General features: G+C 42.2%; 4 protein-coding genes and 1 long non-coding RNA gene across 7 annotated transcripts; 3 read left to right on the top strand and 2 right to left on the bottom strand.

Moving 5' to 3' along the window:
* Window positions 1–20,227: 20,227 nt before the first annotated feature.
* Window positions 20,228–34,719, bottom strand: LOC117535501 (mucolipin-1-like). Of its 2 annotated transcripts, none has more exons than XM_034199990.1 (14): window positions 34,529–34,719; window positions 33,001–33,269; window positions 30,033–30,194; window positions 29,260–29,416; window positions 27,152–27,233; window positions 26,965–27,061; window positions 26,255–26,354; window positions 25,915–26,021; window positions 25,465–25,614; window positions 25,278–25,379; window positions 24,383–24,505; window positions 23,843–24,049; window positions 23,011–23,144; window positions 20,228–22,431 (listed from the first exon to the last, which is right to left on the bottom strand). In XM_034199990.1, the coding sequence occupies exons 1-14, from the start codon at window positions 34,569–34,571 to the stop codon at window positions 22,380–22,382; spliced, it is 1,785 nt and encodes a 594-aa protein (XP_034055881.1). In that variant the 5' UTR covers window positions 34,572–34,719; the 3' UTR covers window positions 20,228–22,379. The 2 variants fall into 2 exon arrangements, with proteins under 2 accessions (XP_034055881.1, XP_034055882.1); XM_034199991.1 differs by having other exon boundaries at window positions 23,015–23,144.
* A 553-nt stretch (window positions 34,720–35,272) lies between these two features.
* trappc5 (trafficking protein particle complex 5) lies at window positions 35,273–39,374 on the bottom strand. Of its 2 annotated transcripts, none has more exons than XM_034199993.1 (3): window positions 39,252–39,374; window positions 37,794–38,066; window positions 35,273–36,892 (listed from the first exon to the last, which is right to left on the bottom strand). In XM_034199993.1, the coding sequence occupies exons 2-3, from the start codon at window positions 38,061–38,063 to the stop codon at window positions 36,596–36,598; spliced, it is 567 nt and encodes a 188-aa protein (XP_034055884.1). In that variant the 5' UTR covers window positions 38,064–38,066; window positions 39,252–39,374; the 3' UTR covers window positions 35,273–36,595. The 2 variants fall into 2 exon arrangements, with proteins under 2 accessions (XP_034055884.1, XP_034055885.1); XM_034199994.1 differs by having other exon boundaries at window positions 37,794–38,063; window positions 39,252–39,326.
* A 2,351-nt stretch (window positions 39,375–41,725) lies between these two features.
* pglyrp6 (peptidoglycan recognition protein 6) lies at window positions 41,726–54,118 on the top strand. The gene is given in 7 exon segments (XM_034199985.1): window positions 41,726–41,792; window positions 43,735–44,153; window positions 44,155–44,259; window positions 45,106–45,400; window positions 49,643–49,853; window positions 51,358–51,652; window positions 54,065–54,118. Coding segments are annotated over 7 exon segments (1,407 nt in total). The 3' UTR covers window positions 54,080–54,118.
* A 983-nt stretch (window positions 54,119–55,101) lies between these two features.
* Window positions 55,102–101,379, top strand: si:ch211-194b1.1 (protein Wiz). Its single transcript, XM_034199986.1, is given in 25 exon segments — window positions 55,102–55,337; window positions 56,712–56,870; window positions 58,464–58,629; window positions 59,500–59,575; window positions 61,332–61,360; window positions 61,363–61,485; window positions 61,588–61,661; window positions 61,663–61,812; window positions 61,814–61,858; window positions 61,860–61,960; window positions 61,962–62,088; window positions 62,090–62,164; window positions 62,166–63,000; window positions 63,560–64,003; window positions 64,893–65,300; window positions 69,107–69,241; window positions 70,170–70,706; window positions 71,437–71,729; window positions 71,731–71,851; window positions 75,509–76,012; window positions 82,586–83,137; window positions 84,798–85,009; window positions 94,599–94,893; window positions 95,362–95,518; window positions 98,351–101,379. Coding segments are annotated over 24 exon segments (5,868 nt in total). The 5' UTR covers window positions 55,102–55,337; window positions 56,712–56,780; the 3' UTR covers window positions 98,670–101,379.
* A 6,149-nt stretch (window positions 101,380–107,528) lies between these two features.
* On the top strand, window positions 107,529–109,203 carry LOC117535502. The gene is made up of 2 exons (XR_004567427.1): window positions 107,529–107,645; window positions 108,780–109,203. It is a non-coding gene; the product is annotated as an uncharacterized LOC117535502 (long non-coding RNA).
* The last annotated feature ends 21,868 nt before the right edge of the window (window positions 109,204–131,071 follow it).

Genomic DNA, 131,071 nt, shown 5'->3' with positions numbered 1-131,071 from the left:
AGCTGGGGGCTACAAGTGCTGCCTTCATGCTAATCACAGCCCTCACATTCTCCAAACACCCCCGACCTGAGGTCAGGAGACGCCTCTGTCCTGCACACAAATAAACTCCAAAACCAAGCCGCCGCTCTGACGGCATTCCCTACGGACTGTGGGAGGGCTGAGCAACAGGGGAGAGGGAGGGAGGAAACAACCGAGAGGGGGGGAGAAAGAACTAAGGCTTCAATCCAATGCTGTGCAAAAGGTGTGAGTAAATGTGAAAAACAATCTGGCTAAATGTGCAACGTGGTATCTTTTTTCTTCCCCAAGTAATGTCTGCAAGTCTTCCCTTCAGGCTCCAAACAGCACTATTGACCTTCATCAATAAAAGGCAGCGCAACCTGTAGCCTGAGAGGCAAAACCCGGGGCTAAAGCACTCCCTGCAACCCTTAGATTGCCGTCAGCAGGCGGTGATAATTGGAGCCAACTAGGATCAATATTTTCTATCAAGTCAGATCTTCTCTTATCTGGGAAACGGTGAGCAAACCACACTTTTATGAGAATCATGTCTTTCAAAACACAAAAGGATGAAGCTGTGAAGAAAAATATGGCCACTGGTTGCCATTAGTTATCCAGACCTACCTCTGGCATACAGCAGCGCCACAACAAACAAACACACCTCCCCCGCTGTTTGTTAAGTCCTTAAAAAGGTGTAGCAGAGTCAATCCTTTCAATCGATTTGCAGCTCGTCAATGAGCTGCAGGGTTGTCCAAAAGACAAACTGAGCCAGAGAAGAAAGGCCCCGCTGGGAGGAAGGAAGGAAGGAGTCTTTTTGTGTCTCCTCTATGTGAGAAGGAGCGGCAGATTGTGAGGCAGACACCTGGATCGCAGAAACATGTGACCAGAGAGGCTGGCACTAATCCTAAAGGATTCTGCGGAGAGTCACACTAACATTTAAAAATGTCTTCAATAAAAACAGCAATTAAGGGATTACAAGACTCACTGAAAATAAAATAATACACCAAATCAGGAGAAAAGGGCGAGTATGACCACCGCAAATTGGCAGTGAATGCCGATGCGATGGCTTATAGGCTGTACATTGTGCGAGTTCACACCACCCCCCCCCCCTCAATCTCACAAACAGCAAACAAGCTGACGCACCAAAACATACAAACACCCGAACCTGCTCTTCCCATGGTGCGACGGGGCTCGGAGAAACTCGGCCCCCCTGGGGACGGGCAGATTAACACATGACAGAGCTTGTTAACCCTGGACAAAGAGAGATGCTAATCTTGTACAGTCGGCCTATAACAGCAGACAGGGAAAGGGAGACAAGAAAAGAACGAGCAGCGCTAACAGAGGCCTCAGTATGTCCCAGAAACGAGACAATGTACCGTGGGGAGGCAGGGCAAGAGGCTCCGTCGGCCACTAAACAAAAAACAGAGAACGGCGAGGGCCCGACTTCAGCCTGGTGGAGCTCCACCGCCTGCAGGGTGACCAGCAGGGCAGCGGGAAGCTCCACTGTACGGATATTGATCGCTCAGGAGAAAGTGGGGAGTAGCTCCACAGATGGGATAGACAGGGAGAGATGGACAGAGGAAGTGCATTAGCGAGGCAGGTTCCTCTGATGCGGTTAGCTCTCCCCCCTGGGAGATAAGAGAGATACCAGTGACAAAGACAGGACAATATAAAAAGGTGGGGGGGGGGATATTAAAAGGGACAGAGTGTGGGCAAGCAAGACAAGGAGGAGCCGACTGAGAGGCAGCAGAGAAACTGAGGCTAATTTGTAACTTGAAGAGCTTCTGGATGGCCTCCATAATGGGCCGTCTGCCCACAAACGAGCTACTCTTTGGGGGTAAATGAGATCAGGACCAGCTGGTGGCTCGGATCAATGACACCGGACAGATATAGAGATGGAGAAAGAGGGCAGAACCGAAGCATCTGGACGGGATGGCAGAAACGCGCCCGAGAGGCTTTGGCCCCGGGACGCTCGCATGCACAGTACAAGTGGAACGACCGTGTCCGTAAGAGGATTATGTGTTTCTGTTTGAAGTGGAACAAGGCACGTTCCAGATGGAATCTGATCCCTCGCAGGAGGGCAGACAGGTCGGGCGGTTGACAGGATCAAAACCTCCTAACTACATCTGTCTAAGAATAAACCATACTCCCCACATCTGGCCACAAAAACACCACATCATCTGCAAACTAACCGACAGAGAATCATCCTTTACCACATCCACAACAACCTTTAACATACATTTCACTTCACTGAGAGGATGGCAGCAGATACACTGAGGCAGGGCATAGCTAGATTTAAATGTTGGCCAGCTGCTTATGGTAAGGGGATACTATCATTCTGTCAGCGCCAGTGTCTGGCACAAATGCCTATCATTCCACTCGTGGCTTTAGAGTGGTGCAGGAATGAGTCCTAAAACCTGGAAATGTGTCAGCATTTGACCACTTCTGGCACCCTCGTCTCCAGTCAACGTTCTTTAATGTATTGTCTTGAGGCCTGATATATGGTTTGTGGTTGACACAAGCGTAAGACTTGTCATGTTTTGTTCAACGGCATCAAATATGACAGTTTGTACCTGCTGAATGTCTGAAGCTTGTATGTGTCTTAAAAATGGCAGTTGCTAACAAGTGACTAAATAAACTACAAAAAGTCCTCATGCCAAACATTAGCCAACTTTAGCTTAGCGATGGTGGCGTGAAGTCATGTGACCAGGTAGTTCTTTTATAGTCCAGCTTTTGACTTCTGGAGATTGCATTTAGACTCGGGGTGTTAATATGTGGATATTATCCTGCTTTGTTTCCCACAATATTTTTTCGTCCAATATAAAAATCTCATTGCTTTTTTGTTGAGGAAGCCCTTGCGATGTTAATTTCCAGGTCAGCCTTAAGGAATACGTCATCCCTGCACCACTCTATGGTGAGGGTAGCCTCTGACTAGGGGTGCAACAACTAATCGACTTAATCGATTGAAATCGATTACCAAATTAGTTGCCAACTAATTCAGTCGCCGATTCGTTGGTGACGTCATCACGTGTGTTTTACGCGCCGTTAAACTCCATCGTTATTGGTCTTTTAATCGGTACCGGAGACATTTAAAAAAGATATGTCATGTATTATTGCTACATAAGCATTATATCGCAGTCTTAGTGTCGCCAACTCGTTTCTAATATGCAAAAAGACAAACAAATGCGTCTATGATATATTTTCGATCTTTCCAATCCAGAAGAGAGATCTTTCTCTCCCCCGTCTGTGTGCGAGGGGGCGGGGCAGTTTACTCAAACGCGGCTGCTACATGCATGCAACACACACACACACACACACACACACACACACACACACACACACACACACACACACACACACACACACACACACACACACACACACACACACACACACACACACACACACACACGTGGCTGCTACATGCAGCAACACACTGCGGAGATGGCGGAGAGAACGCGCTCCGAGGTGTGGTTAAACTTTACCCGTCTCGATGCTCGTTGCCTAAAGTGCAATAAGAGTTTAGCATGTAAGGGCGGTAACACGAGCAATTTCTCTAAACATTTATCAAAAGTGCTCCACATCCAGACGGAGGAATGCACCGGGTTCCACTGTCTCTCTAGCAGCTCTGTAGCCCCCTCCACGAGTAACGTTTCCACGTCAGGTGTTATGTATGCTAGCAGCAACACACGGAGTTAACTACATGATACAAACATGGGTTAATGATTAGAGGAAACTGAGTTATTTAGTTTGTTAAAATGTCAGCTATTGTGTTTACAGTTCTGTCATCAGATTATTTTATACGATTTGTTAAAACACTGTTGTTTCTTTTGATGTGAAATATTATTTATTTACTTTAAATAAAAAGCGATGTTAATTTTGTTCAAAATGTGTTTAGTTAATTTAATAATATATGCATTTTTGAATCAAGTATTCATCTTTATTGTCTTCATTGTTAGTTTCCACATGCCTAAAACAACCTCAAGCTACATCTAAAAGTTGATGGCTAAATAAGAGCGTTTGAGAAATTGTGCAAGGCATAATAGTCCGAATAGTCGATTAATCGTTTCATTAATCGATTATCAAATTAGTCGTTTGTTGCAGCCCTACCTCTGACATAATCTGAAACCACAGCTCACACTGGGCAAGAGCAGGAATTGTCAGCAATGTCAATGTAAACAGAAACTCATTGACACCAATGTAGTGACTTCAAACCAGGCATCACTAACCCATTCAGTGCCATGAAAATGTAGTCTTGAAGCCTAACAACAAGTCTATGAACCACGTCTATTATCCATCCTCCCACCAGAGGAATTCAGAGCGTCCAAACGCAGCAAATGACTGCAGCTGCTGGCAGATACAGCCTCAAAACCACACCAACTGCATGCCCTGACAACTGTGACAACCGAGGCGTGCTACCGTGACTGTGAGCACAGGCGACAGCGCAGTTTATCTCCGCTTTATCTGCAAATACACTGCAGGGCGACTGTCGGTTTCCTGCAAGCCTTTATCAGCCAGAAAACAGAAGGAAACATGGATCTGTTGGTGTTTTTGATAATCCCTAAACAAGAAGCTATTGTTGCCTTGGATTGAAACGGGGCTTGAAGTGATGGTGGTAATTTAAAAAGACGGCAAAGAGGGCAAGGGTCACGGGTTCAGAGAGAGTAAAGCCTGATGACCAGATGCACAGGCTTGCCCTTGTCTCAATCTGAGTCACACACCCAGAAAACATCAGTCCTGAGGCTACGGCCAGGCTGACAAACAGGGCTATTAATGCCACAATCATCTCCAATCTCAAAACGATGGCACGGGTCAAGAGGCCAGCTGGAGGCAAAGAAGGTTATCAGGATTGAAATTGCCCTGAAACACAAGCGTCAAAAACTGTTCTACGTGAATGCTTTCTTTGGCAATGTTTTTAGGCATGTGTTGCAAAGAATAATCTCAACAGAAGACACTAGTCGATGGTTTATTTAAAGATGATCTCTAATTCTAAAGCTTCTGTGTGAACTGCAACTAATTTTATTTCGGTATCAATTCGGTATCACACATATTTTCGCCATCAATTATTCTGCCAAACGTTTTCTCATTTAGTTCAATTATTCGGCATAAAAGAGGTCAGAAAAAATTATATTCTATTTACTATCTTATATGACAAAGAAACACAGCAACTTCTTGCATTGTAAAGGAGTCGTCTATCATCAAATGATTTCCCAATGATTTCTCTTTTGATCGATGAGTTGGTTCATTGACGAATTGTTTTAGCTCCAGCTGAATGAATACATTACCCACTATACTTAATTCCAGCAAATAATGAAAAACACTCATATTTACAGTTTCAGAGCCCAAAACTATGCCTTAACACAGGGGTGCCCAATACGTCCCTTGCGATCGATCCGGTCGATCGCAAGGGTAGTGTGGGCAGATCGCATGGCATTGAAAAAAAAAAATATATATATATATATATATATATATATTCTTTTTTAAAAGGGTTTACGAATAGTTTGTAATTCATTTATTAATTAGGTTGTGAACACTTTATAAATCATTAATAAGCTTTTATAAGACATGAGATAAACAGGGCAACTGTGACCGGTTGCTTGCCAAATAGTGAGCCCACATGTATCTGTACTGCTAAGCCTTATATTGGCTACCTAGCTTACTTCGTCTCCTTCATCAGCCAGCATCCTTGGTATCTGTTGTTCACCGAGTTGATTCTCGCTAAGTAGCCAATATAAGGCTTAGTCATCTTGCCAAATAGTGAGCCTGTGTTGACGTATGTTAGAACTGGTTTATAAATGGTTCTTATTGATTCATAAAGTGTTTACAACCTAACTCATAACCTAATTATAAGCCCTTTATAAGGGTAGTGTTATTGTAAAGTGGTACCCATAAATCCAATATAAACAAACATCTTTTTGCATTAGCGAACCTGTAAGCAAAATGATTAAGATATCATCGGTTTGTTTAACAATCTACTATTAAACTAATCAAATGTGCTGCTTGACTATAGTTTTACAACCATTCATTGACTTCCTTAAGCACAGTTTCAGAATAAGCAGCTACATGTTTGAATGTCTGCTCCCTGTGCTTATGTAGGACTGTTCCAGACACAATGCCTTCTCCTTTTTATAGCGATGATGAGTCTGAGACACTCAGCCGTCATTCTGTCTCCAACAGAGCAGATCTGCTAATGACAGGAGACAAAGTCATGCATCCTTTTTTAGAAACCCACGAACAACAAGGAAGACAAACATGTAAATGCAGAAGGACAAGGAGATTATTGTAATTTTCTGCTTTTTCACAATCACAATAATCGGCCTCGGGCAGTAATCCACATCCTGCATTAATCCCTTTAAGTCAGTCTTAAATAACTTTATAAAAACAGACTGCCGTTTTTAATGGCAGCTAAATGTAATTTCATTTTATGCATTGACTGCTTGTCCTCCATTTCCCTGCCTCATCTACCAACATTGTGAGTCAGCCATTCTCTCATCCGAAGGGGGGGGGACTAGTTGATGGCTTAGCCCACCTCTGACTTAAGAGTCCTGGAGTGTCTCCAAGCCGACGAGCCTTCTACATTTCACATTATTGAGCCGCAACAAAGCGAAAGACAATTTAGACTTCTGTGTGCAGCCGAGGAAAATAACGGTGGTTGAAGATTTTCAGAGCTTGCATGTTTATGAAATGCTTTTGGCCAGACTTTGGGAGCTGGCAGTGTTTCTTCTCCTCGCCATTGTTCTACAAAAGGGGAGTGTGATCCGTCTTCTCACTCTCAGAAAAAGAGGGGCAGCGAAGGGGCCGCCTGACTTCACTTCACAATAGCTGATCATTTTTTAAGGGGTGACATTAATCACATCTGATTACATGCCATCTTAAATCTTTGCGATATTTTAGCTTGCCTCCGAGAGTCTCAAGGAATCATGCCACAAATGCCCCCTCAGTTATTGGGTTTAATTGACATGAAACCTAAGTGGGCATCTGCTAAATGATTAGCCCCTAAATGTGCATGCTTGCCCCCCTGAGGCGACTGAGACATTTCTCAGCACCACTTCTCAGAACAATGGGCATCCGCGATGGAGGATGGAGAAGGAGGGGAGATAAGAACAAAAAGTTTAGGGAGGGGAGGGAAAGCAGACAAAATGGGTTCACAACGAGGGATTCTGTATATGAAAACGAAGCATAAAAGGAAACATTGTGTGGGTTTTAGGCATGCTTGAGGAGTAATGGATTACGTCATGAGGATACAAAAAAAGGTATCCCCTTACAGTTACATAAAATAATCAGATTACATTTCTAAAAATTGGGGATTACTAGCAGGATTACAATGTTAGTAAAAAACTATAAAGAGCATATTTAGTTTGTCGTAAATGGATCAGATTTTATTTCTTCTTTGTAAGCTGTACTGTTCTGTAGGCTATTATGTATATCAGGTGTGAATATTTCTGTTTTTTTGCTTAATGAAAGGCAGGTTTTCCTATAAATAAAATCATTTTTGATCCTAGATATCTTCTTTTCTAAGGTTACATTGTTCTGTCTTACATAATACACTCAAGTAAAAAGATATTGATATTTATTTTCTCTTGGATTTAATTGCATTGCATTTCATATTGAGGTAATCCAAAAGAAAGTAATCAGGTATTTTACTATATTTTGATACTTAGATTACATTTTTCTTTTTACAAATTACTAGGAATTATAATGGATTACATTTATAAAGTACCCCTTCCAACCCTGGTTTTTGGTTAGACAACAGAGCTGATGTGTTGAGACACCGCCCCATCGACCCCTTTCACCGGGGAAGGAATCAGAGCAACAAAAAACACCCAAAAAAGCACATTTTAGACATTTTTAACATAAATATGCATCCACACAAAGACACAACACTTATCTATGCGTTGTTAAGTGTTATAACGTGTTAACGGTTGGTACAGCTCAACGTTTATTAACGGTCGACACATAGAGCGTTCATTTTAAATAACCGTTAATAAGCCGTTTTAAAAACTGACGTTAGCCTGTTAGCTCAAAATGCTAAGACAAATCTCGCCCTTTACTTACCAGTCGGTGCAGAGGCGAGCTAGCACACAATCCTACCCAGCTACGCCCAGTGTTAGCAGGCAGCACACCCCGGCTGAATCCTCCGGAAAGTCGAGGATGAAGGGAGGAATAAAAACCGGGAGAAAGGGAAGGGAATTTAGCCGGAGAGTGGAGCTGGATTAAGCCGGAGAAGTAGTAGAAACTTCGGGGTGTTTCAGTGCGCCGCGGCTCACAAGTGATGAGCGTTCAGTGAAAGGAAGAAAGGAGGAGAATGACGCTCTATCACACACACACACACACACACACACACACACACACACACACACACACACCACACACACACACACACACACACACACACACACACACACACACACACACACACACACACACCACACACACACACTTACGATAGTAGAGCGGTGATGGACAGGCGGAGGAGAGGAGTGAGCTGCCTTCAGGTGCAAGCAGGGAACATCGGAAAAATGATACGTTTACTTATTAAAGACGTCATCATCCACACAAATATACCTGGCTGACTCAGTTTGAGAGTAAATTAAATCATTGTTTGACCTATATTTAAAACAAGCCTATCATTACTTTATACTTATATGTATTTCCTACTTACTATAAGGTATTAGCAACACATCCTTGGTAAATAACAAATCACGTTCTTCATGAAAGTTTTCCCCCGGTTTGAAATTGATACCATTAACGGTTAGGTAACTAGCATTAAGCTAAACAATGAGCTAACGTTATACCCTAGACTAGAGCTAGTTAGCTTAGCCTAGCATAATTACTTCCTCTGTTTAATATAGGTAACAAAATCCACTTACCAGCAGCTTTTAAGTTTGATAATTAACACGATTTATCTTTTTTGATCCTTAATAAAACTTTTAAAGGAAGGTTTTTGTGACAGGATAACTTGGGTTAGAACAGTTGCCAGGCAACAACTATTGACTGAAGGGAGTAACTGGCCCTGGCAAAGAAATATCAGTTTCCATTATTATTAGCCATTTATCAATCAATAAACCGTTTGTATTTCGAATATAAAGAAAATACATTTAATGCCTGTTTATAGCTTGAACCATTAGGCCTACATGCAGAGTGTACACAATCAGCCCTAATCAGTAACCTTTTAATTGCAAATGTGTTTAGAAATATGTAAACCATTTACTCAAGTGAAGTATTATTCATTCTAGACAGGAGTAACTTGTATCTTGAAGGGGTAGGGACACTATTATGCAAATGTGTAGGTTAATATTTGTGTCATGTGCCTAAATTGTGACATGTTTCCATGTTTTAATGTTTTAAAAAGTCTTTATTTTTCACATACTGGTATATATTTTAGCCTTTTGCAGACTGTTTACATGCACACAAACCTATAGAACACACTACAGGAAAGGGAAACCTAATAGGGCCTCACTAAGCTCAATGCTAAAGATGCCATGCGATAACGTGCACAGTGGAAGGACAGGGTGTTAGTCATTGGGAATCCATAGCAGGTTAATTGCAGCCGTGTACACAGGTACTGGCATACCTAAAAGGAACGCTGTGGTTTTTCAATGTTATCATTTACACCTGTTTGACAAGTGTAGCTGGGTCATTCTACAGAAAAGGTGGAATCTGGGTGATACAAATCTGCTGAAATATATTCCTTCTAAAAACATCTAAAACCTGTTAAATAGCAATAACTAACTCTTAACTTGATGAATCCACAACAAGTAGAGCTTAAAATATTTGTATTATTGTTATTATTTTTATACTTTATACAAAGCTTATTTGTATAGGAATGTCACTGGTGTTACGTGTTACCAGGAAGAAGAGTAACACCAGTGACAATTTGGAGAAAACACTACCATTTTAACAAAATGGCTGCAATGTGTCAGACCAAATGGCTTCAGTCAATATCAAAATCGTTTAACTCTTCAATACAATACATTTTCCCATTCAAATGTTCACCCCTAGGGCTATGCAATGAGTAACACTAATGACAGACTTGAAAGACGCATGTAAAATCTGAAGATAAAATGATACCTTTAACAAACAAAGTAAGAAGTATCTGACTTTCCTTATGTCTTTGTCCACTGCACTGCCTCAAATGATCTCTTGTTACAGGAGGCACTTCAGTGACAGTACATTATTTCAAAATAAAAGCGTTTTGTGTAGCAGTAACACCAATGACGTAATTTTGGGTGACTGACATTTATTTGATATTATTAATAATAATTAGCGTTTTTTTTTACCATTTCAGTGTTATATTTAATGCTTGTAATGTTATGTAATATAAATTAGATTTATTTATTGAAAAAAAAATCTTTTAAATTAACACTATAGGCTCCACTTCCATGTATGATCAAAGTGACAAGGCAGTTCCTTGAACTTGACATTTTAAATAAATTGCAATTTACGTATAAAACCATTTTTTATTTATTTTTTATTTAGTACCATTGCAAAGACAATCTCTATTTATTCAACATATATAATGAATGTGAGTATTAGGTCAACGTCATGTATTTTGGTGTCTGCAAAAGTAAGTGACAGCACTTCCACCTTTTCTGTAGAATGACCCAGCTATGTCTAACATCAAAGACGTCGTTGTATAGTCAGGATCCGCCCTGCCAAGTGGGTTAGTCCTGTGTGACAAGATTAAAATAATAAATCTAAATACATTTCTAAATTAATAACGAAATAAAAATATTTGGTCTCTTCAAACGGGCAAACGCTGCTCTTATTCGCATTATTTTCATAGAGTTGGTAAACACCATCAGTATTTTGACAAGGAAGTTAATGAATACAGGGTGGAGTGTTTGCTTTGCTTATTTTCTCTGGTGTGGCAATATCTGGCACATCAAAACAAACAATGCTAAACCAACATTACAAGACATAAACACAGCAACACATAGGCCTACCTTTGTAAATAATAAAAACACAAGTCAAGAAAACTCTTTTTACAGTACATCCTCAGAAATAGGAGGCTGCTGCGGGTCCTTGAAGGCACCCTGAAATTGAAAGGGGTGAATAGCGAATAGCAGGGCAACTCTGCTTTCCAAATGCAGCCAATCGCCTCCCAGCCCGGGGGATTATTCAAATCAAGGATGATGTCACCTCATGCAAGTCACCATGCTCCCTCACCCCTGTTGTCCCCGGCTGTCTGTTGTCCTCCCTCCCTCCCTCCCTCCCTCCTATTGGCCCCGGCACCCCTTTTCTCTCCTCTTCAAACCCTTTTTTGCCTTTCTCCATGCCCCACTGCACACATACACACACACACACACACACACACACACACACCACACACACACACACACACACACACACACACACTCATACACACTCTGTAACGGTGCATTACTGCTGCCCCACATGCATCAAGTTGCAGGCATTGTCTGCCTTCAGTCTGACTGTTGCATCATGGAATTTCAAATCTGTGAACACATTTTCAAACGTGTTGATTCTAGCCAAATTAAAGTTAATTCCAAAATGTTACTATTACATACAAAATAAGTAACGTATTGCTAATTGTCTGTCTTTTGCAGTTGCATATTTTATGTACAGTACAATATGTTTCTATTTTTGTATGTTGGTCTGTTACAGTGTATTCTAACTTATTCTGTATATTTTGTGTATTTTAGGTATTCTATAGACATACAAACATTTGTTTCTGTGTCTATCAGACTTGCAAAACTCATGAATACATTACAATATGCAGTCGGTTGGTCTATTACAGTGTATTTTAACCTATTTTGTAATAGTATAGCAAATTGTATAAATACTCTATGGATATACAGGTTTCTAATGTTGATATGTACACAGTTAATGTTATTTTATATATTAGCCTACGTTTAACTCATTTGAAATGCTTTATGCTTCTGTACCAAAATAATTTTCCAATTTGGGATCAATAAAGTAAATCTAAATGATTCTAATATAGTTTAAGAGTCATGTTTCCTGCAGCGGCCTTAAAGAGTGAAAGCAGTTGAACACGTGCACCTGCTGCCCGTTCAGAGTGGCACAGGCTGAGTAAACAGAGATGATATTGAGAGAAACGGATTAAAAGGGTTGAGCTCGCCAACAAGAAATGAAGACAGCAGTGAGCAGCAGACAGTGAGCTTCTTTAGGGTGAATTGTGTGTTTTCCCTCAGTCACAGTGAGACATTGAAGGGAGCATTGTTTCATGGCTTACAAGCTTTTGTTTCTGCAGGCTTTTCATCAGAGACAGTCTGGGTGGGCATGCTGTCTGTGTTTCTGTATCTGTGTGTGTATCTGTGTGTGTGTGTATCTGTCTGTCTGTCTGTCTGTCTGTCTGTCTGTCTGTCTGTCTGTCTGTCTGTCTGTCTGTCTGTCTGTCTGTCTGTCTGTCTGTCTGTCTGTCTGTCTGTCTGTCTGTCTGTCTGTCTGTCTGTCTGTCTGTCTGTCTGTCTGTCTGTCTGTCTGTCTGCTGTCTGGAGATGGGAGATTTGGTTGAGCTTCAAGGGGAAATGTGTTGCACAAAACCCCAAAACATGCAGAGCACCCGATTGCATAAAAACATGTTGGTCTCTCTTCATCTTTCTCAGTCATATTTAAAAAGGAAGTTAGGTTTGTGATGCTCTGAAGTGGATCAGCTTTCTGGATCTAACTTTTAACAACATATCTGCAACTATAGTGGACTAATAGACAAGTAGATTGACAGAAAATAATCAGCAAATAAAAACATGGATTCTATTTTAAAATGGTTGGGAAATTATTATTAGATGCAGGCAGCCCTCGTCTTTCCTTTGAATCATAACATGTTTTTTGTCATTTGGATTTGTCTCTATTGCGATTGTATTCACACAACATGCACGTCTGTTTTTTGTGATGCGTGGGTCTAAATACAGAAGGAAGTTCATGCTGTGCACACTGTAAAACAACCTGAGGCAAATTTGTAATCTGTAATATTGGACCATATACATTTGATTGATTCATATTAATAGATGAACCATAAATATATGCAGGATTAATCAAGCAAACAGTTGAATAGACCACATTGAGTGTGTCATTACCTTCATTGTGTGAACACATGGTGATACTGAGTGTGTGCAGGTGTGTGTTCAAGTGTGTGAAAGATGTGGAAGGAGACCAGGAAGAGGGTGGGACTCTGGAGGGGGGGTGATAGACGTATTGGCAGGGTCGACCAGACACAACAAAGAGAGGAAGGTATCTATAGCTTTTCTTAGTTTTATATCACATTAAAGTACATTTCTTTGTGTTTGAACTAACAAAAGAAGACATTTCAAATCATCAACTTGGACTTTGAGAAACTGGGATGACATTTTTTAGACCAACCGATCAATAGCTAACATAATGAGCAGATTGTTTGATGAAAATAATGTTAGTTGGAGCCACTTGTCTCTCTTTCTGAATACTTAAATATAAGTATATGCAGGATTATACAAGGTAATTCAAACAGTTGATCAGAAACATGTAGTCAAAATTAAAGCTGTGTGTCTTCCCCTACATTGTGTGAACACGTGATCACATGCAGGTGTGTGTTCAAGTGTGTGAAAGACGTGGAAGGAGACCAGGAAGAGGGTGGGACTCCGGAGGGGGGGTGATGGACGTATTGGCATGGTCGACCAACAAAGAGAGGAAGGTGTTTGTTTTTCACATGGGCAGTGTTATGCAGCCGGCAGCGGAGACAGGAAGAGGCTGGGCTGGGTGCTGCACAGACCCTGTTATTAATCTCATTGTACCCCCCCCCCCCCCCAATACAATCCAGCTGGGGGCAGCTATGGCACAAAAAGGCTGGCACACAGTCAAGAAGCCCCCCAAAACATGGCGCCCAGTCAGGGGTCTGCCACCTCTTGACACACACATTACTTATTTAATAAGTGGCAGCTATAGGCATGCACTCATTCGATGTATTCCAGCATGTAGAGACTGAATTCACTCCTGCTAGTGAGCCAAACCACACAAGAAAGCAGATGCCAGGCACACCCATCTCATCAGAAACTGAAGGTATATGCTACATTATAAGGGTGGTGCAGAAATGAGTCCTAAAACCCAGAAATGAGACAGCATTTTAGCACATCTTGGTTCCCTCGTCTTGAAATCAGTGTTTTTTTTGTGTGTTTCGGTTACCTTCTGTGATTAACATAAGCTACCCCACTGGTGGATTTAAAAACAGCGGTTACTAACAAGTGTCTAAATGAGACGACTAAACGTCATCACGCCCAACATTAGCCGCCATTAGCTTAGCGGTGGTGACGCGAAGTCATGTGACCGTGCTGTAGTTCCTTTATAGCCCAACATTAGCCACCTTTAGCTTAGCGGTGGTGACGCGAAGTCATGTGACCGTGCTGTAGTTCCTTTATAGCCCAACATTAGCCACCTTTAGCTCAGTGGTGGTGATGTGAAGTCATGTGACCGTGCTTTAGTTCCTTTATAGCCCAACATTAGCCACCTTTAGCTTAGCGGTGGTGATGTGAAGTCATGTGACCGTGCTGTAGTTCCTTTATAACCCAACATTAGCCACCTTTAGCTTAGCGGTGGTGATGTGAAGTCATGTGACCGTGCTTTAGTTCCTTTATACACATCCCTGAAACTGGCCCTCCCGCTGTACTTCTCGGAGACTTCAACCTCCAGACGGCGAAGATAAACGAACTAACATCCCTGTTAACCGCCTTTGCTTTCTCACTGTCTCCGTCCCCACCGACTCATAATGCTGGCAATGTCCTTGATCTCATATTCTCAAGGAACTGCGCTACTTCTAACCTCTCTGTAAACCCGCTCCACACATCCGATCACTTCTTCATTTCATTCTCTCTACCCCTTTCCAAACATAACAAACTAATCTCTTCTCATCCTGCACTTGTCCGCCGTAACCTTCGTTCCCTCTCCCCCTCTACCTTTGCCTCGTCGGTGCTCTCAGCCCTCCCTTCCTCTGACTCGTTCCAACTCCTGCCTTCAAACTCTGCTGCAGAATCTCTCCTCTCTACTCTCTCATCCACTCTGGACTCTCTCTGTCCTCTCACATCTCGGCAGGCTCGTCAGTCCCCTCCTGCTCCCTGGCTAAATGATGCACTGCGTGCTAATAGAACCGTCCTTAGGGCAGCAGAGCGGAAACGGTGGAAATCTAAACACCGTGACGACCTCCTAACCTATCAGGCTCTCCTCTCCTCTTTCTCTGCTTCGATCTCTCAGGCAAAAAGCACTTTCTTTCAAGATAAGATCCAATCTTCCTATTCCAATCCGAAAAAACTATTTTCCATCTTCTCCACCCTCTTGGACCCTCCAAAAGCCCCTCCCCCCTCCTCACTTCTGCCAAGCGACTTTGTTACCCACTTTGAAAAAAAGGTTGATGATATTCGCTCTTCTTTTTCTGACTCACCTTTACTCACCGCTGGGTCACCAGACCCTCCTTCCACCAACACACTAACCTCCTTTTCCCCTCTCTCTCCAAGTGAGGTTCTTACCCTCATTACCTCTGCCCGCCCTACCACCTGTCCTCTGGACCCTATCCCTTCAAACCTCCTTCAGACTATCGCTCCTGATATTCTACCGTTTCTCACCCATTTCATCAACACTTCTCTAACTTCTGGTCACTTTCCAAACAGTCTCAAGGAGGCAAGAGTAAACCCTCTCCTAAAGAAACCTACTCTCAACCCGTCTGATGTTATAAACTACAGGCCTGTCTCTCTCCTCCCGTTCCTGTCTAAATCACTTGAACGCGCTGTCTTTAAACAACTCTCCTGTTATCTCCATCAGAATAACCTTCTGGATCCGCACCAGTCTGGTTTCAAGGCAGGCCACTCCACAGAAACTGCTCTCATTGCTGTCACGGAAGAACTGCACACTGCCAAAACTGTATCCCTCTCCTCTGTCATCATCCTGTTGGACCTGTCTGCTGCATTCGACACGGTGAATCATCAGATCCTCCTTCGCACTCTCCAAAAACTTGGAGTTTCAGGCTCTGCACTTTCCCTCCTCACCTCATATCTGAAAGACCGTACCTACAGGGTGACTTGGAGAGGGTCTGAGTCCGACCCTTGTCAATTAACTACAGGGGTCCCTCGGGGCTCTGTTCTTGGTCCCCTCCTCTTCTCCCTGTACACAAACTCGCTCGGATCAGTCATTAGCCCGCATGGTTTTTCATACCACTGCTACGCTGACGACACCCAATTAATTCTGTCCTTTCCCCGCTCAGAGACCCAGGTCGTCGCACGCATCTCTGCTTGTCTAGCTGACATCTCTCAGTGAATGTCTGCTCATCACCTCAAGCTCAACCTTGACAAGACTGAGCTGCTCTTCCTTCCGGGAAAAGATTGTCCCACTCTTGACCTAACAATCAACATCGGCACCTCAGTTGTTTCCCCGACTCAGACTGCAAGGAATCTGGGTGTGATCCTAGATAACAAACTGTCCTTCACTGCAAACATTGCTGCTACAACCCGCTGCTGCCGATACACGCTTTACAACATCAGGAAGATACGTCCCCAGCTGACACAGAAAGTGACGCAGGTTCTGGTCCAGGCTCTCGTCATCTCACGCCTAGACTACTGCAACTCCCTCCTGGCTGGTCTACCTGCATGTGCCATCCGACCTCTGCAGCTCATCCAGAATGCAGCGGCTCGTCTGGTCTTCAACCGACCTAAATTTTCCCACACCACTCCGCTCCTCCGCTCCCTTCACTGGCTTCCGGTAACTGCTAGAATCCACTTCAAGACACTGGTACTTGCTTACCATGCTGGATCTGGCCCTTCGTACATCCAGGACATGGTTAAACCGTACACCCCAGCGCGTGCACTACGCTCTGCATCAGCCAAACGACTCGCTGCGCCCTCGCTGCGAGGGGGACCCAAGTTCCCATTGGCAAAAACACGTGGGTTTGCTATCCTGGCTCCAAGATGGTGGAATGAGCTCCCCATTGACATCAGGACAGCAGATAGCTCGCACATCTTCCGGCGCAGACTGAAAACTCATCTCTTTCGACTCCACTTCGAGCGATAGAACTTTTAACAAAGCCCTTATATACTGATAAAGGACTGGCTTATCTAAAGCCAGTTGAGTAGCACTTGAAATGTTTTGGCTCTATGAAACCTGATGTACTTATATGATTCTGTTTTCATCAAGGTTGTGTCTTCCTGGTCGAATGTACTTATTGTAAGTCGCTTTGGATAAAAGCGTCAGCTAAATGCAATGTAATGTAATGTTATAGCCCAACATTAGCCACCTTTAGCTTAGCGGTGGTGTTGTGAAGTCATGTGACCGTGCTTTAGTTCCTTTATAGCCCAACATTAGCCACCTTTAGCTTAGCGGTGGTGTTGTGAAGTCATGTGACCGTGCTTTAGTTCCTTTATAGCCCAACATTAGCCACCTTTAGCTTAGCGGTGGTGAAGTCATGTGACCGTGCTGTAGTTCCTTTATAGCCCAACATTAGCCGCCATTAGCTTAGTGGCGGTGAAGTGAAGTCATGTGACCATGCTGTAGTTCCTTTATAGCCAAATGTTAGCTTTTACTTCTTGGAATATGTTGCTTTACCAATAAAAGTGGTGGAGATTATCCTGCTGAACAAAACGTGTTAGCATTATAAACGTGTGTTTGCCACAAATCTCCTTTTCTGCAATATTCTGAAATCCAATGGAAAAATACCATTAGCTTTATGCTAAATTCTGGGTGCACCTCTTTATAGAAACCCTGTAACCACAATTAGCCTCAACATGCATGTAAGATTTGACTTTGCATAACACTTTAAACACTCTAAAACCACAACTATTATACATCAATTAATTCATAAATAGGGTATGTGAGTAAATGGAAAAAGGAAGAGGATACAGGCTTGGGTGCAGTGATGCTTCTGCACAGCATGGACTCCCTGAAGAGCAGAACATGCCAGCATAGCACTTCGTTAACATGCAGAAAGCTGCAGTAGTCCCAGCAGGAAACACGTGAAGAAGAACGGTTTAACATACAAGAGCACGAGTGAATCTCATAAATAAAGAACCATTGTCGGTATCTCATGCATGTTTGTTCTGCAGGGAATATGATGATCTGAATGAAAATGCAGATAAAACACCTGCTGTATATTTTTTCTGGTTATGTACCCAAATGGTGTGGAGACAGTTATTGAACGCAGCTTGTTTCGTGGTAACATTATTCTTAGTGCCTGAGGCTGAGGAGGAAAAGGAGCTCATCAAAACATAAGCAACAAAAAAAAAACAGTTGGGTCCGCCTCTTTTTTTAAACAAACAGGAAGTCCATGTACTGTAACACTTTTATTTCCCCTAAGAATTTCATGTCACATTTTTAACCATTGTTTCTTCATTTGCATCGTTTTCCTAATGGAAATGTTTTGGGTCGTTGTAGCACGTTTGCACTTGTCGGCCACCATACATTATGAGCATTCAAATACACTTAAAGTATCAAAAGTAAACATAACAGACAGATTATGCAGAATGACCAATTTTAGAAACGTAAAGGCCTACTGTATATGATCACATTACTAAAGAATAATTACAGATGCCTTCAATTAATTGTGCGGGTGGTAATACTGCTCTATACTACTTCATATATGATGAGTTGCATGGGACTGCAGTTAACTAGGAAACTGCCTGACTGGAGGTTTTCTCTAAGGGACTTTTTAATCAGCTTTACCCTGAAGGCTACCCACTTCCTGTCAGTCTGAGTGCTTCGCCCCTGGCAGCATCCTGGAGTAAATAATTCATGCAGGTACAGAGGATATTGGACAGCCGTGCTACTCCTCCACACTGAGAGGAGTGAGTGTGCACATCTGCCTTCATCCTCCCCTCTAATTTCCTCTAATTTTCACCATTTGCATATTTTTCTCCGTCTGACTCGTTAACCTTGAGAAGCAGTTTCTGGTAATGGTAGACCAGAAGGTTAAGCACTTAACTTAGTCAGCGTTATTCATCTTTAATGAAGGCAGCAAACCGCTCCCTCTCTTATTGTCTCGCCACTCCTCTCCTCCCCATTAGGTTTTAGCTTCACAGCAGCATTTCCTTATATTAGTCTTGGCTCAAGGTTGTATTGATTTCCTGTGATTGGCTGGTTGGTGTCCGCAGACAGAGGCTGCTTTCTCCCTCTAGTGGTGACAGACTAACACAACACACTAAGGGCTCATGCTCTACGGCCCCTACACACGGCGGCGTGCGTTGAAGCTTCAACGTTTCTGCCCATTCACTTTGAATGGGGTGACGTCACGCTTCACCGAACTGCATTGTGGGAGCAAAGCGCAACCAACAACCAATCACATGAATCTCCCGCCCCGGACACACAAGCACGCGGTTTGATTGGCTAGAGATTGTACTGGCATATGATTTGATTGGCTGGTGCTTCCGTCGAAGCAACGAGCAACGGAGGCAAAGCGACGCGACGGAACCACAATGCAGTTCGGCAAAGCGTGACGAATGGGAAGCGTCTCCGTTGAAGTACGCAATGCTGCCATGTGGACGTACCGTACCATCATTTTAGCGCTTTATGTTCTCTTGCTTGAAGGCAAGGATTTATTTAATATGTTTTTGGTTTAAGAGATTACGATTTTGTTCTACGATATAAAATACGTCAGTAAATACCCCACTGGTGAATTTAAAAACAAAGGTTGCCAACAAGTTTAAATGAGACGACTAAACGTCATCAGGCCCAACATTAGCAAACTTTAGCTTAGCGGAAGTGACATGGAATCATGTTAAACTGTAGTTTATAGATTAACTACGCAAGTTGATGTTGGGTTGATGGTAAGGACATTTTAATTATTCCTGTATTGAATGTACATTTTTTGCTCATGTCATTTTTAATATGCTATCAGATACAGAACAGGTAGTAGTAGTCCACGTAGACAGGCCTTTGTGAGAAAGCAACACATCTGGGACAACATCTCGGATAAGAACCTTCTTTCTGTTTTAGCAGACTTGTATCAAGTCAACCAAAATACTGGAAGCAGCTATCAACATGTGTTTAAACTGTTGAAGCAAAAAAAAGCGTGTTGTTTTTTTCCTATAAAGTCTGTGGTTGTTCCCATATTACTCACAAACACACAGAAGTATCAGGATCGACTTCTCAATTCAGAAAAGAGGACAATCTGAAGAGCACTTGAATGCAGCGCGTTATCTCTATATACCACTGACATGACATTTTAGTGAGCATCTGACTTTTAAAACCGGAATACAATGTGTCTGCTGTGATAAAGAATAAATAAATATCAAAACACCGGCCTTTAGACACCATTTTGAAGTCTTTCCAGTTTATTTGACTTGAAATGTTTTCATTCAGATGGCAGCAGCTTTACAGAACATAATTCATAAAAATTATCATTAAAACTTGTACTCCTATACAGAAACTAATACTCAAATAATAACAATAAAAAATAATTAAGACAGCATAACAAATATAAGAAAGCAGCTTTAAATAAAAACACTATTAACATAAAACCAAAGTGACACATTGAAATCAAGTGAATCAGTCTTAATGAAGTGTAAATAAACATTCATAAAGCGTAAACACGTGTTGTGATTGTAAACAAAAGTCATTCATATAAGTTAGCATAACAATAATTTAATACACCTTTTAGTCCTGAAACATTTTGTGCAGTGAACGTCTCTTTTCCATTAAACAGCGCCCTTTATGAGCCTGAAGGAAAAAAAGGTGAAATGAAGAATTGCTTGTTTGCAGAAATACCCTTTTTCATTTACAGATAATATAAAAGAGCTATTAAGCTTTCAAACAGGCTTCAAGGGCTTTGAGGTCGGCTGATCAGCTGCGGCTGATAGTCCCAAAAACAAAGAAAAAGACCAGGGGAGACCGAGCGTTCTCATCGGTAGCCCCCGGGCTCTGGAACGACCTGCCCCCTCATGTAAAATTGTCGCCCACTCTTGAAGCTTTGAAGTCCCGCCTAAAGACCCACCTCTTTTCCCTCGCTTACCAGTCAGTCTGAGCTATGTCTTACCTATTTGTATGCTTTTACTGTCTGTCCATAGCCTCTATGTGCCTTGTATGTATTCTTATGTGTGCTTTTTATCTTTTCTTATGTGTGCCTTTTATCTATTCGTGTAATATTATATTTTATTATAATGTTATGTTCCTTGTGAAGCACGTTGGCAAACCCTCCGTTTTTAAACTGTGCTATATAAATAAAGTGGATTGGATTGATTGGATATTATATATAATATAACTCCCTAACATGTCAACGTATTACGCTACAAAGCCTAAACACATACTGTACATACTTGGTTAAAATTCACTTAAGGGAATATTTCACCTACAAAATGATCATTGTTCATCATTGAATTACCTAGTGTTACCTTGAAACCTAAGAACATATTTAGCTTTTTCTCAAATTCCTCCAAGATGAACAAAGGATCCCCAAAACTCTTAATGAATTGATCTAAACGGATGCAGATTTAACAGCAAAACTATCAAAACAGTCGACGTTGTATGCTGACTACTTCACAAACACATTCATTTAGACTAAAACCTTTAGAGGGAAGCATAGCGCGACTTAGCAAGTGTGACACTGCTCATTAAAAAGTGTTTTAAATAGTAATATTTTAGACAAGACGTATATATTTGGTAAGTAATGAGCATACGAATAGATACATCGGACTGGGATTAAACTCCACAAATTGTGTGAGAGTTTTAAATGGATGTTTTGATATCATTTTTCTGTTTGAAACGCATTTTCTTCATTAAACTAAGAAACGTCTCTGTATTTTGGATTCTTTGCTCATTGTGGAGCCATGTGATAAAGTTTTCACTGCGAGTTATTGATATAGAAAAAGGTATTTTTGCGAATTAAGTTTCCCTTTAAACTTCTAGCTCATTGGTTAAAATTGACAAGACAGCTGCCTTGCACAGAGCACTGCAGAGTCTCTCAGTGCATTAGTCACCTGGCTCTTAACAGCAATAACACTTCATACATATTGATGATGACTGGTCCTTCCTGGTGAAACCATCATCTTCCTCCTCCAGCCAGAGGAGGATGAGAACAGAGCGAAGAATAAGAAAAAAGAGGAGGAACAACAACCTTGAAAGTGAAATGGTTGGAGAAGCTAAAGTCACAGCGGTTAATAATCCCTATGAAGATTCAGACACATATTTACATATTGTAAAGGCGTGTGGACACTGAAATGATGATAAACCGCTGTGTGTGTTCCGGTGGAAATGTGCGTCCACTCTACAGCGATGAATATGTTTACTGGCATTATTCTTGTAGTCATCAAAGCTCTGACAAACTGACATTTCACAAAGAGACCATAAATTATTCATATAGTACAAAAGCCCGAGCAGGTAATTGGGCCTGTGTGCGGTGCGTTCAGGCGTTCCCGGACAAATCGAAATGCAACAATTTCAGACAGCAAAGGATAGAGTGTTCAAGGTCAGTCGCTTCTCTCTATCGACGCATTCAGAGTCCCTGCTGGGTGTTTGAAGCTGTCACAGGAAATATAGTGCTTTTAACACACAAACCATGTATACATCACTTCAGGGGACATTACATTGACTTACATGCATTTCCTGGAGACTTATCCTAACCTTAACACATGCCTAACCCTAACCCTTACCCTAACCAAGTCTTCACCCTAAAATTAATGATTCCCCTCATGGGGACCTCCAATTTGTCCCCATAAGGGAGGCGAGTCCCCACACGTGGCTGTGCAAACAGATTTAGGTCCCCACAAGTATAGTAATGCTAGGCCACAGACCCTCCTCCTCCTCCTCCTCCTCCTCCTCCTCCTCCTCCTCCTCCTCCTCCTCCTCCTCCTCCTCCTCCTCCTCCTCCTCCTCCTCCTCCTCCTCCTCCTCCTCCTCCTCCTCCTCCTCCTCCTCCTCCTCCTCCTCCTCCTCCTCCTCCTCCTCCTCCTCCTCCTCCTCCTCCTCCTCCTCCTCCTCCTCCTCCTCCTCCTCCTCCTCCTCTCCTCCTCCTCTCCTCCTCCTCTCCTCCTCCTCTCCTCCTCCTCCTCCTCCTCCTCCTCCTCCTCCTCCTCTCCTCCTCCTCCTCCTCCTCCTCACTCACAGCAGCAGCAGCAGAGGAAGGAACACGAGGATCCTTCTGGTCCTCTGAACTTCCCGGAGCTCGGTGTGTCGTTGCACTCGGAGATGAACTGGTGCAGAGCGCTGACTCGGACCTGCTCCTTCGTTTGAGCCTAAGGAGGAGAAAGAGGGACAGGCATAAGGAGGAAATACATGAGGAGGATGATGTGTTTTGGTTTATTTTGTATTTCAAGTCCAGCTATGTACGCTAATGCTAGTTACAGGAGACTTATTCTCAAAAGTTAGCAACGTTTATTTTCAACATTATGACTATTTTCATATCGGTTTGACTTTATTCACCAACATTTCTGCTGTATTCTCATAATTTTTTGTTTATTCTAGATATTTTGACTTTATTCTAGACATGTTATTCTTAATCTATTGTTATTTTATTCTTTTTGCATTTTGTTTTTACTTTATTCTTAATATTTGAACTTCATCCACAATATTTTTGACTTTTTGATTTATTCTGGTAATTCTGATTTTATTCTCAACGTGACATTTTTATTCAAAAAATTGTATTTCAACTTTATTGTTCAAGTACATTTTCTTCTCAACATTTTCACTTTATTCCCTAAATTGTATCTCGACAAACTTTATTGTCAATGTGCTGGTGGAGCACGCTCATACTGTCAAGTCGCCGGAGCCGCGCAGCTGCTGCCTCTCTGTTGGACTCCGGTACTGCACATTACTCACGAGACGTTGGAAAAAGAAATTGAGTGGGGGGCGAACGCACTAACTAATTAATTAATTTCCCACGGGCCTGGTCAAAACTGCATGAAAACGATTGAATGACTGACAGAAATCGTACCATGATGGTGTCGTAGGCTCCGGTGATGAGGGCGATGAAGAGCGACAGCACCATGTAGATGAAGAGCGAGATGAAGGTGTAGAGGTACACCTGGCTGAAGATCCACACCAGAGGGCCGCTCTGCTCCATCGCAGCGAACGTCACGAACATGTCGTCTCCGTTGATCAGAGAGAAGAGGCACTGTGACACCATGGACAGGGAGCGGAACTACACACACAGGAACACACGTTATTAAATGCAGTGTTAAGATGGCTTTTGTATTTAAAAAGAACTGTTTATGTGTATTGTTTCAATTATTGCAAGTGTTATTCTTTCTACTTGTTGCTGGATTGCTCCCTTTCTACCAGAAAAAGCTAAATCCATCGCATGTTATTATGACTCTGACTGAATACATGTCACTTTCCTTGGCTCACTAATCTTACAGAGCTATAACAATGACATGCTGGAGGCAGTTTATGGGAATTAAGCCATGGTGACTTCCTGACTGTCTGAATGACTCATGCTTGCTCATTCTTTGTGTGTGTGTGTGTGTGTGTGTACCTTGGCATGATAGGGCCCCAGCACAACCCACCCACAGAAGCAGTAGCCCATATAAATGGCCGCTACGCAGCAACAGAAGCGGATGACGTTAGGAAACGCAGCTCTGAGAGTCACAATCAGGATCTGTGACAAACAAAGAAAGAATAAAATATATTTAGCCAGAGTCGAGCAGGGATGACATTTTATTTGTACTGTAGGCTGACCTGGAAGGCAGCATCTCCCTGGTTCCCTTGAGAAAAATCAATGGGATTTTTCCATTGGATTTTGGAATATTGTAGAAAATAAGATCCGTGGCAAACACACATTAATGATACTTACACGCTTTGTCCAGCAGGATAATCTCCACACATTAACACCACTTTTATGATCTTAGTTAAGTAAAAAGTTACACTGAACTACACATGCCTTCACCTCACCACTGCTAAGCTAAAGGCGGCTAATGTTCAGCAGGTCATTCAAACAATCACTCAAAACTCACCTTTTCACACTTGCCTTCAACTCCTAATCCTCTAACCCCTCGCCCGTATTCCACCTAGTTTAGCACTTTTTAACTTTTGTTGTTATTTTTTCTTTACCTGCTTGTAAAGCGCTTTGAGCACCAGGATAAGCGCTATATAAATAACATGTATTACTGTATCATTATGATGCAGTTTAGTCGTCTCATTTAGACACTTGTTAGGAACCTCTGTTTTTAAGAAACATATAAGCTTCAGACATTCTCCAGGGGGGTATTTATTGACCTAATTGATGTCGTTAAAGACCTTATATCATGCAACCTACCAAAAACACATTTAAAAACTGACTTTCGAGATGAGGGAACAGAAAAGTGCTAAAATGCTGACTCACTTCATGGTTTTAGGACCATCTAAAGCATTGAAGCAAGTCTTTAACATACGTTGTATTTCTGGAAGAAGCTGAAGTAGCGGATGACTCCGACCCACACCAGCAGGGTGGAGGTTCCCAGCAGGATCCCACACATGTCGTACGAGGATGAGTTCTGCAGAAACAGGGACAGCATTAGAAACTGAGCCCTGTACTGCAGAGCTGAACGATTAGAGATAATGTCTCTGAGAGGACGTTACCTTGGACTCGATGCTGATCTTGATGAAGCTGCCGATGATGGTGAAGGTGTCGCTGATGATGAGGAGGAGGTACCAGCCGTTGATGAACTCCATCCGGTCTCCAAGGCTCACCCTGCGGATCAGTCTGTGTTTGAAGAACTGCACGTACTCCTGGGGAGGAAGAGGAGGAAGGAGGATGAGTTCAATCAACCTATTATATCGAGCACAGTCTGACTGAAGTGAGAAAGAGGATCATATCAATCTGAATCAGAGTACATGTGTGGTCCTGGGGGAAAGCGTGTTTGTGACAGTTTCTCTATTTTGGGATAAAAAAATATAAAAGATAAGCTAACATGTTCAATCAAAAACACCAACAAAAATGTATACAAACATTAGAAGTTAAAGTAAGAATGGGTTTGTTTAAAGCAGAATCTTCTGAAGATAAACACATAAATCGTTCTGGTGTCTTACGTGTTGCAGCAGGACGCCTCTGAGGACGGAGCGTCCGCACAGCAGCAGAGACATCAGACACACAAACGCCACACACACGTCGAAAAACTCCAGAGCATAACTCTCCGCTGTAGGCAAATAATCAGACGCACAATAAAGAAAACGGTTACATTTCTTTGCCATGTGATATGTGATCTCTGTTCTGTATCTATGACTGATCGACCTGAATGTTTTATGTGTATTATCTCGATGCCCAAGACAAATTTCTCCTAAGGGAGACAATAAAGCTCTATCTTATCTTATCTTAAATTAAGAACCAGATAAGTGTGTGTCTGAGAGAGTCATGTGTCAGTTCTCTCACCGTGCCCGGACACGTTGGGGTCTCTGCACTCCTGGATGGACGCCTGGTTCTGCAGATGGATCTTCACTTTGCCGCTGTGAGCCTTGTTGTCCATGACGATCTGATGAGAGTTTAACAACACGTTTCATCAGTTCAACTCCTGTTTCAATGGTCTGCTAATTTAAACAAACAACGTGCAAATTCACACATTAGACCTGATTTCTATCTGAGCTGCAGGATGGGCGGACAGTAACTAAGTACATTTACTCAACTACTATCATGTACTTTCGTATCATTTGAGGTACTTGTACTTTAGTTGAGTATAAACATCTTTCACTAGTAATTATAACTCTAGACCGATACATCTCAGAAAGAAATATTGTACTGTTTACTCCACTACATAAAATGATATACACTTGTAGTTACTATTCACATATATAACATCTGTTTGTATGATACAGTATATGTACTACTAATCTACTCAATTGTACACAAAGTATGCAAATTACAACATAAAGAAACCTCTTATATTATTTAGAAATTAAAAACTGAATATTATAACATGTTATAGTAAAACAACTATTTTAAAAAGGGCCATTCTGCCAAATATGTACTTTTTAAAGTTTGCTGATGACACTTTTTTACTTTTAATTAAGTAACAGTTGGAACTCAAGACTTTTGCTTAAGATGTTTTAATCGTTTATTTAAATACAGAAAGATAGGTAGTTTACCATGATAGCAAAGGTGTAGCAGTCGGGGATTTCATTGTTTATTATGGTCTGAATGTTGATGGCCTTCAGCTGGAAATCGATCGTGACATTGATCAGCCTGAAGAGAGACAAACATGACAACAGTTAACGTGAAAACACAGCTTTCTTTGATTTTAATGTAAAAAAAAGAAGCAGAATATTATCTCACTTGTAAAACTTGAGAGTGAAATTCTTGTAGTCACTGTTTCCTGGAGCAGCACTGTAGGTCGGTGGATTCAGTCCAATGCATTCTGGGGGAAAAAATGATCAGAAAATAGCATCAGAGGAAGTTAAAGGGGAATTTGTCCTCATCACGTGAAGCACAAACCACTTTTCTACACTTCCTCACAGCATTCAAACGCAGAACTGACCCATTGGACATCATTATCTAATTTATCTTTTTTTTCCCACAAGATCTATCATGCATTGCCAAAAGTCATCTGTGCCAAATCAGCAGGTGTTTGCAAATAACTCCACTCCCATGGCATGGAAACTGGGAGGTAGAGTCAATGGAAAGAAAATATGTTGTGTTGCAATTGTTTGGTAGGAATTATTTAATGCCTCTGAAAGGAGGGCAACTCTTGACACATATGGAGCAGCACCACAATGACTCACTGACATCATGTGCTTAAGGGGCGAGAAAATACTGGTTGGAGTAAAAAATAACTTGTTTTATACAGTGGTGCTGGGATGACGCATTTTTACGTCTGACCCTGAAGTTAGCATGTGCCTGCTTCCCTCCATTAAAAGCCAATGGGTTTTTTTCATTGGATTTTGGAATATAGCAGAAAATAATCTCTGTGGCAAACAAACGTTTATGATACTTACATGTTTTGTTCAGCAGGATAATCTCCACATATTAACACTTCAGGATATTTGAAGTAAAAGCTCATGTTAAACTGTAAAGGAACTAGAGCACGGTCACAAGACTTCACGTCACCACTGCTAAGCTAAAGGTGGCTAATGTTGGGCTATAAAGGAACTACAGCACGGTCACATGACTTCACATCACCACTGCTAAGCTAAAGGAGGCTAATGTTGGACTATAAAGGAACTACAGCACGGTCACATGACTTCACGTCACCACTGCTAAGCTAAAGGAGGCTAATGTTGGGCTATAAAGGAACTACAGCACGGTCACATGACTTCACATCACCACTGCTAAGCTAAAGGAGGCTAATGTTGGGCTATAAAGGAACTACAGCACGGTCACATGACTTCACATCACCACTGCTAAGCTAAAGGAGGCTAATGTTGGACTATAAAGGAACTACAGCACGGTCACATGACTTCACGTCACCACTGCTAAGCTAAAGGAGGCTAATGTTGGGCTATAAAGGAACTACAGCACGGTCACATGACTTCACATCACCACTGCTAAGCTAAAGGAGGCTAATGTTGGACTATAAAGGAACTACAGCACGGTCACATGACTTCACGTCACCACTGCTAAGCTAAAGGTGGCTAATGTTGGGCTATAAAGGAACTACAGCACGGTCACATGACTTCACGTCACCACTGCTAAGCTAAAGGAGGCTAATGTTGGGCTATAAAGGAACTACAACACGGTCACATGACTTCACGTCACCACTGCTAAGCTAAAGGTGGCTAATGTTGGGCTATAAAGGAACTACAGCACGGTCACATGACTTCACGTCACCACTGCTAAGCTAAAGGTGGCTAATGTTGGGCTATAAAGGAACTACAGCACGGTCACATGACTTCACGTCACCACTGCTAAGCTAAAGGAGGCTAATGTTGGGCTATAAAGGAACTATAGCACGGTCACATGACTTCACGTTACCACCGCTAAGCTAAAGGTGGCTAATGTTGGGCTATAAAGGAACTACAGCACGGTCACATGACTTCACGTCACCACTGCTAAGCTAAAGGTGGCCAATGTTGGGCTATAAAGGAACTACAGCACGGTCACATGACTTCACATCACCATCGCTAAGCTAAAGGTGGCTAATGTTGGGCGTGATGACTTTTAATCATCTCATTTAGACACTTGTTAGCAACCACCTTTTCTAAATTCACGAGTGGGGTATTTACTGACATATTTTATGTCGTAGAACAAACATTTCTTTGGCTTATGTTAGCCTGAAATAAGGTCTGTGGGTAACAAACAAAAAGACATTCAAAAAAACATTGAACACTACACAAGGGAACAAGGAAAAGCTAAACGCTGAACCACTTTCAGAATGTATGACTCATTCCTGCACCACTCAGTGGATACAATGAACATTAAGGAGAGAAGGACCAAGTTCCTCCTACCGGTGTCCACATGCGGATCGATGTCGAAGGTGTCGTTGGAGGGGTCGATGGTTCCCTTCCTGTAGAACCTCTGGCAGAGGGACAGCGCACTTCCATTTTCACCGGCACCCAGAACATAGGCGTACTGACCAAGAGAGATCTGAGGGAGAGCCATATACTGCAGGGGGAGAGAGAGGAGTACAAGTCAACATGAGGCAGTGCTGCAGGAACTAAAACCTGGAAATGAGTTGGCATTTCAGCACGTCCTGTTCTCTTATCTTTAAGTCAATGTATTTTTAAATGTGTTTTGAATGTGTTAGCTGCCTGATAAAAAGGTCTGTGCAAGTTGAAGAGATATTAACGTTTTGTTCTACGACATAAAATATGTCAGTAAAAACCCCACTGGTGAATTTAAAAACAGCGGTTGCTAACAAGTGTCTAAATGAGACGACTAAACGTCATCACGCCCAACATTAGCCGCCTTTAGCTTAGCGGTGGTGATGTGAAGTCATGTGACCGTGCTGTAGTTCCTTTATATCCTAACAAGCCCAGTCTGCTCTGATTGGTTAGCTGGTTAGCTCTGTTGTGATTGGTTAACCGCTTAGAGATGTCCCCGTATATCACGTACAATGTGATGGAGAACTAGCCAATAGCTGCGCTTGTGTTACCTTGTGATGTCACTATCTTCCGGAAGTAAACAAAGGAATCCAATGGAGGCGTTTCATTACATTCCACCACTGACTGATACATAATGACAGTGTAATAAATTGGTATTTGTGTAATCATGAGTGTACCTGCTGGACAGCGTAGTGAATGCGGCTGTAGAGCTCCTTCTGTGTGTGCACGCTCTGAGCAGCTCCGTCCTGAAATCCCTGCAGGAAAAGGTGTTTGAACGCCGCCGTGTTCTCTTCCTTAAATGTCACCACCATCTGGTTACTGAGCCCAAACAGCACCAGCTGAGAAGAAAAGGAGCTTTAACAACAGGCAACTACAGAATTACAGATGAAACCTTTTATTTTTCTATTCCATGTAAATATATACGGTAGGGCCGGGACTTTAACGCGTTAATTAAGATTAATTAATTACACAAAAATTAACGCGTTAAAAAAATTAACGCATTTTAATCGCACTTATTTTTGCACCGCGGAACGTTTCTCACTGGATGAGTTTCAGGCGTACCGATTATACTGGAGCACCAACTAATGTTCATGACTTCAGACAACAACAAACCACAGTGAACAACAGTGGGAAATGTTGTTTTAAAAAACGGACGGATGGAAGCGTCGATAAGAGCACGGTTGTGTGCAAATTATGCAAAAAGGAATTCGCATATCACCGCAGCACATCAAGCCTCAAGTATCACCTCAATGCAAAACATATACCAGCTAGCGTGGAAGCTAGCGTGGAAGCTAGCCTCTTTTATCGCGTTCACACCAAAAAGAGCCGGTACTAAAATTAGTTCATGAGAACCTTTTTACCCCCACGAAAGTCCCTGCTAGAGAGCAGAGAGCTGCTAGAGAGCAGGGACTTTCGTACGGCTCTCTTGTGAGAAAAGAGCTATATTTCTGATTGGCTGGGCGGATTGCAAACCACGCCCCGTAAAACTCCCAAAAAGTTTTGTGAAGCCGCCATTTTATTATCCTCGCATTAGCATTATTAGCATTAGCATTATTAGCATTAGCCCAGCGCAGAAACGCAGAGAGACTAACTTATGGCAACACAAAATAAAACATGGGAGCGGTGGAGATGAGGAGGTGTCGGCGTTCTGGCGATTTACTCGGAAGGCTTCAGTTGAAGCTGCTGGGACTCCCAGCAGCTTCTACTGAAGCCAGTCCCCAACTCCGGGGACTTCCGGCCGGGGACTTTGGGCGGCAGTATACGCCGTGAAGTGGTTTGCGGCCTGCCAGTAAACCCAAAGCAGAAGAAGAAGAAGAAGTGACGTCAGCGGCTTCATTTGCCTAATCCTCCCCCAGGTTCAAAGAGTTCTCATGAACTAAGTTCTCATGAACCTTTGTGGGAAAAGTACTGCGGTGTGAATGCGCCTAATGGTATACTAAAATCCATGTGAAAAAAATTGCTTCTCACTGTTCTCAGGTCAAATATTTATATGTGATTAAAAATGCGATTAATTTCGATTAATTAATTACAAAGCCTCTAATTAATTAGATTAATTTTTGTAATCGAGTCCCGGCCCTAATATACGGTTCAGGTACAAGATTTGTTGTTGTTATCCAATCACACCGTTTCTGGTAAAAACGTATGTAGAAAACACTACAAACTAATACATTTATTTTATATAGGCGCCTCTCAAGGTCGCCATACAAACACACAAAAAACAAGATACACAATACATAAAACCAGCATAAGAAACATAAACAAGACAATGCAGTATATCAAAAATGAAATAAATAAAACAGAGGATGTGTGATGGATAATGATCAGGGTGGATATGCCCTCTAACTTCTGGTCACTTTCCAAAACAGTCTCAAGGAGGCAAGAGTAAACCCTCTCCTAAAGAAACCCACTCTCAACCCGTCCGATGTTATAAACTAGGTGAATCATCAGATCCTCCTTCGCACTCTCCGAGAACTTGGAGTTTCAGGCTCTGCACTTTCCCTCCTCACCTCATACCTCGAAGACCGCACCTACAGGGTAACTTGGAGAGGGTCCGAGTCTGACCCTTGTCAATTAACTGCAGGGGTCCCTCAGGGCTCTGTTCTTGGTCCCCTCCTCTTCTCTCTGTACACAAACTCACTCTGATCAGTCATTAGCCACATGGGTTTGCTATCCTGGCTCCAAAATGGTGGAATGAGCTCCCCATTGACATCAGGACAGCAGATAGCTTGACACATCTTCCGGCGCAGACTGAAAACTCATCTCTTTCGACTCCACTTCGAGCGATATAATTACTAACAAAGCACTTATATACTAACAAAGGGCTGGCTTATCTAAAGCCAGTTGAGTAGCACTTGAAATGTTTTAGCTCTATGAAACCTGATGTACTTATGATTCTGTTTTCTTCAAGTTTGTATTTTGTTGGTCGAACGCACTTATTGTAAGTCGCTTTGGATAAAAGTGTCAGCTAAATGCAATGTCATGCGAGTGTGAAGAGATATGTTTTGAAAATGGGGAGAGAGTCAGTGTTGTGGATTTCAGGTGGGAGGGAGTTCCAGAGGCGGGGTGCAGAGCGGCTGAAGGCTCTAGACCCCATGGTGGTTAAACGGAAGGGGGGTGCAGTGAGGTGGAGGGAAGCAGAAGACCTGAGAGTGCGGATGGGTGTGTTGATGTGCAGGAGGTCGGAGAGGTACAGAGGAGTGAGGTTATGGATGGCCTTAAAGGTGAGGAGCAGAATCTTTAAAACGATACAGGATTTGACGGGGAGCCAGTGAAGCTGCTGAAGAACAGGAATGATGTGGTTAATGGAGGGGGTTCTGGTGATGATGCGGGCGGCAGAGTTCTGAACCAGTTGAAGTCTGTGGATGGATTTGAGAGGGAGACCAAAGAGAAGGGAGTTGCAGTAGGCAATGCGGGAAGTGACCAGGGTGTGAACAAGAATGGCGGTGCTCTTAGGGTTAAGGGACGAGCGGAGGCGGTTGATGTTGCGTAGATGGAAATAGGCAGACCGAGTGATATTACTGATATGAGATTTGAATGAAAGTGTAGTTTTTGATCAAACTATGATCAAAAAGTCTCAGGGGGTGAAATAATAATACATACATGTCCTATAATAACACTAATAATCAGTTCTAAGTCTGTGTTGACCTGCACGGTGACGATGATGATCTTCAGCAGCTGAAGGCCCAGTTTGAACGGCTTGCGTCCCTTGGCGTGATATTTGTCACACGGGCTCATGAAGAAGTATTTCAGTTTCCTCCTCAGCACCTCCTCCTCTTCCTCATCTTCCTCCTTCCTCTGAGGGGCCTCTGAGCCCAGCAGAGAGGGACGAGGGGCCCCCAGCAGAGAGGAGGGACGAGGGGCCAGGAGGTCCCGGGACCCATAGCCCGCAAACTGGGAGAGGAGCCGCTCCTTCTCTGGGAAATACAAAGAAATCCACGGTGATTAACTTGAAATGTGATCAGCATTAGATTAAAAGATTCTTTGTTGTCACATGGACAGCAGCTACCGTGTTGATATGAATGTGACAATCTGAAGTCCCAGGCTCCTCCAACAATGCAACACAACTATATATTAGACATAAAACAATAAAAAAAATAAAGAATAGTGCAAGATTATGTTGCAAGACCAATGTGCAAGTAATGCAGGAGAAGTAAACTATATACATGTCAAAAATAAATACAAAAAGCTAAATGTTTCAGAGAATGTTACATATATAGATTGTATGTATGTTGTAAGTGAACAATATACATATAAATATAATAGGATAAACAATAACAGAATGTAAAATGAAATGCTGTACAGTGAAAGGAAATGTTTATGTAGTATGCAAATGTAAATAGCGCTAATGCAATATTATAAAGTACATTTATTCAATGCTTCAGTACTATTTTGAGGTACTTGTACTTTACCTGAGTATTTTCATTTTATGCTACTTTATACTTCTACTCTACTACACAAACACATATTGTATTTTTTACTACACTACATTTATTTGACAGCCTTAGTAACTAGTGACTTTGCAGATTATACAGAAGTTTGCATAAAAAACACAGAAAGCTATAAAATATTATATTTTATAGTTAAACTAGTCAACAGTCTGTACGAGGCAAGCTTGATGCATTATCCAATCATACAATAGAATAGAATGATGATTAAATGGCATCTTTAAAAGGAAATAATAATAATCATTTTCTCATTTAATTGCATTTGAATATTTTTTGTTTATTTTTTTCTGCTAATTTTTGCTTTAACGTTGGATATATTCAATATATTTTCATGATAATTCAAACTTACTTATACCCAGCTAACATTTCCAATGCAGTACTTATTCAATATTAGTATTTGTACAGTGTGCTATTAGTATACTTGTACTTTCTTCCACCACTGCATACATAAGGGCAGTTTCCCATCCTATGTAACTGCATGCACATTGCACTTTAGTAAGTGACTAGAATATAAATCTTGTTAATCTGCAAGTCAACTGGGATGCAGAACATTTATCTAACAAGTATTTCCTTCATAAGACCTTATGCATCACATCTTAGCATCATCCGTGCAGCCTAATTTAATTTAACATGATGCATTTTGCAGTATTTACAGAATCCATGCATTAAAGTGACAGAAAACACACATGAATTATCTCCATATGTTAGAAACATGAACACAGACCGACCTGTGGAGCTGTCCTGGGTGCACGTGGAGCTGGAGGTCGCCATGGTGATCAGGCTGTGATGAAGGAGGACATCCTGAGCTCAGTATGGAGAAGAGAGAGGATCCATTGTGTTTAACAGTCTAGTTTCTGCACACAGAAAGGATGCTCTCCGTTGGATTGGAAAACAGAGGAGCTTCCTGGTTACCACGTGACTCCACTATCACGTGACTAGTGCGTGTTGCTAGGGAAACACCGGAAAACATCACAACAAATATTAGACAAAGAAAAGAAAATAATGAACGTAAAAGACGGTAAAATGTTCCCATATATACATTTAAATACAATAAAAACAGTACCTTTTTCTATTCCTACCTTTGAAATATATCGAGTTGGTTTGTTTGCCCAGTTTTCCTCTTTAACAACGGTTCAGAAAGAAGTAAAGACAAGTCTAAAACGGTTATTTTGCATAAAATATTTGTGAAGTACTGTTTTTTTGTTGCCTTCATATTTATGTTTATTACAGTGGTGCCATACGTCGTTCTTGGTAAAAATGTCCGAAACTTGGTTTGGAAATCCGTCCATCTTCTTTTATGGATGTGGAATTCTCCCATAAATAAAATCTACAGAAAAAGTATATATTTTTTTCTTCCAACCTTTGAAATAAGTCAGTCTGTGTCCCTTTGTTACTCTTGTGTTTCTTTCTAAAACCAGTAATGAGAAAAGCGACTGCAGTGTAAACAGTAAAGAGACACTGGACACATTGCATTTACATTTTAATATTTATTTAACACTTGGTCAGTAGTTAACATTATTAACCAAAAACGGGTGTATTTTTTATAATAATCACTTGGATTTTTCAATTTGTATTCAATTCTGTCCTCTGTGAATAACTCAACATGTAGGTCAAAACAGTGGTAATTATGTTTAATGCTGCCAGGAATAAAATAAAGGGGGGAGAAATGCTGAACCTTCTGTACGTTACTTATTTAATTTGCTTTAAAGCAATACAAGTTGTCAAAATGCAGAAGATGTACATTGTGTTTACATTGTTTACTCTGTTACTATTACCTCCAAAGTAACACACACACACACACACACACACACGAAATAATGATAAAACAAAGATGGTGCATATAAGACCTCAGTGTCACTTATAGCTACGGCGCTGATTATTAATCTATTTGACAGAGATGAAACATGCAGCTGGAGTCAAACTGGAATGAGACTGAAAGAAATATCTGGAGTCTGGACCTTTGTCTGTTCCACAAAATACTTCGCAGCAATAAAGATAGTCACATTTATTAACAAAACACAAACCAGGGTTGCTTTGATTAGTTTGACATTCAGGGGGACGTTCTTGTTCAGTCTCACTTTGAGGCAAAGCACTTTCCTTATCAAATAATCTGTTGATCCTTTGTATGATTCATTGTCTATAAAAAGTGTACACATTGTTTCAAAGGGCCAAAACTATTCCCCGGAGCCCAAGGTGACATTTTTCAATTCAAATAAGTTGACATGTTGGGCTTAAAACATTGAGAATAACTAAAGAAAACAACAAACTGATGTGGTGAAAGTAGGGCTGGTCAATATGTCGATAATATATTAATGTCTAATGAGACTAGATTGTGTCTTCAATTTGGATATCGATTGCAAAAGTATGAAGCTAGTATATTTGTTATTATGTTTTCCATATTTTGTCTTTACACACTTAGTCATCGTATTTTGTAAACATTCTTGAGTAAGACTCAACCCTTACATCGTGTCAATATCAATAAAGGTATTTGATCAGAAACATTGTGATGATTGACTTCCTTCATATCGCCCCGGCCTGGATAAAAGTGTCCAAAGTATTCATGTTTTTATGAATGATCTGGGACGAACAAATGTGACGAGAAACTGCAAATAAAATGCTTTTCAGAAAAAACTATTCTGTGTCACTTAATAAGGAGTAACAGGAGTGAGATGATCCACAAACACACGGAGGGTTGAAGCGCGGCGCTGCATGTTCTCTGCTCTAGACCACGTGGCTCAGTATGCTGCCATCATCTCATAAGTTACCACAACAAACACTAGACCCTCCCCAGTCCTCTATCTGCCGTCCAGAGCCTTGTCCCTGGTGATGACCGAGTCGTTGAACTTGATCATGAGCGTGGTGCCCTTGTGCCAGTGAGCCGTGACCTTGGCGGGGAATCCGCTGTGTGTGAGCACGGCCTCCACGATGCCGGCGGTGAAGGCGGCGCAGTTCAAGCTGCTGTTCTCTTTGGGCACGGAGATGTAGGCGTTGATGAGAGGCTCCTTCTCGATGATGTAGTACGTCTTGTCGTCGTCGTTGGCCTGCTCCAGTTTGTCCGCCTCCTTCCCAAACAGAGACTTCCAGACGTTCACCTGAAGGAAGGGAAGAGATGAAAGTTAATCAGCTCTAAAACCATCAGAGGTATTATTTTCATGGCTTTAATGTCCAAGACTGTTAAACAACTGAACTGCTGAATCAATTTCATAACATTCCTCTGCTACTTAATAATTATTTATCTAATATATCATTCCAATAACTTGTATATAGACTCGTATTGCACTATTCCACTTTCTTTGTTTGTTATTACTTTTAATATAATATACTTTAATATTGTTTTAATATTGTCTGCTTATCTGTATTATTGTGTTGCATTGTTGGAGAAGCCTGTGACCTAAGATTTTCAACGACATAATTACTCTGTAGCTAGTTTGACAATAAAGAACCTTGAAACATGTGCTTTGTATAAATAAGACAAAACACAACAAGATTCATTTTTTTATATATTTGTAAAAAATGTAAATATTCTTCATTCTTTTCCTGCTTTTGGATTTAAAGCATATGATAATTCTGTTTAATTAGGAAAAATAATTAGTCTTTACTCACACAAGTATGTCTGGACAAACCAAGTCAGTAAATTAAAAGTAAAACATTAAATTAATTATAATTAAATTAAACAAATAAATACGCATCTCATAAAGTATTTAATCTATTTGAAAATACATTTAAAAAAATCATATCAATTATATAAATACCATTTTATTTATATATTTATTTTTAAGACCAAGAAATAATAATATTATTTTTTTAAGGGAAGAAAATGACAAAAAATGCATATATAAATAATAATAATAATATTAAAGGGGATTCTTTAAAATAAAATAAAAACACGGACACAACAGATTCAGAGTTTGATTCATCAGCTGTATTCGACATGCACTGCCGTCTTTGAGTCCCAGACAAAGCATTATGACACCATCTCATATTATTACTGACCTTGATGAAGAGCAGCATGTTGAGCACTTTGGTCTCCCTCTTCCCGTTCTTCTCCCTCAGCACCAGCACATCCAGCATGCTGGCCCCGACGCTCTGCCCCATGTCGGCCAGCCGGGTCTGCAGCTCCGTCACCGAGTACACGCGGCTCTGGCAGTACTGCACCATCTCTGAGAACAGCAGCGCGAAGGCGCTCACGCTCACCTCCGTCTTCGGGCGCGTCAGAGGGCGCTCCAGGATGTTTGACTTCCCCCGAGTGAAGCGTGTGTCCATCTTCTGTTGGAGAACAGATTTTACTGACACACACATGTTGTTGTTCTTGTTGTTACCATGGTTACAGAGCTGAATCCAGATCAAATGCACGCTGAAGGCTCTTTGAGCATGTTTTCTCTCACTGATTATGCTGTTATGTTAAATGTTTGTTGTTCATGTATTGTGTCTTGATATTTGTCTGTTGATGTCACACATGGAGCTGCTGTGATGCAAGTCACATTTCAGACTTGATCTGACCATTCAAGTATTATCGTATCGTATCATATTGTCTTTATTATTTGTCCACATTGAAAGAAAAAATAATAACATTACAGGGGATTATACAAATTCTAACACTAATAGATTAAGCGTTGGATTCATCAGCGGTGTTGTTGTTGTTTTTCTATTTATCTTATTCATTCCTGTGTTTTGTTCAAAATACAAACATTGTTTACATACAGTATAGATAACACAAAACATGCATATCATGTGCCGGAAATCCAAAGGCATCTTTTTTACGTATATATAAAAAAGGAATAAATTGAATTAAAAAAAACTGCCCCCCAAAAAATACTAACATCTTTGCAGGCTAAACCTAAATATAAGTTGTTGGAGGTTGAGTCTTAAATATAGAAAAACACTGAAACCAAACAGGCAGAATCAGAAAGAATCACGAAGATAAAAGCAGCCAACACTTCAGGACCTGAGACCTTATTTGGCAAAATGATGAGGAAAAGATTCAAGCTACTTATCTCTTGTCAAAGTTATTGTCAATTCGGTTGGTAAACTCATCAATCCGCTAAATAATTTAACAGAAAATAGCATTACAATCATCACACATTGACACCTATGGAGGCATTTATCCAATTAGCCTGGATTTAGAGGAACATATGAGGCTATTTCCTTTTCTAGAGTTCTCCCTTGATCAAATTAACCTGTTTTATTTTCACAAAACACACATTATATTAGCTTTTACAAAAGCATGTGTCTGCACTGTTCTCTTTCTAACGATCAGTTTGATTCAAACACAACAAACAGCTGATAGCTGTTAGCATAACTAGCATAACAAGCTAACTGACACTTCCGGTTTACATATCTAAACAACAGTCTTCCACTTCCAGCAGTAGAAACACAAACGTTTTAGAAACACAAACGTGTAGTTCATACTCTGTGAGCAACTATACCTATTTTAAGTGTTGATAAACAGACCTTTGTTGGAGAAAAGACGAGCGACTGTGCAGGTTTTCTTCTTCTTCTGTTGGTTTACTGATTTCTTCTTCGTTGGTTTTGATGGCAGACTAGAAACCACCATTATAGGTGCATTACCGCCCCCTCCTGTATCGGGGTGTGTGGTGTCATGGCTTTGTATTATCTCAGTAACAAAACAAAAAATATACCCTATTTTCCACATAAGAAATTTTTTGGGGATGTGACTAAAAGTGAAAAGTCCGAATTTTGAGAAAAAAACATCAACACATTTATAATGAATATTATCAAAATAAATGTGTTTTCCTGAAAATAATAAATGTGTTTTTTTATGAAAGTTCGAATTCTGCGAACATTTCTGACCTTTAAACTCATAAAGAAACAAAGAAAATCACTTTTCAAAAAGTGTTACACATGTGGCCCTAATCTTCTTCCTGTGGTGGAACATTATGGGACATAATTCACCGTTGTATATATTGTGTGTTGCACCACGGTCGGACCCTCACTCCGACTCCCATTCATCGGCTCTACATTCCATACTATTCCCCTCCTGATTGTATCCCCTGTTCTCAATATTGATTGTAAACTCCTATTGTGTCCTGCCTTTTGTACTATACTTCCTAATGTATTATATGTAACGCAATGCATTTATAATGTGTTCTATATCCTCCACAGTGTTACACTACACATAGCAAATTGCAACCAGTATTTCAATTGCACACCGGAGTATCAATGTATAAAAAAAAACACATATTTACAATATTTAAACTGTATGTATATAGCAGTGGTGGAAGAAGTATTCAGATTATATATTTACTTAAGAACAAATCAATTACACTTGTAATATTTATGATGGCTCAGTTCCAGCATGCTGCAGTTATTAATGTGTGTTTGACGAGTCACTTTAGCTCATGGAAATCAGTTTATCGTTCTTGTTCCTCCCCCTAAAGGTCATTATTATTACAGATTACCATAATAACTGATGTATATCTTTGACCTATATTGTTCGCATCCCAGAGCTTCTGCAATGTATATATTCCAGTTCACCCACCGAGTGCAGGCACTTCCTGTTCTCTTCATCACATGACTGCTGCTTTTTGCACCTTTTCACAGCTATCACTGATGAATAAATGTACGATCAGACATATTTCTGTAACGAATTCCCAGCAATCAACATGATTCATGCCAGGTTCTGGGGTTTCCTCAGTTTTGCATTCTGACTTTGTGTTTTCGGTAACATTGAAGAGAACATTGCCTCAGAGAGGACTGCTGATGATTTGCAAAGTATTTAAGAGCTTTCCTCTGATTGCTTTAATTACCCGGTTTGTTTCACAAGCACCGGCCACATTAACGACAAGAATACTTTTTACAGAAGTTAGGAATTTCTCGAAAATGTCCGCCCCTGTGTGGGAAAACGGTGAGAAGCAGTGTTGGAACAAAGTAAATTATTCGAGTAGGCTACTGAACTTATGTACAATATTAGGGTACTTTACTTCAGTATGTTATGCCACTTTACACTTGTTTTTCAGAACTTGAAGGTCAATATTGTTATTTTTTACTTATCTGACAACTTTACCGGGAGGCTGTTGCGCAGTGGGTTGTGCGTTGGTGTTCGGATCAGGGGTCACAGGTTCAAACCCCACTGCAGTCAGCATGTCGTTGTGTCCCTGAGACACTTCACCCCAAATTGCTCCTATATGGGGATTGCCCACAGTATTGAGTATGTAAGTCACTTTGCATAAAAGCGTCTAACAAGTGACATGTAATGTCATGTTATTTACTTTTGCAGGTTCATATCTATAACATAAAAATAATGATCAACTAATGAATTTAGTTTTTAAATAGGAAGTTAGCTCAACTTTTACAACCTACAAAATTACAATTTACAATTATTTTCTAATTTAGTGATATAATGCATTTTATTCAGAAAAATTATCCACTCATGCATATTATTTCGAAAAAACTTGCTTAACGTGTATCTAGATTTTTGTTACTTTAGTTCTGTATTCGTGCTTGAACTACTTGAACTTTTTTTATCATTTACATTTTATTGTTAATCTTCAAAGACAAACATAACAAGAAAAAAAGTTAGAAAAGTATAGAAAAATGCTCTCAGAAAAAACAAAACACTAGAATAAAGGATGTTGGAGGAATTACAGTGCTAATTTATTTTATGCATTTGCTTCTAATTTAGACGTAACACACGCACATCTTCTTGCATCAGTACATATGTAGAAAAAAGACAGCAGGACATTTCCTTACGAGTATTTCTACACCGTGGTACTACTTTTGCACTAATCTGTGTACTTCCTTCATCTCTCTGTCAGGACTCCAGTGACAGGGCAGGTGCCAGTTTCCCACATTACTCAGTGGACGCAGGCGTATGGTGTGTGTCTACACTGTTACATAACACACACTCATATAAAGGAGGGAGAGGACAGAAAGGTAGCAGACATCTGGAGCTGAAGGTGTTCAGGATGGATAAAGGTAGCTGGAAACACTCCCTGCTGCTGGCTGTGGTGTTAGCCAGCACGTATGCAGAAGGTAAGGATATTTGTTTTTGTTTAAACAAGTTTTATTGGGATGTAATGGCAATTTATGTACTAGATCAGGGGTGTCAAACTCAATTTCATCACGGCCACATCAGCATTATGGTTGCACTCAAAGGGCCGGTTGTAACTTTAAGACTATATAAATACATATATAAATATTTAATATATATAAAATAATGTATTATATTACATTATTGCCTCTGCATTGGATTATTATGGGATAGCACACACTCATATAACTCAATAACTTCTTAATTAACTCGGTCTGAAAGCAGAAGTCTAGGGGTAAATAATTGCAAGTCTCTTCAGTGCGCATGTCACAAAATGATTTAAAAAGAAAAGCCACATTCTGGAGAAAAAAAGAAGTGACATTTTGAAAAAAAAGTAAAATTCTAAGAAAAAAGGCATATTTGAGATGCATTGTGGGACATGTAGTTTATGGGCAACGTGCTTCTGTAAATCGGCCTGTAACCGTATAATAAACATATTATATTCTTTGCAAGCTCTTGTGGGGCCACATGAAATGAAGTCACGGGCCGGATTTGGCCCCCGGGCCTTGAGTTCGATACCCCTGTACAAGATTGTTTGGATTATAAGCAGATCTTTAAGTCATTTTCTAAAAAATAAGTACATAATACTCTGTGTGACCAGGAAATGCAAAGCAGGGAATTCCCTTACCTCTTGAAGGAGTTTTCTTTGGTAATAAACAGTTGTATTCAGGTTGAAAGAATCACATATAGTCTTAGAAAATGATACAACACCTGTCTGAAAATCAGGCAAGCTTATCTCAATTACATTACTCACACAGGATGTTATAACTTTGTGAGAAGTCTTCTTCAAAGAAAACAACACAATGAAAGGGTGGGGAATGGCTGTTTTTCTTTGCTGTTTTGTGATCTGTTATTTGTAATTTTTTTAAGAAGCTACTCAAAATATTTGGTGTGACCAACTGAATGGACTTTGACTCGGTTTTTAGCACGGAAAAATAAAAAATTACCAGAAAAAAACAAATAAAGCAGAAGCTTCTTTTGCTACTCATTAAAACTACAGATTTCTCTAGGTTTTGAAATGTTTGGCTGCATTTTGCATCGTGTATCCTCAAAACCCAACAAAACATCTAACACAGGTTTGAGGTTTTTAGAAACGTGAATGTAGTCTAAATATCTAAAGGTAGTTTCTTTGCATCAGTAATGGTTCATTGTTTGATGTTTTATGGACACTGCAGTCTTTATGAAGTGTCAATGAGGGCTCAGTTGCTTAGTTTCACTATTAACACTACGACTGTACCTAAGGTGTGTTTGTGTAGTTAGGGGATAGGAACAAAGGTTTAAGGATAAGGCTGGTTAGATCTTATTGTTCCAGTACTCCATTATGAAGCTTTTGTCTCAAGCAACTTCTATACCGTGGAAAAGCCAAGCAGAGCAACTAAATAATAAGAACACTTCAACAAGTTGACTGCATGGGCTGGGGATAGATTGGTTGATGGCTGCATTTAAATAGTGTGTTTTCAGTCTTTACAAACTCCTAGAAGGGCTTTTACACATTAATTCACACATTCATATCGGGCAGGGGCTACCAGTATAACATCAAAACATATTCAGACACCATTGGCCACTGGGAGCAACTTGGGGTTAAGTATCTTGTCCTAGGGTTAGGGTTAGGGTACATGTCGACTATAGGCTCTGATCGGACCCTCAACCTGATCGAATCCCAATTGTTAGACTACAAACTACCTCACAGCCACCTTTTTGCCCCTTAATCAACCCTGAGCCCCAACTGCCTCAGAAAGATGTGCGATTTTTAACCCAATATCAAAGGCATGTATGTATTCCTGCTATGGACAGTCTTGCACTAATGTACATTTCCCAAAGATATTGAAGTGACTGTTATTTTATATATATTGATTGTTGTGCTTTTATTTATGTATTCATTAGCTTCATTTTCCTGGCACATGGATGACTTCATCCAGGCGGTGAAGCAGGTGGAGGACGGGGTCCCGGGGTCGGGTCCTGTGGCCGTGTTGAAGCGCCTCCGCCATGCAGCCGGACTCAACGACGCCCTCATCCAATACTTCCTTCGTGCGGCAGACTCCGGTGGTGCTGAAATGGACGTGAGCCTCTTGTCTTTCATTACCAAGGCTGTGCACCACAGGGTGACGGAGGAGAATCAAGAGGAAGGCGTGGTTCTGACGCCCGATGGCACCACCGTGGCATTAACACCGCTCCTCCTGGGCCTCGAGGCAGGCTTCCTGTCCAAGACTAAGGACCGTATTCGCGGACTGCTCAAACTCACCTTCACCAAAGACCTGGAGAGCCATCCTTTGAGCCACCATCTTGGACCGGACGGCTGCTGTGGACAACGTCTCCTTGCCTCAGGTCTTCACCCTCCTGGACCAACCTGGAGTCCTCACCACCGCTCAGATCAACGGAGGCATGGACGGCTTCGTTCTGGGGACGGAGGTTTGATGTTTGTTTATGTATTAACTAATTTTGTTAGGATTAAATTGCAATGCAATCATTCTATACACCAGAACACGTTTCTCAGACACTGTTGCCGCATTTAGTTTAAAGGTCTTCTATCATGCAAAATGCACTTGTTGATGTCTTTATACATAAACATGTGTCCCCGTTGTGTCAGGGAACTCACAAAGTGTCAGAAAACAAAACCCTCTCTCCTTTCCTCCGTACCCAAATCTCTAAAAACGGGGCTACAACAGAGCTGATCCAGATTTGCGTCTGATATGATGTAATATCGAACATTTGGGCTGTATCAGAAACAATGCGCAACGTGTTTTGGACGTAATATGGTCTTTGTTTACATTAGCAAGCATCGCTAACACTCAGAGCTAACCTGTACTGGAGAGAGCATGTGTGTAAAAAAGCAGGAAATAAAAAAAGAACTCACCTTGTGGTAAACCTGAGAGAAAAAGAGTTTGAGCTCCATACTGTTTCAGAAATAATCCTTGATGTGGTTTAGAACAGGATTGCGTTTCATCACGGCAGGATTTAGCTGAGTATCTGCCGGTAGAAGAGCAAGCCTACATTTTCTTCAAGCTAAGGACCCAGAATCTAACAGGGCTGAAATAGAGGGATATGAGGAATTTCTAAAATGCATGATATGTTTGGTATTTTGAGCAAAACACATTATAGACATGTTTTTTAATATATTTTTACATATCTGAGACCAATAATATATGCCTAAAAATAGCGTGATAGGAGTTCTTTCAGGTTTTTATACATTTGAATGAAGGATGTTATACTTTTCTAGTCTAAAAGAACATTCACATTTTTCTGTTGCTGCTCAAGATTGCGTTCCCTTCAACATCCGGACGACCTCTGAAGCTCAGTGGCATTCTGACGGAGTATTACTGCCACAGCCTGGAGGTCGGAGGGATGGACGTCGCCCCCCGACTCATTAGCCGACGACGCAGGGAAAATTTCAGAAAGCTGGGGGTCCCGTCGATAAGGGCCCAACAGGTGGTGAAATCTGTGGAGAAACAGCGGAGAGTGATGGGCCTCAAAAAGATGGATTCAAAGACAAAGAAGCAGCTGATGACTCTGGTGAAGGAGGGAGTGAAGGAGTTCGTCCAGGAGTACTTAGGTGAGTGTGGGATGAAAAATAACTTGTTTGAGGTCTTGAGAAATGAGAATAATAAAGGTGGATTGTTATATGATTACTTAAAGGTCTCCTATCATGCAAAATGCACTTTTTGGTGTCTTTAATACATAAATATGTGATCTATGTATTAAATCACTTTCCCCTCCTACCCACATCTCAGAAAACGGGGGTACAACTAAAATGCATGATCTGTTTGTTATTTTGAGCAAAACACATCATAGACATGTTTTTTTATATATTTGTATATATCTGAGACCCATAATTAAATGCCTAAATAGCAGACCTTTAAAGCCTGGGAAGGCAGTTTGTTTTTTATTATTATTACATTATTACATTGCATTTAGCTGACGCTTTTATCCAAAGCGACTTACAATAAGTACATTCGACCAGGAAGACACAACCTTGAAGAAAACAGAATCATATAAGTACATCAGGTTTCATAGAGCTAAACATTTCAAGTGCTACTCAACTGGCTTTAGATAAGCCAGTCCTTTATTAGTATAAAAGTGCTTCGTTAATAGTTCTAACGCTCGAAGTGGAGTCGAAAGAGATGAGTTTTCAGTCTGCGCCGGAAGATGTGCGAGCTATCTGCCGTCCTGATGTCAATGGGGAGCTCATTCCACCATCTTGGAGCCAGGACAGCAAACCCACGTGTTTTCGCCGATGGGAACTTGGGTCCCCCTCGCAGCGAGGGCGCAACGAGTCGTTTGGCTGATGCAGAGCGTAGTGCACGCGCTGGGGTGTACGGTTTAACCATGTCCTGGATGTAGGAAGGGCCAGATCCATTCGCAGCATGGTAAGCAAGTACCAGTGTCTTGAAGTGGATTCTAGCAGTTACCGGAAGCCAGTGAAGGGAGCGGAGGAGCGGAGTGGTGTGGGAGAATTTAGGAAGGTTGAAGACCAGACGAGCCGCTGCATTCTGGATGAGCTGCAGAGGTCGGATGGCACATGCAGGTAGACCAGCCAGGAGGGAGTTGCAGTAGTCTAGGCGTGAGATGACGAGAGCCTGGACCAGAACCTTGAGTCGCTTTCTGAGTCCAGCTGGGGACGTATCTTCCTGATGTTGTAAAGCGTGTATCTGCAGCAACGGGTTGTAGCAGCGATGTTTGCAGTGAAGGACAGGTTGTTATCTAGGGTCACACCCAGATTCCTTGCAGTCTGAGTCGGGGAAACAACTGAGGTGCCGATGTTGATTGTTAGGGTCAAGAGTGGGACAATCTTTTCCGGGAGGAAGAGCAGCTCAGTCTTGTCAAGGTTGAGCTTGAGGTGGTGAGCAGACATCCACTGAGAGATGTCGGCTAGACAAGCAGAGATGCGTGCAACGACCTGGGTCTCTGAGCGGGGAAAGGACAGAATTAATTGGGTGTCGTCAGCGTAGCAGTGGTAAGAAAAACCATGCGGGCTAATGACTGATCCGAGCGAGTTTGTGTACAGGGAGAAGAGGAGGGGACCAAGAACAGAGCCCTGAGGGACCCCCGTAGTTAATTGACAAGGGTCGGACTCAGACCCTCTCCAAGTCACCCTGTAGGTACGGTCTTTCAGGTATGAGGTGAGGAGGGAAAGTGCAGAGCCTGAAACTCCAAGTTTTTGGAGAGTGCGAAGGAGTATCTGATGATTCACCGTGTCGAATGCAGCAGACAGGTCAACAGGATGATGACAGAGGAGAGGGATGCAGTTTTGGCAGTGTGCAGTTCCTCCGTGACAGCAATGAGAGCAGTTTCTGTGGAGTGACCTGCCTTGAAACCAGACTGGTGCGGATCCAGAAGGTTGTTCTGATTGAGAAAACAGGAGAGTTGTTTAAAGACAGCGCGTTCAAGTGATTTAGACAGGAACGGGAGGAGAGAGACAGGCCTGTAGTTTATAACATCAGACGGGTTGAGAGTGGGTTTCTTTAGGAGAGGGTTTACTCTTGCCTCCTTGAGACTGTTTGGAAAGTGACCAGAAGTTAGAGAAGTGTTGATGAAATGGGTGAGAAACGGTAGAATATCAGGAGCGATAGTCTGAAGGAGGTTTGAAGGGATAGGGTCCAGAGGACAGGTGGTAGGGCGGGCAGAGGTAATGAGGGTAAGAACCTCACTTGGAGAGAGAGGGGAAAAGGAGGTCAGTCTGTGGGTGGAAGGAGGGTCTGGTGACCCAGCGGTGAGTAAAGGTGAGTCAGAAAAAGAAGAGCGAATATCATCAACCTTTTTTCAAAGTGGGTAACAAAGTCGCTTGACAGAAGTGAGGAGGGGGGAGGAGCTTTTGGAGGGTCCAAGAGGGTGGAGAAGATGGAAAATAGTTTTTTAGGATTGGAATAGGAAGATTGGATCTTATCTTGAAAGAAAGTGCTTTTTGCCTGAGAGATCGAAGCAGAGAAAGAGGAGAGGAGAGCCTGATAGGTTAGGAGGTCGTCACGGTGTTTGGATTTCCACAATTTCCGCTCTGCTGCCCTAAGGACGGTTCTATTAGCACGCAGTGTATCATTTAGCCAGGGAGCAGGAGGGGACTGACGAGCCTGCCGAGATGTGAGAGGACAGAGCGAGTCCAGAGTGGATGAGAGAGTAGAGAGGAGAGTTTCTGCAGCAGAGTTTGGAGGCAGGAGATGGAACGAATCAGAGGAAGGGAGGGCTGAGAGCACCGACGAGGCAAAGCTAGAGGGGGAGAGGGAGCGAAGGTTACGGCGGACAAGTGCAGGATGAGAAGAGATTAGTTTGTTATGTTTGGAAAGGGATAGAGAGAATGAAATGAAGAAGTGATCGGAGGTGTGGAGCGGGTTTACAGAGAGGTTAGAAGTAGCGCAGTTCCTTGAGAATATGAGATCAAGGACATTGCCAGCTTTATGAGTTGGTGGGGACGGAGACAGTGAGAAAGCAAAGGCGGTTAACAGAGATGTTAGTTCGTCTATCTTCCCCGTCTGGAGGTTGAAGTCTCCGAGAAGTACAGCGGGAGGGCCAGTTTCAGGGATGAGTGAGGGGAGATTATTTAATTCCTCCAAGAAGTCCCCCAAGGCGCCTGGTGGACGGTAGAGAACAACAATGGTTAACTGTATAGGATGGGTTACTGTGACGGCATGGAATTCAAAGGTGGAAGGAGTGAAGTTAGGTAGCTTGAAGAGGGAAAAGCTCCATTTGGGAGAGAGCAGGAGACCAGTGCCACCTCCTCTGCCAGTGGGTCTGGGTGTATGGGAGAAGGAATATGCAGTGGAGAGAGCTGCTGGGGTGGATGTGTTGGATGGAGTAATCCAGGTCTCAGTGAGAGCAAGGAAATCCAGAGACTGCAGGGAGGCGTAGCCAGAGAAGAAGTCAGCCTTAGGAACAGCTGACTGGCAGTTCCACAGGCCACCAGAAACTAGATGTTGGATCTCAGTGGAGCATGTGGGATAGACGAGAGCAGGCCGGTTATATCGATTAGGAGATACACGGGGCCAGTGATAATTGCGAGAAGACACATAAACAGGAATAGAGAAAATACACATGATTATAGCATGAGGGGCTAGAAAACTAAAGAAAAGAGAAATAAGACACCAGCTCGATCAGAGTAGGATTTGCCTCCTCTTTGCCTCCCTCGTGACTCCCGCAAGACTCCAATGTCTTTGTCAGTCTTACTCCCGCAGGACTCCAATGTCTTTGTCAGTCTTACTCCCGCAGGACTCCAATGTCTTTGTCAGTCTTAGCCTGTCTGACACTGAAGCTGACTGATTCTCACCTTTTCCAAAAATCTCAAAATTCTCACATTTTCTCAAAATTCTCACGATTTCTCAAAATCTCAAAATTCTGACTTTTTTCTCAAAATCTCAAATTTTTAAATAATCTCTCGTCACCGGCTTGAGCTTCAATCTCAGTATCCATGTATTTGTGGTCCTCTCCAGAATGGAAGTAGTCATCACATACAGAGCATCAACTAGTTCCTGAACAGTGTCCTTCACATGCTGATATCCAAGAGAGGGAGTTACACAGTCACAAGATGGAGGAATAGAAAGCAGTATTCAATGTTTACTTCAGATTAGCTCCAAGTCAGAAATGAGCATGCTTGTCATATGTCTATCTCCATAGAGGCTGAATCATCATGTTAATCACTTAGCTATCATATGCCTAAAACAGTCCTGATGCTCTTCTAGGTAATCACACATCCTGTCATGTTCACAGCTACAGTTGGGATACCTTTGTTATCATGTTACTCTCATATTGGAAGAGGACATTCACTATTTTCCCAACAGACTAACCAGCTGTACTTCATGTGTTTCAGAGTGCCCGCCCATCATCCCTCGCTGCATGTGGGCCGCAAAGCCTTACAAAGGGACTCCCACCAACCTCACCCTGCCTCTCCCCTTCCTCTACATCCACCACACCGCCACTCCCAGTGACCCCTGCCTCACCTTGCAGCAGTGCTCAGCGGACATGAGGTCCATGCAGCGCTTCCACCAGGACGACCGGGGCTGGGACGACATCGGATACAGGTACAGGGAGGGAGGGGTCTCAGGTTGAATGTGGTGGAGTGTTAGGAAGTACCTTTACTCAAGTATTTTTGTTCAGTTTAATTTGGAGGTGCTTTACATGTATATGTTGAAACACCTATCAACTAAAACAAATGATACATTTTTTGTTTTTTTCACTCTCTAAATATGGGTTAGGGTTAGGGAATTGGGAACAAATAGTACATTTTTGTGAAAATGGCGACATGATAACACACATCTGTATTTGTGGAAAAAGTTGGAAAATTAAAAGTGGCGACAGATAACCCACAAGTACCGATAAATATGTCAATTAACATTTAAATGCAGTATTTAAGTCCAGTCTGCTCTGATTGGTTAGCTGGCCGCCTCTGTTGTGATTGATCAACTGCTTAGAGATGTCCCGCCCCTTAGCCTATCACGTACAATGTGTTGGAACACTAGCCAATAGAAGCACGATTGTTACATAGTGATGTCACTGTGTTCCCGAAGTAAACAAAGGAGTGAAATGGAGGCGTTTCAGACCCCATTTCCACGGGAGCACAAACGCAAACGAACCGAATTCGATATCAAACACGCATTCGGCACAAAATACACCAAAAGCAGCGAAGAAGACCCCAGAGGATGGTTGCCATGGTTGCCCTTCTGTTTATGCCCCGTGGTGGATTTAGCAACATGTAGTTAGTTCTCCATGTCCACTTGTTGCTGATAGTTGTGGTAGAGGAGCTGTAGATTTTGCACTAACATCTGTAGCAGCAGAGGTGGGTCTATGGCTTCATCGTTATCAGGAAATGATCGTATAGGTCAGGACGTTCACACGCCTGACCGTTTGGCCCCCCAGAGCGTTCTGTCGGCAGATCTATCCACCTTGGGACCCGTTATCGTTTGCGGTTCAGTTACGGCCTCGTGTTTAACGAACGGGCTATACACGAGAGAAAGGTAGCAGATACAACCCGTTTCATTCTCATGTAAACAGCACATCAGGGGAGAGGTTGTGTGGGAGAGAAACATTAGGATTTTTGCCTTTGCAGACCATTTACATGCACTAAAACCTATACAACACTACAGGAAAGAGAAAACCCCACCAAGCACCATAGGGCCTCTTTAAGGGAACCACAGAAGAGGTTCACCGCCAATGTTTTGATTTTAGACGCAGACAAATCCCGACATGTCGAAGATGTAGAAAGAAATCCTTATAACAGGTATTTTTACAATAGTGAAGTGCTACTTTTGCATATTTGGAATTAAGCACCTAACTTATAACTATCCGCAATAAACCGTATTAATGTTGTCTTACTTTACATTATTTAATTTCATACTCAGCTCTTTACATATCCCATATTCTATTGACATGTATATAGACTTTTTGCACTACTTTTCATTTTGTATTTTAGTATTTGATTATATATGTTGCATTGTTGGAGGAGCTCAGGTCAGAAGAATGTCATTGCCATTTCTACACGGTAGCTTTGTGCATATGACAATAAAACATTTGAATCTTGTTCTAAAGTTTTGTGGCTGGCTCTGACGGGAACATCTACGAGGGCCGAGGCTGGCTCCAGCGAGGGGCCCACACTCTGGGTCACAACTCTGTCGGATTCGGGGTCTCCTTCATCGGAGATTACACCAGCAGGCTGCCCTCCCAGCATGCAATGGGGCTGGTGAGGGATCAGCTGGCGTCCTGCGCTGTGGGTGGAGGACGACTGGAGGCCAACTTCACCCTGCAGGGCCACAGGCAGGTAGTGAGCACTTCCTGTCCCGGAGACACTTTCTACAACGAGATCACAGGCTGGGAGCACTTCGGGGTGAGTAGAAGGGGGAGGAAGTACTCAGATGGTATATAAAAGTCATGCAAATCTTACTTTAAGGTCCCCTATTATACTGTTCTTCATCAATATATCACAGGTCTCAGATATATACAGAACCTGTCTCTGATTGTCTGAAACACCAAACAGATCATTGCAGCATTACCCATAATCCCCTCTGTTTCAGCCCTGTTTCAAAAGTGCTGATTCTCTGGCCGTTACTTTAGACCAGGGGTGTCAAACTCAATTTCATCACGGGCCACATCAGCATTATGGTTGCACTCAAAGGACCGGTTGTAACTTTAAGACTATATAAAAATACATATATAAATATTGAATATATATAAAATAATGTATTATATTACATTATTGCCCCTGCATTGGATTATTATCGGATAGGGTAATAACTTCATATTTAACTACGTCTGAAAGCAGAAATCTAGGGCAAATAATTGCAAGTCTCTTCAGTGAGAATGTCACAAAGAAAGAAAAGCTTTGAGAAAAAGGCTAATTAAAAAATAAAATTGAGATGCATTGTGGGACATGTCGTTTATGAGCAACGTGCTTCTGTAAAGTGTATAATAAACATATTATATTCTTTGCAAGCTCTTTGTAGGGCCACAGAAAATGAAGTCGCGGGCCGGATTTGGCCCCCGGGCCTTGAGTTTGACACCCCTGCTTTAGATGGTTACACAAGACAAAACATCGTTATGACATCACAAAGTGGCCAAAATCTGATCAGCTCATTTTCAGACAGGTTTTTATAGAAATGGATCAGAACAAAAAGAGAGAGAATCTTTGTTCCTGAAACTTTCAGTCTCTTTCCACAGAGGGGACACATGTTGATGTAGAAGAGACATGAAGAAGAGGGGACATATGTTGATGTAGAAGAGACATGAAGAAGAGGGGACACGTGTTGATGTAGAAGAGACATAGAAGAGAGGGGACACGTGTTGATGTTAGAAGAGAACATGAAGAAGAGGGGACCGTGTTGATGTAGAGAGACTGGAGAAGAGGGGAACATGTTGATGTAGAAGAGAGATGAAGAAGAGGGGACACATGTTGATGTAGAAGAGACAGAAGAATAGGGGACACATGTTGATAGTGGAAGAGACATGAAGAAGAGGGGACACATGTTGATGTACGAAGAGACCAGAAGAATAGGGGACACAGTTGATGTAGGAAGCGACATGAACGAAGAGGGGACACATGTTGATGTAGAAGAGACAATGAAGAATAGGGGGACACCGGTTGATGTAGAAGAGACATGAAGAAGAGGGGACACCATGTTGATGTAGGAAGAGACATGACGAAGAGGGGCACACATGTTGATGTCAGAAGAGGACATGGAGAAGAGGGACAACATGTTGATGTAGTAGAAGAGACATGAAGAAGAGGGGACACCATGTTTGATGTAGAAGAGGCACATGGAGAAGAGGGGACACATGTTGATGTATGTAGTAGACATGAAGAAGAGGGACACATGTTGATGTAGACGAGAATGGAGACGACGGGGACACATGTTGATGTAAGAAGAGACATGAAGAATAGGGGACACACATGTTTGCCATGTAAGAAGAGGACATAGAGAATAGGGGACAGGACACATGTTGATGTAGAAGAGACATAGAAGAAGAGGGGACCACATGTTGATGTAAGAAGAGACATGAAGAAGAGGGGACACATGCTTGATGTAAGAAGAGCATGAAGAAGAGAGGGACACATGTTGATGTAGAAGAGACATGAAGAAGAGGGGACACATGTTGATGTAAAGAGACATGAAGAAGAGGGGACACATGTTGATGTAGAAGAGACATGAAGAAGAGGGGACACATGTTGATGTAGAAGAGACATGAACGAAGAGGGGGACACATGTTGATGTAGAGGAGACATGAAGAGAGGGGACACATGTTGATGTAGAAGAGACATGAAAGAAGAGGGGACACATGTTGATGTAGAAGAGACATGAAGAAGTGGATTCTGCATAATAGGTGACCTTTAAGTAAAAATAAAAGCATTAGAAAAAACTGAAAAGACCAAAAGATAAATAACTGATTATGCATGTCAGAATAATATTTATTAAAGTATTGGATTATAATAAGTGATGTATTCATGCATTTTGTAAAATGTGTGATGACCTACAGTATGATGATATAACAAAATAGGTGAGCTATCAGCTGATCTCTGTTAGGAAACAAATCTGTATCCACAACAAAAGTAGTGGCTCTTAATTACCCACAATGCTCTGATGCAAGACCTGGTGGCATCCCTCATGTCTCTAAATCCTCCATGACAGGACAGACAGGGCGTGACTTATGATTGCTGTGTACAATCATAGAAAAACAAAGAAACACATGAACAAATGTCACTGTCGCTCATTCATCTCATATTTTATATTTTTCTTCATTTCAGGAGGTCAAGAAATGAAAACGATCTGCGTGTTATAAGAGTCTTAATGAAATAAAACTCAACAAAATAAAAACGTGTCTTGTACTTATTTTATGCTACTTCATTTTTCAACTGCTCTTCATTTCAGAGGGAAATATTATATCTTTTAGTCCTCGACAGCTTTTGTTACTAGTTTGATTCCCGATTAGGATTTAAATACACTTTTCTGATGATACTTATGTACTTTTTAGGAGTACAGTTTTGAATTAGGGACTTTTACTTGTACCAAAGTGCCTTTTTAGTTTAATCAAACAATGTTTTCTTAACTGAGAATATTAAAAGACATGTGTACCTACACAGTAACATGTTCCTGCTTTTATTTATTGTTAAACAAAATGATGGGTTCAAATAGTACATTTAGTGTTAAAAGAAACTGTAAAAATTATTTCAAAAGTGTAATATTGTGAAGAAAATGCTTGTACAGTTAATAAATGTATAAGATATAATAACTAATTGGTATTATTAGTATAAATTAGTATTCATTAAAAACAACATACAGTTCCACCCGAGGCCAATAGAGGGCGCCATATGACTGTGTTATAACCGGTTATAACCAGTAGTACGGCTTTTATTGATTTCCAACATTTAGGAACATTTATACACAAACTAATGACAAACTTAATCCAGCTGTCCTTTAAACATAAATAGAGATACATCTAACATGATTATAAACATGTTATACACTACAGTGATATAAATAAGGACCAATTAACTACTATACAGTTAAACTAAATTACCACAATTAGCCATTTATACTTCACCTGTGTCTATAAAATAACATCTTCCATCATTAAACCTCCCCAGTGTGACATGTGAAGAGTATGAAGTGTGTATTTCCTGCAGAATAAAAGTGTCACCACGATGTAAAAACGCGTTAAATCAGAAAGCCACCATGCAAACTGCGTCACCGTACGATAATAGGAATAAAAGCTATGAAGTAAAACTTATTAAACTTGTCTCCGGTGTTTCCTCTCTTCTTCTTCTTTTTCTTCTTCTCGTCACCACGTTACGTACGCAGCGTGCCTGCAGCCAACTAACATGGAGTCCTCCGCCTGGCATCTTCCAGGGATCCCTGCGAAACCCTGAGCTCCGACCACAGGGGGCAAGTTCCTGCATTCAGAGCCGGGCGGAGAGCATCGTCCCCGGCTGTAAACAAGCTCCAGCTCCCGGCCTGAAACTATGCCGCGCGGTGCTTAGAGCTGCCTCCCTCTGCGAGCCGCAAACCAGGCCGATTGCAGTGAGTATTTGCATTAAAAAAATCTGCAGCTCATGGGCGGTCTGGGGGTTTAAGAAGGCGTTGTGTGCATTGTTGTTTTAGTCACCTGACAGCATGGATCGATTAGTCCTCTGAGAATCCAGAGGCCAAACCCGTGGGACAGCTTCCTGTTCCCGGGTATTTCCCTGGCTGTCAGATGGGCAGCAGGAGAGGACATGGGCCTTAGAAGAAAGGCCACTTATTTATGTAACCATTAGTTCGACCTGGTTCTGTCTTTAGGAGCAGACATGAGGTGGAAATAGGTCAGAAACCTGCACCTGGTCAAACATACTGAGGACAGCCAAAACACTACAGACCCCTCACTCTTTATAGTCTGATATGTTCCCTGATTCCTCCTTACAATGGGCCGGGTGTTATTAAAACATACACTAAGTAGCAGAGGGGGGATAAAGTCATTGTTCTGTGAGTCATAAGTCCAAAAACATTGGGTTTCAAGTCCCAAACAAGTCACAAAGTGTGTCTGTCTGTAGTTTTGAGTTGTGTTTTCCTTCTTACCACAGTTTGTTTTTTGGTGGCCACTGCATTGTTTTGTTTTGTTGTACAGGAACACAATTATTTTGGTGTAATTTTTCCAACTTGCTTTCATATTCAGCATGTTAGTTCTTCATGGTTCTCTGCTAGATGTTGATCAGTCCCTGTTCAAAAAGAGTGTATGGACTTCAATTGATTACGTGACGGTAATAAATAGCGTTAAAGTGAGCTGATTTAGAAAGTGTGACACATTTTTGAATAACATACGTTGAGAGATATTTATGTTGAACCCAAGTTGAGAAGTCTTTCTAAAGTCAGGTGGAACTATATATATTTTTTCCAGCTGGCCCTCAGTAACATAATATCAGTTCTTCATGTTTTTGTTTTTTTATCAACTTAGATCAATTAAGCGTTGACTTTCTTGGAGATAAAGATATAAATACTTTTAAATCCCAAGGCTAAAGTCCAAAGGGAGTCACGTGTCTTAAACGTTAAACTACAACTCAATTGGAAAGTCTTTCTAAAGTCATTCCTTTTTTTTCCTCAAGGTCCGACTATAGTCCAAGTCATGTGAGACATATGCACTACAGGCACTAAGTAACATAACGATTGTTCTCTACTGCCTCGACTTGGATCAATTAGGTTGGTTGATTAAGAAAGTGTCACACATGTTGATTGACATACTTTTATTCTTTGGGATTGTAGGAAGTTATCAAGTCATTTTCAAGTCAAATATCTCAAGTCCAATTCGATTGCAAGTCATCTAATGTTTGGTCTCAGGTCTGACTCGAGACAAAGTCATGTTAACACTTAAGTATCGGCGAGATGTGAAACTCTAAATCTGTGAGAACGTTTACGTTTCAGAAGAGGAGGCTGCACAATGTAGGAGTTCTGGTCTCCAGTGGGACTCCATACTGTTCTCTGGGGGGGACCATGGAGCCAGAGACCCCAGGGACCAGCTATGGGCCCCCAGCCTCCAACTCAGCACAAAACCCCCCCACCTCCCTCAACTGCACCTTACAGGTATACAAACATAAAACTCATCATCATGGCTGTCATTAACATCGTCTGACAATGCGTTGTGACCAACTTTTTTCCACTTGTTCAACTATACATCTTTACAACATGACACAAACATACAGATACAAAATATACAAGTCTGCATCCAACCACTCAACTCCTCTTGCTGTTCGACAAGTATTAAAGAGTGGTGCAGGAATAAGTCTTAAACCCTGAAAGGAGTTAGCATTTTAGCACTTCCTGGTTCCCTAACCTCAAAGTCATTGTTTTGCTGGATGTATTTTTGGTTAGAAGCCTGGTATGTATGTGGTTAACAAAAGATGAAGAGTTCAGTGTTTCCCACAGAATTTGATTCTAGTTGTGGGGGCACCGCACCGCAATATTTGCGGCCCGCCACAAATAAATCAATGTATGGGAAACACTGGAGTTTGGGGCCATGACATTAAACTATGTCAGTAAATACCGGTATTTATATACTGGTGAATTTCTGAAGCTTCTAAGTGTATAAATGAGATGACTAAACGTCATCACACCCAACATTAGCCGCCTTTAGCTTAGCGGTGGTGACGTGAAGTCATGTGACCGTGCTTGTAGGTTCCTTTTATAGCCTAACATTAGCCACCTTTAGCTTAGCGGTGGTGACGTGAAGTCATGTGACCCGTGCTGTAGTTCCTTTATAGCCTAACATTAGCCGCCTTTAGCTTAGCGGTGGTGACGTGAAGTCATGTGACCGTGCTGTAGTTCCTTTATAGCCCAACATTAGCCCGCCTTTAGCTTAGTGGTGGTGACGTGAAGTCATGTGACCGTGCTGTAGTTCCTTTGTAGCCCAACATTAGCCGCCTTTAGCTTAGCGGTGGTGACGTGAAGTCATGTGACCGTGCTGTAGTTCCTTTATAGCCTAACATTAGCCTCCTTTAGCTTAGCAGTGGTGATGTGAAGTCATGTGACCGTGCTGTAGTTCCTTTATAGCCCAACATTAACCGCCTTTAGCTTAGCGGTGGTGACGTGAAGTCATGTGACCGTGCTGTAGTTCCTTTATAGCCTAACATTAGCCTCCTTTAGCTTAGCAGTGGTGACGTGAAGTCATGTGACCGTGCTGTAGTTCCTTTATAGCCCAACATTAACCGCCTTTAGCTTAGCGGTGGTGACGTGAAGTCATGTGACCGTGCTGTAGTTCCTTTGTAGCCCAACATTAGCCGCCTTTAGCTTAGCGGTGGTGACGTGAAGTCATGTGACCATGCTGTAGTTCCTTTATAGCCTAACATTAGCCTCCTTTAGCTTAGCAGTGGTGATGTGAAGTCATGTGACCGTGCTGTAGTTCCTTTATAGCCCAACATTAACCGCCTTTAGCTTAGCAGTGGTGACGTGAAGTCATGTGACCGTGCTGTAGTTCCTTTATAGCCCAACATTAACCGCCTTTAGCTTAGCGGTGGTGACGTGAAGTCATGTGACCGTGCTGTAGTTCCTTTATAGCCCAACATTAGCTTTTTACTTCTGGAGATTGCATTGACGTGACATTTATAGATATGATTCACTTGCCAATGAAACCTCTCCTTTATATATCTGACAATACCGCTTGTATGTTTTTATATCTAGTCCTCATGTTCTCCACATGTGAGCGACGACCTGATGTCGGCCAAATGCTCGAGGGCCCAGGCTGGAGATGAGGGCCCGGAGGCGGGGAGGATCTCCCAGAGGAGACCCTCAGCCTTCCCCTCCTCCCTCAACTGGGACTCCGACTCTGAGAGAGAAACCCTCGATGGTAACACATCAAGTTTCAAAGCTTTTATTGTCATGTGTGCATAGCTACAGTGTAGTTATGACAATGAACATCTGAGGTCACAGGCTCCTCCAACAGAGCAACACAATATAACAGATAATAGTGCAAGTAAATAAAATAGAATATAATAGAAATAGTGCAGAGTAGTCTATATATACACATTGATCAATATCTATTAAAAACCTTTAGTGCTGAATCTAGTTAATATACAATGTACCTTAGTGTAATGTAACTAAGAACATGTAATCAAGCTCTGTACTTATATACACATTTGTGGTACTTGAGTATTTAGTCTTTATGCTACTTTATATTTTTACTTAATTACATTTTCAGAATCAGAATTCCTTTATTAGTCGCACAACGGGGACATTTACAATGTTACAGCAAAAGTGGCATAAGCAGGTAAAAAAAAGGAAAGCACACATTAGTAATACAATTAAAAGAAAGATAAAGAACCATGGCTAAAAAATGAGTAGCAGCAATTTAAGTAAAACTAAGTGACATAAATAGCATATCATTAAGTATTGCGACCTTATTAAATATTTATTTATTTTACATAAAAGTGAGTATAGCACCGTACAATTGCAAACAAGTGTTTGTATTGCATATTGCACGTTTACTCAATTTCATTTTGGAGCAAATATCCTATTTTTGTATTTAGCATTCAGGGCTTTTACCTGCAACAGAGTATATTTACACCATAATATTGCTCCTTTTACTATAAGTACAATATGTGGGTTCTTCTCCCACGCCTGGTGTCTCTTATTGTTTTTGAATGTGATTCAGTCTGCATGTAGTCAGCAGTCTCTCAGTTCTCCTGTTGATCTGTGGTGTGTCTGTGGTGTGTGTCAGAGGAGGAGCTCCAGCACTTCTCTAACCCTCACGGGCTGGCTGCTCACAGCCCGGGATCTCCTTCTGCTGGACTCAGGTGAGGAGGAGGAGGAGGAGGAGGAGGAGGAGGAGGAGGAGGAGGAGGAGGAGGAGGAGGAGGAGGAGGAGGAGGAGGAGGAGGAGGAGGAGGAGGAGGAGGAGGAGGAGGAGGAGGAGGAGGAGGAGGAGGAGGAGGAGGAGGAGGAGGAGGAGGAGGAGGAGGAGGAGGAAGGGCAGCGAGTCGTTTTGAGAAGATAAGATTATACTTTATTGATCCCAACTCTGCAGCATTTTTTAAAACAAGGCATTACACATCATTTGAAAATCAGAGTATCAAATAAACAAATATGAACATTTCAAAATAGAAAATCAAAAGTCAAAGTCAGTCTTTCAGTTTGTGTGTACAGACAGAGAGATCGAAATGCCGTTTCCCACAATCCTGAATACAAATAATAAAAATATATATAAAATATGTATACAAATATGTACATACCTATATATACACAATCAACAGACACCTTTATACATGTCCACACATGAAGACATAAATAAAAGCACAATAATCAATATATACAAAATAACAGTCACTTCAATAAGTTTGAGAAATGTGCATTAGTGCAAGATTGTCCATAGCAGCGTAAACAGTGTCTGGTGCTGGATAACACAGATCTAAAATATATACAAGTTGACCCTTAAAGAAACAAATCTGTAGACGTCTGACACTATGAAGGGGCATAACACACAAAGTGTCACAGCTAACACAATTTCAAAGTAGGATATTGTTTGCATTCAGCATGCAACACTTGAGGTCACTTGAGGTCATGGTGCTAAACCCCTTTTACCCTCTGCTAAGCAAGAATGAATGAAGTGTTGCTTCCAAAATGTCTACTACTATTTGTACTGCTAAAGTCAAAATCCTTGTATCCAGACTTTTAAAATATAGCGTTTTGATTTCCCAACTTCAAGCCCGACACACTGTTCCAAGGCCTTCTCCATGCTGTCAGTGTTGACATTGTTGGGGGAAATATTTAAAGTGATAGTTCATACTTTGTGGGGTTGTATGTATGAGATACTTATTTATAGTCAGTGTAATGAGTGCAGTCCTAAAACCAGGAAGAGTCTTGGCACTGTACCACTTCCACGCTAAGCTAATTAATGACTTCTGTAGTTAGGTATACAGAACCGAAAAAACCCACTACTTTGCGTAACACAGGAGTTGCTGGTCTAACGCCACCTCATTCAATTAGTTAGTTTTGTTATCTGTTAAAGGGTTAGTATGGATTCAGCAAAGTCACACAAGAACACACAAACAACTCCTGTGTTGTGTAAGGGTAAATTACTGTTTTTTCATTGGAGTCTGTTGTCTTTGCATATATTCAGTACAGTTTCAGTTCTCCATTTGATTGGCTGTCTGCCAGCAAGATAAAGCGGATAAAATACTCTAAATATAGCGTACACTTAAACTGATATTGATTATTTGCGGTACATTGCTCCCATGCTGTAACTCATGTCTGATTATCTAAACTAGGGGTACCGACTGTTTTCTATTGTAGGTAACATACTTGCTATTTAGAAGCACCTCATAAACCAAACATCAAATGATCCAAACCATCCCTTGAATCCAGTCTTTCTCTAAATCTACAAATACTCAGCATGAAAGTGCCTGGTTTTCAAATAAAACCTACATCATTTCAAGAAAACTAATACAATAAGAGCTTGCAAATGGTGTGTACTTGTGACTTGTTTAAAGCAGAGATGCTTCTTTCACTTGTCAGACGTCTCAACCAATGTGTTTCCTTTCTACCGCTGTCCAGACTTGACAGTGAAGATGACCGAGAACCTGGAAAGTGCAGCACTTGCATACCAAGCCTGACTCATCTCCCCCTGTGGAGGGGCACAGTGACAACAACGAGAGCACAAAGGCAGACGAGCCAAACACATCCCAGCCCAGCCAAACAGACTGTGAGCGCCATATGGAAGAAACCTAATATGCCTGCACACTTGATATCTATTTTCTTTGTATCTTAAGGGCTCCTTCCATTCATAATCGCTCTGTTTTTCTCTTCACAGACAGCGAAGTGTGGAATGTATCCGAGGAGCTGTTTCTCTCCAAAGTAAAGCCAAAGGAAGGTTGCCAAATGGAAGAGAGAGGCGGATAATAGCGAGGCAGAGAAGAGGCCCAATGGAAAGGAAACCAAGGAGCCCGAGAGAGAGTGTACACCCTTCCCAGGAGACTCTGACCCCGAGAGTCCCCCCCCCGCCCCCTGGGCTCAGTGCACATTCATTCAGCGGTGCCAGAAAGAAGAGGGTGCTGCTCAGGCCCTTCTCTGGACTTGGCACTTTTGAAACGCACATTGCCTGAGACTGACAGTCCTGGAGAATCAAACACACCGAGCAGAGTCAAGCTGGAGGGGTTGTTAGATTTTGAGGAGGCAAGCAGAGGAAGAATGGAAAGAAGAAAAGGGCTGTAAAGATATCTTCACCTGTGTGGAATGTAGCATTTACTTCAAAAAGCAAATCCACCTGCAGGAGCACATAGTGGAGCACTGTGAGAGTGGGGCGGGGGTGGGACAGGCGTTTGGGGAAGGACGGACGTTTCCAGTGTACCGAGTGCGGCTGGAACCTGGCCAATCGGATCGCACTGTCCCGACCATCATAGGAGGCACGAGGAGTCCCGTCTGAAGATCTTGGGGGAGATTGAGAAACTGAATGAAAATGGGAAGGCGCGAGAGATTCTTGAGGGTAAGACGGTGAAGCGTATGAGCTCAGCTGTGATGCAAGATGCAAGCCTGGCCTCGGTTCCAGGGAAAATGTCAGACCCTGAAATAGTTGCACCTCTTTCCCCAGTTTCAACACCACAGGCAGACTCAGCAACTCCTACGGTTCCTCGAGCTCAGGCGCGACGCCGCTTCATCTGCTCTACGTGTAACTTCAGCACAAGAACCCCCCAAGCGCTGGCTAATCACGCCAAGACCCACACCAGGAAGAAAGCAGCCGCTCTCCTGGCTGGTTCCCCGTCCTCTTCCCTGGCCTGTGGTCATTGTGCCTTCCTGACCTCCAGTCAGACTGTAATGAGGGAACACCAGAAGCTTGTTCACCCAGAACAGGCCTCCGTTTGTGGGCCGCAAGCTGATAAGACTAGAACTTCAAAACCCAGCCTGGATTCGGACCTCCTCTCTGGGTCTGGGTTGCTTAATGTAAGTCAAGGAGAAAGCCAGGAGGTAGTCTCTGCCTCTGAGGACAGCATGATGCCAAACTCGTCTCCAAGCAGGATGGTTTTGAAGCGCGTAGGGAACAGATACAGCAAACGAGGGAAATCTTGGATCAAGTTTCTGGGTGACGACAAACTGATCGGGAGTGAAGAAGAGCAGGATGAAGAGCAGGATGAAGATCAGAGCACAGAGCTGGACGATGAGAGTTATCAACAAGACGCTAAATCACTTATTGGAGGGAAACGGCACACCAGAGCACAATCCAACACAGGTGAGGCTCAATGTTAGACTAAAGGCTCTAATGCTAATGCTAAGTCACCTTTTACCAAGTGTTCCCATGCTCACAAACCAGATGAGTATGTGGTTTTAGCATTTGGACAACACTAGTCAAGCACTCTAATACGTTTAAAACCAGATCATACAGAACATACAGAGCAAGACATTACACAAATGTATAACCTTCCCAAAGAATAACAACACATTATGGAATACATAAAACAAAAGCCACAATAAAAAAGTTATACATAAATAAATAACAACAAAAGTATACAGAAACAAATGTTGACAGTAAACAATCATTCAAAAGGAAAATCAAAACAACATACATTACTAAACATTATGTAAAATCACAGGTGGAATTATCAAAAGGTTTTAACATTAAGTCACAAACAAGAAGCTAATGTGATCATTATGAATAGGAATGATATAGTTATTCGTCTTAAGTAATAAGATAAAACCCAAATTGTGATAAAGCAGAAATATCCTGTAAAATGTTGTTGTTTTTGTGGGTCTTTTGTCTGTTCATTCAGAATCTGTCTTTTCCTTTCTAGAGGACTGCTCAGCACAGAACGCTTCACTATCCCTCCCTCTTAAGAAGTGTGTGAAGGAAGAAGATGACCTGGAAGTGGAGAAAGATGGAAAGCTTTTATTTTTGAGGAGAAGCCACCGGATTCCCGCTGCTCCGGCAGAAATTGACAGCGATGATGACGACGACGACGAAGACATCGACGAAGAAAGTGTTCGGCGCTTCCTGTCAGAGGGCTTCTTGGATGTGGACTCGGACGAGATGGATGAGGACTCGGAGGCGCTCAGGAGCGTGGAGAGGAAATGCCCCTACTGCCCCGATCGGTTTCATAACGGCATCGGGCTGGCCAATCACGTGAGAGGCCACCTGAACAGAGTGGGCGTCAGCTACAATGTCCGCCACTTCATTTCCCCCGAGGAGGTCAACGCCATTGAGAAGAAGTTCTCCTATCAGAAGAAAAAGAAAAAAGGTGAGCAGCTCGTTATTTCTTTAGGATGTGTTGATGGCAGACAGACAGACAAGGCCTGTTATTTCTCCTCATTTCAGACACAGATTTTCTTAATTTTGTTAACACTTCTTCTTGAATAACAGCTGAGAACTCTTGATATTAACTGCTTTAAGAAGTGGTGTTTGGCACGTAAAGCAGACTGGACAAAGAAAGGTCACAACATACATCTGAAGGGCTTGCAAGATTGCTGTATTAGCTAGATTAGATTATTAGAGTTTGCAGGTATTTAGTCCTAAACCAAAGCTATCTAGACAAATAGTTAAGGGGTCATCAAAGTAATTACAATTCGAGACAGTATACCAAGAATCCCAAATGTCATTTGCCGCCATTTCAAATGTTATCAGCGTTACTTGCTACTATTCTAATGTGTTAGATGGGCCAAACTGCACTTACTACGGTGTAAATATAGATTTCAAGTTCGAGGAAATTGAAAACGGAAAAACACGTAGAGCTTTGAACACAAAACAAACAACCTTTTTAGGTTTAAGCATGTAAAAGTTATGTTATCTGTCAGTGTCATCTTCTTTTATTTCCTTGTTCGGTGATGAAGCATGTTAATAGATGAAAAAAAAAACGACTAGTTTGTAGCAGGCTTATTCTGACCTACATCTATAAGGTATCATTTAAATCAGTTATCAGCCTGCTAGTGGCACAAAAGTCAAAACTATTTATCCTCTGAGGACTATGAAGGTCGGTTTGAAATTGCATGGCAAACTCAATTGGATTACCAACATACACACCAACGTGGGTATATCAATCAAGCACATGTCTCTGATTCAACTGGTTTCGAGCCCTATAGGTTGGGAAAATGGCACTAAACCTCCTCTTGTTTTGCCTGTCCTCTCCACAGTTGCCAACTTTGACCCGAGCACCTTCAGTGTGATGCACTGTGAGTTCTGCAGCGCGGGGTTCGATACCCGGGCCGGCCTCTCCAGCCACGCCCGGGCTCACCTCCGAGACTTCGGCATCACTAACTGGGACGTCACCATCTCTCCCATCCACATCCTGAGGGAGCTGTTCCTCAGCAGGCCTGATCTTGTAATCCCCCACCGATCCCCTCGGAGCTCCGGCTCTTCACAGGAGGAGGAGGAGGAGGAAGAAGAGGAAGGAGATGAAGAGGAGGAGAGGGAACTAGAGGAGGGGATCGTAATGGTGAAGCTGGAGGAGGAGACGGAGAGTGAAAGGACGCTGAGAGATTCACTGCCTTCAGGATCTCCTAAACGATGCAAGAAGGAGGATGGGGAAGAAGAGAGCGAAGGTGAGTTTTCATTATTGATCCGTCCTTAAAAGTACTAATGTACCTTACTTAGTGGTTTCTTGTTGTCGCTAATCAGTGGGTTAATCTGATGATTACTTTCTAGATGAATCGGTTAATTTTTTAATAACTTATTGCCTCAAAACTCACCTGTTCAGATTGGCATACTCACTCAGCATTAAACAGCTGGTTTTCTCGTTTACATACCTGTCCCTCCCTCCCTGTCTGCTTTTTAATGTATTGTCTCTTTTCCTGTCTGCCCTGTATGTGTTTTAAGCTGTGCTGATTTTACTATGAGAATCAATACATTTTTAATTGTTAGGAAATTAAATGTATTAATAGTCTAATTAATGTCAGTGTAACATGTCCATCAGAGTTTCTCAAAGGTGACGTCTTTAAATGCTTTGTCAGTCAACCAAAGATGATCACTTAAATATGATAATAAAACAGTAAATAACCATAATAGAGATGCTGAAAACATCATTGTCTGCCATATCGCATGAATAATTACTCTAACGATTATCAAAAATATTTCTCGGCTACTGTTATGTCTCAACTAATCGATAATTCGACTAGTTTTAGCAGCTTTTTAGTTATTAAACTTGTCACAAATGTTCTATAAACACAGAAATGTTGCCTGGATGAATACAGAAGACTGTAACTATGCATAAAGCGGTGGAAATGTGAGTTTAGATGCTGCTGCTGCTGCTGTTTTAAGTGCCTTTGTAAGCTGTTTACTGAAAAAACACTGGACTGTCTGACCTGGGTGACACCGCCACAGGCTACAGGGAGTGAAGAGAATCAGGAGGGTGTCTGTGCAGAAAATCCGTCTGTGGGAGTGTGTGTTTGTGTGCATGTGTGTCTGTGTATCTGTGTGTGTGTGTATCTGTGTGTGTGTGTGTGTGTGTGTGTGTGTGTGTGTGTGTGTGTGTGTGTGTGTGTGTGTGTGTGTGTGTGTGGTGTGTGTGTGTGTGTGTGGTTGTGTGTGTGTGAGAGAGAGAGAGAGAGAGAGATAGAGAGAGAGAGAGAGATAGAGAGAGTCCCTGATGCCCGGTGGTTATGTGGCACTCGGTGCATTTACCCAACCTCCGCCTCCACTCGATTGGTCACGCCTTAGCTTAGCGGTGCATATGGGGGCAAAATGGCTGCTTCCACCTCCCCGTAGACCCAAACAATAGCGGAGAAAACTGTCTGGTTTTCGGCTGAGTCCGATGCACTGCGGACGGGTGAGTACCGCGCATTTCCGTGCGTAATCTCCCCGCGCATCTTTTATTCTGTAAAAATGTAGTCAGAAAACAGCCATTAAAAAAAGTATTCATCATGTGAGAGTAGGCTATGTGGTGAACAATGTTGCAGGACATGCACGTTCAAAGCTCATAAAGCGGGTCAGTGTGTGTGTTTCATGTGTGATTTCGGCTCTTTGTGATCTGTGTTTTTATGTGTGTGTGTGTGTCTGGGATGACGTCCAGTATTTTTCGCTGCTGCAGGATCTCTATAAATTCCCCACAGTTGCCCAATCCTCGCCATTTTTACTGTGCTTTGATTTTTTTCTATAGAGGACACGCTGTGCTTTCATGTGCAATCATTTGTGTATATTTTCAAATGGTAAACTAAGAGTGAGATTTCCCAAAAACGTGCTAACTTTGTGCTCTGATCCCCGGGTAATCCTATTACAACTTATCCAGAGTATAATGGAAGTATCACTTTTACTTCGGGAGGTGTCACTCTCCCTGAACGGATACAAAGTCAAGTTTAGTTGCGTTTTTTAGATATAAATACCCGTCTGATTACGCATTGTCTCCGTTATAATAGATGGTGTTATAACGCTGCGCGAGGTGTCACATCTTTTAGAAAAACTGACACGCGCAGATCCGCCCACCAGACAGAGAGCATTGTCTGTCTCCACGTCGCTTTTGATTTACCGATTTGTCGCAGAAAATGGCACTTTTGTTCCAGGAATGCCTGACTGCGGGGAACCAGAGAGACTGCCATGTTTGTTTCATACAGTAGTGCAGTTTTACTTTGTGTGTGTGTGACAGGAGCTGATTTATTTCCATGTGCATCATACAGAAGATGTTTTTATACTCTGTTATTTTAAGGAGGGATACATTACAGGATATTTCTGCCCTCAGCCTGCGTCTTTTATTCATCCTCAAAGATGTATTTTCATGCTTTGAACAGCTGATTTATATTTGGTGCAGACAAAATGAAATCTCAGATATTGTAAAGATATTATTTGTCTTTTGACACATTATTTGGTCGACTTATTAATCAGTTGATAGATCCAGAAATCAAAACATAACTTGACATTTAGATGGTTTATTCTTTCTTATTAGGATCATTTGCATGGCATTTCTACACAGGAGCTGTACTCGACTGAAGATATTCTTATTTGACAAACACTAATTATCTTTTGTCGACTAATTGATTATCTGATTTTATCAACACATGAAAGTCATGTAAAACATCACTATATTGAAATGTAGTATCCCCCAATAGGCCTCATTCTCATGGCATTTCTACAGAAGGGCTCTTTTTTCTTTGTTGACTAATTGATTAGCAGATTTAATTCATACATCTGTAAATTTGAGTCCCTCCACAATAAGTCATGTGAAAAACAGCACTTTATTTTAAGAGGATTGATTCAATCAATCTATCAATCAATCAATGTTTATTTATATAGCCCAATATCACAAATGTTACATTTATCTCAGTGGACTTCACAGTGTGTACAGAATATCAATATGACAATACGACACCCTCTGTCCTTAGACCCTCACATCGTACAAGGAAAAACTTCCAGAGAAAACCCACAGTTTAAAGGGAACATGGGAGAAACCTCAGGGAGAGCAACAGAGGAGGGATCCCTCTCCCAGGACGGACAGACGTGCAATAGATGCCGTGTGTAAATCGAAGAGATAATACATTTTACAGCATAGGTAGACCAAATGTTTGGAAATGCATGTGTCTGTAATAAGAAGATGAATCCACGAGGATGTCAGCAATCCTGTGGAAGCCATCAGGGAAGCAGTATGATGAGAGTCAGGCAGGACCACAGAGACAGGTTCAGCCACGACTCGAAGTCCAGGACTCAGATCAGGACTCAGATCAGGACTCAGATCAGGACTCAGATCAGGACTCAGATCAGGACTCAGATCAGGACTCAGGATAGAGGATCCAGGACACAGGACCGCAGCATTATCGCTTATCTGGCCTATAGTTAACATGGCATTTCTACACCATGGTTGTCTTCGACTTCAACATTTCTGAGGCGTTTTCACGTTTTGTTCACTCACATTTGATTATTAAATCTGTTGAACTAAGATTCTCCACACAAATCTGGGGAAAGCACTACTTTAAATATTATAATTGACCAGAGATGTGTTGATAGTTTTCCTTATTGTCGTATGCACTATAGCTACAGCTCAGTTCCCAGGCTCCTCCAACAATGCAATATACTTTACATAAAAAGAAAGGAGACATATAATGGTGCAAGTGAGGTGCAGGAGTAAGAAAGATATGTACAACAAAGATAGAATAAATGTCAAATGAAATACCGTACACTACAGTAATAATAATAATACATTTGATTTCTAAGTGCTTTTTCAGGTGCTCAAAGACACTTAAACAGTGGTGATAAAAAGGAAATAAAATACAAATATTAAAACAGCAACACAACATAATTCACACATTAAAAGCCAGTCTGAATAAATACTGGTTAATGTGATATATATCCATGGTGAGATTTCACAGAGCTCTCAGCCATATGTTCTACTCTTTATATTAAAACACAGTTTGTGGTGTTATAGGTGAGGATGAGGACGCAGCTGAGGATGAGGAGCAGCTCCAGCTTCCCACTCCGGAGGGTCTGAGCTCCGGGGAAACAAGGCAGCGCAGCCTGGACTCGGGAAGCCTCTCTCCTGGGGAGGATGCAGACTCAAAGGGTGAGGCGGGAACTAAAGTATGTCTTCCCCTCGAACGCTGACCCCCACCGTGTTGACAGGGGATTGGATTTGCTACAGCTCGAGCCTTATCGTAGCTGTCAGTGGGGGAAATTGTAAAAAGGGACCTCGGGTCGGCGTTGAGGAGTTCGGAGGCACTGCATCAGAGAGGGGGGGCTCCCCGGGGAAATCCTCACAGGCAGACACGTGTATTTAGAAGCTAATTTGGCAAGTGTTCCCGCAGAGTGGGAGAGGATGTAGACAGGAAGTGTAAGTGAGGTGACATTTCCTCTGGGGTTTCTGTGGCCTCTGAAGGAACCTGGGACACCTGCTGTTGCTTTGCAGAATGTCAATTGGATCAGTTACTTTATGAAATGTATAAATAATGCGTATAACCCTCCGATTTTAATCCTGGGATTTATTCTGACACCTATTCAGAATACTTAATATAAATGATTTGATAACCAAATATTACGCTTTTTGGATTTTGACATTGCACTAGTCCATATTGCCATTTCAATACAGTTTCAATTAATTGTGCAGCCTTATTCATAATATCTCACCTACAGATGCACTGACCAATAGGCCAGAGGTCACTCACATATATCATAAATGTTTTTATGAGCTGCCTTACACACACATACGCACATCGTGTCTGTTTGGCACCACCTAAAAAACACCAACTCTGTTCAGTCTAACCTTATTAAGTTGTTGGATCCTGCACTTCCGACTTAATGGCAACAATTCATATTCACTGTTCACGACATGGTTAGGGTCAGAGACAATGTTTTTGGCGAATTTATTATTATGGTATGTTTATTCTTAGTGTCTGAACAGGTTTTCCTGCACTCTTTGAGCAGATTTTCTATTCTAGCGGTCCGAAATATTGAGTCCCTCTCACCTGCTGTGTTTGCCTCCTTTGCCCCTGCAGTCCGCTCCTTGAAGTGTGAGGTGTGTGGATCTCAGTTTGCCACGAGGCGGGGTCTCTCCATCCACGCCCGCTCTCACCTGCGCCGGCTGGGCCTCAGCGCCTCCGAGAGCCGGGGGGCGTCCGTAGACATCCTCCGCCAGATCTCCAAGCAGCAACACGTGGACGGCCAAAAAGAAATCTCCTCTCTCCTGGAGCCTCTCTCCACCAAGAACCCCTCTCCTTCTGATCCCCGGGAAGATGAGGCATTAGGAGACATGGACTTAGACGAGAAGCCCCTCCCTCTCTCCCTCCTGGCCAAAGTAGCGAAAGCAGTGCGGCCCTGCTCTTCCTCCTCCTCTCCGGTCTCTTCTCCGGTTCCTCTTCGCTCTGGATCCCCCTCCTCGGTGGTGAGGAAAGCCCCCATCTCCTCTCTGCTGCCGGTGTCTTCCCCCTTACGTTCCCCCGAACGCAAGGCCGGGGGAATGAAAGGCTTTACCTCCAACCTCTCCAACAAACCCATCTGGGCGCCGCAGGAGAATGACGCTCCGCTCAACCTCAGTGAGTTTCTCTGATGATGAGGTTTTGTTTTCTGCGGTCAAATTGTAAAAATAAATGTCTTCTCTTAACTACTTGTCCTTGACCTCGAAGGAAAATGTTATGAGGTCAAGAAAAGATGCAAAGGAGAATTCTTAAGGACTTAGAAAAAGACAATTGTGGTGCTAAGAGAATCCCACTGCACTCATACGAGGCTACGGATATTTGTTTTTTAAAAGCAACTTTATTTATAAGATTACGTCCTATGTCTTTTCCTATCCACACTTATTTGACCTCTGATAAAAGACAACATGAGGCCAAGGGAAGATTATTAAGGAGAATGGTTGTAGTGTTAAAAATACTAGGCTATGGATGATGGTTATTTAAAATCAACTTTATTTATAACACATTGAGTACAGTGACAAACTCTGTGCAGTACCATTCATGTTAGGATTTGTGTACAAAACAGGATCACACGTCCTAAGGAGAATGATTTCATGTATTCATAGAAAACAATGGAACATTTCGGACGGCATTTTCTTGGTGAAGGATGGTCCAGTGTCCCTTGTGCTAAAGTAGATAAGAAAGAAAGCATTGAACAATTTTTCCTTAGCATTTAAAGAATGAAACCATATCTTATCATGGTATCCCAATTAGATTCTTCTTGGTGATTTTACACATTTCGAAACCTTCCTGAGGCAACAAACAGTATTCCACCGCAGCATTATCTAACTTATTTCTACTTCCTGTTCAGCGCTGGAGGTGGACCCCAACAAGGACATCGTGTGCCACCTGTGCGGCGCCTGGTTTGAGACTCGGAAAGGTTTGTCCAGCCACGCCCGAGCCCACCTGCGGCACTTCGGGGTGGAGTACTCCGAATCCAAGGGCTCTCCCATCGACCTGCTGCACCGGCTCATCGACACGGACGACTTCAAGCACAAAGCCGGGGCCATGCACCTGGACGATGGTCCGCGGTCTGCTTCTCTGCTGAGCCTCTCCTCCTCTTCCTCCTCCTCTTCATCCCTCCTCTACAAGATGACCACAGCTCGGGGGGGGGGCTACGTCCAAAGCTACCTCATCGTTACTCGGCCCACCTGCCAAGCGCAACAAGTCCTCCTCCATGAGGGTCTTCCGCCTGAGCAGCGGGGAGCTCATGGCCCTGCCGCACAGTGAGTGTTGTTTACAGTAGTTATGGGACAATACTTAACATAAAGTGGGCTTCACATGTCCGAATTTGATCCGTAATGATTTAGTTTTCTGTTTTATTCTCTAAAAACACTCTTCTTGTGTCATTTCTGGTTTCCCTTCTTTTTGTGCCCTGCCCTGATTCTATCCACCTTTGCGTGATCACCCTGCAGCCCTTTGCTGTGTCTCAATTGGCGTACTTCTGTACTTACATCTTACATCCTGCCGCACAGTGAGTGTTGTTTCACAGGAGATATGGGACGAGTAGAAACAAAAGTGGGCTTTACATGTCAGAATTATCTGTCATGATCTTGTTTTTTTCAGTTTTATTTAGTAAAAGCACCCTTGTGTTATGTCTACTGGATTTATGGGACAACACTTAACATAAAGTGGGCTTCACTAGTCCGAATCTGTTGATCATAATCTTTAATTGTTTTTGTTGTGTTTTGTTAAAGCTCTCTTCTTGTGTCATGTCTGATTTCACTTCTAGTCTTTGTGTTTTCCCGCCTTTTTGTGATTGTATGCCCTGCCCTGATTTTATCCACCTTTGTGTAATTACCCTGCTGCTCTTTACTGTGTCTCAATTGGCGTAATTCTGTACTTACATTTGGTATTTTTATTGCATAAGTGTGGCCCAATGTGAAGTAGGGCAAAATGCACTATGAGTACCCGGATGGTGCCCTCTTAACGGTCAAAAAGCACTCAAAGATCGCCATATTTTACGTAGTGGAAGTCTGAGTACCAGCCGCCATTGCTGTTGCTTCAGTGAACATTACAATTATATGCGTGGTTTTCTTTCAATATTTATTTATCATCCTGGTGTAATGGGTCACAACCGTAAGCGACCTGTTATCGATCAGGAAACGACAGCGAAGCATCTGGGTGTCTTTTCTGGCATTTATTCTGAGAACAAAAACAATATTCTCTTTACATCCGCGTTGCACATCCTCAGCAGTGCTCACTTCAGTGTGACTCTAGTATTTATCTATACATACTAGCTTATTTATACAATGAGAAATTATTAAATGTCCAAGAAAATCTTATTTTTAAGTAACCACACAAAATACAAACATACCTGAGAACAAAAACAATATTCTCTTTACATCCGCGAAAGTGTTGACATGTAAACAAAGAAAATGATGCAGATCGCGTCTATTTCCCGCCAAAACCACACCGTAAATATCACTCAAAAATACAATTTCTTATGGTGGAAACTTTTAACAGTTTTTTATGTTGTAGAAAAAACATGAAATCTCTTCAACTTTTGGAAACAAAAACGGGTTAATAATATACCCAAATTGACACTTAACAACATACATCACTTTCATAAACTTAAATAGCCGGTTTAACACAAATTGTAATTTATAAACTAATAATTAGTTATACACATTTTTAACTCCGTTACACCGGGATACTGCTGGGAAAATAAGCCACCATACAATTTATTGGGTTAATTCAACCATCTCTAATGATTTTCTATTGCAAACAATAATGTTGCTAGCTGTTAGCCGTGTAGCTAGTTGGCTATTGTTACTTTCAGTGTTTGATTTAAGACAACACTACACGGATGAAATGGATCCACAGTGCACGCAAGGCAGTTTGAAGTAACCCAATTGAGACACAGCACCAGTGTTGTTGCCTACATTCTCCAGCTGTGTGTTGTTGATGTGAGCCAGTTTTCTCTCTCAGTTTGTTGTTAGTGTTTCCCGTCTTTGTTACCTGATGTGATCAGTCTGTCTTTATTCATCCCCTGATTATTCCTCATGTTCCCCTGTGGATTTGCTACCCTTGTTTAGTTTTGTCTGCTTTTCCTTTGTTTTGATTTCCTGCTTCCTCAGTTTTGTGGTTACCAGCTTTTTGTTAAGAGTTTTGTAAAGTTTGCTTTCGGTTATTTATACCTTCTTTCCTTTGGTTTCCGTGTTTGGGTCCACCGCCTGCTCAAACCTTGAAACCAGACACGACACAAAGATTTCAAGATTTCAATATCAAGATTTCAAGGCTTTATTGTCATGTGTTCATGCTACAGTGTAGATATGTCAATGAAAAACTTAGATCACAGGCTCCTCCAACAGTGCAACATATATAGAGGACATAGAACAAATAAAACAGATAAAATAGTGCAAGAAGAAAGAGAGTGTGTTAAGAAAATGAAACCAATATTATGACACTGTTGAGGTGGGAAGTAGTGGAGTACAAATACTTTGTTACTGTACTTAAGTACATGTTTCTGGTATCAGTACTTTACTCCACTACTTATTTTTCTGATGACTTTTTACTTTGACTTCTTACATTTTGAACACAAATACCTGAACTTTCTACTTCTTACACTTTGAATACAAATACAAGTACTTTCTACTTCTTACACTTTGAATACAAATACCTGTACTTTCTACTTCTTACATTTTGAACACAAATACCTGTACTTTCTACTTCTTACATGTTGAACCCAAATACCTGTACTTTCTACTTCTTACACTTTGAATACAAATACCTGTACTTTCTACTTCTTACATGTTGAACACAAATACCTGTACTTTCTACTTCTTACATGTTGAACACAAATACCTGTACTTTCTACTCCTTACATGTTGAACCCAAATACCTGTACTTTCTACTTCTTACATGTTGAACCCAAATACCTGTACTTTCTACTTCTTACATTTTGAACACAAATACCTGTACTTTCTACTTCTTACATGTTGAACCCAAATACCTGTACTTTCTACTTCTTACATGTTAAACACAAATACCTGTACTTTCTACTTCTTACATGTTGAACCCAAATACCTGTACTTTCTACTTCTTACATGTTGAACCCAAATACCTGTACTTTCTACTTCTTACATGTTGAACACAAATACCTGTACTTTCTACTTCTTACATTTTGAACACAAATACCTGTACTTTCTACTTCTTACATGTTGAACCCAAATACCTGTACTTTCTACTTCTTACATGTTGAACTCAAATACCTGTACTTTCTACTTCTTACATGTTGAACCCAAATACCTGTACTTTCTACTTCTTACATGTTGAACTCAAATACCTGTACTTTCTACTTCTTACATTGTTGAACACACATACCCTGTACTTCTACTACTTCTCACATGTTGAACACAAATACCTGTACTTTCTACTTCTTACATGTTGAACACAAATACCTGTACTTTCTACTTCTCACATTTTCCAAACAGGCTGGTTCCTTTAGTCTGAATGTGTGTCTGGTGGCGTGATCATTATTCTTTAGAGTCATTGCGTGCCTATTGATTTGAACACGATCCGTGTATCCATCATTTCCTGGTCTTCTCTAAAGAAGAGGGACCAATGAAAACGTTGTCATGTTGCCGTTGTTCAGCATGGAAACATTCATTAGCTAACATGACATTATTGTTCTATTAATATAAAGGGAGGTCAGGTACTCTTTAAAACAGCTGCTAGTTATGGGTACTTTTTACTGAGGTACATTTCAAAGCCTCTTTACTTTTACTTGAGTAAAGAAGTTTAGTCAGTACTTCTACTTTTACCAGAGTATTTTTAAACACGAGTATCTGTACTTCTACTTGAGTAAAGGATGCATGTACTTTGCCATCTCTGCTGTTTGCTTTCTCTGTTGAACCCATTTCTCATCTCTAATCCTCTAGGCGAACCTCCGAAGGAAATAGGCTGTGAATTCTGCGGAGAATACTTTGAGAACCGTAAAGGCCTCAGCAGCCACGCCCGATCCCACCTGCGTCAGATGGGAATCACCGAGTGGTCGGTCAACGGCTCGCCCATCGACACCCTGAGGGAAGTCATCACGAGACGAGGCCTGCCTTGTGCTCTTCCTCTGAAACCTCTCAAAAGTCCCCCTCACTCCTCTCCGGGACCCCCTCGTTCCCCCTTGCCCACCTCCTCCTCGTCTCCTTCCTCCTCCCTCCTCAGCCGTCTGCCCTTCGCCTTCGCCCGCCCTGCCAGTCCTCTTCAGTCTAAATCCAGCTCCACTCCCCCCACCTCTTCTTCTAGCGGGCTGATCCTGAATCTGAAGCCCGAGCCGGTGCAGATGGAGGTCACAGCTCCTGGATCTGTTGGAAGGACGTCAGGATTCTCTGGTGACGCTCTGAACTGCAGCTGGAGCAGCTCCGACAGCGTGTTCCCCCTCAACCTGGGTAATATATATATTATGTTAATGTCATTTAGATCACTTCTGAAAACCCACCTCTTCTCCTTAGCATATTGACATCTTGTAGATTGTTGCTTTTATTGCTTTTAAATCGTCTATTGTTTTTGCTTGTACTTGTTTAAGGTGTGTGAGCTGAGCTGTGTGATTTGTTTAATGTTTTGTGTGTTTATTTGACTGTACAGCACTTTGGTCTGGAGGTTTTAAAGTGCTTTATAAATAAAGCTGTATTGTATCAGTGATTTTCAACCACTGTGCTGTGAGAGATCGCCAGGTGTGCCGTGGGAAATTGGCCAGTTAAACTTAATAGGTCCAAAAAATTGCTATGTTGTTGCTGCAAATAATTAGCCATTGGTGAGCCGTGTGTGGGGAAAAGCTACCCAACAGTGCTATGGTCCCCAGCAAGCTTAAACGTCCTCTTCAAAACTAGAACACAGACTATTTTGTTCGCCTGAGTAAACAAAGAACAACCAGAAAGGTATCTGAGAGCTCCCCAAGCTAGCTTCCTGCCACAATTATTAACACTTAAATCAGACTTGAGTTCCACCTGGAGTAAATTCACAAGCTACCCTGCAGTATACAAAGTCATTCAAACTAGCTGCACCTTTACCAGCTTTGAGAACACTTTAATGATCAATCATTATAAAACATCATATTATTCTGAAATGGACCAATCTGCACAATGACTACTTTTACTGTCGCTACTTTAATTATATTTTGATGATAATACTTTTCTACTTTGACTTGAGGAACATTTTGAATGCAGGACTTTTACTGTAACAGAGTATTCCTACACTCTGGTACTTCTACTTTTACTCAAGTACAAGATCTGAGTACTTCTACTTTTACTCAAGAACAAGATCTGAGTACTTGTGTCAGGATGCGTGGAAAAGGTAGGACCCAAATGCAGAATTTAACAAAAAGCAAGCTTTATTAAATCATAAAAGCTGTGGCAAAAAGGCAGTATCAAAAAATATCCAAAAACAAACGAGCAGCACAAGGAACACAGACCGTGGAAACGGGTCTCGGGCGGACGGCCCGGGGGCAAGGCAGAGACCAAGGAGGGGAACTCGGGCGGACGGCCCGGGGGCAAGGCAGAGACCAAGGAGGGGCGAAGGCCACAGCGGGCGAACTCAGGGGGCCGAGCATGAGGGCGAAGGCAGCGGCAGGAAGAGTCAGGGGGCCGGGCCCGAGGGCGAAGACCACGGCACTCAGGGGCCGGGCCCGAGGGCGAAGACCACGGCACTCAGGGGCCGGGCTCGAGGGCGAAGACCGCGGCTCTCAGGGGGCCGGGCTCGAGGGCGAAGACCGTGGCTCTCAGGGGGCCGGGCTCTAGGGCGAAGACCAGACAGCTCCGGAGGCCGGGCAGAACCCGGTGTCGGCCGAACAGGAACGGAGCCAGTGGGACAGGCTTCGGCAGGATCCCCCACGGAAGAGGACCAGGAGTTGCCAGGACCCCCGGCGAGACAGGTGATGGCGGGACCTCCAACGGAACAGGACAAGGGGTTGGCAGGACCCCCGGCAGAAGAGTTGTCGGCGGGACCCCCAGAGGAACAGGACATAGGATTGGCAGGACCCCTGGCAGGAGAGTAGTCGGCGGGACCTCCGATGGCACAGGACATAGGGTTGGCAGGACCCCCGGCAGACGAGTAGTCGGCGAGACCCCCAACGGGACAGGACATAGGGTTGGCAGGACCCCCGGCAGGAGAGTAGTCGGCGGGACTCCCAACGGGACAGGACATAGGGTTGGCAGGACCCCCGGCGAGACAGGTGATGGTGGGACCTCCAACGGCACAGGACATAGGGTTGGCAGGCCCCCGGCAGAAGAGTAGTCGGCGGGACTCCCAACGGGACAGGACATAGGGTTGGCAGGACCCCCGGCAGGAGAGTAGTCGGCGGGACCTCCGATGGCACAGGACATAGGGTTGGCAGGACCCCCGGCAGAAGAGTAGTCGGCGGGACCCCCAACGGGACAGGACATAGGGTTGGCAGGACCCCCGGCAGGAGAGTAGTCGGCGGGACCTCCGACGGCACAGGACATAGGGTTGGCAGGACCCCCGGCAGAAGAGTAGTCGGCGGGGCCCCCAACAGGACAGGACATGGAGTTGGCAGGACCCCCAGCGGAACCTCCAACGGCACTTGAGTAGGGGCTTGAGTGGGGACTCGAGAGAGGGCTTGAGAGGGAACTCGAGAGGAAACTGGAGAGTTGACTTGAGAGGGGACTCGAGAGGGAACTCGAGAGGAGACTCGAGAGGAGACTCGAGAGAGGGCTTGAGAGGGAACTCGAGAGGGTACTTGAGAGAGAACTCGAGAGGTGACTGGAGAGGGGACTCGAGAGGGAACTCGAGAGAGGGCTTGAGAGGGAACTCGAGAGGTGACTTGAGAGGTAACTCGAGAGCGGACTCGAGAGGGGACTTGAGAGGGAACTTGAGAGGGAACTCGAGAGGGGAACTCGAGAGGAGACCTGAGGGGAAACTTGAGAGGGGACTCGGGTAGGAACTTGAGAGGTGACTTGAGAGGGGACTCGAGAAGAGACTCGAGAGGGGACTCGAGAGGGAACTCGAGAGGAGACTTGAGAGGTGACTTGAGAGGGGAATCGAGAGATGACTTGAAAGGTGACTTGAGAGGGATCTCGAGAGGGAACTTGAGTGGAGACTCGAGAGGTGACTGGAAAAGGAACTTGAGAGGGAACTCGAGAGTTGACTTGTAAGGGGACTTGAGGGGGAACTCGAGAGGTGACTTGAGAGGGGACTCGAGAAGGTACTTGAGAGGTGACTGGAGAGGGGAATGGAGAGGGAACTCGAGAAGAGACTGGAGAGGGAACTCGAGAGGGGACTCGAGAGGGAACTCGAGAGGGGACTCGAGAGAGAACTTGAGAGGGGACTTGAGAGGAGACTTGAGAGGGAACTGGAGAGGTGACTTGAGAGGGGACTCGAGAAGGTACTTGAGAGGTGACGGGAGAGGGGACTGGAGAGGGAACTCGAGAGGAGACTGGAGAGGGGACTCGAGAGGGGACTAGAGAGAGAACTTGAGAGGGGACTTGAGAGGAGACTGGAGAGGGAACTGGAGAGGTGACTTGAGACGGTCGGTACGCCGACAGGACACGGGGTGCTGGAGTCGGCCGGTACGCCGACAGGACTCGGGGAGCTGGCGTCGGCCGGAGAGACAGTACTGGAGCCGAAACATGGCTGCTGGGGCCAGGACTGGGGCTGGAACCATGGCTGTGGGAACCGGAACTGAAGCCTGGATCATGGCTGTGTGGGCCGGTTCTGGAGCTGGAAACATGGCTGTAAGTTCCGGTTCTGGAGCAGGGACCATGGCTGCTGGGGCCGGCACTGGAGCCAGAACCATGGCTGCTGGGCAAGGAACCGGAACACGGAACCATGGCTGTGTGGGATGGTACTGGAGCACGATACCATGACTGTGTGGGCCAGCACTGGAGCACGGAAACATGGCTGTAAGGTCCGGTTCTGGAGCAGGGACCATGGCTGCTGAGGCCGGCACTGGAGCCGGAACCATGGCTGCTAGGACCGGTATCTGAGTCTTTTAGAGGTCTTTTGGAGGCTCCGTGGACCTCCAAACGCCAGGCGGGATCCCAAGAAAGGGTCAGAGAATGGAGACTGGCACTCAGGGCTACGAGAAAAAACTCTGAGAAACTCAGGCAATGAGCTTCTCAACCATGGCACGTTGTCCACCTCCATGTGTGCCTTTTTGAGGACAGCCTCTTTGTCCCTTTTAGCCGAGGTTCTACTCCATTCAGCATAATGACACTGAAGAGTGTACTCTAGGGAGAACAAGTCCAAATAAAAATAAAAATCTGCTGGGTCCATTGTTGGTCGGTCCATTCTGTCAGGATGCGTGGAAAAGGTAGGACCCAAATGCAGAATTTAACAAAAAGCGAGCTTTATTAAATCATAAAAGCTGTGGCAAAAAGGCAGTATCCAAAAATATCCAAAAAACAAACGAGCAGCACAAGGAACACAGACCGTGGAAACATGGAGGGGAAACAATGGACCGACATGGAACACAGGGGAAGACTAGACTAAATACACAGAAGGGTAATCACAGGACAAGACACAGCTGGGCAGGGGAGGGAGAAACACAAGGGCAACAGGTGAACACAATGAGACAATCAGACACACCAGGGAAACTAACGACAGGGAGGAGGACCAGACAAAACACAAGAGGCGCGTTCACACCGCAGTACTTTTCCCACTTTAGTTCCGAAATATTGCATTCACACCAAAAAGAGCCGGAACTAAAATGAGTTAATGATAACCTTTTCACCCCCTTTTCCGTCCCTGCTAGAGAGCAGGGACTTTCGTGGGAGAAAAAGGTTCCTATGTCTGATTGGCTGGGCGGATTGCAAACCACGCCCGTAAAACTCCCAAAGAGTTTTGTGAAGCCGCCATTTTATTATCCTCGCATTAGCATTATTAGCATTAGCATTAGCCCAGCGCAGAAACGCAGAGAGACTAACTTATGGCAACACAAAATAAAACATGGGAGCGGTGGAGATGAGGAGGTGTCGGCGTTCTGGCGATTTACTCGGAAGGCTTCAGTAGAAGCTGCCAGTCCCCAACTCCGGGGACTTCCGGACGGGGACTTCGGGTGGCAGTATACGCCGTGAAGTGGTTTGCGGCCTGCCAGTAAACCCAAAGCAGAAGAAGAAGAAGTGACGTCAGCGGCTTCATTTGCCTAATCCTCCCCCAGAGACTTATTCCGCTGTGTGAACGCAATCTGTACTTAGTTCATGAGAACTAAAGAGTTCTCATGAACTAAATTCTGATTAACCTTTGTGGGAAAAGTACTGCGGTGTGAATGCGCCTAAGGAGGAAGACAAAACACCAAATGAACAGACTTATGTAACCCACATTAAAACATAGTAAGCATAAAGTCATTCAAAAGTGATTTCATTAAAGGATACACGCTTACAATTGGTCAATAATAACAATGACCAATCCCTTTAAAAATATAATAAATAAAAGTAGTATGACAAATTACAAGGTACTGTTCCTTAAGGGATCTCTGCTCACCACCAGGCATGCGCAGCGTAGCAGGAGAAAAGAGAAAACGGAGCAAGACGCAGATGAGATGAGCGGAGTAAATTATATTAAAAGTGATTCGAAGTTGATTTAAAAAAGATAAAAAATACCATCCACACGGTCGGGAAACCCAGTAGACGGTATAGAACATTAACCAACGGTGTTTTGGTGAGTCAAACCTTTTCATAGAAAAGTTTTGTATGAGTGATTTAATGTTAGCTTCATTGTTAGCATTTCATGTTGTTGAACTGTAAGGGAAGCCATGAACATGGCTTGCAATGTCATGTATTTGTTATTTTGTTTGGCTGAAACTACGTGGCTTTAATGTGTATTTTACAAGGGGAAATATGTGTTATTTGAACAGGATAAATGACACGTGTAGAGGAGAGTAAAGCTGCCATTTTGAGCCCCATTATAAGCTGTATTGACAAAAGAGCTAAGTTTGCAGTAGTTTTGAAAATGTAATTATATAATTTATATTGTTAGTCTATATTATATGTATATTCTTTCATGACCTGTCGTACAGGTCAGGTTTTTTTGGACTGGATAAGAAAGTTGATCGCGAGTGAGTGGACAACACACACACGCGCTCTGATACAAGATGGCAAGCCAGACCCACGGACTGCTTTGATCTTCGTGCCAGTGAGAGGACTTGCTGGTTTATCAAGAGACAATAGCTGAACTCACTGCCAGTGAGTGGTAGGAGTATTGAAGAGATTATATATGGTTGGAACTGGATTTAAGTTGTACCTGGATTTAAAGAGACACTATATATTGTACTCTAGGTTTTCATTTGTCATTTGATTTCATTGATGGTACAATTGTGGTTTTTCTCATTGAATTAGATATATTTTACCCGTGAAAAGGGAAAAGAAAAAGAGTTAACTCAGCATATTGAAGAGATTAAAATAGGAAAAATCTATAAATAATACTTAGTAGACCGGTCTAAAATAAAATAGGCTATTTTATTTTGTTCATCCTATATGGATACCATTTACTAAGTCACAGAAATCAGAAAACAAGGGAAAGGTGAAATACTTACCTCTGATTATACTGCAGAAAATATTCATTGTCTATGTTTAATGTTTTGTCTATTTGTCTATTTCGTCAGTAAATTGCCGGCTGTTCTATTCAAACCACCTGGTCTCTGTTCTAATTACTTACCTGTCTATCCACTCTAGTAGAACCCAGAATCCTTCTAGTCAGATAGCATAGCCCAAGATAAGAAGTGTTACACTTACAAAACCCATAACCAGACAGACAACACTAAAACCGTGACATAAACCTAGGAGTGTGACACTTCTACTTTTACTCAAGTACAAGATCTGAGTACCTCTACTTTTACTCAAGAACAAGATCTGAGTACTTCTTCTTTTACTCAAGTACAAGATCTGAGTACTTCTACTTTTACTCAAGTACAAGATCTGAGTACTTCTTCCACCTCTGAAAAAACACTGATTCAGATTATAATAACCACGTTTCTCTCCACTGAAAGTCTCGCTCTGCTCTTTCAACAGCCATGTCCCACGAGGTGGAGCCTACGAGGGATATCCGCTGTGAGTTCTGCGGGGAATACTTTGAGAACCGTAAAGGCCTCAGCAGCCACGCCCGATCCCACCTGCGTCAGATGGGAATCACTGAGTGGTCGGTCAACGGCTCGCCCATCGACACCCTGAGGGAGGTCATGCACAAACGAGGGGGGGGGGCATCCTCTCGATCAGACCAGGGAGTGAAGAAGGAGTCGACTCCAGGAGCCAGCAGCCCTTTGTGGGATAACATCGGCAGTTCAGAGGGTTTGGGCGTTTCTGGATACCAGTTGTCTAAATACCGTAAATCTCCGCTGAGTTTGCTGCAGTCGGGGGGGTCGAGGCTCCACAAGCAGGGTCTGGGGTCTGCATCTGCTACCCCTCCTGCAGGGAAGTTCTTCAGGGTGTCTCCACTGGGGAAAAGACCTCTTTCTGAGGAGGGCCAATCAGTGGAGACCACCCATTCACTAAAGACTTTCTCTCCTCTGACGCATGATTTCTCCTACAAAAGAAAACCCTCCCCGGACAAACACGGACACCAGGGTGAGTTGTACGGAGGTTTTTTATTATATTGTGTTGAATTGCGAGGCGGTCAACCATGGTGCTGAAAAAATTCGATTGCACATTTTACTTGTCTAGTTTTGACTGTAACTTCATTTATAACTAGGGGTGCACACAACCTTTTTGCCCTGGTTCTCAAAGGAGCACCTGGAGATGTTGCTTGGTGCGCATCCTTAAAATGAAATAAACCGGACCTTTTGAGGGGTACTTGACTTTATTCTTTCACACACAGTGATGTCACGAGCTACCCACAATGCAACACGCGCCATATAATATATATAAATGCGCCATTTTCCTGGAGGTGCTAATATCCTGGAAGTGCAAATATAAACAGCTAGCTAACTAGCTAGGTTTTTTTTCTGAATTAACGACCGAAGAAATCGCTGCATGTCTTCGGATTACATCTCTGGACTTGAGGGGTGTGCTTTAGGTCGTTACCAGCGTAAACTATAGCTGTGTGGGTTGTTACAGACTGCCTGCAGATGTATGGAAAAACGACAGTGGCCTTAGTCGATTTTGGCTGCATCTACGTCTAATTTCTGGAAACACCAGGTGAATACCCCACTTGTCACAATAATATTATCATGCCAATGCATATATGTGGTATTTTAGAGTTGACTAGATATTGATTAAGGCAATAGACTATGATATTCAGTACAGAAAGCTTAGCAACACCTAGACGGTGTACGGCTGCTTGCACCTCGCGTAAAACGGCGCAGACCGGAAGTACGGTGTGGCGCTCGGCCCAATACCCGTATGTGTGTGTGAAAGAATAAACGGGGGGGGGGGGAGTTGCGCTAGTGAGCACGCTCATGGACTGTTCACCGGAGCCTCGCAGCAGGGTTACTGTGCGGAGTGCATAAAGCAGACCCTTCACACGATAGCGAGGGGGTAGAGCGAGGGATCGACAGATGCCGTCGTGCTCGCGGACGGATTAAAAAAATCAAACCTAAACGGCTTACAAATTATACTTTGGCGGCCGTTAATATACCTGGGTGGCCCGCCCAGGTAAAGTCTATGTGTGGGAAACCCTGCTATCTTACCAGTTCATATGCAACTCGCAAATATCTCTCTCTCTCTCAATGTTGGTGCGCAAATGCGCCTTTTTTCAAATGATCCGGTGCTCCTTTTTTTGTGGCGGGTGCGCATGCGCACCTGCGCACCAGTTATGTGCAGCCCTGTTTATAACACATTGAGTACAATGAAATACTCAATGCTGTACAATTTAAGTCAGATTTCCTGGCCAATACATGATCCCACCTCCTAAGAACAATATTTTATATACAACTAAATTGAAGGAATGGTGTGTCGCTTAAAATCTTGCCGCTAGGAAACGGCATTATCTCCTTTCCTTTGGTAAAGTATGATCCAGTGTATGCCAAAGGAGATAATCAAGAAAGCATTACAACTCAACTCAACTCATCATCTCTTATTATAGCTTCCCAATTAGATTCTTCTGGGTCATTTTACTCATTTCAAAACCTTCTTAAAAAAAATAGGGTTTCCAACCAGTAGAAGGAAAGATGGTTCGATCCCTATGCCCCGGTTGTCAACATTTAGTGACCATGGGCCAGATAATGAACCCTCAAAAAGACTGAAAAATCCCGATATAAATGTCCTCCATTTACCCTGTGTTTCTCAGATCCCAGTTGCGAGCTGTGTGGCTTCTACTTTGAGAACCGAAAGGCTCTGGCCAGCCACGCCCGGGCCCACCTGAGGCAGTTTGGGGTGACTGAGTGGTGTGTGAACGGATCCCCCATCGAGACGCTCAGCGCGTGGATCCGCAGCCGACCGCAGAAGGTGTTAGAGATGCATCGCAGCTACATGCAGGGCACCCGCACCACCCTCAAGAAGGTGAGGAGAGGCTGTTTGTTGTTGTTAATTATGTGGTACATGAATGATGTATTTTTGTACGCTGACCCAAAATGTATCATTGCAAGAGCCCCCTCTACAAAAACCCAATAGGATTCTTTCATTGGATTTTGGATTATTGCAGAAAATAAGATTTGTGGCCAACAAAAATGTTGTTAGGCAGGATTATCTCCACATATTAACACCACTTGTATACGTGTAAATGCAATCTCCATAAGTAAAAAGCTAACGTTAGGCTATCAAGGAACTACATCACGGTCACATGACTTCACCACCGCTAAGCTAAAGGCAGATAATGTTTGAGAAAAATGACATAATTAAGTGGTACATGGATGACGTATGTATGATGTACTTCAACCTGGAATTTAGCATCGCAAGTGCTCCCAAGAAGACATTGGGAATATTCCATTGCATTTTGGAATATTGCAGAAATGATGATCTGTGGAAAATGCACGTTTATGTTCAACAGGATAATCTCCACATATTAACACCACTTTTATAACAGTTCAAGCGTACATCCAATCTCCAGTAGTGTTGTCACGATACCAACATTTTGGTTTCGATACCGATACCAAGTCAAGAATTGCGATTCCGATTCTTTTTCGATACTTTTCTTTTATTATTTTCATGATGAATAAAATTGTAGTTTATCTGTTAAGTGTTTTCTTACAACATGGTCTCTTCTTTATACTTGAGTTTATGTGATTTCTTTGATAGTTAACTTTATATTTTATTAACATGTAATAGTACAGTAATATAAATAATTATTGACAAAATGTACATTGCAAATGTTAGCCACATTGGTAAGTTAGCTAAAAAGATATTAGACAGTTATCATTGCCATTAATTGCCTCGTCAAACTACGAAAACGTTCGTTTGTCATCAAATAAATTAAACTTGTTTGACTTAGATTTGAGGGCATGGGCTTGAGCATTATGTTATCTATCACATTCGCTAACCTGTCTGTCTTTAAATTCTTTAAACAGGTGCTTAGCCAAGTCTGATGTGTTGGCTCCCTTGGTTTGCAGTGATCTAAACCATGTCTTACAGACAGGCCTCGTGGTGTCCGTAGGCTTGCCCTCACTGTCAGAGATATAGCTCAAATACTTCCAAATGTCACTTCTGGCGTCTTTTTTGTCAACAAGCCGAGGCGCAGCGGCAGTTGCACTCCCACTTGCAGCCACTTGCTCCCCGTTTTCTCACATGCTCTGGCAGCTAGCGCGTGCACGAGAGAGGGGAGGGACTTAGAGCGTGCTTGAGAGGGGCGGGGCTGCAGGCACGGCTGCAGAGCAGGGAGTGGAAGCAGAGCGCTGAACACACACAGCTCTTATTAAAACAGCGCTTTCTCACCGGAGTACTTTTCCCCATCATTCTTAAAGTACCGATACTAATGAAACGGAGGAATCGTAACGTTTTTAACGGCAGGGTATCGCGGTACCTTTCAAGTATCGGTACACCGTGCAACACTAATCTCCAGAAGTAAAAATCTAACATTAGGTTATAAAGGAACTGCTGTATATCACGGTCACATGACTTCACGTCATCACAAGCTAAAGGCGGATAATGTTTGACAAAATGGCATTAAGTAGTCTCATTAAGACACTCGCTACGAACAGGACGCGTAGACGCTTCAGTAATTTAACAGTGAGGTATTTACGGACGTTTTTCATATCGTAGAAAAAACATGAAATCTCTTCAGCTTGTGTTAACCACAGACCTTATTTCAGGCCTGTAACAAAAACATGTTAAGAAAAAAAAACGTTGAATGCCGACTTGTTTCCGGGTTTCCAGGTCAGTGCATGTGTATTTATTCACAAGTTCTCCAGCTTTACTCGGCTTTATCTTGTGTCCCTGTCACTCCAGCGAGATCTGAATGTCTGTTTATCTCAGAGAGGAAAAAGCTATGAGTAGAAGAACTTGTTCCTCCCACAAAGCTCCGCAGCTATACGACACCAGATCATAACCTACTGAGCTACTTTCCCGACACGCTCTCTTTCCTGCCAGTGTCTCTGGGTAGACGTCACGCTCAGACATGAGACAATCCTCAGCTGGTGCTCGACAGACATTTTGTGTCCTGGAACGCTTCAGAGACATGTTGTCTAACAGCTTTGAGCCTTACTGTAGATACTGTGTCTTAACACCCAGAAGAAAAAAAAGGAATCACTAGGGGACGCGTGCCAGAGCAATTGGGCTATTGACTTGATAGTTTCCATAGAAACAAGGGAGCCTGGCAGCTTATGTTTCATCCTCGGATAAATTATTGCATGCTGTTGATGGAAGAAAACGTACGTTTGTTCTCTCTCTCCTGAATTAGTTTCTGGTGCATATGCGTCACTGTCGCACCTTCTCCCTGAGCTGTGATGTGACACACATACAGAACGGATCGTCTTTTAAATGTCATTGCGTTCATAGTTTCAAGGTTTCTTTAATTCTGGAGAAATGCATGAACCAAACTGCATATCATTAATTGTACTGTACTACTGATACTTACCCTATAGATTGTTTATTGATTCGTTGATAGACAGAAATGAATCTGCAGCCATGTTTGATAAACCCTTTTTCAGGCAAAGAGATAGTAAATGCAGCTTTTAGGGCTTTTAACAGAAATATAGATTGGAAAGCATCCTCTAGGAAATTGTGATGTTCATTTTGTATAGCCTGAATGATTAAAAGGGTCCTCTCCTGCTGATGTCCAGGTGTATATCAGTATGTAGTGTCTCTACTTTAAAGAGTCCTCTCCTGCTGATGTTCAGGTGTATATCAGTATGTAGTGTCTCTACTTTAAAGAGTCCTCTCCTGCTGATGTTCAGGTGTATATCAGTATGTAGTGTCTCTACTTTAAAGAGTCCTTTCCTGCTGATGTTCAGGTGTATATCAGTATGTAGTGTCTCTACTTTAAAGAGTCCTCTCCTGCTGATGTCCAGGTGTATATCAGTATGTAGTGTCTCTACTTTAAAGAGTCCTCTCCTGCTGATGTTCAGGTGTATATCACAGGGTTCGTACGGTCATTGAAAACCTGGAAAAGTCATGGAAATTCAAAATGCAAATTCCAGGTCCTGGAAAAGTTATGGAAAACAATATTTCTCCCAAAGTTTTGGAAAAGTCATGGAAATGTAACTAAAGTTGCGTCAAATATAATTTACATTTGATCTAATCGCCGAAATAATCTGCGGTCGCGAGCTGTTATGTGTATATATAATATATGAAGCGCGAGCTGTGTGCTCGAGTCTTCCTGCCTGTCGGGCCGGCTGAACTCTGCTGCTCCGGGATGAGGGTCAGCTACATTATCTACGGTGCGTTCGTTAACTGTGCGGAGTCACTGGCACAGACTGCACCGCTGGTGAACAGCTGTTAGAACGGGCCGTTCAGGTGTTCAGAGCAGAGCTCCCTGTCGGAGCGCAGAGCGTGATGTGAACTGAAAAGTTTTTCTGTCGCAATATTATTTAAGGAATCGTTGAGCTAGCTAGCTAGCATTGTCACTATCTGCTAACGTTAGCTTTAGCCTTCGTTTTCTAGTTTTCATAGGCTATAAACAGGTGGTATAAGTATAGATATTTACTAGAGTAAAAGTAGAAGTACTCAGATCTTGTACTTTAGTAGAAGTACTCAGATCTTGTACTTAATAAAAGTAGAAGTACTCAGGTCTCGTACTTGAGTAAAAGTAGAAGTACTCGGGTCTTGTACTTGAGTAAAAGTAGAAGTACTCAGATCTTGTACTTGAGTAAAAGTAGAAGTACCAGAGTGTAGGAATACTCTGTTACAGTAAAAGTCCTGTATTCAAAATGTTCCTCAAGTAAAAGTAGAAAAGTATTATCATCAAAATATAGTGAAAGTAGCGACAGCAAAAGTAGTCATTGTGCAGATTGGTCCATTTCAGAATAATATATATGATATGTTTTATAATGATTGATCATGAAAGTGTTCTCAAAGCTGGTAAAGGTGCAGCTAGATTGAATGACTTTGTATACTGCAGGGTAGCTGGTGGATTTACTCCAGGTGGAACTAAAGTCTGATTTAACACTTGATTATATTTCACATCATTCATCCACATCTGTAAAGTAACTGAAGGTATTAAATACATGTAGTGGAGGAAAAGTACACCATGTACCTCTGAACTGTAGTGGAGTAGAAGTACACCATGTACCTCTGAACTGTAGTGGAGTAGAAGTACACCATGTACCTCTGAACTGTAGTGCAGTAGAAGTACACCATGTACCTCTGAACTGTAGTGCAGTAGAAGTACACCATGTACCTCTGAACTGTAGTGGAGTAGAAGAACATAGTAGCAAAACATTGAAATATTTAAATAAAGTACAAGTATCTCAAAATTGTACCCACGTATAGTACTTGTTGAGTTTATGAACGTAGTTACTTTACACCAGTGGCTATACAGATAGAAAGACTAAGCCTTGAACAGAGGCATGAAAATAAATTTTCAAAATGCTCAACAGTGCTGCCAGAATTATAAACTGACTGCTACACAATTAAAATAAATGCTTTTATATATTTCTATTAGATGTGACTCTTTGGCGTTTCTGTTATTATTACCTGCTGCTTTAGTTGTTCTGACTGCTAACATCCTGTTATTCCTCATTTTAAAGCCGATATCCCGTGGGGTCAGGGGTCGGGTCCTTGTCACCTTTTCCATACCTGATGACTTTGCCTCCCTGACTACAGTTGCTTTAGCGTGTAGAAGCTAGTAAGCCTACTATTTGATTTGTTTTAGGTAGGCACTACATGTTTCATATGCAGACCTTATTTTCCTGTTCCATGTTAAAATAAAACATTTTCAGTGGTAATTTGTTTTGGTCATGGAAAATTAGGTAAAGGTCATTGAGAAGTCATGGAAAAGTCATTGAAAATCATTGGTGAAAAAGTGTATGAACCCTGATATCAGTATGTAGTGTCTCTACTTTAAAGAGTCCTCTCCTGCTGATGTTCAGGTGTATATCAGTATGTAGTGTCTCTACTTTAAAGAGTCCTCTCCTGCTGATGTTCAGGTGTATATCAGTATGTAGTGTCTACTTTAAAGAGTCCTCTCCTGCTGATGTTCAGGTGTATATCAGTATGTAGTGTCTCTACTTTAAAGAGTCCTCTCCCGCTGATGTTCAGGTGTATATCAGTATGTAGTGTCTCTACTTTAAAGAGTCCTCTCCTGCTGATGTTCAGGTGGATATCAGTATGTAGTGTCTCTACTTTAAAGAGTCCTCTCCTGCTGATGTTCAGGTGTATATCAGTATGTAGTGTCTCTACTTTAAAGAGTCCTCTCCTGCTGATGTTCAGGTGTATATCAGTATGTAGTGTCTCTACTTTAAAGAGTCCTCTCCTGCTGATGTTCAGGTGTATATCAGTATGTAGTGTCTCTACTTTAAAGAGTCCTCTCCTGCTGATGTTCAGGTGTATATCAGTATGTAGTGTCTCTACTTTAAAGAGTCCTCTCCTGCTGATGTTCAGGTGTATATCAGTATGTAGTGTCCTCTACTTTAAAGAGTCCTCTCCTGCTGATGTTCAGGTGTATATCAGTATGTAGTGTCTCTACTTTAAAGAGTCCTCTCCTGCTGATGTTCAGGTGTATATCAGTATGTAGTGTCTCTACTTTAAAGAGTCCTCTCCTGCTGATGTTCAGGTGTATATCAGTATGTAGTGTCTCTACTTTAAAGAGTCCTCTCCTGCTGATGTTCAGGTGTATATCAGTATGTAGTGTCTCTACTGTGACATGTCTCCATGCTTTAATGTTCAGAAAGCTCTTTATTTTTCTCATACTGCCTGTGCTGCAGCACCTCTTTTCACCCTCTGTCTGAACCCAGAGCCCAGTCTGCTCTGATTGGTTAGCTGGCCGGCTTTCTTGTGATTGGTCAACTGCTTAGAGATGTCCTGCCCCTTAGCCTATCACTACAATGTGTTGGAGCGCTTGACAATAGCAGAGTGTTACATAGTGATGTCACCATGTTCTGGAAGTAAACAAAGGAGTCCAATGGAGGCGTTTCAGGCAGAGGGGAACACAGGGATTTTAGCCTTTGCAGACCATTTACATGCTTACACACTACAGGAAAGGGAAAACCCCCAAAAGCATCATTGGGCCTCTTTAATTTAAAAAACCTTTGGCAGATTAATCGACATTAAAAATAATAATGAGCTATTCAAAGTTGTAGGTCTGCAATTAAATGTCATGAAACATTTCCATCATAATTTCCCAAGGGGTCATTCCTCTGTCGCCCAGATTTAAATGGCAAATAAAGGGACCATGGAAAAGGATCCCATGTTGCCTGCTCTTTATAAAACCTTTTCAAAAGCTTACGAGATTATTAAACTGGGGAACATGGACACACTCCTATTTCCCAGAGTCCATGGATGAACAACAATCCAAAGCTTAAGATATTAAATCTGAAACCACATCATGTTTGGGATATGTTCCTGCTACAGTATTAATTAATTGTGATTAAAGCTCATTTTCTGTGAATCGTCTTACCGGTTTGTGGACCGATTGTGATCTGGAGCTTTCTGCCTATCAAAGTGTATTCATACTAAAAGATGAGTAAGTGACCTGAGCAGTAATTTAAAGGCCCGGACACACCAAGCCGATTTTGGCCGTCGATGGGCGTCAGGCCGACGATGAGCGTCGACACGCCCTACTCAGATTGTTGGTCCCGCACATAGACTGTATATATAGGTCCCGCACCGTTGTGTCTTTTCAGCCGTGCCGACACCTTCGGCCGAAAACCCGCCATTCAATATTTCGAATCGGTGGGCAGTCGGCCAAAGGCTCTCGGACAAAGAAATCACTCTGATCAGCTAGCGAATCAGTGCATGAGAAGCTAAACGGAAGTGAGGGACCCAAACAAACGATTAAGAAGGCAAATGTGAGATTTCATTTACCTCCAGCTCTCGACTCAGGTTCGGGAAAGCCCCGTGAGCTTCTCGCTGTAGAGTGAAAATGGAACGCACACGCTATTTGTTGTTTGTTTACATCACGCAGTCTGTTCTTCTTCTCTCGGTTATCACGCAGTCTGTCTTCCGGTTGTTGCCTCTTTTGAATGACGAATACACACTACCGCCACCTGCTGGTAAGGAGAGTTATTGCCACTCACGCATGCGCAGTGCCTACGTGCTTCTTGGCCGTCGGCTGAAGTCTTTGCGGTGTGTTCCAGTGCGACACATGGTCAAGACGCAGGAGACATGGGGCGACGCAACAGCCGGGGTCCGTCTGTGTCAGTTCTCTGGTGTCAGCTTAGTGTGTCCGGGACTTAAGATGTTCAGTTCTGTTTATGTATATGTATATTGATTGTATAAGCCACAGATCTCTGCTCACAGGTGTTTTTAATTGCATTATTGATTAGACACGTCCATCAGGTTCAGATGAGAGCTAATCAGGAAACGAGTGAAAACACCTGTGCGAGAACTGTAGGTGTTTCCGGGCTGTGAAGACATCTTTCTCTAAAACTATATTATATTTTATTCCTCAACATAACATGTGTTGCCTGTTATGGATAGAATGTATATTATTAACTTCAGGTCAAAGATAGCTTTATTATTATTATTGGAGCTTTTAAATACATCACATGATATTCGAATAAAAAAACAGGCTAGTAATACATCTTATGTGCAACATTTCAATATTAATAAAGATTACAAAATATATACCACTCGTCAAATGTTTTTAAAAGTTTCATTTTATATATGACCATGCTACATTTAAAAAAAATCCTTTCTACAGCAAAGTAAAGGAATATTTGGACATTTATTGACATTAATAAGACATTAATTTGTTTTCTTGCCTAGATTTAGTAGACTAAAACTACTATCATGTCTGTACGATAAATACAAAGCTACAACCAATTAGCTTAGCCTAGCATGTACAGTTGCTGCGCAAGGCAAAGAAATGTCCTGTTTCTCGACTCAGATACTTCTGTTAGCACACTTTCATGTAGTACACTGTGTACACTATTTACTTTCTTGCGTAGTGTGTGTATTTCAACATGGTAGTGTCATTTTTAATCTCACATGCCTGTTGTGAACTTTACACAAATAACGATTACCGCTGTAAGCTAACTAGCTAGCCCGCTAGTCTTTGTGTTATCCTTTGCTGTACCGATCACAAGAGACTGCGAATGTGAGCATTATTTGGCCTTATAATCAGTGCTGCACATAACTGGTGCGCAGGTAAGAGCACCGGGTCATTTGAAACAAAGCGCATTTGCGTACCAACATTGAGAAGGGGAGAGAGAAGGGAGAAGAGAAAAGAGAGAGAGGAGAGAGAGAGAGAATAAATAAATAAATGTTAAGGTAAAATAAGATATGAATGAACAACACAAATAAAATAAGTTACATTCATTTGTTATTGGCTATGGTAGGTTATTGGTTATGTTCACATACTTATTTGATTACATCCACTTGTCTAAGATGACAACAGAGACTTTCGACCCAAACCCAGCTGTTGACTTGTGGATGCAAGCAGCTAATCAGACTCAACCAGAGAGAAAGTAGTAGGCCTACATCATCAGCTACCATGTCTGACAGAGAGGAAGACAGTGAGGAGAGCAGTCAGGAGGGTAGTGATGACAGCTTGTAGGATTACTGGTCGTGCTAATGTTGTGTTGTGTTCACCTCTGCATGTGTGTTCTGTGTTCACCTCTGCATGTGTGTTCTGTGTTCACCTCTGCATGTGTGTTCTGTGTTCACCTCTGCATGTGTGTTCTGTGTTCACCTCTGCATGTGTGTTCAGTGTTCACCTCTGCATGTGTGTTCAGTGTGCACCTCAGTGTGTGTTCTGTGTTCACCTCTGCATGTGTGTTCAGTGTTCACCTCTGCATGTGTGTTCTGTGTTCACCTCTGCATGTGTGTTCAGTGTTCACCTCTGCATGTGTGTTCTGTGTTCACCTCTGCATGTGTGTTCTGTGTTCACCTCTGCACGTGTGTTCAGTGTTCACCTCTGCATGTGTGTTCTGTGTTCACCTCTGCATGTGTGTTCAGTGTTCACCTCTGCATGTGTGTTCTGTGTTCACCTCTGCATGTGTGTTCAGTGTTCACCTCTGCATGTGTGTTCAGTGTTCACCTCTGTGTGTTCAGTGCCGTGTGTCTGGCAAATAAAGTCAAGACCCTCAAAAGTTACGGTTTATTTTAAGGATGAGCACCAAATAACATCTCCAGGTGCTCCTTTGAGAACCAGGGCAAAGAAGTGATGTGCACCCCTGATTATAAAGACAAAAGTAGTGCCACAAGTTATATTTAATGTACTGTGATTTATAACACAAGGATACCACAGTTCAAGTTTAGTTGGTTTTATGCTGATTAGGAAACTCATCACTATTTACTTTCTTGCGTAGTGTGTGTAATTCAACGTGGTAGTGTCATTTTTAACCGTAGACTGCTGTTGTGAATTTGACACAAATAGCGATTGCCGCTGTAAGCTAAGAGAGACAGCTATTGTGAGCATTTGGCCTTATAATGACATTACTAGCACCACAAGTTATCTTTGATATGATATGATTACCAGCACACTGCGGTTTTAAGTATCAGTTGTTGATATGTAATGTAATGCTGATTAGGAAACTCATCTCTGTCCCTCTTCCAGAAGAGCAGCTCTCCTCTCACAACGGATTCTGATCATATCCTCCCCATCTCATCACAGAAGACCTCCTCTTCCTCCTCCTCCTCATCCTCTCAGTGGTCTTCTTCTTTCGCTGTGAGCCTGGTGAGGCCTCTGACCAGAGACGTCAGCCAGGGTTCTTCAAAGACCGCTGAAGGGGAATCTGGTCTCGACCTAAACTCTCCGTTCAGACCCGATCGTGGCAGCCCGTCGCGGCTCGCTGACTTCCCTCTTCAAGCTCAGGTGGCACGAAGTGAGCTTAACGTCCGCCTGCCCAGAGGTACGTCAGGATACACCAAAACAAAACACACCTCTTCAGACGGGCTTTTTAAGTGTGTATAATGTTGTGTATTTCCTTCTTATCACCACTTTAAAGTGTCTTTGAGCAACGGAAAAAGCACTTAGATATTAAATGTATTATTATTATTTGTCAACTGAATGTATTCATACTCAGGTAGTGGTATGCTTTCAAAGACTTGGATTAAAACAACAGCAACATTTTTACATCAGAGGTCTTGAACAATGCTTGTACAAATTGAAATGTACAAAATAACATTGGTTGTTTTAAATTAAATGATAAAGGCAATAAGACTCATATGTGTATGAAGTGTTACCACGTTCATACTGTATGTTGACAATACACTCTTTATTTGTACATCTGTTTATTCCACATCACATTACAATCTTTATTATCTTATTTGCGCATTAAGGGTATATGTCTCCAATGTTTCCTCTCTCTCTTGCTAAGGTTTCGAGCGTCGACCCTTAAAGCACCCGTCGTGCCCTGAGGGAACGGAGAGCCCTCCTAAACCCCCCCGCACAGGCACCGTCCCCGCCCTGGTGCCCAAACCCCCGTCCTACCCACTGGTCAAACTGGTGGGGAAGTTCTACACCCTGAAGTGCCGGTGAGATATCAGATACATTTTTTTGTGATCACATTTCTATTGAGATTAATACACAACATGTTCAACCGAAAGCACAAAAAAAAATGTTCTCTTACATAATAAAAATAAAAATTAGACAACAGCAATTACTTACAAAATATTCAAAATACAGAATACATATGTAAGCTAAAAATAATAACAATAATACAAACAGAAATAAAATAAAAACGAAATAAAAAAACCCAACCCTCCCACACACACACACACACACACACACACACACACACACACACACACACACACACACACACACACACACCTCTTCCTTGACCAACATGTTTTTATGCAATCGGGTGTTTTGGGGTTTTGTGCAACACATTTCCCCTTGAAGCTCAACCAAATCTCCCATCTCCAGACAGCAGACACAACAACACACACACACACACCCACACACACACACACACACACACACACACACACACACACACACACACACACACACAGGGTGTTCGCTGCTGGCTGCACTCCATCAGCGCTATCAGACAGGAGTGTATTCCATCTGAGATATCAGAACATTTTGAGACCACAGCATGAACACAACTGTCTGGCTAAGTTTGAAATATTCCTTTAATCCCTGAACAGCACCTCCACCCCCTGCTGAGCAGTACTCCACTTTTAGTGCCTAATGATTGAGGATACTGAATCATTGTGGATTTTTCAGGCAACACGAATAAGTGCTTAAGTTCTGACACGACTGCAGTACAGAAGTCAAACAGAATCGGCTGCTCCTGAGGGAGACACTGAGTGTGAGACACAGCCAGTGTTTGCGTTTAATGTCTTTGTGTGAAAGCTTTGCTGCAGCCACAGAATATGGAGATTTGGAGCATTATTTTTGCATAATTCCAGCCCTATAGCTGCATTTGGTAGCTTTCATAACAATGATTGTTTTTATCATGTTTGCACAAATTGTCACTCTATCCTGACAGTGCTGGATGAACACATATTCTGTAATTCCTCTCCCTATCATCCTAGGGAGGAGAGCAACCAATCAGTCAAACTGTCACATTTGGCAGCATATATTACGTTTGAAATCAAGTTTCTGCTCCTGCATTCCATATTTCTCGCCTCAAATGTTTTCAGAAAGCTATTTTAGTGTAATGTTCAGCTGTAAAATGAGAAAACCTCCTCTTGGCACTGCTTGGTTAGCTCTCTTTTGTACACTAAAATATGGTAAAACATTCAAGACGAAAAAAAGACAGTGCAGTAGCATAATCTTGATTCCTATTCGATCAAAGCCACCTAGTTTGACAGTTTGATTGGATTTCAGAAGCAGTGATTTACACTGATTTCAGAGTCCTTGGCTCTTATTGGTTTTCTTTTGACGCTTTGAACAAAGCATCCTAAAACCAACAACAGCATATATATATATATATATAAAAACAATATTTAACAAAGAGTTCCTTTAGTCTCCTTTATCCAGTCGTACGCTCACTACTTCTTATCTATGTTTAATTAAACTTGACTTTCTATAACCTTGCATTTTAGCCCTACATGTCCAATATGTTTCAAACAGTAAGGAAAATGCATGTGTTTGGAAGGAAGACTTGTTTTATATTTTACGAGTCGTACACAGATGTTTTTATATTTGCTGTTAAATTCGGCCCTCATTAAATTCAATTACTCCAGAATTTTCTCAATTTTTGGATTCTTCTTTAAAGGCATGTTAAAAAAACACAGCTTTCTTCTAGAATTTGATAGGTTGGCTTGAACTTGAACATGTTTTCAGGTTGGGATGTCTAAAATGCATGATCTGTTTGGTATTTTGAACAAAACACATCATAGACATGTTTTTTATATATCTGAGACATATAATATATGCCTAAAAATAGTATCAGAATCAGAATACCTTTATTAGTCCCACAGAGGGGAAATGTACATTGTTACAGCAGAAAAGAAGAATGATTTTTTGGTGCAGTTTCCCCACTTGACTTGAAACATCTACTGGACTCCAATGACACGGCAACTGTTACTGTTTCAGTCTTTTATTTCAGCAGTTTACTTGAAACAAACTTCCATTTATTTGCTGAATGGGTCTTTTTAGGTGAAAAACCTTTGAAGAAAAGAAAGATGCATTAGAGCAGTGCTTCTCAAAGTGTGGTCCGCGGACCACTGGCGGTCCGTGAGTATATTGGTAACATTTCACATTTTAAATAAATAAATAAATATAAGTCTTCCGCACTCTCCCGGGAATATCTCTGCAATGGAGCGAGCTTAAGTTTCACTTTCGATTGCATGATATAGCCCAGCGCAACACCTACCTCACACATGTTGCCACTTGTTTGTACCATTTTCAGGCGATTTGTCATTTGTTCTAGAAAAACGATGTGTTTTTGGATATTTGTGGAGTTAGGTGGTCCGTGAGTGTTTTTTTTATTGGGTAAGTGGTCCTTGGTATGACAAAGTGTGAGAAACACTGCATTAGAGGCGACTGGATGAAGTAATATGACTGGTATAGGTGAGAAAATTAAACATAATATTTTTATATATTTATAATTCTGCAAATATTACGATAAACTCACAGCTATTCCGCGGCCCGGCAGTAACACCTCCGCGGACCGGGGGTTGGGAACCCCTGCATTAGACAACTTGCAATAGTCATTCAAATAAATAAAGCATGCAAACAATACACTTATACTGCTGCCTTATTTATGAATATTTTACAAATAAACTGGGCAGACTAAGCACAGAAATATTGTGTGTGTGTGTGTGGGGGGGGGGGGGGTCTACAAGGGGCTGTGGTGGTTATGTTGTCTGATAGGAGATCTTTAAAACATGTTTGTCTGTCTGCCTCAGGTTCTGCGAGGTGGAGTTTCACGGCCCGCTGTCGGTGCAGGAGGACTGGATCCGTCACCTGCAGCAGCACATCCTCAAGATGAACTACACCAAGCCTGCTGTGCCCAAAACCCCCTCCTCTGAACCCCCTACCCCAGTAAATGACCCCCAGGCCTCCACCTCTACCTCCAGTACCTCCAGTACCCCCCCCACCCCAACTCGCACCACGGCTCCAAACGTCCGATCCCAAACTCCTCTGGCCACAGAAACCTTAAAGGTCTCAGAGGAGCAGCCCACCCTTTCTCCAGCTCGTCTCCCCTTACCTACACAGACCGTGTAAAACCACCCCCTTGTTTTTCCTGCCTTTTTTATATTATCTTTTCGTCCATCTTTCCGTTGGCCTTCACAAAGTGTTGTTGCGGAGGAGTGCTCCCCCTCCAAAGAGCCCTAAGCACCTTTTTTGAAGCAGCTTTTCTAGACTGTTACTAAGTCCCGTTAGCATGGGAACAAAGCTCTACTCGACTATCTGCGCACAGGGGAAGTCACGAGGAGAGAGGAAGTGATGTTTTGTGTTTGCCTTGTTTATATTGAATGTCCAGGTGTTGACGTGGACCGTTGCTGTATTCCCCATAGAGTGGTGCAGGAATGAGTCCTCGAACCCGGGAATAAGTTTGCATTTTGGCACTTCCTGTTGACTCGAAGTCAATCGTTATTTGAATGGTTGGATGCCTGAAATAAGGTCTGTGGTTAACACAAGCTGAAGATATATTCACATTTTATTCTGCTGCAAAAAAAAGGTCAGTTTATACCCCACTTGTAAATGTCTAAAGCTTTCACGCAAGTGGTTAAATGGGACTACTGATCGTCATTACGCCGAACATTAGCCGCTTTTAGCTTAGCGGTTGTGATGTGAAGACCGTGATGTAGTTATTTTATAACCTAACATTAGCATTTTACTACTTAAAAAGGTGTTAATATGTGGAGTTTATCCTGCTAGACAAAACATGTAAGTATCATACATTTGAGTTTGCCACAGATTCTATTTTCTGATATATTTGAAAATCCAATTCTAAAATACCATTGACTTTTTGTCATGGGACAATGCTAGCTTCGGGGTCGATGCACCACTCTGTCAAACGGGAGATTTCCGGGTTAATGAAGCCCCTCCATTCCTCTCCCTTTATGAACAGTGGGTTTCTAAGAATGGTGAGACCTTGACCATTTCTATTAGCCTCTCACCCAAAGGTCCTGACTGAGATTAGACATTTATAATTAAGCTAGTCTTGCGGTTGAGACGTCAACATTTTTAAAACAGGCACTTTTAATGTTTAAAACATTGTCACTTAGCACTTATTGATACGTCCAATTTAAATGTCCGAAATATGACTAATTCCAATTGGTTGAAGGAGCCAGTAGTGGAAGCACACCCAAAAAGGGGAAATCCACCCCCTTGTAACTTGATATTGTAACTAATTCCCCCAAAAGTATACATGATGTTGCTTGAATGTAGCTTAAAGCACCTATTAATACCTTATATGCACACATTTGTACACAATCAAACATACGGCCCCATGTTGCGATACAATTGATATATTGTTTTTTTTATGACGTTTCGACTCCAGAGCTGCTGTTATTATAAAGCTCCCGTTCTAAATCGGAGAAGCAGGGCCATCAAAATGTCAAGGTTACTCTTTTCAAGTTCTTTCCATTTACAGTGTTGCCATTTTCTTCCTGCCATTTTTCCCCAGCTCTACCCAAGTTTTTATTTATTTATTTGTATGCATCTGAATGTGGTAAGCTAGGTCATTTTAAAGCTAAAGTAGAACTTTGGAATGTTTGAAAATAGGTCAGCGGTGCACCTTTACACAAGGGCAACGTGTGTGTGTATGTGTGGTAGTTTGTATGCTTTTGTACATACATAGCTAATGTGCATTGGTTTCCCAATCGAGAGAGGAGGACGGAAGTAAACCTACTGATGGGAAGCAGACTACATGAGGGTCTGTTTGTAGTCTGATCGGGACTTAAATGCATCCGGCGTCATGTTAAGGTGTGCCAAAGAGTCCGTTTACTTCCTGGTCTTGCCTCTGAAAAAAGCTGTTTACATTGGACCTGATGGTGGAGGAGACTCTGCACAGCTATCGAGTTCCCACTGACAAATGGACAGACGATCTGCATCCACTACATGCACAGAAAGAGCAGGAGACTTGGCCTTTTAGGGTTAGATTATTCCAATGAAACATGGAAGACAAACCAAACTTGATTTCGATCGGGGCTCTGGAGAACTGCTCGCCTTCGATCCAAAAGCAGAAACCAGTTCTTCTTTCCCTGCTTCAGAGTGCGTTTATATCTACCCACGACTGAAGCAAACACTAAAGTTTGAAACATGACTGTTCGATCCAAACCTTTTACGAAGTATAGAAACTATATAACTACATGTACTTTAAGAAGCTGTTGATGCTAGTAGAGCTCTCAGCAGTTCTATTAGCGAGGTAGTTAAAAGAAAAAAAAAAGAAGTGATCTTAATTCCTCTATCGTGATTTGATTTCAACCTTTGTATTTTTTATTGCGCTGTGCATTTCTGTATTTGCAGTCCTGCAAAGGTGAATCTTTAGAGTATTTTTTATTTTGTAGTCTCTCCAAGGTGCTGGTGAGAATGTTGCAGGTCAGGTTGGCGAATGACTGAACGTGAGGAAGACATTTGAATGTGATTGTCCTGTCCTGGTACGACCAGGACTCTAATACGCAGGCCTTAAGGGGGAACACTTGTAGAGATTTGATCCTATTCTGCGCTCACAGTAATGGACGCTGCAGGTTTGTGGCTAAATTCTGTGGAGAGTTCCCTTTAACGTTACCTGAACAAGCCTCCGCTGGTGTAACGGCTGTTAAGTGTGTGTGTGTGTGTGTGTGTATGAGTGTAAAAAAACACGGTGAGATGACTTTAAAGATTAAGCAGAGAAAGAAGCAGTAAAGGATAGAAGCATACTGTAAACAAAGGGTTACGTTTTAAGTTAAACTCCAGAACAAACAATAAATGTGATTTCAATTACACACACTGACTCCATCGCCTTTTATTGTCAATTTTCATCTCCCATCTTTACCTTCTGGGCCACTTGGGTGTTAAATGTTCTGTTAAAACTCTGGTTTGTAATGGGTTTCCGCCACTAGGGGGCAGTACACTATTAGTTTAATGATAATGGTTGGTTGAATGTTTGACTCCAAGCAGATCTGACATGAATTCACACCCCTATAAAATGAGAAAAACAGAAGTTAGTTGGGAATTTAATTAGAACACAATGTCTAAATAGTCTTTGGCTTAACCAAATGTCATACACATAAAACTAAACAGTACAGTTAATGGAGGAAAGTCATTCAGAACAAAACAACACAACATGACTTCATTAAAGACTTTGAACTCCAGTCTGGATGCTGAAAACAGAGATTGACTTAAGTGCTCATTTACTTTTACAAGCTTTTTCATATGAAACCAGTGGCGGATTTAGGATTGTAGGAGATCCGGGGCTTAGCCCAGGGGTTGTTGGGGGTGTTGGGGGTGGAGGGGGGGGGGGGGGGGGGGGGGGGGGGCGTGCAGGGGTACAGTGCTATTTTTTACAAGTGGGGAGTGGACCGAACATCCTTTAGGGGGGTCGTCGCCTCCTCTCGGGGGGTCCGGGGGCATGCTCCCCCGGGAATATTTGTTTTAAATATTGAAGTTGAAAGCATTAATCTGGTGCACTTTGAGAGCAACATTAACCCTACCTTAATAACACCTTAAAGCGGACAAAAGGCACTGGAGAACACTCATTAACACCCTTTAATGAAGCAAACTAATGCCTTAACTCACTCATATATTCGTTTACTTATTAAGGTGAAACGAATGTGCGTAGAGTTTTAAAGGATGTGGATAGTCTCACCTTGATTCTGGTGCATTTCTTATTGTTTTATAGATCTATTCTCATCCACCATCTTTGTTTGTGACGTAAAGAGTGTAAGAGTCACGTTTCTGAATCGGACACTCTGAGTGGATGCAGTCACAGCCAATCGGAGTCTGATTCAGAGGGTTGCCTGTCAGTTCTGTTGTTATGTGTACTGAAACGAGAGCCGGTATAATTCCACGCGCGAAAACAAAATAAAAATTGGAATACGTTATTTTAGTGTCTTAAAAGTAGACTGAGGTATGAAGGGTTAACGTTACATTTTAGGATAATTTGTAGTCATGTTCTGTATACATACTAACATATAAGGGTATACTTAGTGTGGTTACTCCATGTTTACTAGCTATAACATTAACGTTACATCACTCTTTTTCACTTCTTACTCAGTCAGCCAGAGTGCAGATATCACCATTAGATTAACAAACCTGAAACATCATCCATTTCTTGACTGCTGGTGATGACATTGTTGTCAGCTGCTGAGGCACTAGTGATGTGTCGGTCGCGAACGAGCCGGCTCAAAGAGCCATGACTCCCAATATTAATTGAAATGCTTTTATGGATTTAGAAAATGATTTTATTGATTTATTGAGTTGTATGTATTTAAATTGACATGCATCCGCTAAGAAAAATAGTCCGTTGTTACTGTTTGAACTAACGTAGCAACGGCAGGAACTGCTACGAGAGTGTTTTTGAGGAGCTTTTTGATTACAGATTTGCTTTCATTGCTTGCTTTAAAAGTAGCACAATTCATTATGTCAAACTTTGGAAAGTATCTAGATATCCCTGCCCTAATGCCAAAGTAACTGGCAACTGAATATGTGTCGCCGTTTGATGTCTATGTCTGGACCGCTGCGTAAAAAGGAGGGTTTCTGCCCCATTACTTCTCTTCTTACTTCAATAAGAATAAAACACGGAGGAGGGAGATCTCTTTTTCTCCCCCTCTTCTGACAGCCCAGCAGCTGATCTCAGAGCACGCTGCCCTCTCCTGCAGGGGGGCGTGGTCAGCTGCAGCTCACAGAATCATATATATACTTTATATAGATATGGCCCTACAATATATTGTTCAAATATAGCATGATAGGTCCACTTTAAGTAATACAAGACAGAATGATGATGATGATCTCCGCGCTACAGCTGCTCCGTGCATGCATGCAGGTGACATGTAATATCCAAGGATTAGAGACGGTTGGATGCTGCTGTTTTGAGCATTGCAATATATTTATTTTCACTATGTTATTTATTTATGATTATCCTTAGGCTCAGCAAAGATTTGATGTCAGCTGTTGCTGTCTTTTTTTCTATAGCTAATAGTTACTGAAATAGAGTCCTGCTGTTTTGTCAGGGCCTTTTCTTTAAATATAATTTTAAAATGTCGATACAGTAGCCCCTTTTTTAAAATAGTTTTTATAGGTGTTGCTATCTGTTTTGTGTAGCGTGGTTCGACAAGCAAGTCAGTGCATTCATTGGGTGGTATCAGAGAGTTACACGGGTCTGTAAATGCAATGAAAACATTTGGCCACAGCAAATCATTTATATTAAACATGTCATTTTTACTTTTGAATACTTCAGTACAAAGGATGTATTGAATAATTTAAGTGATATATGTGTGTACACATATAAATCATTAGTCAAAACAGGGCTACATTTGATTTACTACTGGCGACTGTGGCTGCGAGGGAGTGCGGTCGTCTTTCAACCAGAAGGTTGTGGGTTCGATCCCAGCCCGTGCAGCCAACATGTCGATGTATCCTTGGGCAAGATACTTAACCCTGAGTTGCTCCCGATGGCATGGCCAACGGTGTGTGAATGTGTGTGAATGTTAGGTCCTAGAGCAAGTGGTACTGCTCAGTATGAATGGGTGTGAATGGGTGAATGACATGTAGTATGTAAAGCACTTTGAGGGGTCGTAAAGACTGGATAAAGCGCTATATAAGTACAGTCCATTTACCATTTAATTAAAAGGTATAATATGTGGTAAACTGAAGAGCCGTTTGGGAGCCGAAAGAGCCGGCTCTTCTTGGTGAGCCGAGCCAAATGATCCGGCTCACCATTGTACCTCATTCACACCAACGGTGTTTCAGGGCCGGTTCGGAGCTGGAGCTTGAAAAGCACCGGGTTTTCCTGTTCACACCGCAGCGGAGCAGCCTCTTAGCTCCGGAATCCGGTTCATTTCAAGCACCAAAAAATTGTCCGGCCAGAGCAAAAGCACCGCATACGTCACGCTGAAGCCCGCCTTAACCTGCCATCAGGCCCTGGGGCTGATAGTTTTTGTAGGCCTCCTATTTAAACAACATATCAAAGTCATATATAGCCTCGATCGGCAGGCTCTGTGATCGCACCTTTCCACTCTGCTCTACGCGCGCCTGCATGGTCCTCTCCTCCAGATGAGTGACATATCCTGCCTCCCTCATGTATCTGTCCGGTTGCCGTTAGCTCCCCTCCACGTAGCAAGTCCTCGTCATCCTCCCATCTCCTCCAACAGATAATGTCCCATCTGTCTGTTCTTCCTCTCCCGCTACTCCATCGCTATCAGAACCAGACGGCCTACTTGGCTCCGAGGCCCCGCGGCCGGCACCGCTGCCGCTCGGTACAGAACTCATCTGTCCTTCCTCCTCATCCTGGCCTACAGGTTTAAAATAACCTGTAAGCTTCGGCATGTTTTGTAATAGCTGCTTGTCTCGAAACTCCTTTTCCCTCAACCATTTCCTTTTCCGAGCGCCACTCTCAAACTTTTTCTTCTCCGACATTTTCTCCTAAACAACCTTCATCTGTCACTCAATCACTCGCAATTTGAATAAGTCACATGTGAAACATATTCTCATTCTGATTGGCTGTTAAGTGGTGCCCACTGACTGTTTCGGAGTCATCATTGTTGAGAAAAATCTCTGGAATCCATCGATCTGATTGATTAGCGGAGCAAATGGTCAAAATAGTATGGAGGGAAGATATTTTCGTTTGGATTACTGGTCTGGGGGAAGCTCACGAGTGTGTGTGTGTGTGTGTATACGTGTGTGTGTTTGTGTAATTTTGCGTTTGTGTGTATTGTGTTTGAAAAACTAAAGAGGGGCTTCAAAATCCGGCAGTGCAGTTGTTAGAGCTGCCGGATTTTGAAGCCCCTCTTTATTTTTGTACCTGCTGGGCCCAGAGTGGAATGCTTTTGTGAGCACAAACTAGAGGGGAACAGGCAACACCAGTGTGGTTTTGGTGAGTCTGTGACTATCCTGGCCAAAATTACAGGGGGCGCTTCAAAATCCGGCAGCTCTAACAACTGCACTGCCGGATTTTGAAGCCCCTCTTCAGTTTTTCACCTGCAGGGCCCAGAGTGAAATGCTTTTGTGAGCACAAACTAGAGGGGAACAGCAAGCACCAGTGTGATTTTGGTGAGTCTGTGACTATCCTGGAGAAAGATATAGGGGGGGTTCCAAATCCGGCAGCACCAACACCTGATCTGCCGGATTTTGAAGCCCCTCTTTATTTTTGTACCTGCTGGGCCCAGAGTGAAATGCTTTTGTGAGCACAAACTAGAGGGGAACAGGCAACACCAGTGTGATTTTGGTGAGTCTGTGACTGTCCTGGCCAAAATGACAGGGGGCGCTTCAAAATCCGGCAGCTCTAGCAACTGCACTGCCGGATATGGAAGCCCCTCTTTAGTTTTTGACCTGCTGGGCCCAGAGTGAAATGCTTTTGTGAGCACAAACTAGAGGGGAACAGGCAACACCAGTGTGATTTTGGTGAGTCTGTGACTATCCTGGCCAAAAATACAGGGGGCGCTTCAAAATCCGGCAGCTCTTACAACTGCATTGCCGGATTTTGAAGCCCCTCTTTAGTTTTTCACCTGCAGGGCCCAGAGTAAAATGCTTTTGTGAGCACAAACTAGAGGGGAACAGCAAACAACAGTATGATTTTGGTGAAGTTGTGACTATCCTGGAGAAAGATATGGGGGGGGTTCCAAATCCGGCAGCACCAACACCTGCTCTGCCGGATTTTGAAGCCCCTCTTTATTTTTGTACCTGCTGGGCCCAGAGTGAAATGCTTTTGTGAGCACAAACTAGAGGGGAACAGCAAACACCAGTGTGATTTTGGTGAGTCTGTGACTATCCTGGAGAAAGATATAGGGGGGGTTCCAAATCCGGCAGGAGAAATACCTGCTCTGAACATGTTATGTAGAGAACAGTGCAGATCTTCCCTATTGACACCAGGATTAACCTAGTTTAAAATAAGGAACATTAATAGTGTGATAGAAAATGAACTGTAATGTAATAGAGGCACAGATATAAGATCAATAATACACTTTATTTTAGGGCACCTTTCAAAGCATTCAATGTCACCTTAAAATACAATTTAAAAAAAATAGGAGTGGCATTACAATGCAAACATGTGTTGAGTAGGAATATATAAAAATGATATTCAAAGGAGCAATTCAAGTGAGTGAAGCCAGTTTGAACACATTATCTTGTAGGCTTGATTGAAAATAACACAGTGTCTGTCTGATATGATCATGTGATATAATTACTGTTATATCATTGCTTACTATTCGTGGTTATCAGACACTTAAACAACAGAGACGTTTTTAAGAAATAGGACTATTGACAAATCACATATTATCCCGTCATTGTCTGTTCTGTAGGAAGGAGGAATATAACAGAGTGGGACTATACACTCAAAAACGTAAGTGTATTCCAATACGAAGATTGTGACAGATCTGAGAAACGTGTCCTTAAAACGAGCCTCCTCGCAATTGTATGCACATTATTTATTCAGCCGTTTGCTGTTTAATCTGATATATCATTCAAAAGAGAGAAAAAAGCTTTGAAAAGGGTGAAAAAACGGCAAAAGCTCAATACAGGCGATTACGTCACCTTTGCGCGTCCCCGCGAACAGGGCTTCAATCCACGGCAGGGCTTCAACCTACGGCATAACACCGGAATTCCCATCACTATCAGGCACTAGGAAGGATCACTTCTTCTTCAGGGCAGGCTACGCAGTACGCAGGCTAATGTCCCACAGTGGATGCCTCTCTGGTGGACTCCGGTACTCCACATTACTCCCGAGACGTTTTTAAAAAAAAAAAAAATGTCAGGCCCAATCCCAAACCACTCCCTCGACCCTCCCCCTCCATGACGGAGTGAACTCCGTCTGTAGGCACACTCACAGCTGAATGAAGTTCCCTCCATTAAGGGTTAAGGGTATAAATACAGCAGCAAGCTTTGGGACGGCCTCCCCTCTCTCCGCAGGAAACGGAAACGGACGTCATGGTGTCCAACCCACATCTGTCGGCTGCATTGACCTGCGTTGCTATCCGTCGCCTGTTAGCGGGTGCAATGGCAAGATCCAACAGAAGGCGCAGAAGGTTGAGGCGCATTTTAGCGATGTGCCAGTGGCAGGTAAACATTTCAATATTGCTAATACAACAATTATCTTCACTTTATTTCTTATATAGTAGCCTATGAACTTTGTATGTGTAATACAAATAGATATTTAGATATATTGTGATATACATTCATTTATTCTTTCCTTACAAGCTATACGTGTATATCTGTATAGTGTCTGTAGAATTCCAACACAGAGAAATGTTGTCAGTAGTTTATAGAATAAAAAAGGAAAGGTTAATTTGACTTGGTCTCAGAATTGTTTACAGAGCTGTGTGTGTGTGTGTGTGTGTTTGTGTTGGAGTATAGTTATTGAACAATACTGTGTCCTGTGTTTGTCTTTTACAGGGGGGCAAAGGTCTTTACATGCAGCTCAATGCTACTGCCCCAATTCTCGCCGTGTATGCCAACCCTGAAGCCTGTCTAAAGAAGGACTTTAGAGTTAAGCGATCTAGTGTGGTGTATTTAGTACAGATGCTTTCCTCCCCAAAGGACCACGGATGGGGACAAGACATCGAGGTGCTTGTTCTCCTCTACAGCTTGGCCCATGGACTATCGCTCTCTGTGGTGGGTTCAGCATTCGGGATTCCCAAATCGACGGTCCACAGGATCATCAAACACGTCACCGGGAAGATAAAGGCCAACCTGAAGACCCTCATTTCCCTGCCAACCGCAGATGAGCTGCCAGAGATTGCAGATGGCTTCTGTCAGCTTGCAAAGAGTCCTGCATTTCACCGTGCTGCTGGTGCGATTGATGGATGCCATATTCGCATCAAACCTCCAGGAAACGAGTAGCACAAGGAGTACATCAATTACAAGCTGTTTCCTTCCATCCAGATGCAGGCCATCTGTGACTCAACTGGGAGATTCCTGGATGTCTTCATCGGCTATCCAGGCTCCGTTCATGATGCCAGAGTACTGCGAAACAGCCCCATCTTCTGCCAGGCACTGTTTCCCCCAGCTGGTTGGTTCCTCCTTGGGGACGGTGGTTATCCCTGCCTGGAAAAACCAGTGGGATTACACTACACTACAAGGTCCCTCGCGGCCAGGTGCAGGCCAGATTCAACAGGCATCATGCCAGGGCTCGGTCTGTGGTGGAAAGAGCATTTGGAAGGATGAAGGCTCGCTGGAGGGCCACCCTTTTCAAAGCGCTGGAGGTCAGTCCAAGCTTTGCCCCTGACATCATTGCATGTTGTGCATTTCTGCACAATCTGTGCATAGACATGAACGATGTCCTTGAGGATGCTGAAGCCTTCCCACCTGAAGATGGGGACCAGAGTCCTCCCCCTGCCGCAGCATGTGGACAGGAAAGTCCTGGACACCACCTAAGGAACAGGATTGCTGCACAACTCTCTGCTCCTGTCCAAATGGCACCACACCTGAGAGAGCACGATTACTGTTATTATTGTTTTTTTGTGTTTTCTTTTGGCAAAACGTGGTTGTCTGTTAACTTGTGTTTTTGAAATGATGTGCACACATACCTGATTTAATTTTGTTTGTTTTAGTGAGCTCCACTTCTCACTTTAGAGAAAAGAGGTGAAATAAAATAAACCTGTGCACCGTTGATTTCAAACTTGGTTTTCCTGAATTGTCTTTCTGCATAATCCCAAATTGGAGACAAATGTCCTTACCTCTTGGATCATTCAATCACGAGCACAGAGCAAAGGTTCAGAAAATGAACACAGGTCTTCTAATACAATCACTTTTGTTTTTGAGTGAAACTCTGCAAATGGTTTGACATGAGCAATTAAGACCGTAAATGGCATGTATATTTTAATGCCTTATACCTATGAAGCGCACAGACATATCTTTATTTAAAATGCTGATATTCAGGGTTAATCTTCAGACTTTGAAAAAAACACTTTAGTTCCGTGCACAACATTACTTTGTGCAAAACTTTTCCTTCTACATTATGAAACCCACACAGAACAATGTAGCCATCTAACAATCAAGCAAAGGCAATGTCACCTTCATCACCCGTCTACCTGTATTTACTATGTCCCATACAATATTGAAGACATGAAGGACAGTACGTTAAATTAGGTTTATTGTCTTCCAAATAAATAATACAAGCGAACAAAAACAAGTCTTTTAAGTAACATCAATAATCAACATAGAAATGGCCAATGGTGGGGGGGAAAAAATAAATCACATTTTGTCGACCATTTTTTCGAACAGGGTTATAAATGTATCTGAGTGCTGCATTATTTCTCTGTGGCATTCGTCCTCTTTTTCTGCCTCGCGTTCTAGGCACTCCAGCACTCCCATAGCACCTTTTCTTTTTTTGGGGGGGGGCTGCTGGGTGGTTCCAGCCTCAGACAGTGATGAGGGTGGTGAGGGGTCTGGATCATCAGCCACATTTGGGGGGGGGGAAGGAAGAGGAGCAGGAAGCAGCCTCCGGATCAAAGAGGATTGTGGGGTTTGCCAAGGCTGAGGCAACAAGGACAGGAGGACTAATTGAAGGCCTTGCACCTATGGCCTCATCCATGGCCATGAAGAAGGGCCATGTTGCAGGGGTTTCTTCCCCCTGATCAGTCCCTGTTCCAGTCCTTGGCCTTTTAAGTTCCTATTGCAAACAAATGCATGTTAGAAATCTTTGTTCAGCTTTTTCAAAAACAAACATGTTTTACAATAACAATACACCTTGTATTTCTGTTTTAGGTTCTCCCATTTCTTGGAGGCCTGTTTGTGAGACACATGTTGACTGTAGGGGGCGGTTTGGGAATGGGCCTTATTTTTTATTTTTTTTAAGTGAAACATCCGGGGCTTTTCAGAAAACATCCGGGGCTTGAGCCCAAGTAGCCACCCCCTAGCGCCGCCACTGAACCCAAACTAACTACAACCAATAAATGTAAAGAATCTGTTGGAAGTGTCTGGCTATAAATAAGGTAAAATCCCCATCATAATGTTTAACCTGGTAGAGGGGGCTGCGGGGTTTTTTTTCACGAAACTGTCTCAGGGCTTCTTAATATTTAAAAACCTATTAATGTGTCATAGGCAAGGCAAGTTAATTTATATAGCACCTTTCAACACAAGGCAATTCAAAGTGCTTTACAAAAAACGAAAGACATTAAGAAAATGGCACTTAAAATCAGTCATTAAAAAGAAAAGATAATAAAATAAACATTAAAAGAAAAAGTACATGGATAAAAGTTACAGTGCAGTTTAAGATGTGAATAGTTCAATTAAAAGCAGCGGCAAAAAGAAAAGTCTTTAGTCTGGATTTAAAAGTAGTCGCAGTTGCAGCGGACCTGCAGTTTTCAGGGAGTTTGTTCCAGATATTTGGAGCATAATAACTGAACGCTGCTTCTCCATGTTTAGTTCTGACTCTGGGGACAGAAAGCTGACCAGTCCCTGAAGACCTCAGAGATCTGGATGGTTCATAATTCAGCAGGAGGTCAGAAATATATTTTGGGCCTAAAGCATTCAAAGCTTTATAAACCAGCAGCAATCATACCAGATTAACGGGAAGAAACTCAGCTAACTGACAATACGAACAATTTTTACCAAAACAAAACACAAGTCTCATAAGAAGCGTCTAAATTACCCCTGAGCGAACAAATGCTAACGTACTTGGCACAGAACTCAAGTTAAAAATACCCTTATTACTTATCGTAACTACACATACAAGATATCTGATTAAAGCTGAGGTTCCACAGATTCTATAGGTATTAGTATCATCACTGAGCGATCAGAACTCGCGACAGGGGAAGCAAACACAGACATCACAACACGTAGCATTACGGAGCAAACACGGGAGACCGTCTCACCTTAGCTGTTATTCTGATCAAAAGTCGTGTTCAATGGCATTAAAACGAGAATAACGCTTAAAATATTTTTATCCCTCTATTTTCCTCATTTTCTGTCCACACTGCTCAAACAGGGGTGCCATAAGGGGGTGAAAAGTTAGGACGATTAAGGGCCCTTGACTGACAGGGAAATTGTAGAACATTAAGAAAAAAAATGTAAGTAACCTTTCATCAATCATCAATAATTAACATTAATATAACATTATATTGATAACTCACTAAACTTACGATTCATTTAACTTATTTTTGTTCGAAAAGTTCATTATCCAAAGCCTCTGTACACCCCCCTCTATTTACATGTAATGGTTTGGTCCTGTCTCCAAACGCTGTGAGTGAGAGCATGTGAGGCAGGGATGCAAGTACTTACATGTGTACGATGTCTCAATGACTCACAAAGTCAGGCTTTCAAAAAAGAAAGGAGAGAAAGACAAGAGAGAGGGACTAAAGGGCGACAGTATGTCACCCAGTTTTGCTCTGATTTAGCACCACCATCAGGCCTTTTCATTTCCATTTCCGTTTTGTTGTCCATTTACACTTTAATACCCGCTTATTTTGTAGTTGGTATGTATATTTAATTAAAAAATCTGCTGCTTATGTTATTTTTTTTATAGCATTTTATAAATGATAATATTGGTGTTAATGTTCACTTTATTTTAATTTAAGAGGTCATGTATATTTAAGTTATATTTATTTTTGATTTATGAATGTTCCATTCAAATATGTTATTAAAAAGGCATGTACAGCACAAGATGACTATTGAGGTCTATTGTCAGGAATGTTAGTGTTATATCAAATAGTGAATTCTACTGCAGCAGAATGTTGCACGTCTGCACAGTGTTATATTTTCACCGCTCAGTAAATATTGTGCAGTTAGTATTGGACTACAAGATAGATGCAAGCCTGTGCAGGTAGAGTTATTTAAAGCATAAATGAGTCGGTTGGGTTCTGGAGGTGTGGTTGCAGCAATGTGCTTGGTTGGCGTGGCCTGGGCCTGGTGCTGGGGCCCAATGTGATATATTTTCATGGGGCCCAAAATCCCTGGCGGCGCCCCTGTGCTCAAATATTGACATGATTTTGTGTTACATATGGACACTCTTATCATACAAACACGTGCAAATGTATTTTTAAACTGTGCATCTGCGGTACGGTAAGGAACAAAAATGGGTTAAAAGATGCTAAATAAGCTCTGCAGAACTAATGGGAACTTCAGACTTGGGTAATGGCGGCGTGTGGCGCAGTGGGCTGTGCGTTGGTGTTCGGAACAGGGGGTCACAGGTTCAAACCCCACTACAGTCAGCATGTCGTTGTGTCCCTGGGCAAGACACTTCACCCCAAATTGCTCCTGTGGGGATTGCCCACAGTATTGAGTATGTAAGTCGCTTTGGATAAAAGCGACTTACAAGTAACATGTGATAATGTAATCATTATTTATGGGCAACCTCGGCTGCTGCTCTCAATGTTTTGTCTCCCTGTTCCTGCCTGATGGCGTCAGCTGATAGTGTTATGGTTCTATCTTGTTATGCACAATGTTGATTATTCTCTCTGAACTAGCTAAATACACGGGTCTGGGGTAGAGTTCTTCAGAATTTCTTGTGGCATCTCAACCGTGTGGTCAAACCGTGGCCCGTGACATGTCGTGTGAATTCTCCGGCCGAAACTCCAAATAAACCGTCAGTGTTTGCCATCAAAGCTCCAGCTCTCCTCGTGTCTCTCTGAGTCCTGTTTCCAATTGCTTCAGAAGTTTCCCTCACAATTACAATACCACATAAACTACAAATACACATATTGATTACAGCTGTTTTAATATTTAATGTGGCAGAGAGAGTGTTTGCTCATAAACTCAGAGGGAAGCCATGCACTTAAACCTGCGTGTCACGACAAGACTTTCATTTCTTAACTTAATGTTTACGACAACAATCTTCTTTCTAGATCAATTCTCATTAACCTGACTGGTGTCTTAAAGTAAAAGCAATCATTCTGATCAATGTTGAAGTTAATGAGACCTGCTTAATTGGCTTCAGGGTGTGGTATATAAAGACCTTTAACTTTCGGTCCTTATTGATTGATGTTGGTGCACAAACAATGCAGTGTCTCAATATAGTGGCTTATATTTTCTGATAAAACACTCTTAAATCTAGGGTCTCATTATTGCTTTTTCCCATCTTAACTTTTTATTAAGGATAGAAAACATCGAATCTTCTTATAACAGAACATAGTTTAAACTAGGGTTAGGGTTAGGGTTAGGGTGGTAGTCCCGATCCTATCTCAGACTTTCTACCTTATATTAAAGGGCCCATGTCATGCTTCTCCGGTTCTTACCCGTCCCCTTGTGTGTTATGTAGCTTTTTCTGCATGTAAACGGTCTGCAGAGTCACAAACCCTCAAAGTACACCCTGTAGCCAGTAAAACTCTAACACAGAAAATACCTGTCTATGCTGCCCCAGAACGCCTCGTTGGAGATTTCTCTTTTTCCATTGTTTACTTCTTGGGTAAAGTGACGTATTTCGGATATAGTGACGTAACATAACGGCTCCGCAGATTGGTCCATATGTTACGTCCGCGGAGCCGTTACGTTTGGACCAATCCGCGGATTTCCTCCTCACACACACTCAGCGGGGCTCGCTGCTGCTAGCAGTGGGACACTGTGAGCTGGCTCACTGGTGTTGGGTCGGCGAAACAGTGAGACACCGCGGAACTCAGCCTGGGCACACACACAAACTCCCAGCCAGGCTGCGGGTGTGTGTGTGTTTCGCGGTGTCTCGCTGTCTGGCAGACGGCCACTGGGCTCACAGGGGGGGGGGGGGGGGGGGGGGGGGGGGGGGCAGGAGCTCCAACAAGCCGTTTAGGACAGAGAGTGAATACACATAGGCTACTATACAGAGATGCTGTATGATCAACCAATGTGAGTTTGGAAATTGCACAATGTACATTTATTTTAGTAGACCTCAACAATGGAATTATGATCAGTAGAAATGGCCGTGACATGGGACTTTTAACTTAAGAAATGCTTAAATACAAGGCAACTGGATAACAATCGTAGATTATTTTAAATCAAGAAGGCCTCTTTATCCCCCAAAGAACTATTGGTGTGGATAATGGGACCCAAAGAGCTTTTTTTCGCATTGTTTTTCTTGGACATGGCGCTCCTGCACACGCCCAAGTGGACAATGCTTTCTCTTGGTCCTTAAAACATCTGCGCGGATCACATTGTTTTTATTCCCTATAGTACATTCAGGAATGGGAAACTCTACAGAAATAACAGTACAGGAATGAGAGAAGAGACTCCACAAGAACTGAGTTCAAGACCTGAACTCCTGGTCCCCTGCTGCAACATCTGTACCAAGAACAAAAGGTTTTGACCTGAAAGTTCTTCAGTATGCTTCTAGGATTACGGTAACCCGCGAAACACAACACATATTCCTCTCATTTAACCCTTGTGGTGTCTTCCGATCAACTTTTGTCCTCCGGGTTTGACTATTTATAAAACATATTGTATAAATAATCACCAAAATCCTTGTTAAACCTTTTAAGGCAAATCTATTCCTACCTATTAATACTAGAAGTGTTCCTTTTCTTTGTGAAAATGACCTCATTTACAGGGGAATCACACATAATTTCTGAGATGAAAAAGGAAGAAATGTTGAATAATTTGACAACGAAATTACCCAAAAAGGCCATAGATGCTATGAATTTGAATAAAACCCAAAACCTAATGACAGTGATTTCTTCCATTAACATAACAAACCTTGGTCAAAATGGACTCAAGGACAAGAGGAAGGTTAACATGTGTATTATTTGCTACTTACGGCATACTGTCCATCTTTTACTGTTATTGTCCATTAGATAAAGATTAGATAAGTCCCTCGGGTGGGATTATTGGAAATGTTGTATAAATAAAGAAAAGAGGTCAGTCATTCTGTAATGAGTTGTTTAGTTTTTGACTTAAACAAAAAGAGAAAGATTGCACCATGCTTTAACACCCTGACCGTCTGCCAACACACAAACACCTTCAGTTCAACGAACAACACGGCAAAAAGTTGAATTAAATCAAATTACCTCATTACCGAAGAGTTATCCGCTCTGTAAATAAATAACTATCTTGGTTTCCAATCGGAGGAACCGGGATTATGTGCCAAAAAAGAAATGTGAAGAAACATTTATCTGTTGACATCTGACACATGCTGTAAACATTCACTAACAACACCAAACTAATACATAAACAGCTCATTCTCCAGCCCTTTTGGGGATTGGTATCACATGGTCACAAGTTCACAAATGTTTTGGATGAAAGTTTGGATTGTACAAAACCAAGAGAAAGATGCTTGAAGTCTTATCAGAAGATCCTCTATTTTTAGGTCTTCGGCTTCCTCATTATCATGACGTCCCCTATTATACTGTTTTTCATCTATATATTATGGCTCTCAGATATACACAGAGCCTGTCTCTGATTGGCTGAAACACCAAACAGATCATTGCAGCATTACCCATAATCCCCTCTGTTTCAGCCCTGTTTCCAAAGTGCTGATTCTCTGTCTGTTACTTTAGATGAAAATAAGGAGCCCCTCCCCACGCCCCTCTGAGAGATATTAGGTTACAAAGAACTCAATGGTGCTCTAGGAGGAGATTCAGGTGATAAGGTGGGGGGGGGTTACCTTGGTTGCTGATTGGCTAATGGTTACACAAGAAAAAACATCGTTATGACATCATAAAGTGGCCAAAATCTGATCAGCTCATTTTCAGACAGGTTTTTATAGAAATGGATCAGGACAAAAAGAGAGAGAATCTTTGTTCCTGAAACTTTCAGAGTCTCTTTCCACAGAGGGGACACATGTTGATGTAGAAGAGACATGAAGAAGAGGGGACACATGTTGATGTAGAAGAGACATGGAGAAGAGGGGACACATGTTGATGTAGAAGAGACATGAGGAAGAGGGGACACATGGTGATGTAGAAGAGACATGAAGAAGAGGGGACACATGTTGATGTAGAAGAGACATGAGGAAGAGGGGACACATGTTGATGTAGAAGAGACATGAAGAAGAGGGGACACATGTTGGTGTAGAAGAGACATGAAGAAGAGGGGACACATGGTGATGTAGAAGAGACGTGAAGAAGAGGGGACACATGTTGGTGTAGAAGAGACATGAAGAAGAGGGGACACATGGTGATGTAGAAGAGACATGAAGAAGAGGGGACACATGCTGATGTAGAAGAGACATGAAGAAGAGGGGACACATGTTGATGTAGAAGAGACATGAAGAAGAGGGGACACATGTTGATGTAGAAGAGACATGGAGAAGAGGGGACACATGTTGATGTAGAAGAGACATGAAGAAGAGGGGACACGTGTTGATGTAGAAGAGACATGAAGAAGAGGGGACACATGTTGATGTAGAAGAGACATGGAGAAGAGGGGACACATGTTGATGTAGAAGAGACATGAAGAAGAGGGGACACATGTTGATATAAAAGAGACATGAAGAAGAGGGGACACATGTTAATGTAGAAGAGACATGGAGAAGAGGGGACACATGTTGATGTAGAAGAGACATGAAGAAGAGGGGACACATGTTGATGTAGAAGAGACATGAAGAAGAGGGGACACATGTTGATGTAGAAGAGACATGAAGAAGAGGGGACACATGTTGATGTAAGAGACATGGAGAAGTTAATTTTGCACAATAGGTGACCTTTAATCGAAGTGCGACAGAATAAATGGCACCCGTTGTTTCCTCAAATTCCTCTTTTCACACACCCAGCAAGCGACATATTGATCACCTTTGATATGGAAACCAGAATTGAATCCAAATGGTATGAGGTTAAAAAATAAAGCAGATCCTGTACGAGGAGTGAGTTTTAGGATATGATGTTGCTTCCAAACAAGGCCATATCATCTTTCTGTCTGCCACCTGTTGCTGCAATAACACAGCGCAGGTGTTTTCCTTTAGTTTCTCAGACACCCTGGAGTTTACTCTGCTCTTCCCTGCAGGAGATTTCTGTTGATCACACATGGCACTCTCATCTAGGTTTGTATAAAGATTGACAAGACACAGCCCTTTGACGCCAATATTACTGCGCTTGACCTTCTACCTAAAAGCATAGAGGTACTTGGAATCAAATATTTATATTGATCTTATTGCTGACTCAACACTAACGCAACTAAAGATACCAACAATCAGAGATGGCAAAAGTACACACATCCTTTACTCAAGTAGAAGTACAGATACTCGTGTTTAAAAATACTCTGGTGAAAGTAGAAGTACTGACTAAACTTCTTTTCTCCAGTAAAAGTAAAGAGGGCTTTGAAATGTACTTCAGTAAAAAGTACCCATAACTAGCAGCTGTTTTAAAGAGTACCTGACCTCCCTTTATATTAATAGAACAATAATGTCATTGTTAGCTAATGAATGTTTCCATGCTGAACAACGGCAACATGACAACGTTTCCATTGGTCCCTCTTCTTTAGAGAAGACCAGGAAATGATGGATACACGGATCGTGTTCAAATCAATAGGCACGCAATGACTCTAAATAATAATGATCACGCCACCAGACACACATTCAGACTAAAGGAACCAGCCTGTTTGGAAAATGTGAGAAGTAGAAAGTACAGGTATTTGTGTTCAACATGTAAGAAGTAGAAAGTACAGGTATTTGGGTTCAACATGTAAGAAGTAGAAAGTACGAGTATTTGTGTTCAACATGTAAGAAGTAGAAAGTACAGGTATTTGTGTTCAACATGTAAGAAGTAGAAAGTACAGGTATTTGAGTTCAACATGTGAGAAGTAGAAAGTACGAGTATTTGTGTTCAACATGTAAGAAGTAGAAAGTACAGGTATTTGTGTTCAACATGTAAGAAGTAGAAAGTACAGGTATTTGGGTTCTGTGAAGGTAAACTTCTGTTGTTGCAATGTTGAGGTAGAATGAAGGAGTCTGGAACCGTTGTTAGCCAAAAGCACTGAAGAGTTTATTGATCACAGTACATTAATTACATACGGCCGGGGAGATCATCTAAGTTTCACACATGCCCAGTGCTCCACCAGCGATCTCTGAACCCAAAAGACACAAAACATCTAACCAACACGAGGAGAGGCGGGCTTCCAGAAAGCCCGCGTATAATCAATAACCGATGCAAGACAATGATCTGCTTGTCTCAAAGAGATCCTGCCAGATCTCAAACCCCCCCACGGATATCGGAGCGTTTGACCTGTGACCTCAACCTACAGAGAAGTCTCTGACTGACTACAAGCAGATGTTTGCAGTATCACAGACTCTAAGGAACCATAAAAGACTCTATAAACAGATCAGATGAAAATATTCTCTTACAGGTTCAACATGTAAGAAGTAGAGAGTACAGGTATTTGTGTTCAACATGTAAGAAGTAGAAAGTACAGGTATTTGTGTTCAACATGTAAGAAGTAGAAAGTACAGGTATTTGTGTTCAACATGTAAGAAATAGAAAGTACAGGTATTTAGGTTCAACATGTAAGAAGTAGAAAGTACAGGTATTTGAGTTCAACATGTGAGAAGTAGAAAGTACAGGTATTTGTGTTCAACATGTAAGAAGTAGAAAGTACAGGTATTTGTGTTCAACATGTAAGAAGTAGAAAGTACAGGTATTTAGGTTCAACATGTAAGAAGTAGAAAGTACAGGTATTTGAGTTCAACATGTGAGAAGTAGAAAGTACAGGTATTTGTGTTCAACATGTGAGAAGTAGAAAGTACAGGTATTTGAGTTCAACATGTGAGAAGTAGAAAGTACAGGTATTTGTGTTCAACATGTAAGAAGTAGAAAGTACAGGTATTTAGGTTCAACATGTAAGAAGTAGAAAGTACAGGTATTTGGGTTCAACATGTAAGAAGTAGAAAGTACAGGTATTTGAGTTCAACATGTGAGAAGTAGAAAGTACAGGTATTTGTGTTCAACATGTAAGAAGTAGAAAGTACAGGTATTTGGGTTCAACATGTAAGAAGTAGAAAGTACAGGTATTTGTGTTCAACATGTAAGAAGTAGAAAGTACAGGTATTTGTGTTCAACATGTAAGAAGTAGAAAGTACAGGTATTTGTGTTCAACATGTAAGAAGTAGAAAGTACAGGTATTTGGGTTCAACATGTAAGAAGTAGAAAGTACAGGTATTTGTGTTCAACATGTAAGAAGTAGAAAGTACAGGTATTTGTGTTCAACATGTAAGAAGTAGAAAGTTCAGGTATTAGTGTTGAGAATGTAAGAAGTAAAACTAAAAAGTAGTGGAGTAAAGTACAGATTCCAGAAACATGTACTTAAGTACAGTAATGAAGTATTTGTACTCCACTACTTCCCACCTCTGCCAACAATAAACATTTTATTTAGCTGTGGATCAACCTTTATCTGAAAGTACAGAGCCCCAAAAACATCTTTTCAGATCACAGATCATAAAACCTAAGGTTGACTGTCACGGAAAGTGGAACAGGATGGACCGAAATGAAAGAGACAGTAAGTTTGAACAGAAAACGTTCACTTGAAGCTTGTTTAAGACAGGCAAAAATAACAGAACTTCCTGATACAAGACACATAAGAATCTGACGATGACTAAAGAGAAAACCAGGGTATAAATAGAAGCTGTACTGATGAGGGGATAAAGAGCAGGTGTGCAGGAGAACAGGTGAAACTAATATGGCCAGGACGGACCATCAAAAACGGCCGGAAAATACACGGATAGAAAGTTAAAAGACAAGACACTGGGTGTTTCTCAATCTCGAGGAAACTGGCTCCCAAGCCAATATTTCAAGGATGCTACGTCATCAAGTGGCGCAGCAGGACCGGTCCAATGTCCAGCATACTTGGAATTCCACCGAGGCCGCGTCCTTGGTTTGGGGGAAATTTGGCTGCACATGGGTAGACTTCGCGTCCTTAAAATCCCCACAATGCTTTGCACACGGACCAATTTCCCGAAATCTGTGGTGGAAGATGTAAGGCGGGGCCTCTCATATGACGCACACCAGCACACTTGCTAGCCTGTTCCACTCTTCGTTTTCCGAATGCCAGGAAGGATTCTTGCCTAGCTTCTGAAGGAAGTGACTCGGAAGACATGTGCTACCAAGCCAGCATCCTCGAGATTGAGAAACGGCCACTGGGTGTTTCTCAATCTCGAGTAAAGCCGCTCCAGAGCCACTATTTCAAGCATACTACGTCATCGAGTGCCGCCGAAGGACTGTTCCAATGTCCAGCATACTTGGAATTCTACCGAGCCGGGCGTACTTCGTTTGGAGAAATGTCGAGGCTGCACATGTGTAGACTCCGCGGTCTTAAAATCCCCACAATGCTTTGCGCACAGACCAATTTCCCCAAATCTGTGGCGGAAAATGTAAGGCGGGGCCTCTCATATGACGCACACCAGCACACTTGCTCGCCTGTTCCACTCTTCGTTTTCCGAATGCTAGGAAGTATTCTTGCCTCGCTTCTGAAGCAAGTGACTCGGAAGACATGTGCTACCAAGCAAACGTACTCGAGATTGAGAAACACCCACTGATTAAGAAAACTTCATAATAAAACAGATCAAATATAAATGAGTGCTGTGTCGCTACATAGCGTCTCCAATCGCACGGGATTCATAGATTCAATTTAGACATTAAATATATTTTCCTTTAGTAATTTAGACACTGAAACATATTTTCTTTTCTTGCAAGGTAATTCAAACATTTTGGGATGCTTTCCAGTATAGGTTAACTTATAATGAGAAAAACATTTCAATCTTAACATATAATAATATAAAATTCGGCCTTCAACTTTAAAACAAAAAACATAATTTGGAATTAATAATTGGATTATTACAAAAATTACAAAAATATTGAATTCACAAATGTCGCTTTTTCAAAATGTCCCCAGTTTGTATTGCCTTTCTAAATGAAATTATACCATACAAAACATCTATTAAATTATGAAAAAATGTAATTCCTGAATGACAAACCAGTCTCACGGCATTTCGCGTTATGGTCACGAAATTAATCTATTGATTCGTGTTCACCAACACGATTTCGCCATTTGTTTCGTAGAACAGAACGATTTTAGAAGCAACGTATTTCTATTGGTAGTATGTTTCGTGCCTGCAACAAATAATAACAAATTAGAAGGAATTAAAAAAGTTTTCAAAAAATACAGATTTCAGTATTCTGAGGCTCTGAGACATTTATTTTCCTCACGGACGGCAACAAAACTCCGACATTATACAATTTAAAATAAAAGGGATAGGGTCAGGCTTAGGGTAAGATATTGAGTAAGAAAATGTTTTTATGAACCACACAGCTTCTGGTCTTCCAAGACCCGACCGGACACCAACACGATTTCGCCATTTTAAAATCGTTCTGTGTGACACGAAAGAAATGCGAAAATCGTGTCGGTGAACACGAATCAATAGATTAAATTAATTTCGTGTGAATGCCCTCAGTATTGGGAATGTATGTGATGAACATTGATGTTTATGTGCCTTGTTACTGTGGATTTGATATAATTGTTAAATAAAAATAACTAAATAAAAAAAGCTAGCCACCTATAGCAATGATCAGACACGGTACCAATTATTTCGGACTGCCCAGCTGCCCGATATAATGAACAATGGCTTCTTTTCGGCTAATGTTTTGTAAAATGTTACTTAAATAGTGAAGAAAAACAGACATGTATAACTTTTATAGTGCTGTGTTCACTCTGTTCAACCTCTACTGCGTCTGGTAGCATAACTTCCATTTTGTAGCCAAGTTGGCAGTCGTTGAGTGCGAAAATTGTTCCTTGTTCCACACTGAACTTTTGGACCGTTATGAATGCACCATGCTGTACTCAAAGTGAATTTTTGGCATTGGGACGCACCCAAAACGGCTGGTGTAAGTACAGAAGTAAGTACAGAAGCCTGTTGTGCAACTCCAAGCGTCCCTTTCTGTTTGTGTGTCACAAGCTAATCCTTTTATCACAGAGGAAAAATACCCAAGCTAAGGCTGTAAACCAAAATAAGCCATCTGAGAAAAACAGATCCCGGAAGAGACCCCCTAATGTTACGAGACTGACGGGGCGTCGGCTCTTTATCAGCGTCTAGGCTCTGGTCACACTTAAAGTGATGGTGGTGTATAAAAGTAATGACTTAAGGAAAGTAATGAAGGCTTGCAGTGGGTTATGTGACCGCAACAGCGTTAAGGTTAGTTTATTTTTATAGAACGTGTCAGACACAAAGGCAACTCAAGTGAAATTGAGTCTTACACACAATGTGCTAAAGGCGTAACGAAATTATATTCAAATTCATTGCTAAAATAACAGCACATTGAGTACGTTTTTATTTTTAAAGCTTCAGTTATTTGATTTCTTGAGTGATCGATTGACTACAATCACTTCATAAACGTAACTGTTCATTATTTGTATTAAATAAAGTATTTGAATCACAGTATTATAATAGCAATATAAAAACACATACGTGGTTTGATAGAGTTTGACAACATTTTGTTCTAAGTCAAACTGGATTTAGGGCTACAGTATTTAGCTGCATCAAATCCTGGGAAAACAAGTAGTTTGTTTTATTTTGACACACACTTTTGTTGCAAGAGTACCTTTAGATGTTAGCAGAATTTGAATGAGCCACGTCAAGAGAATAAGAAGCAACTGGACATCATTTTAATACTTCTACATTTTCTCTTTGACACTTGTTCGGGATCTTCAGACAGTAATCTTCAGATCTTCAGAGGGGGCCCCTGGGAAACAGGAAAAGGTCATAGCTCTCTGTTGAGATTAGATCCTCGGACCCCTGAGGTGCCACATCATGTCCCAAATAGACCCATTGTTATCCTCCAAAGCCACGCACAAACAACCCAACATACGCATTGGGGGGAACAAACAGTTGAGCCAAGGTCAGGAAACATCAGTATTTTGGAGACTTTTGCTAACAGTTTGAAAGTAAACTGACTGGAAAAGCAGAACAATATTTGGTCAGACAATCACGAAAAACATTGACTTTAGCTGTTTTCCCTTCTTGGCAAACACAGAAAACAAAAATCTGAATTTGTTTAACAATACGCGCCCCATTTGTTGAATATCCATCAGTCTCACGTGACGGTTGAAGCCTCGTCCGTAAGTTCATGAGATCTTGTTGACAGCGAACGTGAGGGATAATGGTGGAGGAACGGAGTCGTCTCAAAGCTGTTCGGACCACCCGGAGTCTGAGAGTTCAGAGTAACGTCATGCAGCACACCCTGAAATCTGACATTCATCATTCACACTAAAGTCTCTTTTTCGTACATATAAGGGGGTAAAGGCCCGGACACACCAAGCTGATACCAAAGAACTGACACAGACGGACCCCCGACTGCTGTGTCGCCTCGCGTCTCTGCGTCTTGGCCACGGAGAGGCGTGTGCTGCAATGGATAGAGCCTTGGTGTTGGGATCAGGGGGTCCCAGGTTCAAACCCCACTGCAGTATTGAGTATATAAGTCGCTTTGGATAAAAGCATCTAACAAGTGACATGTGATGTAATGTGTCGCACTGGAACACACCGCAAAGACTTCAGCCGACGGCCAAGTATGCGTGAGTGGCAATAACTCTCCTTACCAGCAGGCGGCGGTAGTGTGTATTCGTCATTCAAAAGAGGCAACAACCGGAAGACAGACTGCGTGATAACCGAGGGAAGAAGAACAGAATACGTAATATAAACAAACAACAAATAGCATGTGCGTTCCATTTTCCAGCGAGAAGCTCACGGGGCTTTCCCGAACCTGAGTCGAGAGCTGGAGTTAAATGAAGTCTCAGATTTGCCTTCTTAATAGTTTGTTTGGGTCCCTCACTTCCGTTTCGCTTCTCATGCACTGATTCGCTATCTGAACAGCCAATCAGAGTGATTTATTTTGCCGACAGCCTTTGGCCGATTGCCTACCGATTCGACATGTTGAATCGGTGGGCAGTCGGCCGAAAAGGTGTCGGCACGGCTGAAAAGACACGACGGTGCGGGACACACCAATCTGAGTAGGGCGTGCCGACGCTCATCGACGGACAAAATCGGCTTGGTGTGTCCGGGCCTTAACTCGTATTCTAGAGTTCAACTGATATGAGGTTATTATCAATGCTAATGCCATGTTGAAAGATGAAGATTCCTATTTTTTCTCAATTTCATTTGAATGTGGAGTTATATTGTGTGTATATTATAGTGAAATAAATACATTTCTATAGGTTTAGAATCCTGTTTCTGGGAATCGAAAGGTTCAAAGCCCAGATTATTGGAATCAAAAATAGCTTGAAAGCCCTCGATCCTCGGAAAAAAAGAAAAGTAATTTGATTAAAATCCTAGGTTCAGGAAATCTAAAAAATAAAGTTTCTGGAAAATGTAAAAAGGTCTAGGGGAGGCTTTAATAGACAGGTTTATTCATGTGTGTTATACCTGTTTTAATTTATGATCTTTGCTTTCTAATGAATGTTTTTAAATGTCATTTTATAAAGTGTTTCTGCTGCACTATTTCTTAATGCTATTAATGTCTTGTATAGAGCACTTTAAATTGCCTTGTGTTGAAAGGTGCTTTATAAATAAACTTGCCTTGCCTTGTGAATGAGTGAATCATTTTGGACACAGCTTAGGTCTTGTTTAAGTACAGATTTAATGGAAGATAAATTCAATGCGTCACCCTACATTGGATGGAAAAGCCTATGAAACATCATATAGACTATACAACACAGGGCCTTCCACTTTCTATGGTTCTATCAAAGTATTTATACTGGCTTACAAGAACAAAATGTTGAACGACATACACATTTTGGAAATCACATCAAAAGACTATGGGACATGTGGTCTGCTCACCAGCTTCCTAGTTTTCTCGTGCTGAGTCAGCCTCAAAGCATTGTTAAATAAATTCTAAGTGTATACATGTTATGGTGAATTTCATCACACAGACACTCTTGTATTGCACGCTTCATTTTGGTTGTCTATAAACACATTTTATACCGGTGATGCAGTTCTGAAGTGGAGGAAAAAGATTTTGGCTGGACCCTTTTCTTGAATTATTAAATCCTCATATAAAAAGTTGCAATTCTGATTCATCTGTGTGCCAGGAAAACTTGTCTAAACATTTGCGCACCACATGTACGGTACTTTAGTCTACATGGAAGATATTGTGGGTTTGGGTTTGTTTCAGTTATACCATATTTTTGCTGTTTTGGGATATAGTTTAAAGAAACTCAACCATGTGCTCAGCAGGTTATTAGCTTACTCAGGTCTCTGGTATAAATACAAATCCACTTCCACCAGTTCACTGCCAGATTGTCTTGGTGCCATGAGACTTAGCTTTCCAGGATGCATAGCCTCCCAGTAACTGACTTCTGCCCTTATGTTCAACCTTTGCCAGTTATTTTTGTTAGGGTTGGGGAAAAATAGGACCTAAATGCAGATTGAGGAGGAAGCAGGTTTCAAAAGGAAACAAAGGCGAGCTTTATTTTCAAAAGCTGAAAAAACAAGAATCCATGAACAGGTACGAGGTAGCATCCAAACAAAAGGTGACTGTGACCAACATGAAGGGAGACATGAACGACAAATAATGAACCAACACCGAACACAGGAAGAGACAAGACTAAATACAGGGAGGGGTAATCACGAGACGAGAAACAGCCGGGCAGGGAAGGAGAAACACAAGGGCCACAGGTGAACACAATCAGACAATCAGACACACCAGGGAAACTAACGACAGGGAGGAAGACAAGACACAGGGAGAACAGAACAGCAAAATGAAACCATGACATAAAACTAAGATCGTGACCATTTTTGCCATTTACCTGGTTTACTTGCCTTTATTTTAGTATCTGAAGAAAAGAGTCGAACCTGCCTTTGCTGAGTCTTTCTTTTGTTTTGTTTTTGTCCTTGAATTGTAACACAGCATCAGCTACCATTTATCTTTACGGTACGTCCACACAGCAGCTTTTAAAAAATCTTGAAAATGTTGGAGCTGGGCGTGTCTGAAAGCTTGGGGATTTTTTGCGAGTAACGCGACCAACAACCAATCACATGAATCTCCCACCCCCGACATACAAAGCAAAAAACCCGGGGATTTTATGCGAGCAATATATATATATATATAAACTCCCCAAACAGGCGAAAACCTACCAGTTTCACCCACTGTCTCTGCCACCTCCCTCCATGCCTGGTTCCTCCGGTTTGTATCCCGTTAATAGTTCTGGTCGTAAAGAACCGGGTGATTTGCTACCGTAATTTCTCGTTTGGAATATGAGGAAATTAACTGCGGTCTGGCTCCCTGCTTACACGCGGTTTGATTGGCTAGCGCTTCTACTGTCAGATTTGCATAAACGGGATTTGATTGGCTGACGCTTCCAGCTCAGCTTCAAAAGTTGAACATTGCTCAACTTTTGAATCCTGGAAATCCTGGAAATCTTCGCTTCGCTCCCCCACAATGCAGTTCGGCGAAAAGCGAGACAAAGTGACGTCATCCCCATTCAAAGTCAATGGGCAGAGAAGCGTTGGAAGATTTGTTTAAAGCTGCTGTGTGGACGTACCGTAGTCCATGCAACGAAATAGTCCAGCCCTTAACTGATGAAAATGTCATTCGCATTGAAAATGAGCAGAGACGCACTCACTGCTAGCCATGTCAAGTCGGGTCAAAGAGTTCACAAGCAATGTCGCAAATTGAGTGAAACTACGTAATTCCGGAGATACAGTACAGCTATTTTAGGTCTATTTATCCTCTTCTATGACCTGATTTGTCATCTTTTAAATGTTAGAACACAGAGGATAGACACTGAGCAGAATGGGGTTCAACACTCTGCCACCGTTCCCTGTCTTGACGCCTTCAGGATATCATTCATCACAAAAGGAAATGTGAGTGGACTGACCAAGGCTCCTCGGTCTGTCCAAAATGACCGGCTGAAGACTGATAGCTCCCTGAGGCGAAATAACTGCTTTCTGTCACTTGCTTCCAGATTTATATAGCATTACCTGTTGCAATATCCATGTTTATATGCACACGTAAACAAGTATTCTGCTAAAACTACCGGATTGAACACTTCAGTGGTAACCAAGCCAGTAATTCTTATCAAATGTATATCATACACAGTCTCTTTTGCATCTGTCTCTGTATGACGTTGTTTATTTTGGCACCATGCTGCATTTTGACGGATGCTGAAAACACCACTTTTGCTCACAAAGAAACAGGCTACTGTGAAATGTTTGTATTTGGCGTCCCTTGGCAGCAGATATGTTTATAGTGGATTATTTTAGTGTCTTAAACAGGCTTGACTGAGAAAACAGCTCTAAATTTACGCACACGGCTTCCTCACTTTGTCAAGATTCTTGTGTAAACAAAGCAGAATGATATCCTTCTCCGGGTGCAGATGCCTTTATTTTGTTGTAGGCTCCTAGGAGATGTATTGCGGAAATTAATTTCTATGGGAAACTTTATTTCCAACTGGATTTGAGGAATTGTCTAAACACTTTTGTCTGGGAACTTCCTATGAATTTTTTCAGAGGATTAAAAGAGTAAACAAGTATATATTTTTCAGCACAAAGGAAATGCATTGTTCATGAGATTGACATGTGAAAATGACATCTTATCATTGCTAAGACATCTTGAGAAAATAGCAACATGTAAGTTGTTATGTTAACCTCTGAAATGGGTTGACGGCAGAGCATCACATGTTTTGTCTTCACTAATTAGCAGGGTATAAAAAAACAAGTGCAATGGTCGACGGGTTGTAAATTGAGGCATACATGTCAAAAAAGTTGTCAATAGATACGTTTAGTTGGATTTCTTTTTCACAGATCAGCAAACAAGCAATTTTCAAAGCTAGTAGCATGTAACCATCTCTTATTAAGTTAGCAGGAAGGAATTCATTGTCAACACGTCTTCATACAATGGTTCGTATAATCACTTTTCATATTTTTTTCAGTATATTTCTTTCGGTTTCAGTAAGGATTGTAGTTTGAGTTAAAATTAGCACGGGATGGGTGTGAGTTTAATACAGGAGGTATGTAACAAATAAGTCATCAATCACTTGTGGTTTTATTCACGACACAAAAAGCACTTTCCTTCTTTTATATTAGTTTCCATTGAGCGACAGCGGCTCTTCTTCCTCCGCAAGCTGAGGAGGTTCAACATGGACTCCAAGATACTCTGCAACTTCCACAGGTGCACCATAGAGAGGATCCTGACCTCAGGTGCACCATAGAGAGGATCCTGACCTTCTACAGGTGCACCATAGAGAGGATCCTGACCTCAGGTGCACCATAGAGAGGATCCTGACCTCAGGTGCACCATAGAGAGGATCCTGACCTCAGGTGCTCCATAGAGAGGATCCTGATCTTCTACAGGTGCACCATAGAGAGGATCCTGACCTTCTACAGGTGCACCATAGAGAGCATCCTGACCTTCTACAGGTGCACCATAGAGAGGATCCTGACCTTCTACAGGTGCTCCATAGAGAGGATCCTGACCTTCTACAGGTGCACCATAGAGAGGATCCTGACCTTCTACAGGTGCTCCATAGAGAGCATCCTGACCTTCTACAGGTGCACCATAGAGAGGATCCTGACCTTCTACAGGTGCACCATAGAGAGGATCCTGACCTTCTACAGGTGCTCCATAGAGAGGATCCGGACCTTACAGGTGCACCATAGAGAGCATCCTGACCTTCTACAGGTGCACCATAGAGAGGATCCTGACCTTCTACAGGTGCTCCATAGAGAGGATCCGGACCTTACAGGTGCACCATAGAGAGGATCCGGACCTTCTACAGGTGCACCATAGAGAGCATCCTGACCTTCTACAGGTGCACCATAGAGAGGATCCTGACCTCAGGTGCACCATAGAGAGGATCCTGACCTCAGGTGCTCCATAGAGAGGATCCTGACCTTCTACAGGTGCACCATAGAGAGCATCCTGACCTTCTACAGGTGCTCCATAGAGAGGATCCTGACCTTCTACAGGTGCACCATAGAGAGCTTCCTGACCTTCTACAGGTGCACCATAGAGAGCATCCTGACTTGCTGCATCACGGCCTGTACGGCAGCTGCTCCGCCCTCAATCATAAGGCTTTACAGAGGGTGGTGAAAACTGCTCAGAACATCACCAGGACGGAGCTGCCATCCATGGAGGACCTCTACTCCCAGCGGCTCAGGAAGAAAGCTCTCTGGATTATCAAAGACCCCCATCCTCCCCAGCCACAAACTGTTCAGTCTGCTGCCGTCTGGCAGGCGTTACCGCAGCATCCGGACTAAAACCACCAGACACAGAGACAGCTTCATCCCACAGGCAATAAGACTGCTAAACACCTGAACTGCTGAAACAACATCCACAATATTCATCTGCTACTTAAACATTATTTATCTATTTACCTAATATATCATATTTCAATGACTTGCATATAACCTCTTATTGCACTATTTCACTTTTTAAAACTATTTTTCTTCTTGTATTTACTATTTACTATTTACTTGCACTATATTTGTCTGTTTTCTGTATTTTGTGTTGCTCTGTTGGAGAAGCCTGTGACACAAGATTTTCATCGACATAACTACACTGTAGCTATGTTCGTATGACAAATAAAGAACCTAATAATAATAAAATATAAAATGTACATATATAGCGCCGTTCAAAGGAACGAAGGCCACTTTACATGAGGTAAGATCAGACATCAAAACAAACAAAGTAAAGGCAAATAATAAAGTTAAATAAATAAATATCAGTAGGAGTGGAAGCAGGTGGATTGTGATGGGTTACTGCACCTGTCAAATGATCTAAAAGCGATTTCACCGTGTACTGACTCACCCTACAGTACACTTTGACTTTCCTGCAGCAAGAAGATACACCACTTGATTTAGATGCTGTGTTATCATTAACATCGTTACATAGATAGATTTGTATCTGTGCACAGATACAAATCTATCTATGTAACGATGTTAATTCAACATGACTGCAACACTATCACATCTCGGCTCCTTTAGATGAATGATGTCCCGCTTTAGTTAAGTGCCTCTTCGAGGTTGCGGAGGTAATAACCGCCATCCGGAGATGCTGATTGACCGCAGCCTTTAATGATCCAAAACCTATGATCCCTGGAGCAGAGAAACGAATAAGCACATTAGCATCTCATCGCCTGCTTTTTAATGGCTCTATTAATGTCACTTGTTCCACAGATCATTAAGGGTTGCAGAGATTTCTCGTAACTCTGAGTCACCATTTGGCCCTCGCTCCTATGAACTGTCATCTGGAGGTGTCCGGTTAATGTTGCCTCTTTTCAAAGCACTGGACAACTTTCTGGAGGTTCATGATTGGAAAGTTTAGAGTCTTCAACTGTTTCTTCTCCACGCCAGTTTTCAATAGAGATCCTTACGTACGTTTTATTGATCTGTCTGGCAGTGTTTGCTTAGCTGATTAACATATGATATTTAGTAGATCATAATAAGAGGCAACATTTTAAACTCAAATCAGATGGTCCAAATAATCAGTAGGGGTCATGCTTATTAGCACGGTGCTCTGACATTTAAAAAATGAGGCCTATTGGACTCTTTAACTAAAGGTCAGACTGAAAAGACAGTAGTTCAATAATGAGGAAACTTAGGAAAGGTTGTGGATCTTATTAATGATAGGCCTCCATAATTATTCAGAAACACACAGCACTGATCTCATAAA

The sequence above is a fragment of the Gymnodraco acuticeps genome, unplaced genomic scaffold (genome assembly GCF_902827175.1).
Source record: "Gymnodraco acuticeps unplaced genomic scaffold, fGymAcu1.1, whole genome shotgun sequence".
NCBI lineage: Eukaryota > Metazoa > Chordata > Actinopteri > Perciformes > Bathydraconidae > Gymnodraco > Gymnodraco acuticeps.
The sequence above is the reverse complement of the archived record's forward strand: the minus strand, read 5'-3'. Positions and strand labels throughout refer to the sequence as shown.

Bases quoted from the DNA above. Each gene is read 5' to 3' on its own strand.
- LOC117535501 (XM_034199990.1), bottom strand. From the start codon at position 34,571: ATGGCGACCTCCAGCTCCACGTGCACCCAGGACAGCTCCACAG. The intron at 25,380-25,464 runs GTAACGTCCTCT...CTGTTTCTGCAG, and splicing joins AGATCAGCATCGAGTCCAAG to AACTCATCCTCGTACGACAT. The intron at 23,145-23,842 runs GTACGATTTCTG...TCTCCTCCTTAG, and splicing joins GAGCCTACGACACCATCATG to GCTCAAACGAAGGAGCAGGT.
- trappc5 (XM_034199993.1), bottom strand. From the start codon at position 38,063: ATGGACACACGCTTCACTCGGGGGAAGTCAAACATCCTGGAGCGCCCT. The intron at 36,893-37,793 runs GTCAGTAATAAT...CCCTTCCTTCAG, and splicing joins ACATGCTGCTCTTCATCAAG to GTGAACGTCTGGAAGTCTCT.